This window comes from Phocoena phocoena, chromosome 15 (assembly GCF_963924675.1).
Source record: "Phocoena phocoena chromosome 15, mPhoPho1.1, whole genome shotgun sequence".
Lineage (NCBI taxonomy): Eukaryota > Metazoa > Chordata > Mammalia > Artiodactyla > Phocoenidae > Phocoena > Phocoena phocoena.
In genome coordinates this window covers 86,243,779-86,373,755 of record NC_089233.1, presented here as the reverse complement: position 1 = coordinate 86,373,755, position 129,977 = coordinate 86,243,779, and the positions used below count along the sequence as shown (strand labels likewise).

General features: G+C 59.8%; 3 protein-coding genes across 5 annotated transcripts; 1 reads left to right on the top strand and 2 right to left on the bottom strand.

Moving 5' to 3' along the window:
• The first annotated feature begins 15,821 nt into the window (after positions 1-15,821).
• Positions 15,822-68,320, top strand: LAMA5 (laminin subunit alpha 5). Its single transcript, XM_065893323.1, has 80 exons — positions 15,822-16,103; positions 20,488-20,640; positions 30,043-30,160; positions 30,956-31,074; positions 31,159-31,329; positions 31,472-31,569; positions 35,722-35,837; positions 36,226-36,344; positions 36,430-36,520; positions 36,742-36,876; positions 37,066-37,128; positions 43,567-43,707; positions 43,789-43,926; positions 44,017-44,151; positions 44,235-44,369; positions 44,450-44,587; positions 45,083-45,135; positions 45,362-45,467; positions 45,613-45,665; positions 45,756-45,861; positions 46,294-46,393; positions 46,550-46,706; positions 46,840-46,978; positions 47,123-47,265; positions 47,342-47,448; positions 47,541-47,694; positions 48,252-48,412; positions 48,513-48,621; positions 50,463-50,560; positions 50,648-50,849; positions 50,967-51,093; positions 51,680-51,819; positions 52,363-52,478; positions 52,557-52,768; positions 53,076-53,280; positions 53,482-53,626; positions 53,822-53,962; positions 54,072-54,227; positions 54,413-54,514; positions 54,619-54,702; positions 55,294-55,524; positions 56,017-56,130; positions 56,334-56,461; positions 56,692-56,772; positions 56,875-57,089; positions 57,530-57,630; positions 57,843-58,023; positions 58,112-58,261; positions 58,636-58,787; positions 58,863-58,973; positions 59,153-59,264; positions 59,684-59,854; positions 60,030-60,226; positions 60,400-60,516; positions 60,628-60,782; positions 61,046-61,187; positions 61,286-61,388; positions 62,004-62,114; positions 62,908-63,087; positions 63,187-63,335; positions 63,415-63,585; positions 63,685-63,821; positions 63,906-64,059; positions 64,224-64,357; positions 64,431-64,593; positions 64,665-64,787; positions 64,999-65,147; positions 65,238-65,370; positions 65,444-65,590; positions 65,695-65,825; positions 65,917-66,081; positions 66,167-66,296; positions 66,376-66,521; positions 66,602-66,794; positions 66,881-67,045; positions 67,153-67,315; positions 67,439-67,572; positions 67,646-67,739; positions 67,911-68,030; positions 68,190-68,320. The coding sequence occupies exons 1-80, from the start codon at positions 15,822-15,824 to the stop codon at positions 68,318-68,320; spliced, it is 11,052 nt and encodes a 3,683-aa protein (XP_065749395.1).
• Positions 68,321-68,981: 661 nt separating this feature from the next.
• On the bottom strand, positions 68,982-74,903 carry ADRM1 (ADRM1 26S proteasome ubiquitin receptor). 2 transcript variants are annotated; one of them, XM_065892389.1, is made up of 10 exons: positions 74,849-74,903; positions 73,880-74,093; positions 73,056-73,172; positions 71,644-71,767; positions 71,028-71,114; positions 70,363-70,444; positions 69,923-70,155; positions 69,672-69,829; positions 69,421-69,523; positions 68,982-69,210 (listed from the first exon to the last, which is right to left on the bottom strand). In XM_065892389.1, exons 2-10 carry the CDS (start codon positions 74,090-74,092, stop codon positions 69,104-69,106), a joined length of 1,224 nt encoding a protein of 407 aa, XP_065748461.1. In that variant the 5' UTR covers position 74,093; positions 74,849-74,903; the 3' UTR covers positions 68,982-69,103. The 2 variants fall into 2 exon arrangements, with proteins under 2 accessions (XP_065748461.1, XP_065748462.1); XM_065892390.1 differs by lacking the exons at positions 73,056-73,172; positions 74,849-74,903 and having other exon boundaries at positions 69,104-69,210; positions 73,880-74,092.
• An 8,407-nt stretch (positions 74,904-83,310) lies between these two features.
• On the bottom strand, positions 83,311-106,462 carry OSBPL2 (oxysterol binding protein like 2). 2 transcript variants are annotated; one of them, XM_065892146.1, is made up of 13 exons: positions 106,426-106,462; positions 102,003-102,147; positions 99,823-99,898; positions 95,320-95,454; positions 94,610-94,707; positions 91,893-92,075; positions 90,164-90,271; positions 89,379-89,468; positions 87,526-87,649; positions 85,613-85,741; positions 84,305-84,428; positions 83,635-83,725; positions 83,311-83,413 (listed from the first exon to the last, which is right to left on the bottom strand). In XM_065892146.1, the coding sequence occupies exons 1-13, from the start codon at positions 106,460-106,462 to the stop codon at positions 83,311-83,313; spliced, it is 1,443 nt and encodes a 480-aa protein (XP_065748218.1). The 2 variants fall into 2 exon arrangements, with proteins under 2 accessions (XP_065748218.1, XP_065748219.1); XM_065892147.1 differs by having other exon boundaries at positions 102,003-102,111.
• Positions 106,463-129,977: the final 23,515 nt, after the last annotated feature.

Here is a 129,977-nt window from a genome sequence, read left to right as displayed (position 1 = left end):
TGAGACCAAAGGCACGGGCAGCAGCAACAACAACCAAAAAAACTGGACTTCATGAAAAACTAAATTTGTGCATCAAAAGGACACCATTGGGGGGCTTCCCTGGTGGCGCAGTGGTTGAGAGTCTGCCTGCCAATGCAGGGGACACGGGTTCGAGCCCTGGTCCGGGAAGATCCCACATGCCATGGAGCAGCTAAGCCCATGAGCAGCAACTACTGAGCCCGCGTGCCACAACTACTGAAGCCCGTGTGCCTAGAGCCCACGCTCCTCAACAAGAGAAGCCACCACAGTGAGAATCCCACACACCATAACAAAGAGTAGACCCCGCTCGCCACAGTTAGAGAAAGGCCTGTGCACAGCAACAAAGACCCAATGCAGCCAAAAATAAATAAATTCATTAAAAAAAAAAAGAGAGAGACACCATCAGGACTTCCCTGGCGGTCTAGTGGTTAAGACTCTGCACTTCCAATGCAGGGGGTACAGGTTTGGGGAACTAAGGTCCCACGTGCCTCATGGCATGGCCCCCTAAAATTTTTTTAAATAAAATTTTCTTAAAAAGACACCATCAACAGAGTAAAAAGGCAACCCAAAGATGGGAGAAAATACTTGCAAATCATACATCTGATAAGGGATTAATATTAAGAATATAGAGAGAACTCCTAAAACTAATCAACAACAACAACCGAATTCAAAAATGGGCAAAGGGTCCCTGGTGGCGCAGTGGTTGAGAGTCCGCCTGCCGATGCTGCCGATGCAGGGGACGCGGGTTCGTGCCCCGGTCTGGGAAGATCCCACATGCCGCAGAGTGGCTGGGCCCGTGAGCCATGGTCACTGAGCCTGGGCGTCCGGAGCCTGTGCTCCGCAACAGGAGAGGCCGCGGCAGTGAGAGGCTGGCATACCGCAAAAAAAAAAAATGGGCAAAGGACTCCGAAAGACATTTCAGCAGAGAAGATATACAAATGGCCAATAGGAACATTTAAACATGTGCAGCATCCACTAATCATCAGGGAAATGCCAGTCAAAACTACAACGAGGTACCACTCACACCCACTATAAAAAATAATATATTATTAAAAGTATTATAAAAATAAGTGTTGACAAGGATATAGAGAAACTGGAACCTTTGTGCATTGTTGGTAGGAATGTAAAATAGTACAGCTGCTCAAAAACTGAAGAACTACCATGTGATCCAGCAATTCCACTTCTGGGTCATTTGCCCAAAAGAATGGAAAGCAGTGTCTTGAAGAGATATTTGCACACCCATATTCACAGCAGCATTTCTCACAAGAGCCAAGAGGTGGAAGTAACCCAAGTGTCTATGGGTGGATGAACACATAAGCAAAATGTGGGCTGTGCACAGAGTGGAACATTATTCATCCTTAAGGAAAGAGATTGTGACACGGGTGCAGACGGACCTCGAAGCTGTTCTGCGGGTTAAAATAAGCCAGTCACAGAAAGACAAATACTGTGTAATTCCACTTATACGAGGTACCTAGGGGAGTCAAATTTAGATGGAGAGTAGAACGGTGGGAGCCAGGGGCTGGAAGATGGGAATGGGGTATTCGTGTCTAATGGGTATAGAGTTCCATTTTACAAGATGAGAAAGTTCTGGAGATGGATGGTGGTGACAGCTGGACAACATCATGTATGTGTTTAATACTGCTGAACTGCATACTTAAAAATGATCAAGGTGGGGCTGCCCCGGTGGCGCAGTGGTTGAGAGTCCGCCTGCCGATGCAGGGGACGAGGGTTCGTGCCCCGGTCCGGGAGGATCTCACGTGCCGCGGAGTGGCTGGGCCCGTGAGCCATGGCCGCTGGGCCTGCGCGTCCGGAGCCTGTGCTCCGCAACGGGAGAGGCCACAGCAGTGAGAGGCCCACGTACTGCAAAAAAAAAACCCAAACATTTAAGACTATAGGTCACGCACGCACGCACACACATGGGCACACACACAAGACATCACAGTCTCATCTTCCCCGAGGTGGGATCCCAAGGCCAAGATGTTCAAAAGGAAGCCCTGTGACCCCACCCTCAGGCCCGTGAAATCTGGATAAGCCCACCCCACCTTTAAGAAACCCTGCTGTCTGAAGTCTCAGGTCCCACAGACAGAGGAGCCAGTGGTCCCTGAAGGGAGCCTACGTGGGCCTTCCATCAGCAGGGCCTCCTGGCATCTGAAGTGGCCGAGGGCAGCTACTCAGGCTGGAGGCCACCAGAGGTCAGAAACCTGGGGAGAGGTGTCGCCACATCCCACTTGTACTCTCCCCAGCAGCCACTATGGGGCGCCCAAGAGCTGCACCTGACCCTGCAGGCAGCCCTGCGAGGGGCCCAAGGGCAGAGGCTCACCTGTCCACTCTCTGCCCACTTTCCTGCCGGCTGAAGGGGGCTGGCCACCTCCCTCAGGCCCCTGGCCCCTCGCCCCTTGCCCGAGGGGTGACTTGTTTACTGAGCTTCCTGTGGGGTCTCCAGGTTGGAAAAGGGCCAGAGGCTGGGTGGGATGAAGGGATTGGGGATGGGAGGACCTGGCACTTGAAGACACTGTCCTGAGCCCTTTTTGCAGCTCCCAGGGCAGCTCCCAGGGGCTCAGAGAAGCGGCTCTTCAGCAGGATGGTCCCCATCAGGATCCCCGAGCACTTCCAGGTCTACAGAGCATACACCTGTTACTGCCCGCTGCACCCCCAAGTGCTCTAGATCGCCCTGGCTTCCAGTTCCCATCAGTATGGCAGGCTGACTTTGCACCCTCCCTCTGCCTCGTAGCTGTATGACAGGTAGCTTAGCTGTCTCCTCCTCCTCCTGGCTTTAAAGTAGGGACAGCGGTAAGAGCACCACCCTGGTGGGTTAACACATAGGCGGTGCTCAGAGTGGATGTGGCATTCAGGAGGCCCTCAGCATCGTCACGATCAATATCACTGCCACCTTCTTCATCACCGCTATCACCATCATTATTATGCTGTGACCCCAGGTCCCACCGCTATAGATTTGAACGCTGGGCTGACGACTCCAGAAGCTGCACTGTCACCACCCCAGTGTCACACGGGTCCTCACTCAGGCCGCCCAGCTGGGTGACAGCGGCTAGTGGTGTTGGATGGTGTCCGTTTGCAGCATCCGCTGCCCATTCCCCGGCACCATCCTGGGGGCCCACCTCACAGACAGGTAAGCGAGGCTCTCAGCCTTCCTGGGGCGCCTCCCTCCTCCTCCCAGAGTGGCTGCTTCTGGGCCGGGTGGGGCCAGGTCAGCCTGAAATGTATTGTGTGTAGAAGGGAGCCAGCCCCAAAACCAGGAAACCCTCCTTCCGGGCCTGGGCGCGGGCCAGAGTGAGCTGTAGCTCAGGGCCAAGGGGACAGGCTTCTCCCTGTGCAGACCCGGCCAGGAGCTGTGATCACTGGCCCTTCCTGCCTGCCCTCTTCTCTCAGGAGAAGGCCCAGCTCACGACAGAGTTCCTGCCTCAGAGGGGCTCCCAGGGGCCGAGGAGCATGCAGGCTCCCACCCAGCAGGTCCCGGTGCCACCGCCCCCAGCCGTGATTCCAGACCATCCTCTGGCCTCAGGGAGATAGGCAGATGCCGGCCCTCTCCAGTCTCCGTGAGGCTCAAGGGAGGTCACAGCCAGTGTGCAGCCCCAGCACGTGGGCCCAGCCTCGGTGATCTGGGTTGTGGGGCCTTGGGCATCGTTACTCACAGGCTGTCAGAGCCTGGGGGAGCCTGAGAGTGTCTGGCCAGTGTCACGTTCTCTTCTGTTTTACTTTCTTTTGTCATTCTATTCTATTTATTTTACCACATAAGATTTTTTCATTGAGGTATAACCTACACGTGGTAGGGAACACAAATCCTGAGCTTCCACCCTCTGGGTTTTTTGTTTTTGTTTCTTACGGTTCGCGGGCCTCTCACCGTTGTGGCCTCTCCCGCCGCGGAGCACAGGCTCCAGATGCGCAGGCTCAGCGGCCATGGCTCACGGGCCCAGCCGCTCCGCGGCACGTGGGATCCTCCCGGACCGGGGCACGAACCCGCGTCCCCTGCATCGGCAGGCGGACTCTCAACCCCTGCACCACCAGGGAAGCCCCTGTTTTTGTTTTTGTTTTCCCGCTGGGTTTTTACATCCATGTTCCCCCAGGCAGTCAGGCCGTGCTGCTGACTGCGCTGTCATTGGGTCAGGTCTGGGTGGCTCCTGGGAGGCCCTCGCGGGCCCATTCCCCGGTTACAGGCTAAGGCGCTCTGGAGGCGGAGTGGGGGGCCGGGCCGGGCTCCCGGACCCCGGCTGACACCCAGCGGAGAGGACTCTGAGGTCAGAGACACCCAAGAACGTCCATCTTCTGGCCCCATCCCTCCAGTGGGGCCGGGCTACAAGGACTGAGCCAACGACAGGAGGCACTTCCGCCCCAGGCACGCACACAGCGTCCAGCTGGCTCATCCTAGTGGACATGCTGCGGGCCCATCATGCTGGCCACAGGCCACGACGTTCCAGCCAAGCCGGTGGAGTTTCAGGTTCAAAGCAAGCAGGCTGCAGAGAGCAGGCAGCAAGGCCCACCTTTACCCCCCGGGCCAGGCCTGCCGGGGGCGGACACCGGGGTCTGGCTCCAGGCTGACCTCTGTCCTGGGCCCCGCCATCCTGAAGGGGCAGCACGGTGATTAAGGCAAAGACCTGGGAACTGGGCAGGCCTGTTTTCTAGTGCCGAACCCCCGGCCCCGGCCCCTCTCCTTTTTTTTTTTTTTTTAAAAGATCTTTTGATGTGGACCATTTTTAAAGTATTTATTGAATTTGTTACAATATTGCTTCTGTTTTATGTTTTGGTTTTTGGCCATTAGACATGTGGGATCTTAGCTCCCTGACCAGGGATCGAACCTGCACCCCTTGCATTGGAAGGTGAAATCTTAACCACTGGACTGCCAGGGAAGTCCCCCCTCTCCTTTCTCAGCCTCAGTTGCCCCATCAGAAGGTCGAAGCTGTTCTCCCTCCCCCCATGGGTGGAGGTGAGTGTTCAACAGGACCGGGCAGCTGGGGGCCTTGTACACCTGCAGGTGGGCACACACCTCGGGAGGGAAAGACCACTCTTCCACCCACCCCTTTACTGCTGTTCTCTTCAGTGGAAACGGGTACTGCAGTCTATCTGTCTGTCTGTCTGGGAGGTGACCTTGGACCGGCTCTTCCTGCCCTGGGAGGAACCCGCAGCATGTACAGTGCAGGAAACTGAGGCCAAGGGAGAGGAAGTGGCTCCCCCAGATGCACGGAGTCAGGATGCAGGGCAGGGCTTGAACCCAGCCTCGGGCTCTGGGCGTGGAGGGGTGGGACGCAACGCAGCCAGGATGGGCCCTTGTGCCGACGGAGAGGACCCCCACCTGCCTCGACCCCTGCCCCAAGCTGAGCCCTAAGGAGGGTTAATGGTGGGCTTTCAGGCATGGAGCACTCAGAAATGGCGGTTTGGAGGTCCTTCACCTCCCTGCTCTGCCCCGGGGACACCCAGCAGGGGGCCTGGGTGGACAGGGCTGCTTGTGGGGCCCAGCCCAGCCTCTGAGCACCAGGCAGCCGAGCATGTCAGCTGCTGCAGAAACATGCCCAAGGACAGAGGTTTGCTGGGCCTGGAAAGCCCAGGTGGAGAGTGACGGAATCCAGATTCCTGCCCCGCGTGAGCGGGCGCAGCCCGGGCTTGTCCGGCACAGCCCGGCCCCACAGCTCCTCTGGGCTCTGGGCAGCTTCTCCACTACCCGCCCAGCTCCACAGGCGCTCTGGGACTCTGAAGCCCCGGGATGTCCCGCAGGGCCCAGCCAGGAGGCGCCGCCGCCCCCCCCCCCCCACCTGCTGTGACCTCGAGCGGGTGGCCGTGCGGGCCGGGACGCTGTCCTGGGCCCCCGGGCAGGCACGGGCCCTGCAGCGTTCAGGACGGGTGACCCGTGTCCTCGGGGAGCTCCTGGCCTGGGGAAGAGGACAATTAACGTCTCATCTCAGGAAGGTCTGGGGCAGTGGGTCTCATCCCAGGACGGTCCCCCCCAGGACATACTGACTGTCTGGCTGACTGCCATGCATGGGGGAGGGGAGGGTGCTACTGGCCGCTAGTGGGTAGAGCCCAGGGGTGCTGCTGAACACCCCATGGTGCCCAGGAGGGCCCTGCAGGGAGGCATCCGGCCCAGGATGCCAATGGAGCATGGTCTAGGGCTCTGAAGGGCAACGGCCCAAATCGTAGGTCAGGTGGTCAGGGAAGGCCTCTCTGAGGAAGGGATGCTGTCATGCAGGGACCAGCCCTGGGAGGTGCCACCCCTTCACACTGGTCACCCCAGAGCCCCTGCAGCCTGCGGAGAGGAGGCCCAGAGGCTCGCTCTGCAGTGGGGGCGGGGAGAGGCAGGCCGAGGATTCCAGAAGGTGGAGGGAGGCCTGTTACCACCCCCCCCCCAGGCTCCCTGCTCCCCCGTAGCCTCAGCCACATTCCTCCCCCTGGGTGGGCAGGGGATGGGGGCTCGGTGCATTCCGGTGGAGATACAGGAGGCCCTGAGGGCGGCCTGTGCCAGCCTCCTGCAGGGCCCAGACGGCCTCCTGGCAGGCTCTCGGCTTCCCGGGGCTGGGGCCTCGCTGAGGATGCCTGGGATCAGCTGTTGCTACAGAGCATGTGGGCACATGTCCAGCCAGGAGCAAGCCCTCGGGATGAGGACTGAGCACCTTGCAGATAAGGTCAGGACTGACCAACCCGGCAGCCTCCTGACCCCTGACCAGCAGGCTGGGTCGCACAGTGCCTCGGGGTCACAGCGCTGGTGACAGGCAGCGTCCACATAGCCCCTCTGATCCCCAGTCTCCCGTCTGTAAAATGGGCTTTTGTGAGCATCAGATCAGGGGCCTGCCCAGAGCCAGCGCAGGGCACCAGAAATGGCAGCTCCCTAAAGCCCCACTGGGTGTGTGGCACAGAGACATGGTGGTGCTGAGGGACTGGGGCCAAAGCCAGGCAGGAGAACACGATCAGCCCCATCGGCTCAGGGGCCCAGAGAGGTTGCGCCTCTGACCTGAGATTGCGCAGCAAGCCCTGGATGGAGCACGGAGGCAACAGGAGACCGGGCTCCCAGGGAGGGGGTGACTCTCAACTCCCAGGCTTCACCTCCCTCACTACCACCCCCGGGGGGGAACCAGCCACTGTGCTCTCAGGAGACCCTACCACTGCGGAGCCCAGCACGAGCCTTCCAACTCTCCCGTGTTTACATTCCTCTAGGAAATATCTCCCCAGGAGAGCTGAGGACCAATGTTTTGTAAATGTTGAAACTTGAGGCAAACAGAGGCCTGGAGCTGAGCCCACCCACCGTCCCTACCTCTCCACGCCGGCAGGGGGAGCCCCCAGCGGGGGTCCTGGAGGGGACCGCCAGAACGGAGCCCTGGGCAGGCGGGACGGGGCCCAACCGGTGGTCCCTCCGCGGCCCCACCTTTCCGTACTCTCAAGCCCTCCTTTTATGAAGTTGGGGTGACAGGAGACGGAGGTGGTTGGGTGTCACTTGCATCTGAAGTGCTGGTGGCCTTGCGGGAGCCCCAGTACTTGGCGGGTTTCGCGGTCAGGCCCCGAGGCACGAGCCTGCAGGCTGAGCTGCGTGTGACCCAGGGCCCCGTGGACGCTCGGGGGAGACAGGGTGAGTCAGTCTCCCGTTTAGAGTTGAGTGTCTTGGGCTCCCCGCAGCCCTAAACATGGGCCTGCGCCTCCCCGGCGCTCACGGGAAGCACGGGACGAGCTGGCTGTGTGATGGGAGCGGTCCGGCACCCAGAGGCAGCCCTGCCTCGGCCATCTCCACCTGCCGTCACCCGCTCCCGCCTCCGCTGCGCTCTGCCCGCTCAGCGAGCCTTGTGGCCCAGGCACACCCCGAACTGCCGGCTCCCGGTTCCCGCGGCTTCCTCAAAGAGTCCGCCTGCCAGGCTCAGAGTTGCGGCGGGTGTGGAGCAGCTCACTCCCGCTCGTCCACTGATGGGCATCTGGGCTGCTTCCGCCTTTGGGCTGCTATGGGAAGCGCCGCCACAGACGTTGTGCACGGGATCGCTGTGGATGCACCCCCAGAAGTGGGGGTGTGGACCCCCGGGGGGGACGCCGCGTTTCCTCTCAGGAAGGTCCACAGGCGCATCGTCTGCGTCCCCGCCGGCAGCGGCAGCGTAGGGGACCCGACTTCCTTCATCCTGGCCCGCACTTGTTTCTGATGTTTTCACTGCGCTGTGGCCCTCAGGCCGCACGAGAGAAGCAGGGCCCTGGGCGCTGAGCCCTCTCCCTGTCGGCCGGCCCTCCCCCACCCGGGGCCTCCAGGCCAGTGTGAAGGCCATGGGGCACAGGTGTCCCAGCACCCAGCCACAACTGCCCAGCACCTGTTCGGCACGGGGCTCAGGACATAAGATAAATAATAAGATAATGAAATGAAATAAATAAAAATATTAAATAGTCGTTGAATGAAGGAAGGAAGAATGTACGCCCGGAGCTGGGCTCTGTAGGGTGGCCCAGAGCTGGGTGGGAGAAGATTCCTGGTGGAAGGTATGGGTCGTGCAAAGGTCCTGTGATGCGAGGGGGCACTTAGACTTTGTAAGGAGGCCAGTGAGGCTGGAACGCTGGGGGCAACAAGGGGGCGAGAGGCAGCTTGACGGTCTTGGAAGCTGCAGGGGCGGGGGGGGGGGGGGGGGGCGGGGGCACTGGAGAGTCTCCAGCAGAGGCACACAGGGCTTTTGCCTCTGAAAAGCCACCTGAGGTGACGGAGAGAGGAGGGACCCCTTGTCACAGCTGGGGGCCCCAGAGTGGGTGGCTCTCAACCCCCGGGCAGCGTCCAGGCCAGGGCTCCCCAGGGCCCCAGCTCACCCCCTCCCGCTCGGCGCTGGGGAAGATGTCGCAGGCTCCTGCCAGCCCAGGGACTGTGCCAGTCTGGACCACAGAGGACGGACAGGGCAGGTGCTGCCCCAGGCCTCCTGCTCCAACCCGGCCCTGGTGGCCTGGCAGCCCTTGCCCTTCTACTGCATCCCCTTGGAGCACATCCTGGACAGACAGACAGCTGTCAACCCCTCACCCTGTTGCCTCACCCTTCCTGGGCCACAGCACCACCCGAGCCTCAGTTTCCCCGAGAGCCTGCCGGTAATATGCGCACACGTGGCAAGGGCCAGGGGCCCCCACGCTGTCCTCGGGCCTTTGGCTCGGGGGAGGCACAGAGGGTCATCTGGGCCCACCCCGCCTCCTCTGCTCACCTGAACAGCCGGGTGACAAGAGTCCCTGCCCTCCCATGCTGGCCTGAGGAGTGGCTGCACCCAGCGCCATGTGGGCCCTTGGCCCCCTCTGCCCGTGGCCTGGGGCCTCCCCGGGCCGCAGCCCCGACGTGCAGGCAGTGGACTGTGGTGCCCCCCTGGACGACGTAGACTCCACCTCCACTTGCCGTGTCCCAGGGCCGTGTGGCAGCTCAGGAGCCCAGGAGAGCTGTGTCATCCCCAGCCGGCCCACTCCCCAGCCCAGCCTGCAAGGGCCACTGGGACCCTGCGGCCAGAGCTTCCCAGGTGGGCAGACAGGCCTGGCAGGCAGGCAGTGGCTCTGCCACCACTGCTGCTGCAAATCCTTCTCCAAAGGCCCCAGGAGACACGGGGGAGGGGTGCCCTAGGGCTGCCCCGAGTAGCGGAGCTCAGCAGATCTAGGGCAGCAGATGGCAGGAAGAGAGACAGAGATACCGAGAGACCCAGACAGACAGACAGAGGTAGGGAGACAGAGGGACAGAGCCAGAGAGAGGGTAGCCAGAGAATGAGAAGCCCAGAGGAGAGAGTCAGAGAGAGAAAGGTAGGGGCGCTGGAGGGAGAGGAAGAGGGCTGGGGAGCGGGGTCAAGGCGGGGGGCTGAGTCCCAGCGGGGCCCGGGTGTGGCATGGGGACCCCGGTGCTACTCTGGGTGGCGGGGGGCCGCCCGGGAGGAGGAGGCCATTTGCTGAGGGCCAGTGGCCTGGCTGGTCAAGGGCAGAGCAGGGGGCTGCTGGCCTTAAGCCCCACAGGCAGGGAGAGGGCCGTACCTGGTGCGGTTTGGGTGGTGCCGGGCAGGGCAGGCTGCCCTCGAATCTCATGGCTCTTGCCAGGGCGGCAAGCCCCCGTGGTTCATCACAGGGCCCCCAACCAGATGCCCCAAAGTTGGTGAGGGGCTCGGACTAATGTGGCTCCCTTTAGGGGACTGCGGGCCCAGGAGGCTGCGGCCATTCCAGCCACTCCCCGTGTGGGCCTGCTCTGGCCCAGGGCACCGCCCGCACCCCTGCCCTTCCCATGGGATCAGATTCCGCCTGGGCAGTGAGTCCTCCTGGCCATATAAGGCTGTCTGTGGGCACCTCTTGGAGAAGCTGCAGAGCCCTCACCCCGCGGGAACAATTTGGCCAGGCCCCAGGGACCGAGGCAGGGGAAGGGGCCTGCTGGAGATGGGTCCTGTGAAGGAGGAGGGCAGGGGTGACCCAGGCCTGCAGGTGCCACCCCCTCCCTCTGTGCTGGGCACCCCCCCCCCACCCCTCACCTGTTTCCCCCTCAGGGCTGCCCAGTCCGGAGTACAGAGCAGGGAGGTGGTGAGCATGGGGGTGGGGGAGTACTAGGGGCCAAAGGTCAAGTAGGATAAAAAAATGACACTGCAGAAATGTTGGCCCCGTGGGTGTCCGATGTGCATGCTGCAGTCCCGTGTGGAGGATGCCGTGATTGATGCAATGTCGTTACTGTCTTCCAGGGTCACCCCATGTGCTCCCCACCACACATCCGCGATCAGGAAGCCCGGACCCCCAATTTCACACCCCAGCAAGGTGCTGGGAGGTGCCCTGATGGCGCCCTTCCTCAAGGGAGGTGCCTGGGTCTGGGGTCCTAAGAGCAACCTCACTACTGAACCATCCCCTCCCTTCGCTCTCTGGAGATGGTTGGATCTCCAGGGAGGTCCCAGGCCCCCTCACCGGGGGTTCCTAGGGCCCCCTACCTGGTCCACCCCCTCCGCTGAGGCTGGGGCCTGAGATTTGCTGCTGAGATTTGCCCCTCAAGCCCAGGGCTGGGTTGGGGGTGCCCGGTGAGCCAGGGAGGGGAGTGATGTCTTGCAGGGATGCAGACACCTGGGCGCATCACAGTTGGCAGCCCCTCCCTACACCCCCCTCCCCAGCAGGCGCTGCCTCTCCTTCCAGCTCACAGACCTGGGCTGGGAAGCAGCCCTGGGGCACAGCCGGGGAGGCTTCTCCTGGGAACCCGAGGTTTCCTCCAAACGCCTCCCAAAGTCACAGGGCCCTTCACAGCCTGGATGGACCTGCGGGGGGTGAACCCCAGAGGCCATTCCCTCGAGCAGTGGGCACTCTCTGGGCACCTCCTCTTCGCCAGGCCTGGGGCTAGGGAAAGGCAGGACACAGGTGGGATTGGATTTAATAAAATGAACGCATCTGAGAAAGCAGGCCAGGCACATACCTGATGGCTCTCTGGGGCTGTGCCTAGAGGCCCAGGTGGTCAAACAAAGGGGCAGGGGCTCTGTTGTGTCCTGCACAGAGGGAATAAGGCCAAAGTCCCCATGAGATAGAGAGGGAGGGAAGGCTGGAGGCTCTGCCAACTGGCCAGACAGGCGGGGTGTAGTTGAGAGGCCCCACAGGGCCCAGGGAGCTGCGGTAAGGGGCCTGGCTGTTACCCTAAAACAAGCAGAAGCCAGTTTGGCCTGGGAGGAGATGGGGTGAGGCACGTGTGCCAGCCAGCGCCCAGCCCCAGCAGCCACCCAGCACCCGTAGCTCTTACTGCAAGGGTTCCAGCCCACAAGGTGACCGGCCGGATTCCTTCCAGCTTGTGGTGTACTTCGCAAAACCTGGCGTCCCCATGTCAGCGGGGCGGGGCTTCCCCTGCACTCCGGAGCTCCAGGCTCAGAAGGTTCCCGGGGGGGCCCTTGGCTGGGCAGCGTGGGGTCAAAACCGTCCGCTCCTCGTTGGGGTCAACGCAAAATCTGGTGGCCTCCAAGCTTCCCCAGAGCTCATGCCCTAGAGGCCTGGAAGGGCCCAGAGGTGGCCCAGCTGGGGCCACAGGCAGCGGGGAGACACTGCTCCTTCAGGAGCATCAAGGGGCCTGGCCCCAGACCCTCCTCAGCCGGGAATGCTGGGGCTCCAGCCTGGCCCCGGCCTTCTGGTGCGCATTCAGCTCATCGAGGCCTGTCCTCTGCCTCTGGCCTCCAGCCCTTCCAGGGGACCATGCCAGCCCAAGGCCGGGGGAGAGTTCTGGGCTGAGCAATGGCCCAGAGGCCCCGGAACTCTCCCGGCCCCAGACCTGCTGGGTTTACAACCTTCTAATGAGCCCTCCTCTCAGCTGTGAGTCCTCAGGGTGCCCAGCTGGGCTGCGTCCTCCCCTCCGCAGGACTGGGCTGGACCCGGGCTGCCAGGGCCCCCAGCATCAGCCTTGCTGCCTGCCCTGTGGATGGACGGATGGGGGACATGTTCTCACCAGCTGGGCTCCCTGGAAGGTATCAGAGCAGCCCTGGGGGAGGGAAACGCGGCCTCAGATATTCCAAACCACAGCCTAGCTTCTCCTGAAACCTCTTCCTGCCGAGACGAACCCTCCCAGTCACGAGCAGAGAGCTCGGGGCTTCTTCCTCCCACGCGGCTGCACGGACCCACTGCCACAGTGCAGCTTCTCCCGAGAGAGTGGGCTCCGGAACAGGCGGTCAGGCACAGCCATCGGTTATGATTGTGACGCGGTGATGAGGCTTGAGCGCCGTGAGGGGCGCCCCACGCAGCTGCTCCCCGAGAGGTTACAGTTACGGCTAAGGCTGAGGCAGGTGTGTCCATGGCCTGGCCTGCTGGTCCCCACAGCTGCCCCGCAGATGGGGCTGAGCAGGGGCTCCTGGGGATGCCGTAGGAGTCGGGGCAGTGGCTCAGGTGAGGGCCGCTGTCCTGAGGGCAGGCTCCCCTGGCCCAGGCCACACGGCAGAGGCCATACCCCTGGGCTCAGGGGGAATTGGCCAGACCCCCTACCTAGGTCCAGGAGCACCACTTCCCCACTCAGGCTGCCACCTGTGCCCGACCTCCCACGGGTCCCAGGGCTTCTGTTACCCTGGGGCTGGGTGGGGAGGGGCTCTGGGTCTGGGGTCTGCCCGCGGGGCATGTCCAGAGCCTAGTAGGACAGAGGTGGTCAGGCTGCCTCCATGGCCCTCCCCCATGAGCTGACCCCCACCCACTACCCACCTCCCACCTCCCAGGACTGAGCATCCCTCTCCTGGATTTACGACAGAGGCTGGGGCAGGGCAGCCTGCTTGGGGGGTGGGGGGCACTACATCAGGGACCCATACCCAAAAGGTGCCCAACACATGCGAGAGGAGAAAATGAATGCCAGTCCAACTCCCTCTCCCTTGCTAACCACACGCTCTTGACTGACCCCCCGACGTTGGAAACTGACCCCCAGTTTCCGAATTCATAAGTAGGAAAGGCAGCTGGGTGGCCCAGGAGGCAGAGCAAGATGGGAGATGCACTCGCTAGTCCATTTGGAAATGACTGGCTGGAAATGTGAGGCGGGAAATGGGTCTTCCGCCCCCGGCCCCGCTGACGACCTTCTCCTAGAACCACCACCGGCCAAGAGGTCAGTGTGTAGCCTGACTGGAGTAACACCTCCATCGTCCATGCCGCCCACTCCTGCCCCAGCTGGGACACATAAGCTGGCACAAGGTGTGGGCAGTGTGGGCACCTCGCCCAGCCCCTTTCACCACATTCTCCTCTGCCCACTTCACCCACCCCCTCCCCCCAGGCCCGGGCCACCAGTTGCTCTGGGGCAGCTGTCTGCCAGGAAGCAGCTCGGCCAGGATTAACCCTCCCCGTGCTGGGCGCATTCTTGGGCAGCGGCCCCTCCCTCCCGCCTGCTCTGGGATGGCGGATGCCTGGCCCCTAGGAGGCTCAGAGGGCTCTCACCCCTCACCTCTAACCGCTGGTCCCTCCACCGGGGTTGGGAAGCCGACCTGGGGGGGGGGTGGAGGGTGGGAGGTTGCCAGCCCAGTCCCCAGGCTGACAGGTCCCCAGCTGTCAAGGGGGTGCCGGGGGCCAAAGTGCTCTGCTGTGATGTGCGTGACAGGGGACCTCTGGGCAGTAGGGAGGGTGGGGCGGGGGCAGGTCAAATCCCCCATCTGGAAACCCTGCTACTGCCCAGAGGCGGCTCTCCGGCTGCTCCTCCCACGGGATCATAAATTAGCTGGTGAGCTGGCCCGTCTGCGTGGGGGACTCAGGATTCCAGCATGGCCTGTCGCCCCTCCCCCACCATATAGGCCAGCCCCTCCCCCACCCAGAGCCTCTCCAGCGGGGAACCACCTCTCCTCCCCCTCCCCCAGGTGGAGTTACCGAATTGCTTGGGAGTAGCGGGAGAGGGGAGGGGAGGGGAGAGGGGAGAGAAGAGGGAGGGTCATCCCACTGCCTATTTCTCAACTCCTAGAGAAGCAGCAGTCCAGCCCCTTGGGAGTCGGATTCGCAGGAGGCCAGGGGACAGCCAGGAAGATGTGGCTAGTGGCGCAACCTTCCGGGAACAGCTGCTGGGGCAGAGCTCCCACCAGGACCAGCTGGCTGCCACCCCACACATTTACACGGCTCCCCAGGACTGTCCAGGGGGTCTCAAGCGGGACAAACACCCAGCTGGCCTGGCTCATAGACCCGGGGGGAGCTGCCCCATCAGGGTTTCCCTTGAGGCCGATCTGGGCCAGGAGCTGGAGGGGAGGAGACCCAGTGGCCAAAGCCACCCAAACGCAGAATCAGCTGGGACACAATCCTGAGTCAGGCCTCTACGTCCAACCCCATTTCCCCAGCGTCCTTGAGTGCCTGCCCTGAGCAGGAGGGTTCCACTGGCAGACAGAGATGGTGGGGTCCACAGTGCCCCAAAGCAGGGAATCCCCAGGCACAAGGGTTAGCGCCCACCTGGTCCTGCAGCCCCAGCCCCCGCAGGTGCTCAATAGATGTCCTCCTTCACAGGCAGCCTTCCTGGCACCGGCGGAGCCCTGGGCATCCTCCCTTCACTGCAGGGGCCCCACGGGGCCAGTCCCTCCTGATACACTTCCCTATTTTAGAGTATTTTTGAGCTAAACGCTGGGTAGGCGGGGGTCGGGTGGGATGGAATCTGACATGGCCCCCCCAGAAAGGCATGGAGTCCCTAATCAGGGTCTCCCTGTCCCTCGGCAGATCAGATTCCCTCGTTACTACCGCCACTCACAGCTGACAGAGAGCACCTTCCCGCACACCTGCTGGATGGGGCAGATATGGGGGCCAGTATGAGGGGTGAAAAACCAAAAACCGGCCGGGGAGAGGCAGCGAGGCTGCGCTGCGCTGCGCTCCGGAGTTCACCCCCTCAATCCCGGGGGGACCCCAGCGATCGGGCTCCCAGGCCGCGGTCGCTCGGGTCGCTCTGCCGGTTCTGGGGCTGCGGGTGGGCCCGGGCCGGGGCTGGACCCGGAGCGAGCGTGCCTGACTCCCGGCCGCGGCGCCAGACCCGGGGCCGCCGGGGGCGCTCGGCCGCCGAGAGGTGCCCGAAGTTAGGGAAACAAAGAGCGGAGCCGCTGGACGGGGAAGAGCGGGCCGGCGCGCCCGGGGCCTGGGTGCCCGAGGGCGCGAGGGGGCCGCTTGGGACCGGGAGCCACGCCCCGGGGGCCGCCGCGGCGTCGCGTTCCCACGGCCCGGCCCGAGGCCAGCAGGTGTCCCTTCCGAGAGGCCGGCCGGACCGGGGTCCCAAGGGTTAAGGCGGCCGGCAGCCCCTCCCCCCGGCCTCCCCCGCCCCCTCCCCGGGGCGCGGGGCTCGGGCGCCCAGGCGGGCCGGGGCGGGGCCTGACGTCCGCGGGCGGAGCGAGCCGAGCCGGGCCGGGCGCCGCGCTGCAGACCCGCCAGGCTCCAGCCTCGCTCGCCGTTCCCGGAGCTGGAAGATGGCGAAGCCGGGCGCGCGGCCCCGCGATTCCCGGGGCCCCGCGCCGCTGCTGCTGGCCGGGCTGGCGCTGCTGGGCGCGGTGCGGGCGCGGGAGGCAGCGGGCAGCGGCTTCAGCCTGCACCCGCCCTACTTCAACCTGGCGGAGGGCGTCCGCATCGCCGCCTCCGCCACCTGCGGCGAGGAGGCCCCGACGCGCGGCGCCCCACGCCCCACCGAGGACCTCTACTGCAAGTTGGTGGGGGGCCCCGTGGCCGGCGGGGACCCCAACCAGACCATCCAGGTGAGCGCGGGCCGCGGGTCGGGCGGGCCGGGCCGGGGTGGCGGGGACGCCGGCGCGGGGCACGCACCGGGCTCGGACTCCGGAACTCCAGCCCGACTCGGCGAGGAGCCCCAGGGGCCGCGGAGAAGCCAGGTACGGACCGCGGCCCCCGCCGCCCGTCCCTACGCCCCGGTTCCGCCTTTCGGCGGACGGAAGGGACCCCAACTCGGCCCTTCGGGCTCAGCCAGAGAAGTGCGCGTGCCCCAGGGAAGGCGGCACGCAGCGGACCCGGGCGCGGCCGGCACCGCTCGAGTTCGGCGGCGGTGGCTGGCCGGAGGGGAGGGGCTGGTGCCTGGTCCCCGGCGGCCCCAAGTCCTGGGATCCCGGCGAGGGCGGGACTTGGCCTCCCCGGCCGGCTGCCTGTGGGATGGGGGCGGACCACTCCGCCTTCCCCCGGGACAGGCTGGAACCTGCTGGCGACGGGATGGGACGGGGATGGGGCGGGAGGGGCCAGACAGAGCTCTCGCTCCCGCGGGTCTAGGGAGTCGGTGGGACCCTCAAGGTGGGAGGGGGACAAACGGAGGGATTTTTAACTGAGGATGGGAACACAGACCGGCTGCCGCTCTGCCTGGGGCGATAGGGTCTGCCCCAGAGGCTCCCTGCCACCCCGTGCTAGGCCCATCCTCCCACCCCTGCCAAACCTGAGGGAGAGTCTGGGGGCCCCAAGGCTGTTGTAACCTGAGCCTCAGCCTCCGGGGACTTGCTGCCACCTTCCCGGTGGGAGAGGCTGGGGGAGGGAGGAGGTAGTTGGAGAGTAGAGTGATGGGGCGGGTGATGAATGAGGGAGCCTCAGCTGGGGCCCCTTCCCTGCCGCCTGCCCCACCCCACCCCCCAGGGAGGGAGGAGTACGAGGGGGCCCTGGTGCTGCAGAGCCATCCGGGACAGAAATGTCATCTCCCGCCGGTTCCTGGACCCATCCCATGATCTCCTCAACGCTCTGTACAGCTGAGCGGGAGGTCTCAAGCCCACGTTTCAGGTGGGGAAACTGAGGCCTGTAAAGCCCCAAAGCCAGGCCAGGATCTGGCTGGGGTGAGTGGGGGCGACCTGAGACCCCAGTACGGGCCCTTAGCGCTTCTGGGTGACATCAAAGGGGACAGGTGGAGGAGAGGAGCTTGTGGGGGGGTCTCCAAAGCTGCTCAGAGGGCCTGGCTCAGCCCTGGCCCCCCCCCCCAGATGCTCAGCTGGGATTCCACAGCTCATCAGCCCAGGCTCCAAGCCATCTCCCTGTTGGAGAGAGGCTCCCTGTTGCCCATCTGTGCTGCCTGGCCCAGGCCCTTGAGGAGGGGCAGCTGCGTGGATCCCTGAGGGAGGGGCCATTCATTACCACCTCCTAGTGCTTAAAGGAGCTGCACGGGAGCTGGTGGCCTGGGGTCAAAGGTCTTCTCCTTAGCTGTGTGGCTCCTCCCCCAGCCTCAGGCTCCTCGTCTGTAAAATGGGAACAACACGAGGGCCGGCCTCACCCGAAGTTGTGAGCTTGGCCTGAAGGGCCGGGGAAGCTGTCTGTCACACTGGGACCACTTGACAAGTGGCAGTGGCTGTGCGTAGCAAGCGAGGGGCCCTGAGTGAGAACTTCAGCCCTGCCCTCCCAGCTCACAGTCTGGCAAGTTAGAGCTGAAGCCTCTCTTTGAAACTCTGTAGCGCTCAGCCATTGCACCCCTGTGCTAGAGGCTGCCAGGGCAGAAAGACCAGCCAGAAAGACTGAAGGCCAACCTTAGTCAAGCTGCCGGACCCACTGGAGCCTCTGCCCTGTCCTCTTGGGGGATGGGATCTGCTCACCGCCCTGGCTTCCTGTTGGGTTGGTGTTTGGGCCTTGCCCACAGACGCTGGAGCTGAGCGGCCAGGCGCACCTCTCTGTCCCAAGAGCCCAGTCTTGTGGGTGGGTCAGGGAGGACGTGGGCCCAAGGCTGCAGGCCAGCAGCTCCCAGGGCCCCCTGGGGGAGACAGGACAGAAGCTGGCCGGGGTCATGCCACCCGGGGTGTGGGGTGAGCCCTCATGGGCATCGGGGCACCTAGGGCAGGAAGAGGGCACCTTGGGAGTCCGGCCCTGCGACTTCAGGTGGGCATCGGAGGAATTCTGTGCTGGCCCCAGCCCCGCAGGGGAAGTCGGGGGCTCTGCTGCCAGCGTGGTGACTCACTGGGAGGGGAAGTCCTTATCACTGCTCCTTGCTTCCTTGCTCTGTTCCTGGCAAGACCCTCTGCAGCAGAGGGGTGGAGAGAGGCTGCTTTCCCCAGCCCCATCCGTCAGGCAGAGAGGTCGGCAGTGATCACGTCACCGAGCGGTTCCACTGCGGCCACATGGGGAGTAGAGTCATCTTCCCCTGATTCTCTGGGTGGACATGAGCAGACATGTCCCTTGGCTCCCTTGACCAAGGGAGCCTTCTTTGGAAGGCCCACCCCAGCCAGATGGCCCTACCCACCACCTCTGAGAAGCCCCCCAGCTCCGCCAGGCCCCAGACAGCCCACACACACGTGCTTAGCGCTCTCGGTGAGCCTCTCTGAGCCCCTCCTCTGCTCACCCCCTGGCAGCTCCCACAGGTCTGGGAGCCAGAGCCTGGGTTCCAGTTTGGGGTTCAGCATTTGAGCTGGTAGTATGGCCTGCACAGATGGTACCCCTTTTCTGGGTGTCCTCCATTGCTCCAGCCCCTCGGCATGGCACCTCTGGGTGGTGGCCTCAGGGACGCAGTTAAGAACGAGGCAGGTGCGCCTCCCCCCCCCCCCCAGGAGGCAGTAAATGGAGAATTGCTAATAGCCAGACAATTCCACGTCTCCCGTGGTAGAATAAATAAAGCACAGTGATGGGCCGGAGTTGTGGTCTGGAGCTCTGGGGTTCTGCTGAGGAGGTGACAGCTGAGCTGGAGGACAAGAGATCAGGGTGCCAAGGCCCCAGGCGGGAGCAGGGTAGAGATGGGGTCAGCCAAAGCACGCAGCACGAGGGGTCCTGGGAGCCCGCTGGATGGGAGGCTCGGTGCCTGAGTCTGCCTGTGGTCTCTCCATCCTGGGCGCACCGTGGAAGCCAGGAGCACATGTGTCCGCGCCACGCGTGTGTGGAGGCTTGGGGGCTCTCTGTGGCTGCCGGGCCTGGGAGTGGGGCAGGGCATCTCCCACGCTCCCACCTCTGACTCCTAGGACAAGGTCTGGCCCCCTGGGAGGCTGGGAGGGGTGGAGTGGCCGCGTTTCCCAGACGTGGCCTCTCTGGGCCTCAGACAATGCCAAGTCTCCGAGGGCCGTCTTTGTGTGCAGAGGGACAGCAGGTCTGGTTTCCTCTGGGGTGGGAGGTTGGGCCTCCCCTGGGCCAGCAGCCAGGGCCCAGCTCTGTCTCTACCACCGCCCCCGAAGCTTTCAGCGCCTACTCCTCCGCCATGGGGACAGAGGGCCAGGATGATGCTGGGAGCCCCCTCTTTCCCCTCAGAGGACAGGGCCCCGGCAGGTGGCTGGGCCATGACAGAAGCAGCTGCCAGGCCCCGTGTGGGATCCGTTAATCCTACAGTGGCTGAGGCAGGTGCCAGCATCGCCCCCACTCTTCACCCCGGGGCACTGAGGCTGCCGTGACCTGGCCCAGTCCCAGGGCTCGGAAGTGGCAGAGCCAGGAGGTCCAGGCCTCGTCTGCTGGCTGCCCGCGTGCCTCCACTCTGGGGCCTGTCCCCACAGGCCGCCGAGATGGCTTAATTCCACCTGTCTGGAGACCCTAATCCAGATGGCCCTGGGTGAGAGCCTGGTGGAGAGGTTTGGGGGATGATGAGCTGGTGGAGGTCGGGAGGGGCTCACATCGGGCCTGGGCCTTCTGGCTGTAGCCCCACCTTCCTTTCTCTTTAGGTCCCCCCCCAGGCCCCATCCTGCAAGAGCCCTTCTGAAGCCCCCTGCAGTGGCTGGTGGTTGAGGGGTGGGGGTGGGCTAGAAACGTGTGACTTGCCCCTTGACCCGGCTCTTACCCCCTCAGCTCCAGCTACATTGGCTTTCTTGCTGTTTACTCTTTGTTTGCTCTTCCTGCCCCAGGGCCTTTGCACAGCCAGCCCCTCTGCCTGGAGCACACCCGCCCCGTTATGGTGTAGGCCTCAGATGCCACCTCCTCAGGGAGGCCCGCCATGATTTCCCACCTGCGGCGGGTGCCCTGCTCCCTCCTTGCTCTCCTGTTTCCTCTGTAATGGGTGTGATCATCTCTCACATGAACCGTATCCCAAGTTGAGAACCGTATTTGCTCTCAGTGTGTACTTGCCAGGTGAATGAGTGACTGGCGCACAAGGGTCCACAGATTGGGGGTGCGGCCAGTGTGATGGGGTGGGAGGGTGACCAGAGGGGTAAGGAGTCCCAGCCCTTCTTGTCCATCTGACCGCCCCCTCCCCTACAGGGCCAGTACTGCGACATCTGCACAGCTGCAAGCAGCAACAGGGCACACCCTGTGAGCAACGCCGTTGACGGCACGGAGCGCTGGTGGCAGAGCCCACCGCTGTCACGTGGGCTGGAGTACAACGAGGTCAACGTCACCCTGGACCTGGGCCAGGTAGAGTCTCTTTTTCGCCTTCTGCAGCCTGTCCCCTATGTCCCTGGCCAAAGGGCTTACCGTGGGGCGAGGACCAGAAGGTGAGGTGTCCACCCAGAATGAGCTTGGGAGGCTGGGCAGAGGCTGGGCACAGACGGGCTGCTGGTGGCAGGCCCATACAGACGGAGGCGTGGCACTGGGCACCTTCCGTTTGTTTTCTCAGCATCCTCGTGGTGCACAGGGAGAGAGGGGCGCCGGATGGGGGGCTTACCAGAGGTCACGTGGAGAGTTAGGGTGAGGGGCGCTAAGGGGACATCACGGAGGTGGGGCTGAAATGCTGTGAGCCCTGGTGTTTACTCTGGGGAATTCCTCTGCAGGGAGCCAGGCTCCGCTGGCGGGAGTGGGAGGGGCTCCGGGAATGCAGAGGAGGCCGGAGGAAGTGGACATTCCTAGGATACCTGTGCTGCGGAGGCCACGGAGGGGTTAGGTGTGCCTGCCCAGGCCCCTGCACAGGCAGGGGTGGGGGATGGGAGCCAGGCGTTTCCCAGTGACAAACGAACCCCCCTTGGTGGACCTGGGCTGCGCCCCACTCCCCACGTGACGTTGTTAGGCGCCGGGCCTTGGTATCCTGGCCTGTGAAACGGGCCAACAGTCCCGATGCCTCCTTGGATGGGGTGGGGGAGGGGGAGGTAGCTGAGGCCAAGCCCAGAAGCAGCCACAGCTCTGGGCCTGCCTGGGAGCTGGGTCACAAGGTCGATCCTGCTAGACCTCGCCTCCACCCCCTTCCCTGTTCATGGGGCCGGGGAAGGAGCCCTAGACCTTGAGTCCAGGCGCCTGAGTCCAGGCCGGCTTTGCCACGGTCCCGGTGTGTGACCTGGTGGGTCTCTGCTCCTTGCTGAGCCTCCATGCCGTTGTCATCCTGGGGGCATTGGAGGAGAAGTGGTGGAGCATCTCCTGTGAGCCTGGCTGGAGGGGCGGGCCCCGCGGGCAGGTTCAGGGGACGGTGTTGGGTGCCTCTTGCCCCAGCCCGGAGGCCTGGCGGGCAGGTGGGCAGTGAGGGTGTGGGTTCGCGTCCCAGTTAGTGGCCGGGGATTTCCGAGGGGCCATGGGTTATCTGTTAGGCCCTGGGAGGCCCTGCCTGCGGCTCGGGGCTGGTGGTGCTGCCGGACCCAGGTCTGGGTGGGGCTGGGCCAATATCGCTTCAGCTCCCTGGGCTTTCACTGCATCTGTGCTCTCTTTCCCCCGGAGGCAGGGAAGGACCTCAGCAACCCTGTGCGCTCCCCGGGTGCCCCTCTCTCTGGCACTGCCACGGGTGGGGGAGGGGGAAGTGCATTCTGCCCCTGCCCCAGGGTCAATCGGGGAAACTTGTGCTGAGCTACTGGGCCCTTCTCGCCCCTTCTCCCCCGTGGACAAGCCTGGCCAGACTAGGGCAGGGCAAGGGCCTTTGCTGGGTGCACAGTGGCCTGGTCTCCATGACAACCCCAGGGTGGCCCGGAGCAGGAGGTGCAGTGGATGGGGCCGAGGGGCAGCTCGGATGGCGCTCAGCTCCCCCTGGCTCTGTGGCCCCTGAGGCTCGGTGTCCATATGTAGGAAATGGGCCAGCGAGGTGGAGGCAGGCGGCACATCCGCTTTGTAGACTGGGCCTGGGCTGGGGAGAGGGCTTCACTGTGTACATCCTGCCCCTCCAAGCCGCAGTCCCCGACTGTGCGACGACGCAAATGTAAAGTGACTCAAGTGACTTTGTAGGCTGGGCCTGGGCCATTTCCAGCCCTGTCTGGGGGGGAGATTGACCCACCCGTCCACCTAGCCATTCTTTCTCTCTCCCTGCCCCCCATCTTTCCTTCCTTTTTGCCACCCACCCATCCACCTAACATCCATTCATCCACCAACGCTTCTTTCCATCTACTCAACCCTCCCTCCTCCCTCCTCTCTTCCTTTCCCCCTTTACTGACTTCCCAAATCCCCATCTTGGTTGGGCCAGGGGGCTGCCAGCCTTGGTTGGGGGGGGAGCTGGTGAGCATGGGGGGTGTCCACCAGTGTGCTTTAGAGTTGGGTGGAGCGGAAGGGCCCAGTTTCCAGCTCCGCGGGCGAGAGAGCTGTCTTTCCAGGGCATGTTTCTGAGGCACTGTGGAATTTCAGGGGAGACTTGCGCATTCACCGCCTTCCCTTTCGGAAAAGGAGCTTGTTGCCCCTTCCTCCCTTGGACTGTGCGACCACTGGGTCCCTTCAGGGTGCCCTGCTCACGGGGGTCGGGGACAGACCAGGTCCTGCGTCGGCCGAGGAGCCCCACGTGGGGTAGGCGGTAGGGGAGGACGGAGGTGGCATAGGCTGGGGCACTGGGCGGGAGGCGTCTTGGAGGAGTGGGCCCGACTTGCCCAGCTGCCCCGGGGTCTGTATCCTCAAGTGCCCCCAGGTCTGGTGACGGCAGCAGCTGGGGCCCGCAGTCAGACTGAGGATGTCCCCAGGCAGGGCAGGACCCTCTGAGCACACTCCCCGGGGCAGATGGGGAGAGAGGCCGAGTGGGAGGGGCCTGGCTAAGCTGGTTCAACCCTGGGGGCTCCTTTGCTTTGGGGCTGGGCTGCCGCTGGAGGCGCAGGCCCTGGGGTGGGGCTGGGCACTCCCAGTGCCGCGGCTGCCAGGGTCCTTTGTTCTGGGAGCTGGAGCGGATGCCCCGGCAAAGCGGGGCGGGGTGATGGGGCAGCTGGCCCTGGGCATCAGGCGGACTTCCTGCCCCGGGGAGGACAGAGGGCTGGTGGGGCCTGGTCTCTGCAGCGTCCGCCTGTGCGGGGGCCTCGGAAGCCTGCTTGCTCTGTCTTCCGGTCACACCTCATCCTGTTCTGACCTTCCCCGTTCCAGGGTGGGTGAGGGCCGTTGGACCCTCTTCCCCCATTTTGCAGATGGAGAACCAGGCCCCAGGAGCAGAGACCTGGCGGGAAGGGCGTGGCGAGGTCTAGGCCTTTGCCTTTGCCCTGCTCACCATGTGGGTCTCAGCCAGGAACCCTCAGACCTGAGAGAACTGAGCTGTAGGTCTGAGGTTTGCGGGCTGCTTGCCTCGGAAAGGGGGTTCTCCAGAGCGGGCAGTCTGCGCGGCTGGTGACTGAGGGGACACTGGCCTGTCCTCCCGGGGGGCACAGCGGGTTCTTGCTTCTCTCCTGCGTCCTGCCCGCCTCAGGCTCCCCGTTGCGGAGCCTCACCCGTCCACGTAGCCCGGTGGTCTTAAGGAGCTGGGCAGGGTTAGGGCTGGCCCTGGGGGGCGTCCCCCACCCTCTCCAGACGCCCGCTTCCTGGCCTGGCCGTGGGGAGGGGCTCTCGCCAGCAGCCCCCGCCCCTCACCTGCGGGCTGCAGCCCTCATTCCCCAGATGCAGGTGAGGAATGCAGATCCCCTGCCGACCGTGAGCTGTGTTTTCTCCTTGTGCCCTGGGTGGGGTGGCCCCTTATCCCAGCCCTGAGAGGCTGGGGCTGGAGGGGGAGTGGCCTGGAGACCAGGTTGCGGGGTACAGCGGGGGGTGGAGGGGGTGAGGTGCAGAGCGGTGCTGGGCTGGTGGTGGAGCGTAGGCTGGGGGAGTTGGGTGTGAGGCCAGAAAGTGTTGGTTGGGGAACTCTAGAAATGCCAAGGTTGGGGGTCTGCCCTCCCTGGGGGATGGCGGGGGGGCGCCAGCTGCCCCCCACCGCGTGGGGGTGTGCGCAGCAACTGGGGAGACAGAGCCAGTGTGGAGGAGAGGCCGGGCTTGGCAGGGCCAGGTTCCCTTCTCGAGGTGCGGGCGCAGAGAGCACCTGCTGGGACCTTGGCGCCGCGCTGAGGGTCCCGGACGTGCCGGCTGTTTTGCGGCCGGGATGCCCCGTGCAGGTCCGCCCTGCCCGCCGCTGTTCTGGGCCACACACCCTCCAAGCTGGCCCACTCAGGGCTCCCCAGGCAGGCCTCCTGGTCCTGGCATGCCCGCCAGTCCTCTGGGTTATGAGGTCATGGTCACTGGCCTGGCTGTCCAGACCTAGCTGGGCGCTCCGCCACATGGCCAGTGCCCCAGGAGGGTCAGCGGGCAGCTCGAGGGAAGTGGCAGGAAGTGTGGCTGGGCTGGCTAGGCTCTAGCTGCAGGGCCCGGCAGCCAGGACAGGTGCAGCGGCTGGGCCGGAGGTGGCCCCTTGAGCTGGGCTCCCGCGGAGGAGAGGGCGGGGCATCCGGGATGGCCTCCCCACCGAGGGTCCTGGGACCGGCACAGGCCCCACCTCTCCTCGTGGGAGCCGCGAGACCCTGCCTCTCTCTGCTTGTCGCTTTGCTCGGAGGATGCGGGGCCGGAGGGGCCACCCGTGCCCGGGGCTGGGGGCCGTTCGTCCTCGGTCCCCTGGCCATCCTGGCACACTCGTCTGCTCACGCTGGGCACACACAGACACCCCCGCTACCCCACACTGACTCCCCCAGGCTCTGGTGGCCCCCAAGGCTTCTGTTCTCTGCTTTTTATTTTATTAATTTAATTTAGTTATTTTTGGCTGCATTAGGTATTTGTTGCGCGGGCTTTCTCTAGTTGCGGCGAGCGGAGGCTACTCTTTGCTGCGGTGTGTGGGCCCCTTGTTGCAGTGGCCTCTCTTGTGGAGCACGGGCTCTAGGCGCACAGGCTCAGCAGTTGTGGCTCGCGGGCTCCAGATGCGCAGGCTCAGTAGTTGTGGCGCACGGGCTTAGTTGCTCCGCGGCATGTGGGATCCTCCCGGACCAGGGCTCGAACCCGTGTCCCCTGCATTGGCAGGTGGATTCCTAACCACTGTGCCACCAGGGAAGCCCCCTCTGTCTGCTTTTAAACAAATACCATGGCGTTGGTTTCTGGCCATACAGCTCACACCTGAGACTAAACTGTTTGTGTGTCGGGGTCCCCGTGGGATAAAGTCCACTTCCTGTAGCCTGGGACTGCCCATCTGGCCTAGACCTGGGCCAGGCTGTAGGGAGGATGGGGTGGGGGCAGGGCCTAAAAACCCCCCTTCAAGGCAGGGGGCCCAAGACAGCCCCTGGGTGGTCGGTGGGGGTGTGTGTCTCTGAATCCCCCCAGGCCCAGCTCCGTTGAGGTGCTGGGCCACATGGGCATTTGCCCTTCACTCTAGCTGGTGAGCTCCTACAGAGCTGTCGGAGCCCTTCCACCCCCACCCAGCCCTTGAAAGTCCCCCTGCTCTGCTCCACACACCAGTGTGTTGGGCTCCCGGCCCCGCAGTCAGGGTCCCTGGGGCCTGTGCCTGCCCTCTCTACATTTCCACGTTTTATTTTTCTTTCCAGCAGTGGCTCTTCCACTCCAGGAGTTGCATCCACATGTGGCCTGTTTTCAGGCTCCCGTTGTGTGGGTGGCCATTCTTATTTACCCAGTTGGGGGCCCGAGTAGACACGCCTGCCCAGCTGGCCCCCCTGCCGCGGCGTTCCTCTTTATCGAGGCTTCCAGGTGGGGTCTCTGCAGAGAGGGCAAACCTGGGTGCGCCGGGTCAACTGGATTCAGCACACAGGGCCCCGAGGGACGGCCCAGCAGTCTGGGGTGGGGGTCCAGGAGGGTGGGGAGCCGGCCCGGACGCCTCGTCTAGGAGGGGCTTCCTGCCGCCGCCCAGCCACGGCCCGGGACCCTGGCCCGTCCCCGGGAATCGGCACGGGGCCCGGCTTCCTGCAGGGCTGGGGCTGAGTCACAGGCTGCCTGGTGATTCATGCCGCCTGGCCCAGCGGTTGGGGGCTGGGCCCCTCCTGCCCCAGACAGGGGCACAGGGCCTGGCCTAGGGCTCCCCAGCCCCAAGATGGGCCAGGGCAGAGGGGTCGTGCACTGGCCCTGATGACCTTGTGCTCCCAGGGGCTCCAGCCCCAGCCCAATCCCTGGGACATGGGTGTCTGAGCCTGGGAGGCTGCCGACCAGCTGTCACCTCCTGCACCGCCATCCCTGGGGCTACAGGGACCCGCACGGGGTCTGCAGCACCCATTTCCTCTCTAGCCCTCCCTGTATTTCCTGACTCCAGCCCCGCCCGTGTTCGCTCCCCTCCCTGCACCTGTGCCTCTGGGCACCAGCGTGTGCGGAGTGGCTCTGCGTGGGGCCTCTGCGGCATCCCTGCCAGGTGGCTGCCAGCTTCTGCGGGCCTCTTCCCTTTCAAGACTTTCAGAGGCATCACAGCATTTTGAAAGGGCCTGAACCCTGAGCCCTGGTCTCTGACGTCCCCCGTGCTTTTCCCACTGCCCCACGCCCACCCAGGGCCATCTAGCCACTGAGGCCTGGGACCCACCCAGGGCCCCCAGCTCTTGCCGCAGGGCTCTGCAGCCTCCTGCCACCGCCCCCCCTGCCCCCCCCCCCCCCCCCACGCCAGGCGGCGGTCATGGGGCGGATCCCCTCCTGGCGAGCCCTGGCCCTCCGAGGTCAGGCTGCGTGTGGGGGCCATCAGGGGAGCCGTGGCCAAGAGGCGGGTCCAGCTGCTGTCCTGGAGACGTGCCTGCCCCAGAAGAGCCTGATATTTAAAAATAACTCCGGAGGTTTTGTTTGGCTTTTGCTTTAAAAGACTTTTTTTCCTTTTGCACAGAATTCTGTAGCAGCGGGAGGGGTCATCCAGCGTTGGCACCGAGTGGAGCCGAGCGGGCAGGGGTGGCGTGGGGAGGGCCGTGTCCAGGGAGGCCGGGGGTCCGCTCTCGCTCCTGGGTCATGCCCAGGGCGGCTGTGCGGCCCTGGGAACCAGGACCAGGTCGGGGACAGGTGGGGAGAGCTGAGCGCATGCCTTCCCGTCGCTCCAGCCTGGGCCGGGGCCCCTGTGTGCCAGCCAGATGACCAGGTGGACAGATGGACAGAAGGCAAGGGTCTTCCTTGGAGTGCACCCAGCGTGCGGGCCTGGGGGCAGAAGTTTCCATACAGCCCGTGTCCTGCCCGATTAGCATCTCCGAGTCAATATTTGTGCAAGTGCTCTCAGCTGGGAAAAATGCGACCGGCCCGTAGACCTGGGGGAGGGACAGAGCTGGCCAGCCGAGGGTGCAGCCTGGTGGCCTCGCTCAGGGAAAGGCGGGGGTGGGCCCCGGGGGGCTCGGCGGGAGGCTTTAATCCCCTTGGGGGCCTTCAGTGCGGGCCATGCTGCCGCCCCCAGAGCAGCCTGTGTCCACGTCCACTGCACACCCAGGCCCCCCCCACGCCGCCATGCCCCCCTTTCTCACGAAGACCCCTCCTGGCACAGGGGCCATCTGAGATCCCCAGGGCTCCCTGGAATGCCTGAGAGTTGGCCAAGTTGCCTGCCGGGTGTAGGGTCCATCCCCCCAGAGGCTTGAGCCCCTCCCCTGACTGGGCAGGGCAAACTGGAAGATGACCTCAAGGCCTGGCAGTGGGTGAATAGGCCCTCATTCCCCCCCAGCACCCAGGGAAAGGCCATTCTTGGCCTGACTTGGGCCCCTCCCTGTAAACTCCAGGCCTTCCGGGAAGGGCAGGACTCAGAATGGGCGTGTCCCAGGGTCCCAGGACCTCATGCCCCCTGCCCCCCGCCCCACCCTGCCACGCCTGGATTCTTAGCAGGCTGGCCTCCTGAGGGATGGGGCCACGAGGTGTCCATGCTCCCTCCACTGTCCCTCGAGGGGGTCGTCACAGTGGCTTCAGGCTGACCAGGGGTAGGGGGTGACTGTGCGCCTTAGGCGGCCCTGGAGGGCTTCCCCGCTCTGCCCCCATGTGGCCGTAGGCTCAGGGCCTGGCTGGCTGACCGAAGACCAGCTGGTCTGGGGCAGAAGTCCAGAGCAGTGGACACCAGAAGGGAACCTGCTTCTCTGGGCTGGGCAGGGCCCCGTTGAGGGGACGGCGGCGGCCGGAGGCGTGACGTTGCCCTCAAGGCTGGTGGGCAGTTCAGAGCCCACCTCGGGGTGCCCCTCGGGGTGCCCCTGTGAGCAGGTCTGGCATGGGGGTGTGGGCCGGGGGTCTCCAACGGGGGCACAGGCGCCGTCCACGTATGGTGTGCTCACTAGCTGTGTCTCTGCCCCTCATCTGGGGCCCCCACTCTCCCCGTGTGCAGGGTGGGTGCCCAGGTCTCCCACTGGCCCTGCCCGGCTTTCCTTGGAGCCCAAACTTCACGCACAGAGACCAGCCTGGACGATGGTCCCGTCTTTGGCTTTGGGGTGGGGGAGGGGCTCCCTGGCCCTCAGGGCTGTTGAGGTCTGGAAACCACAATCCCTACCCCGTGGTCACCACGCAGGGCAAGCTGAGGCTGGGTGGGCACCAGGGCGCTACCCCCAGAGGTGTGTGTGGGGTGCACAGCCGATGTGCGCTCTGCTCGCGTGCCCACCCTCTCGGGGGTCTCGGTGGCTCATCATCGAGGCCACAGTCAGGGCAGGTGCTTCTGCCTGAGCCCATGGGCTGTCCTCAGTGGCCCCAGAGCCCTTTCCTCGGGCCTGTGCCAGGTGGGGCTGGAGTCCCCAAGGCTAAGGCCTGCCAGGCTGCAGGGCCAGGGGGCAGTTAGCCAAGGAGGGGCCCCACCAAGCCCCCAAGGGCACAGGACACAGGGACATCCAGGGATGCTGACCTCTGGCCAGGAGGAGAAGAGAGATGAGGGATGGGCCCCTCCCTGGGAGTGAGGTCAGGCCGAGACCCAGGGAGAGAGCAGCAGGTGGGCCCTGGGGGTTCTGGACGCCTCTGGAAGAGCAGCCTCCCTGCTCCCTGGCCAGGTGCTCTCCCGACGGGCCGGGGCTGGGTTGGCAGGGTTTCCCCGCGCCAGCTTTGGGAGGGCCCGTTTTCATCTGTCTCCCCGCTGGGGGCTCCTGACAGCGGCAGGCAGAGGCTGGGCCCTGGTTGCTCCGCGCTGGCTGCCCCTGCAGGCTGGTCAGCGGGTGAAGTGGGCGGGTCCTCAGTTGGCTCTGAAGATGATGGGGGCGATGACCAGGGTGAGGCCGTGACGGGGGCCCCCATCCCAGGACAGGGGTTCACCGGCCTGCTGTGCGAGGAGGACAGGCTCCTGGGAGCTTGGGACACTGTCTGGCCATCATCCCAGGCCGGCCACCAGAGCTCTGGGGACAGTGGGATGAGCTCCTGCCTCGTCCTTGCCCAGCCCCACTGCCCAGGCCCAGGAGACAGGCTGCCCGCGTGTGCCCTGTCTGACTCCAGTCCCTGTCAGGCCTGTGCGCAGCCTCACAGCAGGGCTCTCCAAGCTCCTGGGGTGGGGCTGGGCCCTAAGGCACCCCCAGGCCCAAGAGGGGAGCCCTCCGGAAATGCTGGGTGCCACTGGTCACCTCTGTGTCCTGGTGCAGGCCTCAGTGGCCAGGGGCCGGCCAGTGAGCGAGGGGCTGTTCCCTTAGCCAGCCGGCCCTCTCACCTGGGTGTGCCTGGCCCTTGAGGGCAAACACACAGATGTCCACTGTGAGCCCCACCTCACGGCGTGGGGCTGGCCCTCCAGGTATGGGGGGGCCCAGGTGGCATGGAAGGGATCTCAGGGGCGTCCATACACTTACCGCCCCGCAGGTTTTCCACGTGGCCTACGTGCTTATCAAGTTTGCCAACTCACCTCGGCCAGACCTCTGGGTGCTGGAACGGTCCACGGACTTCGGCCACACCTACCAGCCATGGCAGTATTTCGCCTGTGAGTCTCCAGGGCCAGGGGTGTCCCCTGGGGTGGGCCACACGCTCTCTCAGGGTCTCCGGATAGCAGGCCTGCCCTCACGCCAGCTTCTGCATGGGTCAGGGCTGTCGGGTGCATGTCCCGAAGGCTGTGGGGGTTTGGTGGCTTGTGTCCCTGAAACGGGCATGGCTGGGTCCAGGGGCCCTCGGTACCAGGAGTCTCTCATGCCATCTCCGGGTTCGCCCTGGACTGGCCTTATGCTCCGGCAGCTCCTGAGGTGACGGAGGTGGCCAGCTTAGCTGCCCGGTCAGGAGAGCATGGGAGCCCTGCACTCCTGCTCCCTGGCCGGCCGTTCCATGTGCCACCCTGACCAGTCATGTCGATGGGGCTGCTTCGATTGGGCGGGCCTGAGACACGTGTCCCCCCAAACTCCAAGGCCCGAGAGTGAGTGTGGGGCGGTCAGTCCTATAAAGGACAGTCAGGAATGGTCCCCCAAGGATGGGGATGGCAAGGGCCACCCAGGGGACACACTTGTTCTCTGCAGAGAGGAGGACAGGCAAGGCAATCCGGGCTCGGGGCAGGGGCAGCCTGAGCCCTGGCCTTGCCCTCCTGAGGAGCTCCCCTGGCCTCCCAAGTGCCACAGTCTTCAACAAAACCTCGAGGGTGGGCGGCGTTCCCGCCTCGTGGTGGATGCTGCCTCCCGGTTGAGGACTTCTGGGGAAGTCCGGGCACGCAGGGCAGCAGGGCGCTGCCGTCGGGCCTCCTCTGAGGGCTTCCCTGGAGCCCTGCGCCCTCACCCTCCGGCGGTTCCCGCAGCCTCCAAGAGGGACTGCCTGGAGCGGTTCGGGCCACGGACACTGGAGCGCATCTCCGGGGACGACGACGTCATCTGCAGCACCGAGTATTCGCGGATCGTGCCCCTGGAGAATGGCGAGGTGGGCGGGGCGGCGCGGGAAGGGGGTGTGGCCTGGCGGTCCCTGCCGGAGCCACGCCCACGCCTGACCCGCGCCCCTCCGCAGATCGTGGTGTCCCTGGTGAACGGGCGCCCAGGGGCCATGAACTTCTCCTACTCACCGCTGCTGCGTGATTTCACCAAAGCCACCAACATCCGCCTGCGCTTCCTGCGCACCAACACGCTGCTGGGCCACCTCATGGGCAAGGCACTGCGGGACCCCACAGTCACCCGCAGGGTGAGCAGGCAGGCGGGGCTTTGGGGGCTGGTGTGGGCAGGGCCGCGTGGGCTCGGGGCTGGTGTGGGCGGGGCCGCGTGGGCTCGGGGTTGGGATCTGGGGGCAGGTGTGGGCGGCCGCTGACTTCCCCGGGCGGGCGCAGTACTATTACAGCATCAAGGACATCAGCATCGGCGGCCGCTGTGTCTGCCACGGGCACGCGGATGTCTGCGACGCTAAAGATCCCACAGACCCCTTCAGGTGAGACCTGTAGCTCCCTGCCCAGCCTGAAGGAGAGGAGGCCTGGTTCCATTGCCCACCATGTCCCCCACCCTTGTGACCTGCGCTGGCCCCTCACTGCTCGGCCTCAGTTTCCCCGTGTGCACTGTGAGGTGGAAGGGCGGTGCCTGGAGCCTGGCTTGGGCCTGTTTGCCCTGCTGCCGGCAGACGCGGAGTCTTGCCTGGACCTGCAAGCCAGCTGCCCCTCCACCCCAGCTGCCCCCAGCAGAAGCCCCCGGCCCTGTGGAGGGGAGTCAGTGAGAGAGGTAATCCACCTGAGGCTGCATGTTTCTGTTCTCTGGGATAGGGGAAGCTCCCCCGCCTTCCTTGAGAACACAAATGATAACACTCCCTGCTGCCCCCAGCCGTGATCACACCCCATCACAGGCAGGGGCCAAGGCTCAGGACAGGGAGCAGCCCAGAGACCCCCATCTGAGGAGGGCCCCCGTCTCCTGCAGCTGGGACGGCTGAGGGCTCTGAGCCCCACCCAGAGTCAGCCAATAAGGCAGGGCCCACGAATCTGCATCTTTAACAAGCTGCCGCTAGATGCTACGTGCCTGAGTGGCTCCAGCCGCCCTAAATGCAGCAGTGAGCACGCAGCTCAGCTATCGGCTGGAGCCTGGCGCTGAGCCAGCTCTCCTCCTGGCTCGCAGCCTCACGGCCGGGTTTGTTCATCTGCTCCTTCCTCCCTCCCTCCCTCCTTTTTCCTCCCTTCTTTCCTTCCTTCCTCGCTCCCTGCCTCCTCCTTTCCTTCTTTGCTCCCATCCGTCAGCAGCTGTGTGTGGCGCTCACACATGCTGCCCCAGGAGCACCTGTTCTGGGCAGGCCTGTGCCCGGCACAGAGGTCCCGGTGGGGCTGAGTGCGCTGGGGGTCTTAAAGCAGGTCCAGGGCTGGACAGGAGGTGCTGGGAGAGGAAGCAGAGCCTGCGATGGGGAGCCCGTGACCAGGCTCCCCAGCCCCCGCCCCCGAGGGGCACCTCCAGCAGGGAGCGGGCGAGCTTCTCCTGCTGCTTCCCTCGCCTCGGGATCATGCAGCTCCCACTCCTGCTGGGGTTTTATTGCTGTGTCCACACCCCAACTGATAGGGGAGGCGAATGAAGCCCAGGCAGGGCAGGAGCTCACCCCCGCTCTCACCGTCAGAGCTGCACCAAGAGGTGAGCCCCAGACCTCTCCAGGCATGGCTGATGGGTCTGAAGGTGGAAGAGGTGTGATCACACTCCCTAGAGGACTCAGGCAGGCCCTCAGGACCCGCCTGGCCTGTCCAGTCTCCGCACGGGCCCCAGGCATGGGTTCCTGCCCGCGGCTTCAAGCACTGAGGTCGGGCGCAGCTAACTGCTCTGGGAAATTAAGTGCCAAGTGGGAACTCGTGATGGTTGGGAAGGGCGCCTGCTGGGTGGCCAAACTGGCCTCAGAGGAGAGGTGGGCCTGCCCTTGCCTGTTGGGAAGCCGTCGGCATCCGCCCTGACTCGCCTGCACCTGGGCATAGACGGAGCTCAGCTCACCCTGCAGGTGGGGCTTGGGTGGGGCGTCTCCCCCAGAACCACAAACGCTGACACCCCTCACACACAGTGTCCTGCAGTATCAGCCTGCCCTGCCGCCTCTGCCCCTCCCATGAGGGCTCTGCCCCACCCACTGGCCTGTCACCGTCCCTCTGCTTCCGCCCCCCCACCCCGGAAGCTCTCTCCCACCTCCGTCGCCTCGGCCATCGTTCTGAGGGCTGACTACCTGCCCAGTCTGTACTGAGCCCCCCGTTCATTCTCCCCCATCCCTTGGTTTGGAAGTGACGTGTTTTGTCTCTGTTGGTGTTTTAGTTGAGTCAGGCTAACAAGATGTCAGAGGCCGCGTGACTTGCGAACAACAGAGATTTACTTCTTGCAGTTCTGGAGGCTGCTGAGGCCCCCTTTCCTAGTTCATAGATGGCTGTGTCCTCACAGTGGGGAAGGGGTGAGGGAGCTCTCAGGAGTCTTCTTATAAGGATGCTAGTCCCATTGACGAGGGCTCTACCCTCATGAGCTAGTCACCTCCCGAAGGCCCCCCTTCCAAACACCATCGCTTTCAGGGTTGGATTTCACATGTGAATTTTGGGTGGACACGAACATTCAATCTGTGGCGATTGGTGATCACCCTTACATTTCTTTTCTAGTTCTGTCGATTGCAGTGGTAGCCCTCCCTCTTCAACAGGCATACTTGACCTCGCCAAATGCAGATTTAACTAGTTGTCTCCCTGGAGACCCAGGGTCCCAGAACACTAACCCCAGGCACGACATCTGCACCCAGCAGTGGATCCATCACCTTGACTGCCAGCTCCTGTTCTCTGTCTTTCTTGGCCCCCAGTGCATCCCTGGGGACGCAGCTTCCTTTTCCTTTAGTACTTTCCGTGAGAGTCTGTTAGTCCTTGAATGGCTGCTCTGCCCTCACTCTTGGGTGATAGTTTAGCTGGCTGTAGAATTCCTGGTTGATGGCTGGCCGTGTCTCTCAGCACTTGGGAACTGTCATTTCAGTCTCTTGGCGTCTTCCGGTGGTTGGGAGAGTCTGCCGTCATCTGCACCGTGGTCCCTCTGTGGGTTTTATGCCTCTTCTAGGTGTTTCTGTGACCTTGCCTCAGTGCTCTTCAGGTTTACTCTGCGTTGTCGAGTAGTGGACATATTTCCTGTTGCTCAAGGGTTGTGCTTTTTGCATTTAAAAATATGTGTCTTTGTTATTTCAGGACCGTTTTTGGCCATTGGCCCTCTAGGACTCTGAGCTCTCCCCTCGCTCCCTCTTTTCTCTTTCTGGAATTCCTGTTATACAGGTGGGAACGTGGGTGGTTTCCTTGGGTCTCGGGACTTCTTGTATTCCCACCTCTGCGTCCTGAGCTGCTCTCTGGATGGCTTCTTCAGTTCATTGAATCTCTCTTCAGCTGTGTCTGATCCACTGTGTAGCCCATCCTTTGAGTCTTTAATTTCAATCATTTTATTTTTCATTTATAGAAGTTCTGATTGGTTCTTTGGTCACATCTGCCTCTTTTTCATAGCATTGTGGTTTTTTATTATGTCTTAGATTCTTTTGGTTATAATCTCTAAACACTCTCTTTTTATGGTTTCTACTCAATTGCTCCATTAAATGAAGCTCCAGGGGTGCAGCCCTGCTGTTGGTTGCGTCGGTTGACCCTCTTGGGTTGTTTCTCTGCAGGTTCTTCCGCGGGGCTTCGTCCGTGTGATGGTGGTGTGCCCTGGGTTGGGAAGAATCCCTCCAGCGTGGTTTTTCAAGGGCTTTTGACAGACACCCCACTTTTTGTGTTAATTTCTTGGTTTAGGGGTGCCCTGACTATGTAGATTCTTGAAAAACCAAACACCGGCCACAGGTTCTTCGTTACAGATGCTTGGCGCTTCCTGTGATGACCTCTCTGTGGCAGGTTGTTCCTGCTTCCTTCCTGAACACCAAGGAGCAGTGGGGCTGAGTCCCAGGGCCCTGCAGCCCGTCGTGGGGGAGGGGCTAGAGCATGATTTGGAGCTCTGGGTCTCCTCTTCTTGGACTGGCTCCTGGGGGCTGCTCAGGACCTGCACGGCACCGCAGCTGTGGTGCTGACCCGGGACCGAGGGGCAGACGGCCCAGGGATGGGACTGTGATTCCTGCTCTCCACCTTGGCTGAGCTGAGGAGGTGTGTGCCGGAGATGGGGTTCTGTGCGGTAGGTGGCTGCAGCCTCGGTCCTCAGCCGCGGCCAGCTGTCCACCTGCCCACTGAGCCAACAGGAGCTGCTCTCCGGGACAGCAGGCGGGATTCCAGCTCTCTGACTGGTGTCCACCCCCGGCTGGAAGAGGAAGCCGTTCTTGGCCACTCGCTCCTGGGGAGGTGCCCTGGATACGTGGGGGCGTCTGGCTGAGTCCAGGGCTGCCTGCTGAGCGAGACCTGGGTCTCAGAGCTGGCCCAGGAAAGCCGTAGACTTGGCCTCGGGTCCTGGCTGTGGTGGAACTAAATCCTGAAGGGCCCAGGGCTCCAGGCTGATCTGCGGACAGGGGCCACCCGCGCTGACTGCTCAACACCCTGCCCCAGCTCCCACCCTCTGTGAAGGCCCTGCACAGCCCCGCCTTTCTCGTGTTCCTGGGGGCCCGTGGCGGATCTGAGCGCTTTCTGTGCCCGCGTGCCCCCCACAGGCTGCAGTGCGCTTGCCAGCACAACACGTGTGGGAGCTCCTGTGACCGCTGCTGCCCCGGCTTCAACCAGCAGCCATGGAAGCCGGCAACCACGGACAGCGCCAACGAGTGCCAGTGTGAGTGCCCCCGCACGTGCTCACACGCCAGCGCGGTGCTCACACGTGCGCACACGGTGTGCACACACGTTCACACAGGCTCTTGCACGTGCCGACGCCCACATGGTACACTCACGCACACACATACGTTCACACATGTACACTCTAGATACTCAGGTATACACACGTGTGCTTGCGCACACGTGCTAACAATACGTACACGGCTCACGCGTGTTCACACACGCTTAAACACGCTCACACGCGTGCTGTTGGCACACGGGCAGCGTGGCACGTTCTGTCCCGAGCCAGGCCACGTTTGGGGTCACCCGTGGCTTGCGGGACGTGCCCCAGGGATCCTAGTCGGGTGGGGTCACGGAGGTGTGCTGACAGCTGAGCCCCCACTCTCCAGCCTGCAACTGCCATGGCCACGCCCACGACTGCTACTACGACCCTGAGGTGGACCGGAGCAACGCCAGCCAAAACCAGGACCGCGTCTACCGGGGCGGGGGCGTGTGCATCGATTGCCAGGTGGGCGGGGTCCGTGTGAGGTCGGGCGGGGGGCTCTCGTGGGGGCGGGGCTGCCCCTGGACTCAGCGGCCCCGCTCCGCCACAGCATCACACCACCGGCATCAACTGTGAGCAGTGCCTGCCCGGCTTCTACCGCTCCCCAGACCACCCGCTCGACTCACCCCACGCCTGCCGCCGTGAGTGGGGCCGGCCCGGGTGGGGTGGCCTGGGCGGGGGCATTCCAAGGGGTGTCCAGGAGCAGGGTCTGCCCACGTCGGGGTGTCCTGGGGGCCTTCGCGGCTCTCTGGGAGGCCACGGCTCACGTCCCACCTCCCAGGCTGGGGAGGCAGACGCTGCCCCTTCGCGGGGCCTGCGAGCCCTGGACTTGGGTTTCCCTGACTTCCCGCCCCCCGCCCAGGCTGTGACTGCGAGTCGGACTTCACGGACGGGACGTGCGAGGACCTGACGGGCCGCTGCTACTGCCGGCCGAACTTCACGGGGGCGCGATGTGATGCGTGTGCCGAAGGCTTCAGCGGCTTCCCGCGCTGCCACCGTGAGGGCGCGGCCTGGGGGCGGGGGCAGGCCCTGAGCCCCTGAGCATCCCCGCCTGCTGGGCTTGGAGCCGGGGAGGGGGCCCCCAGGGGGGACTCTTCCGTCCTGCCTGTACCTCCAGTGATGCTGAGAGACACGGGTGGCCGGGCACTGAGCCAGCCTGGCTGACACTTGCTGTCTCCTTCCTCAGCGGTGCCGTCCTTCTCTCACAATGACACGGGGGAGCAGGTGCTGCCGGCCGGCCAGATTGTGCGTAAGTGTCCCCCGAGGTCTCCATCCTGCCCTGGGCCCCACTGGAGCTGTGGGGCAGGAGGGGCCACACCCAGGCCCCCACAGAGCGGGTATTTCCGTTTTGTTCACCATGTCTTGGTGGCTTTTAATTTCATGCAAATATTACGTATTTATGCTAGAAAACCTTGAAAAATATAGGTGAGCGGAATGCTAGAGAAGAGAGGTGTACAGAATCGCATCTCCTGCAAACAGCCCCTCCCCCCCTGCGTGCGCGCTGTGTTTATAAACGCCCGTGTGCGCTGTGCGCGCTGTTGTGTAATCGCGTCTCCCACCCACGCCATCCTGTAAACACATCATTTCGTGTTCCACGTTGTGCAGACAGATGTGGCTCTTGCTTAACCTGCTCTCAATTCTTGGAAATTTAGGTTCTTTCCAGATTTTATAAAAATAACACTACAGTAAACCTCCTTGCAACTAAAGCTTTCCATGAATTCTTAACTACTTCTGTAGCACACTTTCCTAGAAGAAGGCTCTGGGTCACTAGACATGCATGTTCAGGGACCTTCTTGGCCGCAGGTTGCCAAACCGCTCTCCTGACATAAAATCGTCTACCAGGTGGAATGGCAACAGCCACGTCACGTGTGTTGGGCGTTGCTGTCACTACCCGGCAACATTCATTATCGCAGAAATCTTCTCATTGGTTCACTTTCCCACTTTTCGGTTTTCCTGGAATTGGGATGCGCCTTTCAGTTGACGGCTTATTGATGTCTAATTGGCCGGCGTTTTCCTTTCACAGCAGTACCAAATCGTGGTGTGTCCTATAGTTGGTTGTGTCTTAGATCAGGTGGCATTTGGTATTTCCTTGGTTTTGGCTGCATTTCTTTGCCTCATTTGCAAGGTTGAATCTTCCTTTTTTCTTTTAACATGTAAGTATTTACTTACGAATATATTTTGCTTACTTATTTATATATATTTTTTTCTCGGCCGCACCACGCGGCATGTAGAGAACTTCCCCGACCAGGGACCAAACCCGCGCCCCCTGCAGTGGAAGCACAGTCTTAACCACTGGACCGCCAGGGAGGTCCAAGGTTGAATCTTCTCTTGCGTTTCGTGACTCCTGTTGCTTTCGCTTGTGAATTTCCCATCCGAGGTTGTGGCTCAGTTTTCTTTTCACTCTTTGCTGCTAGGAGCTCTTTCTGTATTAACTATATGATCTGTTTCTCACGCGTCACGTGCTTTTCTCCCAGTGGGTAATTTGCCCTTCCTGTTATTTTTTTCACTGAATCTGTTGACCTGGTTCTTCCTGGTGTCTGACTCGGTCATATCTCAACGGAGGTCCCTAAACCCAACTGTTTGCATATCTCTTGGTTCTTTGGCGGTTTTCTTTTTGACGTTTAAATGTTTAGTTTTTCATCGTGGGGTAAAGCAGGGGTCAGCAGGTTTTTTCTGAAAAGGGCCGGACAGTAAGTGTTTTAGACTCAGAGGGCCGTGTGTTCCCTGTTGCAAAGCTTCAGCTCTGCTGTTGTATGTTGCAGCTTGGAAGTGGCCATGGACCATGTGCAAGTGAATGGGCATGGCTGTGTTCCAATAAAACTTTATAAACCAGGCACAGGCACCTTGGACTGAAGGTTGCCAACCCCTGGTGTAAACTGTTGAAAGTCCCTCCTTTCTCCACTGGCCCTTGGTAGTTAGGCTGGTGCAGCATTTCACTTTCAATCTGTGAACCGTAGGATGAATTCTGCTAATATCCTTCCTACTGTGGACCCAGCATTGAACATAAACGTTTCGTGTCTGTATTCGTGAGTGAGGCGGGGTGAAAGCCTTGTTGTTTTTTTGGTACCATCTTGTTTTGGTTTTGTAATTCATCTTGTAGAATACTTGGAAAACAATCCATACTTCGTTATGCTCCAGAGCAGATTAAAAATCACAGGAATTATCAGGCTTCCCTGGTGGCGCAGTGGTTGAGAATCCGCCTGCCAATGCAGGGGACACGGGTTCGAGCCCTGGTCCGGGAAGATCTCACATGCCGCGGAGCAACTGAGCCTGTGCATCACAACTACTGAGCCTGTGCTCTAGAGCCGGCGAGCCACAACTGCTGAGCCCGTGCGCCTAGAGCCCGTGCTCTGCAACAAGGGAAGCCACCACAATGAGAAGCCCATGCACCACAACAAAGAGTAGCCTCCACTCACCACAACTAGAGAAAGCCCACGTGCAGCAACGAAGACGCAGTGCAACCAAAAATAAACAAATAAATAAATTTATTGATTTTATTTTTTATTTTTTTGCGGTACGCGGGCCTCTCACCGTTGTGGCCTCTCCCGCTGCGGAGCACAGGATCCGGACGCGCAGGCTCAGCGGCCATGGCTCACAGGCCCAGCTGCTACGTGGCATGTGGGATCTTCCCGGACTGGGGCACGAACCCGCGTCCCCTGCATCGGCAGGCGGACTCCCAACCACTGTGCCACCAGGGAAGCCCTAAATTTATTATTTTTTTTTTTTTGCGGTACGCGGGCCTCTCACTGCCGTGGCCTCTCCCGTTGCAGAGCACAGGCTCTGGACGCTCAGGCTCAGCGGCCATGGCTCACGGGCCCAGCCGCTCCGCGGCATGTGGGATCTTCCCGGACCGGGGCACGATCCCGTGTCCCCTGCATCGGCAGGCGGACTCTCAACCACTGCGCCACCAGGGAAGCCCCTAAATTTATTTTTTTTAAAAATCACAGGAATTATCAATTTCTTAAAAGCTTGTTAGAAGTTACTTAAAAAACCATCTGGTCCTGATACCTGTTTTCCCATGGAGAGCTTAGATGATGGTTTTCTTTTCTTTTATTATGTGTATTTATTTTCTACCTCATTGTAAGTCAGTTTTAAATTTATTTATTATTTATTTAGGGCTGTGTTGGGTCTTCGTTTCTGTGCGAGGGCTTTCTCTAGTTGTGGCAAGCGGGGGCCACTCTTCATCGCGGTGGGCGGGCCTCTCACTGTCGCGGCCTCTCGTCGCGGGGCACAGGCTCCAGACGCGCGGGCTCCGTAGTTGTGGCTCATGGGCCTAGTGGCTCCGCGGCATGTGGGATCTTCCCGGACTGGGGCACGAACCCCTGTCCCCTGCATCGGCAGGCGGACTCCCAACCACCGCGCCACCAGGGAAGCCCAGTCAGTTTTGATTATTTACATTTTGTTAGCAAATTGTTTGTCATTTGGCTGTTTGAAGGTATTGGCATGAAGTTATGCACGACATTCTGTACCTGATTTTAAAATTTCCTTTCATTCCTTTTGTCTATGTTTATTCTCTTTTTTTCTTTTTTTTCCTACCTTTCTTACACCCAACGGAAGTTTGCTGAGTTTATTGCTGTTCTCAAAGTACAGCTTACTGATCTGCTGGAGTTTTTCTCTGTTTAGTTTGGGAGAGAGATTTTACTTCCTAATACGGAAAAAAAAATTTTTTTTTTAAGATTTTTTTAAAAATTATTTTTTTGGCTGTGTTAGGTCTTTGTTGCTGTGCGCGGGCTTTCTCTAGTTGCGGCGAGCGGGGGCTCCTCTGCACTGTGGTGCGCGGGCTTCTCATTGTGGTGGCTTCTCTTGTTGCAGAGCACCGGCTCTAGGTAAGCGGGCTTAGTAGATGTGGCTCGCGGGCTCGAGGGCACAGCCTCAGTAGTTGTGGCGCATGGGCTTAGTCGCTCCGCAGCATGTGGGTTCTTCCAGGACCAGGGCTTCAACCTGTGTCCCCTGCATTGGCAAGTGGATTCTTAACCCCTGTGCCATCAGGGAAGTCCTAGTGTAGACAATTCTGAACTAAAACCATCTTTCTTTTTTTCATTGCAGTGTAACTGGCACACATTATTATATTAGTTTCACCGCGATTTGGTATTTTTATATATTGTGGGATGATCACCACAGAAAGTCCAGCTAACGTCTGTCACCACACGTAATTACCATTTTTTTCTCACGATGAGTACTTTGAAGATCTAATCTCTTAGCAACTTTCAACTATGCAGCAGGTTATTATTAACTCCTGCCGCCATGCTGTACATTACATCGCCATGACTTGTTTATTTTATACCTGGAAGTTTGCACCTTTTGACACCCTTCACCCATTTCACCCAACCCCCAATCCCCACCTCTGGCAAATACCAATCTGTTTTCTGTATCCATGAACTCGACTGTGTGTGTGTGTGTGTGGTGGGGGTTTGGGCGGGGGTACGGGGGTTAAGATTCGACATATAAGTGAGATCATACAGTATTTGTCTTTCTGTACATTTTTTTAATTTATTATTTTTATAGCTTCTTGAATTAATTGTTCTTTTTAGTCTCTCTTAATTATCCACAAAAGGTTTAAAGCGTTTTCTCTCAATCAGGGGTGATTTTATTCTGCAGGAAAGTGTCTGGAGACTTCTTTGATTGTTATATTGTTATAACTGGGGGGGGGGTGGGGTGCCACTGTCACCTAGTGGGTGAGGGCCAGGGATCGTGCTAAATATCCTACACTGCACAGGACAGCTCCCATCCGCACAAGAAAGAGTTATCCAGGCCAGAATGTTACTGGTGCCAAGGTTGAGAAACCCTGGGTTAAAGCTATAAATTTGCTTCAGAGGGTAGCTTTGGCTAGCTGTCCCATAGGGTTGATATGCTGGGTTCTCACAGCTGTTCCTTTCTAAGCAGTGTATCATTTCAGTTTTCATTTTCCTTTTGATCCGAGTTGTTTAGAACAGCGTTTGTCATTTCAGCTGGTTAGGTTTCCATTCCATCCTTATTTTGATGGTTCAGTCCTAGTTTCACTGCATCATGGTCAGATTTTATGTATTTATTTTAAATTATTATTTATTTTAATTTTATGTATTTTTGGCCATGTTGGGTCTTCATTGCTGTGCGTGGGCTTTCTCTAGTTGCGGCGTGTGGGCTTCTCTTCGTTGTGGTGCGTGGGCTTCTCTCTCACTGCAGTGGCTTCTCGTTGCAGAGCACAGGCTCTAGGCGCACAGGTTTCAGTGGTTGCAGCACGCAGGCTCAGTAGTTTCAGCGCTCGGGCTCTAGAGCGCAGGCTCAGTAGTTGTGGCGCATGGGCTTAGTTGCTCTACGGCATGTGGGATCTTCCCAGACCAGGGATTGAACCCATGTCCCCTGCACTGGCAGGTGGTTTCTTAACCACTGCACCACCAGGCAAGTCCAAATCCACTCTGCTGTTAATTTTTGTCACATTCTGGGAACAGTATATTCAGTTTTTCTCTCTATGACAATGGTTTTGCCAAATTCTCATCCCAATTACTATAGTTTTAGTTTTCAGCACCCCTGGACCATATGTATCCTGCTTTTCGAGCTTTGCATATGCTACATCTCTTGAGGCAAGTCCTTCTTCTCAACACACAACATCCCTCTTTGTCTCCACGAATGCTTGTGCCTTGGGCGCTCCACGCTCCCCTTCTCTGTGTCTGTGCCACCCACTCTCCCTTCTGGAAGCTCTTTGTTTCCTGTCCAGATCCTTGGTTCAAGGTGCATTCTTTCAGAAGGACATGACTGGATTCTCCTTTAAGAGTCCAACCGATGCCTTTGGGTTTATCTCGTGAGAGGAGATGTGGCCCGGCAGAGGGACTGTGGCTGCTGTCAATTTGGGTCACACCTGCCCCAGTTGTATCATTTCTCTCATCCTGCTTAAATTTTTCCTTTCCCGACTTTTGCTGGATTGACCAACAAAGCGTGTTTTGGTTGGTTTGTGTTTTCTTCTCCAAGGGTTTGCGAGTTCTGTTTCTGTCTTCTGGTCTGGCCCGAGGTTACCCTTATGTTTTGACAAATACTGAACCATTATTCCACGTCAGTTACAAAAATTAAATAGTATTACCCCGTTTTTGTGCATCAGTTAAGACATTTAGCACACTTTTTCTTTTTTATTCCTGATCCCCAGAATTATTTATGAAGAGTAGAATTTTCTCTTGACTTTGTTAGGATTTTGTTTTTGCATTCTCTCTGGTTGTGTCAATGCCTGCAGTTGACTTGGTTTCTACATTACACACAACTAATTATGTGTCGTGGTCCTGATTTCACCTCAGGCCACTGTTTTCCCAAAACATCAGCTTTCCCTTGTTGGGTTCTGTTTTGTTTTTTTTTTTTTTTTTTTTTTTTTGCGGTATGCGGTCCCTCACTGTTGTGGCCTCTCCTGTTGCGGAGCACAGGCTCCGGATGCGCAGGCTCAGTGGCCATGGCTCACGGGCCCAGCCGCTCCGCGGCATGTGGGATCCTCCCGGACCAGGGCACGAACCCGTGTCCCCTGCATCGGCAGGGGGACTCTCAACCACTGCGCCACCAGGGAAGCCCCCTTGTTGGTATTTTTAAAGTCTTTTTCGTTTTGCATGAGTGCAGTGTCAAGTATAAGGAAAGGAGTTTTGTGGAGAAGGGAGGGGTTTGTTTTTGGGGCGGGGGTGGGCGGCTGGGGTCCACGGGGCCCCTGAGACTCCTCCCCCCCACCCCCCCACAGACTGTGACTGCAGCGCCGCTGGGACCCAGGGCAACGCCTGCCGGAAGGACCCACGGGTGGGGCGCTGCGTGTGCAAACCCAACTTCCAGGGCACGCACTGTGAGCTCTGCGCCCCGGGCTTCTACGGCCCGGGCTGCCAGCGTGAGTCCAGCTCCGTCCCCGTCTCAGTCCCCTCGTGGATCCCAGGAGCCCAGCCCCTCTGTGACCACCTTCTCCCTGCAGCCTGCCAGTGCTCCAGCCCCGGTGTGGTGGACGGAACCTGTGACCGCGACTCGGGCCAGTGCACGTGCCGGGCAGGATTCGAGGGGGCGGCATGCGACCGCTGTGCCCCTGGCTACTTCCACTTCCCCCTCTGCCAGCGTGAGCGCGGCGCCCCCAGTGGAGGGTGGGAGGGGGGCTGGGGTCTCGGCCTGCCTGGCTCAGGGCCCCGTGTGCCTCTCGGCCCCGCAGTGTGTGGCTGCAGCCCCACAGGGACCCTGCCCGAGGGCTGCGATGACGCTGGCCGCTGCCCTTGCCGACCCGAGTTTGACGGCCCCCACTGTGACCGCTGCCGCCCGGGCCACCACAGCTACCCCGAGTGCCACGGTGAGCAGAGGGCCTCAGGGGCCCTGGGCGGGGTGGGAGGGCCACCCGCAGGTCCCCAGGGCCTGACCCCGAGTCCTCTGCAGCCTGCGCCTGCGACCCCCGGGGTGCCCTGGACCAGCTGTGCGGGGCAGGCGGGGTGTGCCGCTGCCGCCCCAGCTACGCGGGTGCCACCTGCCAGGAGTGCAGCCCGAGCTTCCACGGCTTCCCCGACTGTGCCCGTGAGTGCCCTGGCGGGAGGGGCCGGGGAGGGCGTGTGCCCACCGCGTACTCACAGCCCGCTCTGCTCCCCCTCCCCCAGCCTGCCACTGCTCCCCCGAAGGCTCCCTGCACACAGCCTGCGACCCGCACAGCGGGCAGTGCAGCTGCCGACCCCGAGTGACGGGGCTGCGCTGTGACGTGTGTGTGCCCGGGGCCTACGACTTCCCCTATTGCGAAGGTGAGGCTGGTGCCGTGTGTGTGTTGGGTGCTGTGCACGTCACGTGCCGCACGTTCCACGGCCGCCCTTGTGCTCTGTGCGCGCGTTCACGTGGTTCACGTGCTGCGTTCGCGAGTGTCCGCGTGCCGTGAACGTCCGTGCGTATCTCCACGTGGCTCTTGGACATGCCTGTTTACTTGCATGTGGTCACGTGCTGTGTGTCTGTTCACGCTGGTTCACGTGCTCTGGGCTCACGTGACTGTTCGCACGTGTTTGCCTGTGTGTGTGCTCATTGCGGGTTCATGATCGCGTGCTGTGTGGTGGGGGAGGGCACATGCCCTCACGGCTACGGGGCCCAGGGCATGTAGGCACACGTGGTTTCTTGCCTGTTCACATGTGTGGGAGGCGTGTGTGTTAGCTCCCATGGAGCCTCGGGTCCTGGCCAGGCCTGGGGAAGCCCTTGGCCGTCGGGGTCAGTGACTGAGTAATGACGGTGGCCTGGGCATCTCTCCACAGCTGGCTCCTGCCACCCTGCTGGCCTGGCCCCAGCCGATCATGATCTTCCTGAGGTGAGCCCAGGTCAGCCCTCTGGGGCCGAGGCCATCACTTCCAGAGGGACCATCACTTCCTCAGCTGCTTGGTTGCCATGACAACCCCAGAGCCCATTTGTTCACCTGGCCGCTCCTCTGTCCTCACTGTAGGGTCGTGCCAGAGATGGGACAGGGCTCCAGGGCTGAGGGTTTGCGGGTAGGAGGGCAGGGGCCCACTCTGACCCTCAGTCTCATCCTTTCCCAGGTGCACATCCCCTGTAGGTGCCGGGCTCACGTGGAGGGGCCAAGCTGCGATCGCTGTAAACCTGGGTTCTGGGGGCTGAGTCCTAGCAACCCTGAGGGCTGCACCCGTGAGTCTGCCCGGAGTGGGTGTCGGGGTGCTGGGGGAGACCCCTGGGGTGGGGGAGGGCTGGCTCCACAGAGCTGGGGTGAGGATGGAGTTCAGGGCCTCCTGCCCCCTGCTCTGCTCTCAGGCCCACTCTGCCCCTTCCCCAGGCTGCAGCTGTGACCCCAGGGGCACACTGGGTGGAGTTGCTGAGTGCCAGCCGGTGAGTCTGAGGACCCAGGTATTGGGGGCCGTGGGAGCCGCGCGTAGGGACCCTCCCCTGCCTGGTCCCACCTTCTCCCTCGGCCCCCAGGGCAACGGCCAGTGCTTCTGCAAGCCCCATGTATGCGGCCACACCTGCGCGGCCTGCAAGGACGGCTTCTTCGGGCTGGACCAGGCTGACTACTTCGGCTGCCGTGGTGAGCGGCCGCTTACGCGGCCCTCGGACCACATCCTGGGGGATGCTGAGGCCCAGAGAGGGACAGAGGGGGCAGGGACCCAGCCAGGGCCTGGGCACGGCATGGCACTTGCCGAGCTGCTTCTAGATGCCCGGCCAGACCCGTGCCGGGCGTGGGAGTGAGGAGGCAGGTTTCACCCCTCGGTGCTTCCCCCTTCCAACCCTTTCCCCTGGCGGCAGGCGTCACTGACCGATCCCAGGGCCCTTGCCCCTGGACTCAGAGCCTCTGTTGTCCAGGGACCCAGGCAGCCCCTGGGGGAGGAGAGGCGGTCTCTCAGCTGAACCACTCTTGGCGGAGGGTGGGTGGAGCACCGAGGCTGGGCGGGGGCCGGCGGGGGCAGGCGGGGGCCGACGGGGGGGCTGGGCCACATTGACTTGCTCCCTCCCGCCGCAGGCTGCCAGTGCGACGTTGGCGGAGCTCTAGGACAGGGCTGTGAGCCGAGGACAGGCGCCTGCCTGTGCCGCCCCAGCACCCAGGGCCCCACCTGCAGCAAGTGGGTGCCCCCGCCCCGGCTGGGCGGGCGGGCGGGGGGCTGGGCGGCAGCTTGTCCCCCGGGCTTCTCCCTGGGGGCCCTGGTGAGTGGGCAGGGCCAGTGCCCGCCCTGCCCAGACCGGATGCCAGCTGCCCTGACCAGCCCTGCCGTGGCCAGGCCGGCGCAGGACCACTACCTTCCCGACCTGCACCAGCTGCGCCTGGAGCTGGAGGAGGCGGCCACGCCCGAGGGCCACGCCGTGCGCTTCGGCTTCAACCCTCTCGAATTTGAGAGCTTCAGTTGGAGGGGCTACGCGCAGATGACACCCATCCAGGTGGGTGGGGCCTGGCTGAGTGCCCGCTGTGGCTGGCCGAGTGGCGGGCAGGCCCCTGAGGTCGCGGGGCCAGGCCGGGAATGGCCCGGGAGGAGCAGCCCCGACGTTCCACGCCCACCCCTCCCCACCGCAGCCCAGGATCGTGGCAAGGCTGAGCGTGGCCTCCCCTGACCTCTTCCGACTGGTCTTCCGCTACGTCAACCGCGGGCCCGCGAGCGTGAGCGGGCGGGTCTCCGTGCACGACCAGGGCAAGTTTGCCACCTGCGCCAGCTGTGAGTGCGGGGGGGCTACCCCTTGGGCCCCGCCCCACGCACGCCTCGCCCCAGCCCACCCCGCCTCGTCCCCGCACTGGGTGGGAGGCCAGGCCCTTCCCGCTGGCCGTGCTGTGCCCAGGAGGCTTGCCGTCCCCACCCCAGGCGCAGAGCAGAGCCAGCCCGTGTACTTCCCGCCCAGCACGGAGCCTGCCTTCGTCACCGTGCCCCAGAGGGGCTTCGGGGAGCCCTTCGTGCTGAACCCCGGCGCCTGGGCCCTGCTCGTGGAGGCCGAGGGGGTGCTCCTGGTGAGACGGGGCTGAGCGGGCTGGGGCAGGGCGTGGGGCGGGGGCCACGGCACCTAACCCCTGCCCTGCCCCCCAGGACTACGTGGCTCTGCTGCCCAGCGCCTACTACGAGGCGGCCCTGCTGCAGCTGCGGGTGACCGAGCCCTGCACGTTCCAGCCCGACGCACAGCGCTCCGGGGACCAGTGAGGGCCGGCCGGTGGGGGTGGGGGCGGGCCTGACCCTTGCTGTGCTCAGGCCGCCTGCCCCATGCTCACCAGACTGTGCGCCCCCCCAGCTGCCTCCTCTACACCCACCTGCCCCTGGACGGCTTCCCCTCCGCCGCTGGGCCTGAGGCCCTGTGTCGCCACGGCAACAGCTTACCCCGGCCCTGCCCCACGGAGCAGCTCAGCCCTACCCACCCGCTGCTGGTCGCCTGCCAGGGCGCAGATGTGCGTGTCCCCGGGACCCCACGGGGGTGGGCGGGGTCAAGACTTGGGGAGACGTGCCCATGGCCTGGCGGGGAGGGGATGTCCACGTTGCAGTGACAGGACCCAGGCGCAGGGCAAGAGTGATGGCGGGCAGAGCATGGTGGCACAGCCGGGGGCACAAGGCCAGCCCGCCGGCTTGGGTAGCACCTGCTGCCTTCTGGGGCTCTGACCTTGGGAGTCGGTGCCTCGGGGCCTCATCCGTACACGGGGTACAGATGGTCCAGCCCTCCAGCTTATTGTGAGGAGGTGGCAAGTCACTGGTTCACTTCAGGCACTGGACACTCTACAGTGATGAAGCCGGCGGGCCACGGGTGGGCAGGGGGGGGGCTCGGAGCAAGTGGAAGCTGGAAGCCGAGTGGCCGTGGGAGTGCCCCAGGCAGCAGGGATGGCGGGCACACAGGCCCTGAGATGGGGGACGAGGCTGTGCAGGGAGGGGATGGGAAGGGCCATGTTCAGGAGTGTCCTGTTCTCTAGGTGGGGGGCTGGGGCGGGGGCCTCACATTGCCCTGTCCCCCCAGGTGGACGTCCAGCTTCAGGTGGCGGTGACGCAGCCAGGCCCCTATGCCCTGGTGGTGGAGTATGCCAATGAGGATGCCCGCCAGGAGGTGGACGTAGCTGTGCACACCCCCCAGCGGGCCCCCCAGCAGGGGGCGCTCACCCTCCACCCCTGCCCATACAGGTGTCTAGCGAGTGGGGAGAGGATTCAAGCCTGGGGGCCGGTGGAGGGCTCTGGGCTCCAGGGCTGCCCTACCCACTGACCACCCCTGCCCGCCCCCCAGCACCCTGTGCAGGGGCACCGCCCTGGATGCCCAGCGCCATCTGGCGGTCTTCCACCTGGACACGGAGGCCAGCGTCCGGCTCACAGCCGAGCACGCACGATTCTTCCTGGTGAGGCCCCAACCCCCTCACCTGCATGGGCCGCAGGACCCCCCTGTGGGGTTAGGTCTTTCCAAAGATTTTCAACACACGCAAAAGTAGAAGAATGTGATGAGCCTGGGTACCCATCACCAGTGCCATCTTCAGCTCACATCGGGTGGAGGTTCTTCCAGAATCCTCCTCCTGCAGGGTTTTCTCCCTGTGGGTATGAGATGTAAATTTATTTATAAATAACGTTCACGGTCACATAAGGGGACCGTGATGCGCTGGAGTCAGAGTAGGAAGAGCAATCTGAACGAAAGGCTGCTTTTTGGTATAATTTACAAAAACACAACACCTCGTGGCCCCGAATTAGGATGGGGTCCACACAGCGTGGGTTCTGAAGCTTGGGATTTGCTATCGCTGTGGTAAGTTGCTTCTTTTTTTTTTTTAACGTGTGTATTTATTTTTGGCTGTATTGGGTCTTTGTTGCTGCGCGTGGGCTTTCTCTAGTTGCAGCGAGCGGGGGCTACTCTTTGTTGCGGTGCGCGGGCTCCTCGTTGCGGTGGCTTCTCTTGTTGTGGAGCACGGGCTCGACGCACGCGGGCTTCAGTAGTTGTGGCATGTGGGCTCAGTAGTTGTGGCATGTGGGCTCAGTAGTTGTGGCGCACGGGCTTAGTTGCTCTGCGGCATGCGGGATCTTCCCAGACCAGGGATCAGACCCATGACCCCTGCGTTGGCAGGCAGATTCTTAACCACTGTGCCACCAGGGAAGCCCGTAACTTGCTTCTGTGTCAGCTTCACGGAGTTGAAAATCAAATCCCAAGGCTCAATGTTCTGGGCAATATTAATCGTTAGTTCAATGCCCAGAACCAAGCACACGCGTTTATTCAGTAAGTGACAAAATAGGTGATGTCCTTCTCATCAGAGTATGACCTAGTCTCACTGTTACGTTTCCCTAGGCCTTTAAAAGTTTTATCAGGGTATCACATGCACGTATTTTTATGAAAGTGTCAAATATTGAAAACAGACTTGCAACAACAAAGCGTAATCGCACGCCCCATCTGCACACTTCTCATTCTACTTTCCAGAGTCAGTCCGTTTCTTCCACGTTGCTAAGTAACGCGTGCTACATTGCTTCCTCCTAATTTTTCGACATCGGAACCCCTGCGGTTCTGTCCTCATGCACACGCGGCGCTGTAGTCGTGGGCTGGGACACTTCAGACTCTCCATAGAGCTGTACCCACAGCCCAGTACCCAGGCCAGGAAGCAACATGGCCCCACCCCTGACACCACTCAGCCAACCCCCACCCCCACCCCGCCCCGGCCAGGGTAACTGCCTCCAGACACTGACAGCACCGCCTAGTTTGCCTATTCTGGAACTTTCTATAATTGGAGTCACCTGGAGTCACACAGGTGTTCCTTGGTGCTGCCTCTGGCCGACGCCATGGTAGGGATGGATGGAGCTGTCGCCATGGTCACGTGGTATTCTGTCTTCACTGTCGGGTTTTTCTAGACCCCCTGAGGTGTCGCGTTTTACCGTATCTGTCACACACGTTTCTTCGCCGTGGTAGACGGTACAGGACGGAGACGCCTGCTCACGAACCCCCGCTCGCTGAGCGCCCGCCTGTGCCGGGTCCCCAGCCCTATGACCACAGAGGGCGGTGGAGCGCAGTGGGAGGAAGGACGGCCGCCGGGGGAGCTGGGAGGTGCTGCAGGCCCAGAATCCACAGCCGAGGGCTGGGGTCTGTGCGCTGGAGGAGAGGCAGGCGGAGTGGGGGCCGGGGGCTCGGTGCAGAGAGCAGGACCGGCCTGGGTGCGGGTGTGGATGGGCCGCTCCTGCTGCCACACCCACACCTGTCCCCTTTCTGCAGCACAGTGCCACCCTGGTGCCCGCGGAGACCTTCAGCTCAGAGTTCGTGGAGCCCCGCGTCCGCTGCATTAGCAGTCACGGCGCCTTCAGCCCCAGCAGGTGGTGGGGCCGGGGGCGGGAGCCCAGGGCGGCGGCAGGGCGGTGGCCGGGACTCGGGGACTCACCCCTGTGTTCCCCACCCCCCAGTGCCGCCTGCCTGCCCTCCCGCTTCCCGAAGCCGCCGCAGCCTGTGGTGCTCAGGGACTGCCAGGTGCTGCCGCTGCCGCCCGGCCTCCCGCTGACCCACTCTCGGGAGCTCACGCCGGGCGCGCCCCCGCCCGGGCCCCAGCCCCGGCCCCCAACCGCTGCGGACCCCGACGTGGAGCCTACCCTGCTTCGCCACCCCCAGGTGTGGGCCGGGGCCGGGGCCGGGGCCAGGGCCGGGGTGGGTGGCTGGGGTGGGACTTACAGCCCCTGATACTCCTGCATCTCTGCCCACTCACCGGAGCTGCTCCCCCCGGCACAGGGCACCGTGGTCTTCACCACCCACGTGCCCGCCCTGGGCCGCTACGCCTTCCTGCTGCACGGCTACCAGCCGGCCCACCCCACCTTCGCTGTGGAGGTCCTCATCAACGGGGGTCGTGTCTGGCAGGGTAAGCAGAGGGGTGGACCCCGGGGCGAGGAGGCTCTCGGGGGTCTCGTCCACACGGCCCATCGCGTGATACCACACATGACGTGGATGGGGCGCGTGCTGGGTCCACAGCTCACAGGGGCCGTGGCTCGGTGCCCGCTGTCTGGCTGTGACAGGGCCACGTGCCGTATCCTGCCATCAGCTCTCACACGAGGTGCCCCAGGGCCCATTGTGTGTGGCAGGCCCTGCCCCTCACATCTGTGCTGTGATTCAGAGTTCACCCCGTCCTGTGCTTGGGTGATCAAGGGCTCGCTGTGGGACCCGGGTCCGTGCACGTCTGTTGCATTCTGCTCTGACGAGCCCGGGAACCTGCACCTCGTGGGGCCTCGTGTGTGACCACAGCCGATTCACGTAGCACAAGTGGGCCCAGCCACGTGGGTCTCCAGGCGGGTCACACACGTGTGTCTTGTTCAGGGATGGCATGGTCCTCGGTGGTGGGTGCTGTCGTTGGGATCCTCTCCTCCCTGGTGACTCCAGGAGTGTCCCAAGCCTGGGGTGAGGCGCTGTGTGTGTGCTGGGACCACTGACCTGCCTTTCCTCACCTCCAGGCCATGCCAACGCCAGCTTCTGCCCGCACGCCTACGGCTGCCGCACCCTGGTGGTGTGTGAGGGCCGGGCCGTCCTGGACGTGACCGACAGTGAGCTCACTGTGACCGTGCGTGTGCCCGAGGGCCGCTGGCTCTGGCTGGTGAGTTCTCGGGCTGGTAGTCGTCCTCCACCTGTCGTACCACTGTCAGTCGCTCTGCCAGAGTGTGTCCCCTGCTTGCCGCGGCCCAACCCTGGGCCAGGTGCCAGGGGCAGCAGCCTCTGGGGACCTCCAGGCCCATCACGAGAGGCTCCTGAGGGGGTCCAGGAGCCAAGATACTGCCCAGCAGCTCCCTGGGGCCCTGCTGGTCAGGGTGGCCTTCCTGGAGAGGGAGGCGTCTGGCAAAAAGGGGTGGACGGGGTGCCAGGAGCCTGGGCCCTTCCTCACACTCCCCAAGCTTCCGTTTGGCCACAGAGGCTGGCCTCCCCTCTGAGTGGCCCCCAGGAGGGACCCAGCACCTGGCAGCCTGGCTGGGGCCCCGGGCCAGGGTGTGATATCGTCACCGCTTCCTTAGCTGCCCGGCCAGACCCTGGCCTGTGGCAGAGAAGCCCTGGCGTCGGCCCCTGCCGGTGGGCTCCGGCACCCACCCCCGACCTGGACCCTTCGCTGGGCCCGCGGGAAGGTGACCAGGCCTTGATGCTCTAGGAGTATGTGCTGGTGGTCCCCGAAGATGCCTACAGCCCCAGCTACTTCCGGGAGGAGCCCCTGGACAAATCCTACGACTTCATCAGCCAGTGCGCCACCCACGGTTACCACGTCAGGTGGGCCGGGCTCGGGGCCGGGGGCAGCAGGGTAGGGGCCGGGCTGGGAGCTGGCCTCACCACCCGCCCTCACCCCAGCTCCTCCAGCTCGTCATCCTTCTGCCGCAACGCCGCCACCTCCCTCTCCCTCTTCTATAACAACGGGGCTCGGCCGTGCAGCTGCCATGAGGTGGGCGCCGCGGGACCCACGTGTGAGCCCTTCGGGGGCCAGTGTCCCTGCCGCGCCCACGTCATAGGCCGTGACTGCTCCCGCTGTGCCACTGGCTACTGGGGCTTCCCCAGCTGCAGGCGTGAGTACCCCAGTCCGCGGGAACGTCCAGGGGTGCCTCCAGGAAGCAGTGGCCAGGAGCACGTTCCTGGTGGACCGGCCCTGCCATGTCCTGTCTGCGAGGGCCCAGGCCTTACAGGAGGTTCCGGGGACTAGACAGCAGTTCTGCCCAGCTGACGCCACGTCAGAGGAGCTGCCTGGGGCTTGGGGCCCGGAGCTGGGTGGAACCAGGCTGGGGGTAGGGTGGCCTCGCCCCCTCCACCCGCCATTCAGCGTCCCCAGGTCTGCCGTCGGGTCCCCTGACCGGGGCCTGTGCACGCGCCCCACAGCCTGTGACTGCAGCGGCCGCCTCTGTGACGAGCTCACGGGCCAGTGCATCTGCCCGCCGCGCACCGTCCCACCCGACTGCATCATCTGCCAGCCGCAGACCTTTGGCTGCCACCCCCTGGTCGGCTGTGAGGAGTGTAACTGCTCGGGGCCCGGCGTCCAGGAACTCATGGACCCCACCTGTGATGTGGACAGTGGCCAGTGCAAGTGAGCACCAGGGTGCGGGGCCCCGTGGCCTCGGGGCAGTCCCGGGTCACCTGCCACTGAGCCCTGAACCCATCCAGCCCCTGGTAGTGTCCCCGGCGCTCAGGGGGGCACCACCTTGGTGGGGGGCACCTCTGGTCTCTCGTGTCAGTGTGAGGGGCCAGGTGGAGGAGAGGCCCAGCGGCTCCTGAACCCTCACGGCAGGTGCAGACCCAACGTGGCCGGACGCCGCTGTGACACTTGTGCTCCCGGGTTCCACGGCTTCCCCAGCTGCCGCCCCTGCGACTGCCACGAAGCAGGCTCTGCCCCTGGAACATGCGACCCCCTCACAGGCCAGTGCTCTTGCAAGGTGAGGGCGGTCTGGGGCCAGACCTGCCGACACGACCCCACCCCGTCCCTCGTCTTGTCTGCTCAGCGGACCTTCGTTCTCTCTGGGAGGTTGGAGCTTCCTGGCACCTTTGGGACAGTCAGCCCAGTTGTGGGGTGACAGCCAACACGGGCACACAGCTGACCACCCTGCCCTGTCGTGCCCTCCCGCCCCCAGGAGAACGTGCAGGGCCCGCGGTGTGACCAGTGCCGCCTTGGGACATTCTCCCTGGACGTTGCCAACCCGAAAGGCTGCACCCGCTGCTTCTGCTTCGGGGCCACGGATCGCTGCCGGAGCTCCGCCTACGCCCGCCGGGAGGTGTGCGGGCAGGACGGGAGGGGACTCAGGGAGGGGGTCTGAGACGTAGGACGGGGCCCTGTGATACGCGAGGGCATGCGCCTGTGTTTCCCACCCATGTGCCCTGCAGTTCGTGGACATGGAGGGCTGGACGCTGCTGAGTGGTGACCGGCAGGTGGTGCCCCGGCAGGCGGAGGCGACACTGCTTCGCGTGGACCTGCGGCGCGTGCCTGAGGCCTTCCCCGAGCTGTACTGGCAGGCCCCGCCCTCCTACCTGGGGGACCGGGTGAGCAGGCCAGTCGGCCCCTGGGAGGGCACCCGGAGGGTGTCCAGGACCTCCTGGAGGCCTGGGGGGGCCGGCAGTGAGGATGCTGGTGTCCAGGGAGGGATAGGGTGCCTAGAACCACTGCCGTCAACTCTGGGCCCGTGGACGGAGTCTGGCCAGGTCGCATCCCTCTGTCCGGCCTCCAGGTGTCGTCCTATGGCGGGACCCTCCACTACGAACTGCACTCGGAGACCCAGCGGGGAGACGTGTTCATCCCCACGGAGAGCAGACCAGACGTGGTGCTGCAGGTGGCCCACCGGGTGGTCTTGGCAAGGGCGGGCAGCGGGCACAGCCAAGCCGGGACTGCGGGCAGCCCGATTCCTGGCCCTCATCCGCCCACACGCCTCCCCAGGGCAACCAGATGAGCATCGCGTTCCTGGAGCCAGTGTACCCGGCACCCGGCCACGTTCACCGCGGGGAGCTGCAGCTGGTGGAGGTGAGCAGCCGTCTCTGGCCCCCAAGGCTGCAGGGGCTGCTCTCCGTGGCAGAAAACAGGGCCCAGGAGCGGGCGGCACTCTCGTCAGCACACCTCTTTTCTGGTTCCCCGTGGGGGTAACTTACGCTCCTGGGCCGACTGCTGGCTTGCAAACCCCTGATCCCTGACGGGTGAGCAGCTCCTCTGACGCCTGGCCCTGGGGTTCCCTCTGCAGGCCACCAGCTTGTGTCTTTCGTCCATTTCCTTTCCGAGGGGTCTTGTGTTACTCTTGAGGTTCACCCTGTGTCCTGGCTTCAGAGCTGCGATCATCTTCTCTTAGTCTGTACTCTTGTAGCCTGTGTGTCTTTCTGTAAGATCTTCTCTGATGAACAGACGTTCTTGCGTTTGACGTACTCGTCGTTCATTTTTCATTTGCAGTCAGTGCTTTCGTGCGTTAAAGTCTTTGCCTCTCAGATCAGACGTCACTCACCTGTACCGCGTGTCCCCCCCCACGTGCCCTGCGTGCCCCCACCCCCCGCGGGAGGGTCTGTCCTGGGCTCCTGCTGCGCCCCGCTGCGGCGGCCGCACTGAGGCCTTGTCACGGCCTCGCAGGGCAATTTCCGGCACATGGAGACGCGCAGCGCCGTGTCCCGCGAGGAGCTCATGATGGTGCTGGCCGGCCTGGAGCAGCTGCACATCCGCGCCCTCTTCTCGCAGACCTCCTCGGCCATCTCCCTGCGCAGGGTGGCGCTGGAGGTGGCCAGCGAGGTGGGCGGGGGACCTCCGGCCAGCAACGTGGAGCTGTGCATGTGCCCTGCCAACTACCGCGGGGACTCGTGCCAGGTGAGGTGGCGGGGGCAGGCGCCGGGCTGCTGCCGACCGGTCGCCCTGCCCCGCGCGTCCACGCCTGGCCTCCGTCTCCACCTCAGTCCACCCCTCCTCCTACCAGCTGGGTATCTCGCTCCCGGCAGCTGACCTTCCCACCACAGGCTGAGCCGGCCACTTGCTTATCCGTCTGCTAACCCGCTGTCACCTGCCCCCTGCCCGGCCCCCCGTGCACACGGCTGGTCTTCATCTGTTCAGTGCCCAGTCCTTCCCACGTCCACGGTTTACCCAGACAGCATCCACCGAACCCCCCTCCCCTCCCTCCGCCCGCCTGGGAGAGGTGTTTGGAGAACAGGAGGTGGTCCCCTGAGCCCGCGGCATCTGCCTGGCTTTGTGGGCGGTGACTGTGCCTTCAGTGGTTGGTCAGGCTCAGGAGCGGGGTCCCCAGCTGCCCCCACACCAGGCTGGCCCCGCCTCCTTTCCTGACTGTTGATGCCCACCCGTCCCCAGGAATGCGCCCCTGGCTACTACCGGGACGTCAAAGGTCTCTTTTTGGGTCGCTGCATCCCCTGTCAGTGCCATGGCCACTCAGACCGCTGCCTCCCTGGCTCGGGTATCTGCGTGGTGAGTGGGGCCCCACAGGGTAGGGAAGACCAGGGGGCCTTTGGTCAGTAGTTACAGGTACGCTGAGGTCTGGGGGAGGGGAGGGGAGGGGCCCCGGGCAGGGCACCTGCTGGCAGTGGGCGGAGTCCTGCAGGGTGGGGGTGGGGGAGCTGGCGGGAAGCGAGGCCTCCGTCGTCGGTGCTGATGTGTCCCGTCTGCCCCAGGGCTGCCAGCACGACACCGAGGGCGACCACTGCGAGCGCTGCCAGGCCGGCTTCGTGCGCAGCGGACCTGAGGACCCTGCGGCCCCCTGCATCAGCTGCCCTTGCCCTCTGGCTGTGCCTTCCAACAAGTAAGCTGGGCCACAGCCCCTCCAGGGCCCCGGCCATTGACCGGTGGGCCAAAGTCCTTAAAGACCCGGAATGGAATACCACCACCCCTACCTGGTTGGGGGGTCAGCACTGCCCTCTGTGGAGGCCGGGGCATCCGGGGTAGGCCCATGAAGTGGGGACGCCCCCCCCCCGCTTACCTGGTGCTCACCTGGAGCGTGCTGGGGTATAACGACCACCTCCATCTCTGCAGCTTCGCCACGGGCTGCATCCTGCGAGGTGGCCGCGCCCAGTGTCTCTGCAGACCCGGCTATGCTGGGGCCTCCTGCGAGCGGTGAGCTGGGCAGGCGGGTGCCTGACTGGGGCGGGGTCTGCGTGCGTGGCCCCGGGGACGCTGCGTTGCCTGCCAGCATCAGCCATGATCCCCCCCCGCCAGGTGCGCACCCGGCTTCTTTGGGAACCCCCTGGTGCTGGGCAGCTCGTGCCAGCCCTGCGACTGCAGCGGCAACGGCGACCCTAACATGCTCTTCAGCGACTGCGACCCCCTGACGGGCGCCTGCCGCGGCTGCCTGCGCCACACCACCGGGCCCCGCTGCGAGAGCTGCGCCCCCGGCTTCTACGGCAACGCCCTGCTGCCCGGCAACTGCACCCGTAGGCAGGGAGGGCGGGGCTGAAGGGCCTCTGGGTGTCCCACCCGGAGCAGGCTGTGTCCCGGGCCGGGCCCAGCGTGGACAGGGTGGACCCGACCAGGCCCCCAGGACTCACGGTCAGGCGACCCCACGGCCAGGCCAAGGGTCATTTGGGGACTCTGGCCTCTCCTGAGGGAGGGCACCCCACGAGGGCTCTGACGGGTCCTCTGGCTGAGCCCAGGCTGCAGGGGAGGCAGGCGGGCACAGTGGGCCGGTGAGCAGGCAGCTGCATGGTTTGGACCTAGGTGGAGCAGGGAGGTGATGAAAAGTGAGGGCCTGGGGGCTTAACTTGGGGCGGGATGGAGATGCATGTGGAGTAGGTGCCCAGTAAGGGCTTCCCAGGGTGGGAGGGAAGAGGCTGGGGTGGGGGTCAGGGCTACTGTCACAGCCACCCTTCTGCAGGGTGTGACTGCTCCCCGTGTGGGATGGAGGCCTGTGATCCCCATAGTGGGCATTGCCTGTGCAAAGCGGGTGTGACTGGTCAGCGCTGCGACCACTGTCAGGTAGAGCTGCCAGGGTGGGTGGGGCCTTGGTGTGGGGGTGGGGTTTTGTGGCTGTGGGGCGGGGCCTTGGTGTAGGGGCGGGGCTCGGGGCCAGAGGGATGGGGTATGGGTGTAGGGGCAGGACGTCATGGCTGGAGGTGCAGGCTCTCAGGGCTGAAGGAAGCTGGGTCTTACGAGCTGGGCAGAGCCCTGACTGCAGTTTGTGCCCCCAGGAAGGACACTTCGGCTTTGAGGGCTGCGGGGGCTGCCGCCCATGCGCCTGTGGACCAGCTGCCGAGGGCTCCGAGTGCCACCCCCAGAGTGGGCAGTGCCACTGCCGGCCAGGGACTGGGGGTCTCCAGTGCCGCGAGTGTGCCCCCGGCCACTGGGGGCTCCCTGAGCAGGGCTGCAGGCGTGAGTGCAGGCCGGCGGGACACCTCGGGGCAGCGAGGAGTACCCCAGGGCCCTCAGCCGGCCACTCACCCCACCCCTCCCACCCCAGGCTGCCAGTGCCAGGGCGGCCACTGTGACGTCCACACGGGCCGCTGCACGTGCCCCCAGGGGCTCAGTGGGGAGCGCTGTGACACCTGCAGCCACCAGCACCAGGTGCCCATGCCAGGAGGGCCTGGGGGCCACGGCGTGCACTGCGAAGGTGTGTCCCTGCCCTCCCCACTGCCCCCAGCCGCCTGGCCACACCCGGCTCCCCCGCCCCTCCCAACTCCATCTGGGATGGTGCCGGTCCCAGTGCCATGCTGACCCCGACGTTCACCTCCACCTCCAGATCAGTTCTCTGGTCCCAGCGCTCCTTGTCAATTTTCTGAGAGACCCCACGGCTGTCCTCCTGTTGACCCTGAGACCCCCACGCTGACCTCTGACACCCACTGACCTCGTAACCCTCAGCCTAGCTCAGTACCCCGTTCCATCTCCGGGACCCCTAGTGACCCGCTTCTAGCTCGCCAACCCTATGACTCTCTGGTGGCCTCAGGCCCACCCCTCACCCCACGCCCACCTGCCCCCTGCCCGCAGTGTGTGACCACTGTGTGGTGTTGCTCCTGGACGACCTGGAGCGGGCCGGCGCTCTCCTCCCCGCCATCCGGGAGCAGCTGCGTGGCGTCAATGCCAGCTCCGTGGTCTGGGCCCGGCTGCACAGGCTGAACGCCTCCATCGCCGACCTGCAGGTACTGCCCGGCCCGGCCCCGCCCCCCCAGCCTCCCCTTCCCAGGTCGCAGGCTCTCACCTTCCCCTCCCCGCAGAGCCAGCTCCGGAAAGCCCCTGGCCCCCGCCACGAGACTGCACAGCAGCTGGAGGCACTGGGACGACAGACCTCAAGCCTCGGGCAGGCCGTGCAGCAGCTGGACGGCCAGGCAGGCGCTTGGGGAACCCACTCCCTGGAATGCTCCTCCTCCAGGAAAGCCCTTCCCCGGGACCGCTTCCCCTCAGCAGACTCCTCCCCAAGAGGCCTCTCTCCCCGGGCCCCAAACCATCCAGCGTCACCCCTGACCCGCAGCTCAGGCTCGAGGCCTGATGGGTACTTCATCCACAGGCCACAGGGGCCCGAGCCCAGGCCGGCCAGCTTCTGGACAGCACCGAGGCCACGCTGGGCCGGGCACAGACGCTGCTGGCAGCCGTCCGGGCTGTGGACCGCGCCCTGAGCGGTAGGGGCTGGCCCACCTGGGCAGGGCGGGGAGAGTCAGGGCAGGGGGCGTGCCTCCAGGGGGCTCGGCCTGTTTGGATGTTAAGACAGGGAGATGGGCCTCGGCCGCGGAAACAGTGGGTCCGGGCTGGGAGGTGGGGGCATGCGGGCCCCACAAGACGGGCCAGTGCCCCCGCCCGCGGGCTGAGCAGACGGCAGTGGTGGGGATACGGGGGGCGGGTGGGCGGGAGGGCCGGGCAGACCTGCAAGTCGCGGCCTGGAGCCAGGAGCTCTGGGGGCCGTCCAGGGCACGCCGGGTCACACGGGGGTTAGCTGAAGATGCTCGGCTGGGCGTTTCTGGCTCGGAAGCTAGTGGCAGAGGTGTGCCCGGGCAGCAGGCCAGCCCTGGGCCCTGACAGCCCGTTCCCCAAACCCACACAGAGCTCGAGTCCCAGACGGACCGCCTGTCACCAGCCAACGCCTCAGCCCTGTCGGGTGAGCAGCTGCGCCGGACACTGGCCGAGGTGGAACGGCTGCTCTGGGAGATGCGGGCCCGTGACCTGGGGGTTCCGCGAGCCGCCGCTGAGGCTGAGCTGGGGGAGGCCCAGAGACGTGAGTGGTGTCGGCCCCAGCAGGGCAGAGACGGGAGGGGTGAGGACCCGGCTGGGGGCTCTGGGGCTGAGGTCGGCCTGGAGTGGCATCCCGTCAGCGTGGGAGGGTGGACGGGGACTGGCAGGCACCAGGAGTCACTGCCCAAGTGACCGTTCCTGCACTGGGCCTTGGCCAGTGCTGGCCCACGTGCAGGAGCAGCTGACCAGGCGTTGGGAGAGGAACCAGGCGCTGGTAGCACGCATCCGAGACCAGCTGGCCCAGCATGAGGCCGGACTCATGGACCTGCGGGAAGCCCTGAACAGGGCGGTGGGCACTACCCGGGAGGCGGAGGAGCTCAACAGCCGCAACCAGGAGCGGCTGGAGGAAGCCCTGGTAGGGAGCCTGCCCCGCGGCCCCCCTGCCCCGCGGCCCCCCAGCCCCGCCGCCCCCCCTCCCCCAGCCCCCGCTCACTCATACTCATCGTCCGCTACCCTGTCACCCCACCCCTTCATTTTCCTGCCTCATCCTTGTTCTATCACGTCTTCCTCACTCCCCATCGTCTCCAGCAACGGAAACAGGAGCTGTTCCGGGACAATGCCACTCTGGGGGCCACTCTGCAGGCCGCCAGAGACACCCTGGTCCGGCTCACTGAGCTCCTGCGCGGCATGGACCAGGCCAAGGAGGTGAGCACCCTGCCCCCCGTCCCAAAGGGCTGCACGCTGGGCGGGGGCAGATCAGGTGGGGGTGGGTAGGGGATGGGGACGAGGGTCCCACCTAAGGCCACCCACCCCCAGGAGTACGAGCGCCTTGCTGCCAGCCTGGACGGGGCCCAGACGCCCCTGCTCGAGAAGATGCGGGCCTTCTCCCCGGCGAGCAGCAAGGTGGACCTGGTGGAGGCCGCCGAGGCCCACGCCTGGCAGCTGGACCAGCTGGCGCTCAACCTTTCCAGGTACTGGGCCCAAAGAGGGTGCCCGGGGGCATGCAGCCAGGGCCTGGAGGTGGCCTAGCTGGTCTGGGAGGGCTCTTAGAAGGAGAGGCCAGTGTCCCTGCAGGGGCCGGGCAGAAGTCTGGGCCCAGGGTGGCAGGAAGAAGCAGGACAGGCACACAGGGCGGTGCAAGGCCGGGAGTCTAGAGCCGCCGGGCAGGCGGAGGCCTGTGAGGTGGGCGGAGCCCCCACCCGCACCCTGGGATCCTCCCTGCTTCCCCTCACAGCATCATCCAGGGGGTCAACCAGGACCGCTTCATCCAGCGGGCCGTCGAGGCCGCCACCGCCTACAGCAGCATTCTGCAAGCCGTGCGGGCCGCCGAGGGTGCCGCCGGCCAGGCACAGCAGCAGGCGAGCCGTATATGGGCGGTGAGGCCCTGACGCCCCCCACAGCCCCGGCGGGAGCCCGTTCCCTCGCGGCTCGGCCGGGCAGGTGTGAACTGCATCCCGTTTCTCTGTGTCTACAGGTAGTCGTGCAACGGGGCCTGGCGTCCCGAGCCCGGCAGCTGCTGGCGGACAGCGGTGCCCTGGAGGAGGCCGTCCTTGGGGAGCAGCGGAGGCTGGGCCTCGGTGAGTGCCGGGTCCAGCTGGGCGTCCGGGCTCCGTGGGGACCCTCACCTTCTGGCCATGTGGGTCGTCACCGTGTGAACCAGGGTCGCGGCTGCCCTCTGTGGGAATTTTCCCCACTGCTCAGCGAGTGCGTCCCTGGGAGCTCTGCGAAGGCCCACCACCCACCCTGGCCTCGTGACACGCCCCCAGGACGTGGAAGGGCCTGGGGAAGGGGACGTGGGGCCCGGCTGATGGTTTCCCTGATGTCCTGGCTGAGGGCCGTGTGCATGCCAGGCCGTCGAGGAGGAGCGGGTGGGGAGTGGGCAGTGGGGTGCGCCCTCTGCTGCTAGCACCTCAGGGCACTGGTGGCCATGAGCAACGGCTCAGCTTTTCTGAGCCTCCATTGTTTCACCTGTAAAATGGGAATAATTCCCTTGGCTGTGGCCCCAGGAGGCTGCCCCAAGACTTGGGCACCGGTGCCACCCCCTGAGCCGAGGGCCCTCGTGTCCAGATGTCTCCATCTGACCGTGTGCATGTGAGCCTTCATCCTCCCTGGTCAGGAGGGAGGACTGAAATGGGCTACACCCGTACCCTGGGGGCGGGGGCTCCTCGGGACTGAGGCTGCCTGCCCCGCAGCGTGGGCCACCCTCCAGGGCACCGGGACCCGGCTCCGCGATGCCCGGGCCAGGAAGGAACAGCTGGCGGCCCGACTCCGGGAGGTGCAGGCCATGCTGGCTATGGACACAGGTAGGGTGGGTCTCCTTCCTGCCCCCGCCCTCACTGCTTGTCCCCAGAACTGAAGAGACACCTGTCCGGATAGACATCAGCCAGTCTGTCCAGTAGGCTCTGATGGGGGACATGTTCACACTTGTGCCGTCCGGAGCGGTGGCCAGGGCAACTGAGGGGGACCCCTGTGTGGGCAGCTCCAACCCTGGGGACCCTCCCCAGCCCTGGGGATCTGCTTCTGGTCGGAGACAGATGCCAAACGAACGTAGCCCCGGGCAGCAAGTGAAAACTGGAAGGGGCAGGGAGCGCGCGGAGAGAGGTGGCGCGGGGCAGGCGGGAGTGTGTGGCAGGGACTTGGGGCATCTGGGGGAGGTGGGGAGGGGGGAGGTGGAGGCAGCAGCAGAGGCCAGCGTGGCTGGAGCTGAGGGCTCGGGGGCCGGGGGGCCGGGAGGGCTCAGGGCAGGGGAGGGATCCCTGCCGACTCGAGAGTCGACCTTCCCCACAAGCCTGGGTTGGGGCCACGGGGACTCTGCGGGGGAGGGTGCGCTCAGGAGAGATGGTGTTGGCGGGGGTAGGGGGGGGCCGTGGGGAGGCGGGGCTGAGCCGACACGGGTGACCCAGCTGTGGCGAGAGAGGCTGGCACACGAGGAGCCGTCTGGGAGAGGACGGAGGGTGCGTTTCCACCGCCCTGAGGCTCTCACGGGATCGGGGGCGGGGGTGACATCCCTGTTGCTGGTCTTGGCATGGGGGTCTGTAGTGGTCTCCCCAGATGGGGATGAGGCCCCCCGCTGAGCCTGCACACTGCCTGCCACAGAGGAGACAAGCAAGAAGATAGCCCATGCCAAGGCCGTGGTCACCGAAGCCCAGGACACGGCCGCCCGCGTGCAGTCCCAGCTTCAAGACATGCAGAAAAACGTGGAGCGGTGGCAGGGCCAGTACAAGGGCCTGCAGAGCCAGGACCTGGGCCGGGTGGTGCTCGACGCAGGCCGCTCAGGTGGGCCCTGGCGCACGGTGCCCTGACAAGAGGGCGGGCCGGGGTGGGGAGGCCAGGGGCTCAGGGCTGCCTCCCCACGTCCGCTCCCCCCCGCTGCAGTGTCCGCCCTGGAGAAGACACTGCCACAGCTGCTGGCCAAGCTGAGCCTCCTGCAGAACCGTGGGACGCACAACGCCAGCCTGGCCCTGTCGGCCAGCATCGGCCGCGTGCGGGAGCTCATTGCCCAGGCCCGGGGTGCTGCCGATAAGGTGGGTGCGAGTGCCAGGGCCAGGTGGGCGTCTGGGAGACCAGGAGGCAGACGCTCATGGGCTCTGTGCCCCCACTCAGGTCAAGGTGCCCATGAAGTTCAACGGTAGCTCAGGGGTGCAGCTGCGCACCCCTCGGGACCTCGCCAGCCTCGCCTCTTACACCGCCCTCAAGTTCTACCTGCAGAGCCCAGAGCCGCCGCCCGGCCAGGTCGCCGGGGACCAGTTTGTGCTGTACATGGGCAGCCGCCAGGTAGCGGGCGGGCTCGGTGGGCTGGGTGGAGCCGGGCGCCAGGCCGGAGCGGGTGGCCCACGCCGGGTCCCTGTCCCGCTGAGTCTCCTGCCATCACAGGCCACCGGCGACTACATGGGTGTGGCTCTGCGTGGACAGAAGGTGCACTGGGTGTACCGCCTCGGGGGGGCAGGCCCCACGGCCCTCAGCATCGACGAGGACATCGGGGAAGAGTTCGCAGCTGTCAGCATTGACAGGTGGGAGGCCCGGCCCTCACGGTGCTCCCCCCACCGCCAGCGTGACCGCGTGGCCACGCCTCCCTCTCTTACTTCTGCCCTCAGGACGCTCCAGTTTGGCCATATGTCTGTCACAGTGGAGAATCAGATGGTCCAAGAGACCAAGGGTGATACGATGGCCCCTTGGGGCGAAGGGCTGCTCAGTGTGCAGCCGGCTGACTTTGTCTTCTACGTGGGAGGCTACCCTGGCAACTTCACGGTGAGCCCCGTGCGGCCTGGGTGCGCGGCCACCCCGCCCCGCACCCCTGTCCCAGGAGGTCCTGCTTAGGGTCTGGCTTCGGTCCGTCACGCTGTAGCCCAAGTTCCTCCCCTTGGGTCTGTCCCTGGGCGGGGAGGCTCCCTGACCATGTGCTGTGCCCACAGCCCCCCGAACCCCTGCGCTTTCCCGGCTACCGGGGCTGCATCGAGCTGGACACGCTGAACGAAGAGGTGGTCAGTCTCTACAACTTCGAGAAGACCTTCCAGCTGGACACAGCCGTGGATAAGCCTTGTGCGCGGTACGTGCGGCCTGACCCCCCCTCACCGCGGCTCGGCCCGCCCTCGGCTGACCCTGCCCCCTCTGACCCGCAGCTCCAAGTCGACCGGGGACCCGTGGCTCACGGACGGTTCCTACCTGGACGGCTCCGGCTTCGCCCGCATCAGCGTGGAGAGCCAGCTGAGCAACACCAAACGCTTCGACCAGGAGCTGCGGCTTGTGTCCTACAGCGGGATCCTGTTCTTCCTGCGGCACCAGGCACGTCCGCCGTCCCCACGGCCCGGCCCGCCAGCCCGCCCGGCCCACGCTGACCCTCCCCTCCCCCCCAGGACCAGTTCCTGTGCCTGGCCGTGCGGGAAGGCAGCCTCGTGTTCCTCTACGACTTCGGCGCGGGCCTGAAGGAGGCCGACCCACTGCAGCACCCACCGCCTCTGACCACGACCAGCAAAGCGGTAGGGCTGGGCTCGGGGAGGGCCCGGCGTGGGGAGGGGCAGGGGGGTCGCAGCTCTCGCCCTGAAGGCGCCGCCCCGTGCTGGCGCTTCCCAGGTCCAGGTGTTCTTGCTGGGGGGCAGCCGCTGGGCTCGGGGAGGGCCCGGCGTGGGGAGGGGCAGGGGGGTCGCAGCTCTCGCCCTGAAGGCGCCGCCCCGTGCTGGCGCTTCCCAGGTCCAGGTGTTCTTGCTGGGGGGCAGCCGGAAGCGCGTGCTGGTACGCGTGGAGAGGACCACGGTGTTCAGCGTGGAGCAGGACAGCACGCTGGAGCTGGCTGACGCCTACTACCTGGGGGGCGTGCCACCCAGCCAGCTGCCCCCGAGGTGAGCACTGGCCCTGGGGTGGGGCGGGCGTGGTGGGCAGGGCCTGGGAGAGGCCACCCCTGACGCTCGTCCCGTGGACCCTCCCCGCAGCCTGCGGCGGCTCTTCCCCTCCGGAGGCTCGGTGCGCGGCTGCATCAAGGGCATCAAAGCTCTGGGCAAGTACGTGGATCTCAAGAGGCTGAACACGACGGGCATCAGCTCCGGCTGCACCGCTGACCTGCTGGTGAGCCCCCTCCCTCCCCCAGTTGCACGCCCTCGCCGGCCGCCGCGGGCCCTTACGGTCACCCTGCCCACAGGTGGGACGGGCCATGACTTTCCACGGCCACGGCTATCTGCGCCTGGCGCTCCCCAGCAACGCCGTGCCCCTCACGGGCAACGTCTACTCCGGCTTCGGCTTCCGCAGCAGCCAGGACAACGCGCTGCTCTTCCACCGAGAGTCCCCGGTGCGTCCGCCCCGCCACCTCTGGGGCAGCAGGGCGGGGCTGGCGGCCCAAGGGAGGGAGTCTGGGCCCCCGGCCCGGCCCGCTGACCCAGCCACTGTCCCCAGACCGGGCCATGCGAGGTGTCCCTGCAGCAGGGCCACGTGACCCTCCGGCTTGCAAGGACCGAGGTGAAAACGCGACGAGGCTTTGCCGACGGGGCCCCCCATTATGTCACTTTCTACAGCAACAGAACAGGGTGAGTCAGGCTTACCTGGTCTCTCCAGGGAGGGGGCGCAGTAGAGCCGGGGTCGGGGGCAGGGTGGGGGAAACACTGCTCTCCTCGCCAGGGTCTGGCTCTATGTGGACGACCAGCTTCAGGAGATGAGGCCCCACCGGGAGCCGTGGCCCCAGCCCCAGCCTGAGGGGTCGAGTCAGCTCTTCCTGGGGGGCTTGCCCAAGCCGGACGCCCTCCGTAACTTCAGTGGCTGCATAAGCAATGTTTTCGTGCTGCGGTGAGCTGAGCGGGCCCCGGGAGGGCTGGTGACGACCCACCGGCCCGGCCCAGCACCGACCCGCACGTACCCCCGCCCTCCGCAGGCTCCTGGGGCCGCAGCGCGTGTTTGACCTGCAGCAGAACCTGGAGGGTATCAACGTGAGCGCAGGCTGCGTCCCGGCCCCTCGCACCCAGGCGCCAGATCAGAGCCCGCGAGGACTGCGGGCCACGAAGGTGGGGACACGGGGCTGGGGTAGGCAGAAGGTGGCCTCCATGCATTCCTGCATTCCCTCATCCCCATCCGACCCCCCAGGCCTCCCGCCGCAGCCGGCAGCCCGCCCAGGACGCTTCCTGCTCGCCACCCTGGCCCCGCAGGGCCATACGAGACGCCTACCAGTTTGGGGGTCCCTTGTCCAGTCACCTGGAGTTTGCACACGTCCCGCCCCCCACCAGTGACTGGTAAGGCCAGGGCCGGCGGTGGGGAGAGGGGGCTGCTGGGGTAGGGGCAGCCTTGGCTGACGCCCCTGCCTGGCTTCCAGGTCGCAGCTCTCCATGCTCATCCGCCCGCACGCCCCCCGAGGGCTCTTGCTCTTCGCTGCCCCCCTGACGGCCAGCAGCCCTTCCCTAGCCCTCTTCCTGAGCCACGGACGCTTTGTCGCTCAGACGGAAGGCCCTGGGCCCCAGCTCCGAGTCCAGAGCCGCCAGCGTTCACGGACTGGCCGGTGGCACACAGTGAGGGCCTGGGGAGAGGGGACGCAGGGGCGGGGCGGGGCACTGGCCCCGCGGGCTCCCACCCTGACGTGCCTTCCCACTCCCAGGTGTCCGTGCGTTGGGAGAAGACTCGGATCCAGCTGGTGACGGACGGGGTCTGGGCCCAGAGCCGGGAGGGGCCGGGCCGGCGGCACCAGGGGGAGGAAGGCCCCCGGCCACACACTCTCTTTGTGGGGGGCCTCCCTGCTGGCGGCCACAGCCCACAGCTCCCGGTGAGAGCCGCCTCGCCCCAGCCTCCCACCCCTGCCCCGCTGGACGCTCTCCGCCCTCCTCGGCACCCCAGGCACCTGACCCAGCTCACCCCTCTGTGCCCACACAGGTGGCCATCAGCCGCTCCGGGTTCAGTGGTTGTGTGAAGAGACTGAAGTTGGACGGGCAACTCCTGGGGGCTCCCACCCGGGTGGTGGGGGCCACACCCTGCTTCTCCGGTCCCCTGGAGAAGGGCCTGTTCTTTGCAGGCAGCGGGGGAGTCATCACTCTAGGTCTGTCCCCTGCTGGCGTCCCCCAGTCCCCCACATGCCTGGGCTGGGGTGGGAGTGACGCCCAGAACAGGGCGGGGGGGCCTGGTGCCGAGGCCTTCCTCCTCTCACGGCCCCTCCCTGCAGACACCCTGGGGGCCACACTGCCTGACCTGGGCCTGGAGCTGGAGGTGCGGCCCCAGACAGCCACCGGCCTCGTCTTCCACTTGGGCCGGGGCCCAGCGCCCCCCTACCTGGAGCTGCGGGTGCTGGGGAGGCAGGTAAGCGGGTTGGGCCGCAGCCTCGGGGCGAGATCTGGGTTGGTAGGGCCCTCCTGACCCGCTGCCGCCCCAGGTCCTGCTGCGGGCAGATGACGGCTCAGGCGAGTTCTCCACACTGGTGACGCTCCCCGAGGCACTGTGTGATGGGCGGTGGCACCGCCTAGCAGGTGAGCTGGGCCCTCCTGACCCCACCCCCGCTGGGGGCAGCTGTAGACCCCTGGGGCGGGGATCAGGCAGGGACTCAAAAGCCGGAGCAAAGGGGCAAAGGGCCCCTGGTCCTGTGGCTGGCTGGTGAGGGGCGCCCCAGCCCGGCCCCAAGGAACTCCTGTGCCCGGCAGTGACCAAAGGCGGGAACAGGCTCCGGCTGGAGGTGGACCTGCAGAGCAACCACACCCTGGGCCCCGCGCCGGCCGCCCCGGCTGACGCCCCAGTGCCGCTGTACCTCGGGGGCCTGCCTGGTGAGCGTGGCCTCGGCCTGGGGGCAGGGGGAGGGAGGAAGGCTGTCCCTGGGGACCAGGCACTGGGGTCACCCTGCTTTCCACCCCGGCGGGGAGACCGAAGCCTGGTGGGATGCCGGCCTCTGCTCCAACCCGTCTCCCTCCCTCCCCCACCCCCAGAACCCTGGACGCGGCCTCCAACCTACCGCGGCTGCATGCGGAATCTGGTGGTGAACCAGGCCCTGGTCTCCTGGCCTCGTGCTGCGGGCGTGCAGGGGGCAGTGGGGGCCAGCGGCTGCCCAGCCACGTAGCACAGCTGCCCCTCTGGGACCCCAGCCACCAGCTCCAGCAGCCAGGAGAGGGTCTTCAGAGCCCCCAGGCCCAGAGCCCCGAGGCAGGCCGCCCCGTCGGGCAGGGTCCTTCCCCACCCTGGAACCCCCGGCCTCTCCACACAACCGGCTGACAACACCGCCCTCGGCCGATTTTTTTAGACGGTTTGTGTATGTCTGTTCATGTAGACTCCAGATTCTCCGGGTGATGAGTCTTATTTCTGGGAATGGTTTAAGTTATGTCTGACTTTCTAAGGGAAAGGGTAAAACACTGCAAAATGGGGGTTTTATACTTTACTTTTTATCTTTCAGTTTAATTATGAAATTTCCCTTCCACCAGTTTTTAATGGGAGCTCTGTAAGTCATCCATCCCTGCTTCTTGAAACAAAAATTAAAAGTCATTTCTGTGTAACCGAGTGTCAACTTTAAGTGGAGAAAAAGAGCAGCAGTCCGGCGGGTCTGGAGGTCCGAGGCGAGCAGAGCGCTCACGTGCGGAGCCCTTCCCCCAGCATGCCCGTCCCTGAGTCAGTCAGTCAGAAGCGGGACCTGGAGGGGCTTTTCCCGCGCCAGCTCCCGGCGGGCTGATGACTGACAGGGGGACGGACGGGGCCGTCACGACCCACCCCGGGCACGCAAACCAGAGTTGGCAGATAAAAGAGAAGACTTTTATTGATGAGCAAGTTGGGACAGAGGTGGGAGGGGCGCGCTCACACGCCCCCGCTGAGGCCGCACGGCCGGGCGGCCAACCCTCTGACAGCAGGCGACTCAGTCCAAGCTCATGTCCTCCTCCTCGTCCTTCCTGTCCTGCCCGCCGCCCTCCTGCTGCTCGGGGCTGGCACTGCTCTGCATGGCTTTGGCAAATGCTTCCACATCTAAAACCAATTTAAAAGCACGAGGTGACCTTTCTAGGCCCTGGCTTGGCCCTGCTGACCAGGGGGCAGGGAGGTGAAAATCAGATGGAGGCCAGGGCCATGGGGACAAGCCAGCCCAGTGCTCCACAAACAAACAGGGGAGGCCTTTTCTCTCAAATGCAAGGAGAAAACCACCTCTGCCTCGACTGAGGCGGAGGGACAAGTACTTACCGCCCTTGTTGGCGGCCTCCACGGCCTCTGCAGGCAGCCCAAACTGGCACATGAGGGGCCCCAGCTGCCCCGAGGCCAAGGCCGCGCTGAACATGCCCAGGGCCTGCAGGGAAGAGCCAGGCGCCTGAGTCCGTGCAGAGAACTGGGGGAGCCACAGGGGCAGGGGCGCTCAGCACCGGGGGGGGCTGTGCTGCAGTGGGCAGTGCCCCCCACTGCGAGCACACAGCGGGGCACCCGGGCCACGCGCCTACCTGCTGGAACTGGGGCGAGGTCAGCGTGTTCTGGATCTCCTCCGCGGTCTGCGGCAGCGACTCCCCAGACGGCAGGTAGGGCAGCAGGCGCTCCTGGACATCCGCGTTGGCAAGGATGGGGGCCATGATCTCGGGCGTCAGCACGCTGGCCAGGTCCACTGGGGCACAAGCAGGTGGCCATCAGTGGGCGGGCGGGCAGGGGGCAGCGGGCACCTTCACCCCCCAGCCTGGGGCCGAGGAGCACGTGTTACCTTGCTGGCCGCCTCCCGGCCCGGCCGGCACGTTCATAGTGGCTAGAATGCTCTGAAGGTCGCTCAGCTGGATGGGCTGGGTCGGGCTGGCTGCCGTGCTGGCTCCATTGCCTGGACTGGGCGCGGGGCTCGGGCTGCTCACCGAGGCAGCTGCTGGAGCGGAGGGGGCTGGGGTGGTGCGCGTGGAAGGGGCGGTGGAGGACGGGGTGACCGCTGCCGACGGGCTCCGGGAGCTGGGAAAAGCGAGGCCAGTGCTGCAGCGGCTACGCGCCCACCAAGGCGCCACAACGCGTCGGTCCTGCCCGGGCCCCAGGAGAGCCTGAACCCTTAAAGGGACGGACCCTCCCCAGATACCTATTGTGTCCTTCGGCACCTCCTACATCCGGCCCCCGTGGAGAAGGGGACACTCGGCCACACCAGATGCGCGGCGTGAGGCTCACCTGGGGGAAGAGCTGCTCGCTGGAGGCCCTCCGCTCCCCAGTAGGCTGGCCAGGCCCGGCCCCGTCAGCGCCCCCAGGCCACCTACAGGAGCAAGGAGACGCAGCTCACACATCACATCCTGCTGGAGGCCCCCCCCCCCCCCAGGAGCAGAAAGGCCCAGCACTAAAGCCAGTGGCCGAGCAGGGGAAGGTGGTGACCACAGCAGGCCCGCGGGGGCCCAGGAGCAGCGACTACTCAGGTGTGTCCCGGCAGCTGAGTCTGCTAAATCAGACCACTTCCGTTCCGTGACCCTACTAATGCACCTGGGTTCAAGGTAACATGGAGTTCAAATCCCGTGCAAGTAACCAGCGTTTCCAAAGTGTCCCAGAAACACGAGCCTGACAGGAGCTGGCAGCAGGCAGGCCAACCCAGGAGACCAGGGGCCCCGAGCACGCGTTCTCAGGCTCGGCACCTCAGCCAGCCATGCTCCCCCGAAGTATGGAACTGGGTCCTCCCCGGGGGCCCTGGAAGGCCTTGCCCACCCAGCTCCCAGGTCAAACCCTAAGGCAAACCAGCCCCCTCCCCAGGGAGGCCAGGGCACAGAACATTCACAGGTGTCGCTCAGAAGCAATGAGAAGCCGCAAGGCGTTCAAAGCAAGGCTCCCGCGGGCCCGCGGCCCCTCACCCAGTCCTCCGAGGCCGGCGGGGCCGATCAGCTGCATGAGCTGGCTGTGGCTCATGTTCCCCAGCAGGCTCTGCAGGCCGCCCTCACCTGCAAGACAGGAGGCGCTCAGGCCCGGGCCTCCAGCTGTGCGCACGCCCGCTGCCACGGTCCAGGGCCGGCCCCCACCTCGGCTGCCCCGAAGTGTGTGGCGAGTGTCTCCCGACACGAGCCAGCGCAGTAGGGCTCGTACACCGCTTCACCACATGGAGATGGGAGCCCCGAGGGGGAACTGCCGAGAGGAGCTTCTAACCCGGACACCTCTACTTCCATTAAAAGCCACCGGCCCGGGGCTTCCCCGGTGGCGCAGCGGTTGGGAGTCCGCCTGCCGATGCGGGGGACGCGGGTTCGTGCCCCGGTCCGGGAAGATCCCACATGCCGCGGGGCGGCTGGGCCCGTGAGCCGTGGCCGCTGAGCCTGCGCGTCCGGAGCCCGTGCTCCGCAACGGGAGAGGCCACAGCGGTGAGAGGCCCGCGTACCGCAAAAAAAAAAAAACAAACCACCGGCCCGCACCACCAGGGATCCACGTTGGCGGAAAGCTACTCTGACCTCACCGCACATCCGGGAAGGTGACCATTACCGCCCAGCGCAGACAGCTCGTGGCCTGCGCTTCCACTCGCCCCCAGGGCTCCGGGCATCGGCGGGTTGTTCAGATACTCGTTGACCTTCCGGCAGTGCTCCTCGTCCTGGTCCGTCTTGGGCTCCTGCGGGGAGGACACGGCAGCAGGCGCAGCTGAGCAGCCACCCATCAACAACCATTCTGACAAGGGACCTGAGGCCTGGAGAGGTGCCACCTGTCCGTGGTCACAGCAAGGAGAGGCCCCGGCGGGGCGCACGGGGACAGCAGCCCGATGTGCCCGCTGGGGCTGTGCGAGCACCCACGTTACAGGCGGGGAGGCTAAAGCACTAGGAGCGCTCAGCACAGGGCAACGCCGACCCTCCAGACGCGGTTGTTTCCGCGACGGTCTAAAACCGCAAATCCTTCAACACGTGTTCTGCCGTGAAATAACCCTGCTACCGCACCACTGTCCGCTGACCAGCCCGTGGCCCTCCAGGGTTAGCTGGGCACTGACTCTGAGCACGTGGGTGTGGGCAGGGGGGCATCAGGCAGCACCACCCTGTGGGCACCCCCAGAACTGTGAGACAAAGCACCCATGACTCATTCATCCAAGAGTCACCGAGTGTGTGCGCAGCGGGCCTGCAAGGTCATGGGGTGGGGGCCAGGGGGAGGCACACAAGACACAGCCCTAACCTCAGAGCAGAGGGGAGCAGAAAAGTGGCTGGTGTGAGTCTGACATCTTTTCTTGGCGAAACTGTGGAGAAACAAGCTCTACACCAGCGACTGGCAAACCTCGACCCCGTCTGCGGTTGCAAATAAAGTTTTACTGGAACATGGCTGCGCCCATCCATTTACTCCCCGTCCACGGCCACTGTCACACTACTTCAGCAGGTGCAACACAGACCATCCAGCCCACAGAGGAAAACCTTTCCTGCCCTGTTCTAGAAGGTGCCGGGGGGAGGGCAGCAGTACAACCTCTGTCAAAACTACAAACGCAGGTGCATACCCACTGCACGAGCAAGTCCACCTCCAGTGGGTACGAGGACGGCCTGGTGCACTGCCACCCAGAGACAGAGCACACCACGGGAGAAGAGGCAGGACAAGGGACACCACACAGGCGCACGCCTGCCTTTGGTCCAGGCTGCTCATGACCCTGGGTGGGGGGGCCCCTGGGAGACGAGCAAACCACAAGCAGAGACAGGACCCAGCCTGGAAATCACTCCTGCCGGTCAGCCAGGAAATTCCATCCTCGAAAGGGCACCCGAAGCCCAGCTACAAGTGTCTGGACTCTGGCGGAGCCTGTCCCCAGTGCCGCCCCCAACAAGGCGACACGCTGGCACCCTCGGGTTCCATGGTCAGCACCGGCCGGTCTGTGAAGGCGAGCTCGACCACCCGGTGAAGAAGCTTCTAGCCTAAGTGCGACACCTACACACCTGCATCCAGAAGAAGAGGCGTTTGGACCCCGCCTTGAACTTGAGCACGTAGACCCTCCCGCTGGGGCACTGCGGCACGCGCTTGAACTCGCAGTCGTCGGGGAAGATGATCAAGTCCTAGAGAGCAGCACACGAGCCGAGTCAGCGCCACGGAAACAGCACTGCCGAGCCCCAGAACCTCCAGGAAAACAGGCTGGACCCTGTGCCTAAGTGAGTGCGGGTGGGGGGAGAGGACACGGGACACAGACGCCAACAAGTCGCCAAGCCCGTCACCAGCGGGGTCTCTGCAGGGCAGACAGATGAGGCTCTGAGGCACCGCACGAAGGTCATGAGGGCCAGGAGAGGGGCTCGGTGCTGAACAGGGAAGGAGGGCTTCCGGCTCCTGAAGGATTTCTAACAGAGACGTTTTGGGAGCAACATTCCAAGATGAATTAAAAAGTCAACTCTGACCTGCTCTCGAACCTACGAAAAACGATTCAGTCTGAAGAACAAAGAACACTAAATAAGATGACTGCTAGAGAAAGCTTTCTGGAGGGCTGTGATAAAGGTCAGGATTTTTACATGGTTTCTCCAATCTTCAGTTTTAAACATACACACACAGATGGGAGAAATCTAGATAATCACTGAGGCTAGGAAGCCCCACAGGCAGAGGAAAACAGCTGACGAGGGCACTGAACTAATGGATCCACGCATCCCACCAACACACGCCAAACTGGGAAACAGCTGCTCGGTGCCCAAAGCGTGGTGCCCTCCTGTAAAAACCACGCTGTCCTGACGACTGGACGGGGGTCCTTAGGATGAGGTTCAGGCTCCCAGACACTTACGTCTTCCACGTTCCCCGATGTCCTGTCTTTCCAGCAAAAGTGAATGAGGGAGTCATCCGTCTGCTGAATGTACACAAGCCCTTTCCGTTTATCTGGGGTGACAGTAGTTCCTTTCAATGACATTTTTCCGGCCCGAAACTCCACCAAATACTTGTTGGAGGACCCACGGGAGCCTGGCACCAGGCTTGGAAACAGAGCGCCTGAAGTCGTCATCCTGAAAGAGGGACCAGCACGCAGAGCCGGTCACTACCGTAGCACCTCCAGATGCTACGCGGGAACGGGCAGAGGGAAAGGGCCTCTCTCTGAAGCCCAGGCCGTCCCCTGCTGGGGGCAAGGGGACGGGCCTCAGCCGCCCCACAGCTGCTGCCGAACTCCTCCTGGGGTGGACCGACCCCACGGTACCTGAGCCCGTGGAGCCAGGTCCCCAGCTTCTCGTGGTTCTCAAACAACGAAATTTACCTCTGCATCTAGACCCCATCACAGCGGGAGACCCTCGCCAACACCACCTTCCGTACTTTTTAAATAAACTGCCCTTTAACCTGCGGCTCCGAAAGATTTAAAACCTCGATCTGGGCAGGCACACCGCTACCACACCGAATGGGAGACCACACTTGGGCCTAAACCTAGTTTCCATCGGACACACCGCCGGTAAACTGCAGCGCGGCCGGCTCGCTCCCTTCGGAGACAAAACACGAGCACCTGGGGAAACGCAGGCCCGCGGCCGGCCGACCCGCTCCCACCCGCAGGCCCCACCGCCCGACGCCCTCGGCTACGGCCGCGGCAGGCCCGGGGCGGCGGCCGAGCTGCCCGAGAGGCAGGCCCCGAGAACCCCGGCCCGCGCTCGGCCCCCGACCCGGCCCCCAGCCTCTCCAGCCCCGGCCGACCCGGCGCCCGCCCGGGGGCCGCCGAAGGCGCAGGCCCCGCCCCTGGCCGCCTCCGTAACCGTCCCCGCCCCCGACGACCCCGCACCTGGGCCGCGCCGAGACTCGGCAGAGAGGCGCAGTCAAGGCTCGCTCTTCCTCCTCGGCGCCTGCCGGGCCCCGCCGGAAGCCCTCGCTTGCCCCGCCCCGCCTACCGCTCTCGCCGCCGATTGGGCCCCGTCAGGTGAGGGACGGGCGCTGGCCCGCGGGCGATTGGCAAGGGCGGCCGCCCATTGCGCCGCCAGACCCGCCCCCGTGCCGGCGGCTCTCTTCCGGCGGAAGCGCGGGCCGGCAGCGTGCGGGCCAGAGCGGCCTCTATTGTTGCTGTGTCATAGGGGCGCGGCGGCGGCCCCTGGCGGCGGCGCCGGGAACGGCGAGGCGGGCGCGGGCCGAGCGGTGGGCATTGGACCCGGGACCCCCGGACCGCGGGGCTGGCCGAGCGGGGCACCTGCGGGGAGCGGGGCGGGGTCTCTCAGGTTCGCGTCCCGGGGGGCGACGCTGGCGCGTGGGCCCAGCGCCCTCCGGACGAGCGGTGGTCTCGTGGGGGCGCGTGCGGCGCACAACGCGGGGTTTAGGCAGTTTAGGCAGTGGTCCGGCCCCGCGCCCCCAGACCCCGCTCAGTAACTGCCCCCCCATCCTCCCCGGGCCCTGGGGATCCCCCAGACCCCCTATAACGGTGACGACATGGCTGCCCCCCTGTCGTCCCCTGGGCCCTGGGGGGTCCCCCAGCCCTCCCCCACAGTAGTGATGACATTACTGCCCTCCGTCCTCCCCAGACCCACCTATAACAGCAGCGTCGCGGCTGCCCGCTCATTCCCTGTCCGATGTGTGCGGTCAGAACAGAGTGAAGGCTGCTGCCCTCCACAAACCTGGACTAGATAAATGTAAGGCACTGCCTTCCCACTGCTTTTGTTTTCCCCATCATTTACACCTCTGTACATTTCTGCAGAGCAGAACACACACACCGGGAGCAATGTGCCCTCCCAGCCCCACACTGACAGTAACATGTGACTCCCTGCTCCAGGCGTGCTTGATTTACTATCAATGTGTGTGTACGTAAAATTTGTTTTTAGGCTTTTTATGAAAGGTATAAAAGTGAAAAGTATTCTTTTATGCAACATTGTTTTTTTATTCATGTTGACACATGTAGCTCTAACCCATCCATTTTAACTCCTGTATAATATTCTGATGGATGGAATACCACAAGTTCTGTATCCATTCTTTTGTGATCTAAAGATTCACTATTTTTTGTTACAGAAAATCGAGCTGTTTTTCATTTTAAAATATTATTTGTGTTAGTAAGAAAATGCGTTTGTTATTTTTAAATTAATATTTATTTTAAAATGTATAACGTGGTAAATATCCATAGATAAAACTCACATAACACAAAAGCTCTGTGGGGTTCTTGATCATTTTTGAGAAACTAGAGGATTCCAGAGACCGGAGCGGTGGGAACGGCGAACGTGAAGCAATTCTGTGACCACCCCCGCAGCAATACCGTCCTGGGCCTTGTGAAACCAGGCAAGAAAACAGTAAGAAAACCAATCTGGCTTCCCTGAGAAGGGGCCAGCAGGCAGGTGTTACTTGTCCAAAGTCTTGAAAAGTTAAAAAGCTTCCCCCAGAGGCCACAGGGAAGCCAACCTTCCAGAACCTGGAGATGGTGCTTCCCATCCGGGCAGTGACCTCAGAGGGGCCCCAAATGAACATTTCCTCTCCCCGAGCCAAGGAAGCCTGTGCCCTGCGAGGGCTCAAAAAACAAAGCTTTATACACTTTCACTAGTTTCCATGAAAAATCTACAGTAAGGAAACAAGCTACAGGTAGACGGGCATCGTGGAGGCCAGTCCGAGCACCCACCCCAGCGTGGGCTCTGTGAACCCAGCCCGTCTCCCTGAGCCTCAGTGCCTCCCTCAGGTGAAAGGCAGGGGGTGCAGCGACTGTGGGCACAGGGGTGGCAACAAGGAAGCTGGCAAGGACGCGCCCAAACGTTTCATAAGGAGGGTGTACAGGTGGCCTGACATGCAGGAAAGGGTGGTGGACGGCATTATTCATAAGGAAAACGCAAATTAAAACACACCTATTAGAATGGCTAAAAAAAAAAAGAAAATTGACAATACTAAGTGCTGTGGAGTCTTTGGCGTTGGAAATACAAAATGGCACACGGCCACTTGAGAAAACAGTTTGGCAGGTGCTTTTGTTGTTTTCTTTTTCTTTAACAATAGGTTTTCTTTTTTAGAGCAATTTTAGGTTCACAGCAAAACTGAGCAGAAAGTATAGCGTTCCCACACAACCCCACAGGCTTCCTCACCATCCACATCCCGCCATCCGCATCCCCACCAGAGCGGTGTGTTTGCTACAATCCATGCTCCTACGTGGACACATCATGTCCCCAAGGGTCCAGAGTTTACATCAGGGTTCATGCTTTGTCTTGAATCCACGGGTCAGACAAATGCTTAGTGACACGTGTCCATTATAGGAGCATCTTCCCTGCCCTGAAAATCCTGCGCTTTGCCTTGTCCTTCCCTCCCTCTTCCGTAACCCCTGGCGACCACTGATTTTTTTTTTTCCAATTTGTTTTTATTGTGGTAAAATAACACATAACAGAAAAGTTACCATCCTAATCATCTTTAAAGGTACAGTTCAGTGGTAGTAAATGCATTCGTAATGCTGTGAAGCCATCACCACCATCCATCTTCAGACTTTTCATTTTGTAAAACTGAAACTGTCTGCATTACCACTGACTCCCCACCCCCTCTGTCCCCGACCCCAGCACCATTCTACCCTCTGTCCCTATGAATCTGACTACCCTCGGTACCTGCTATATATGAAATTGGGCAGTACTTGTCTTTTTGTGACTAGCTTTTTTCACTTAGCATAATATCCTCGAGTTTTATCTGTGCTGTAGCACATGTCAGAATTTCCTTTCCTTTTAAGGCTGAATAAACTTCCGCTGTATGTACGTCTACCCCCCATTTTGCTTATCCATTCATCGGTGCGTGGATGCCTGGGTTGTTTCCACGATTCAGCTATTGTGAATAATGCTGCTATGAACATGACTGAACCAATATTGCTTCGAGACCCTACTTTCAATTTTGGGGGGCAAATACTCAGAAATGGAATTGCTGGATCATATGGTAATTCTATTATTAATTTTTTGAGGAACCGCCATACTGTTTGCCACAGCGGCTGTATCGTTTTATTCCTACCAACAGTGCACAAGGGTTCCTGTTTCTCTACATCCTTGCCAAAACTTCTTGTTTTCTGGATTTTTTGTTTTTTTTTTTTAATACTAGCCATCCTAATGGGTATGAGGTGGTATCTCGTTGTAGCTTTTTTTTTTTTTTTTTTTTTGCAGTACGCGGGCCTCTCACTGTTGTGGCCTCTCCCGTTGCGGAGCACAGGCTCCGGACGCACAGGCTCAGTGGCCATGGCTCACGGGTCCAGCTGCTCCGCGGCACGTGGGATCTTCCCGGACCGGGGCACGAACCCGTGTCGCCTGCATTGGCAGGTGGACTCTCAACCACTGCGCCACCAGGGAAGCCCTCGTTGTAGCTTTTTCATTTCTCTGATGATTAATGATGCTGAGTGTGTTTTCACATGCTTATTGGCCATTGGTGTATCTCCTCTGGAAAAATGTTTATTCAAGTCCTTTGCCTATTTTTGAATCAGGTTTTTTTTGTTGTTGTTGAGTTTTAGGAGTTCTCTATATATTCTAGATATTAATCTGCTATCAGATGTTTGATTTGCAAATATTTTCTCCCATTGCCTTTTTACTCTGATGCTAGTGTCTGATGCACAAAATGTGCTTAAATTTTCATAAAGTCCAACTTGTCTGGTTTTTTTTTTTCTCTTGTTGCCTGTGCCTTTGGTGTTATATCCAAGAAAGAATTCCCAAGTCCAAAGTTGTGAACTCTGTGCTCTATGCTTTCTTCTGAGAGTTTTGTTGTTTAGATCTCTGATCCCCTCTGAGTTAATTTTTGTATATGGGGTGAGGTCAGGATCAATTCTGTTCTTTGGCATGTAAATATCCAGTTTTCCCAACACCATTCGTTGAAAAACAGTCCTTTCCCACTTGAACCTTGCCGTTAAACTATACATGTTGATTGCGTTGATGGTTACAAGATGGTGTGAATCTGTCAACTGTACACAAGGGTTGACTTTCACTGTATGTCAGGGTTTGAATTCCATGTCCTCTACTTACCTGCTCTGAAACCTCAGGCAAGCCCACCTTCCTGCGCCTCCCCTCCCTCCTCGATGGGTCAGACTGGATGGTAATTGTGGAGATTAAGCACCCAGGACACCAGGCCCGGGCTCTGGCAGGGCTGATGCTCTGTGGTCCCCACAGTCAGACACCATGGCCATGGTGGAGCCCCACATCTCTGCACCTGGGCATTCCCAGGACATTAAAGTCGTGTGGACAGTCTGTCCCTCTGCCAGGAGCCACCGTGGCTACTGGGATCACCACCTCCTCTCGGCTCACCCTCCTGGGAAGCGCACAGCTGCTGGGCACCTAGGGCAGCAGGTCGGGCACTGGGACCTCTGAGTCAAGCGAACACTGTGTTCTGGGCATTCCGTTGCTTCCAGCGACAGAATCCAACCCCCAGGAGGGAAGAGAGTCCATCAGAGCTCCTCGCTGCCCGGAGAACCCAGACCCCTTCACCCACCTCACGTGCCCCTGAGCCCCCTCTTCGCTGTAACAAGCAGTTTTCTGACACAATCCGTTAACTGGGCCACCCTACAGAACACACAGGCCAAAGGTCTGACGCCTGGTCTCAAGGACACATCCACAGCTGCTTTGCAGTCCTCGCCAGAGGAGCCAGAGCAGCAGACAGCGAAAAATTGTTCAGTACAAAACAAATGTCAACTACCACCCATTTGCAAAGAATCTCTATTCAGGGCTAGGGTTTAACATTTATCTCCACAGATCTGTCCAGGCCTCCCCAAAAATCGGAGAATGGTTGATTCTGTTTATACAGAAGAATATTGACAGCTATTATGTATTATAAAATTAGAACAATAAATCCATCTCACTACGTGTTTTCTCGCCTGACGCTTTCGTGCTGCAGGGATAGGACGAACAGGTTCGTGGGACAATGGAGGAAGGCGCCTGTCTGCGCGTTGTCACCCTCTGCAGAGACCAAGCGGCCCTTCACCAGACGTTTGGCCCAGGGTGGTTGGTTCACAAAGACGGAATGGAGCAGTGCATCCTGTTGAAGGCTGAAGGTCCAGGAAACTCGCACCGAGAAATACCAAAATGGCATTTTCACTTTGCGAAGAAACCGACACTGAGAACGTACGAGATAGGCCCAAAGATGACGCGTACTGAGGGAAACACCACTTGATGTCCTACAGGTCTGGCGACAGGCCCTTTTGTCAGGGGACCCCAATCTTCGCACCCACTTTGGACATAGGAAGATCCTTTGGAAGATGAAGCCAGGACCAGTAGGAACTGTCTACTGACTGAACTCTCCTGCAGGGCCAACAGCTCCACACAGGACGCGAGGCTTCACTGAGCAGTCCCCTCCCCTTCTAGCGCGCAAGGGTAGACAGGAGGAGAGCTATTCTCGCTTCCGATTTTTGGAAGCTTACTAGCATTTTAAACGATGTCTTCATTTCATTGTTCTTGGTGGATGCGTGAGACTTGCCAAGCCTGTAAATCCCCAGCTCCGCGGGCAGCACCTTTTCCCAGGAGCAGGTGTCCTGAGAGGAAGCTTCTTGCTGGGGCGACCCGGAGGGCTGGCTGGCTCGCGGGAGAGGCCCGGCCCTTCTCTCGTCCTGTTCTGATTTCCTGGCCTCAGGTCCTGACGAGGAGCCAGCAAGCGGATGGCAACGCCTCCAGCTGGACAGCTCCACGCTCATTGGCACAAGTGGCCGGCAGCATCGGCCCAGGTGCCCAGAGGCCATCGGCGCTGTACTGGGTTCTTCTCCCCGTGTTTCGGGAAGATCCTTCCACGAGCCCAAGCATCATCCTTGGGGACAGACTATGAAACGGAGACTGTGGCCAAGAAAACCATCGGAGCTGCTCCTCAGGGGCCCTGCCTGGGGCCACTGCCGGCTTCCGTTTCCCTGTGGAGGCTGAGAGGTCCACCTGGCACCTTCGTTTCACCCCCTCCAGAGCCACCATGCTATATCCCGGAGGGTCCTGGCTTTCGCGGCAGCCCGGAGTGGCCGAACGCGGTGATGCCCGTGAGGTCCGGGGCCCGCTTCTCCGATGCCTTCTCACGACCGGGGCCCGCAGCCGGCCAGCCAGTGCTGGGGATGCCCTGACCCTTGACCCCGCCAGGGAGAGCAGTACCACTCCTGGGACGGACCTGTGTGGCACAGCGACCCAGGCACGACCATTGGTCACCAACAGCAGGTGGCCTGTTAAATCTAGCCAGCACCGGCGTGCACGTAACGTTTCTCTCTTCCATGAAACATGCTCCGAGACGTCTGTGCGGCTAACTCTCCAGTGGCTCTCAGTAAACGTGCACTGAATCGATGGACACGTGACTGGATCCTACCTTCAAGGGGGAGCAAAATCAAAACGTGAAGTTCTTCGGGTAAAGTGTGCTCTACTTTTCATCCCACAAGGACGTCCTGAGTTACAAGACTGCTCTGAAAAGCACCCGGGCCCTATCTCAAAGCCACAGTCACAAACTGGGGGCCAACGACAAGGCCACCACTTTCCACACGGGCCAGACACATCGGTCGTGGGAGGTCGTCCTTTAAAAAGCAAATTCCACTGAAAAACTCTTTATTAGAGAGAAACACCCAACATCCCAGCGTGTCACGGCGGCCAAGCTGAGGGGGCAGCTTTGGTCAGTGTTAGCATCTGTGGACACAGTGGTTAAAGGATCACGACGGCCATGCTTTGAGGTCATCGGCTATCCTGCCCTTTGTCCTTTGACTCTTGAATCGGGTGCGAAGGAAGCAGCTACTGGGGCCACGTGGAATCTGACCTCGGGGAGGACCTAGCGACGCAAACCTTACGGTAAATTATTGGAGGTGGTGACAAACGGGATAGTCCACGGAGGGTGTCAAACTGCCCTAAACACTGTTGTTCTAAATGCGTCCTGGGTCCCCCACACGCTCCCTGGGCAAGGAGGCCACCGCCACCGCCTCCCGACCAGAGGCACAGGACTCCCCACATCCTAACGAGCGGGTGTGTCAAAATCTCCTCTCTGCATCACGTCAAGATCACATCCTCGGGGGCTTCCGTGTGGCGCCGGCGGCCCAGCTCGGGTCCCATCGAGCAAATGCGCTGGGATTCGACCCCGATACCACGCCTCGGGTTTCCGAAGCTACACAACCAAGCCTTCAGAGCAACGATTTGCTTTTAAAAGTGTTTTAATTACAAACGTGATTTTGAAGCTGGGACACAAAATGCCGACACCCTCTCACTGAGAAGCCACCACTGCATACAGGTGCGTGTGTGTGCGCGTGTGCGTGCAGGTGTGCGTCTGTGCACACAGCAGATTGTCTTCAATCAAAGAGCTCTGCGACGACCGGTGGGGTTGGCTTCTCTACAGAAGGTAACAGTCACTGGTGCAGATGTGTGCAGAGATGGACACACAACGGTAACGACACCACTGGAAGCAGACTGCTAGGACCCCCACGCCTCGGTGCCCCCAGAGGCGGGTCCCTCGTATTTCACACATGCAGGACAGGAGCACAGGTGCTGCAGGGACAGGCCAACTGTCGTGAGAGACTCACTCTGTGACGTCGGTGTGGCCTGCAGTGACAGGGGAGCCCTGGGGGCCAGAGGCGGGCTCCCAAACCTGTCGGGGTTGGGAGCCGTCTGGGGGCTTTTTGTCAAGGTTTCTGGCCACCCTCGGTTGTCATGGTAATGCTTCATTTTGGACAGTGTACACGTGACGTTAATGCCTATCGTGCTCTTCAGCAAGATATTATTCAAGTAGTTTGAACTTAAATATCAGAAGTAATCTTTACATTATAGAAGACTGATAAAAAATACAGACTCTGACAACCTTTCATTTCATTCAATCAGATGCTTTGACAGTCTTCACTTTTGCGTCACGGTAACCTAGAAAGCAATCCCGGCCGTTACAAAGCTCTTGGTGGGCCTTTTTTCAAGATCCATCTTTTCCTGTTACTGGTTCAAATTTAAAATACTTTCAGAAACACTTGGCCACCGCGTTATAAGGAGGAATGTGGACCCGTCCCGTTACTTCCTTTATTTATAACTTTTGTAATTACGAGGGTGCTGTAAGCTACGCCAGCCCCAGCGCTGCTCCTGTCACACAAAAGGGAACTGTAACGAATCTTCCTTTTCAGACCTTACTGGAGACATGATGACCCCAAGTGAAGCTTTATGAAGAGACTGCAACAGTAGTAAAATGTTTGGCAATCAAAAGTTGATTAGAATTAAATCCTCGGCCAGGGATGGAGCCATCTCCACGCACAGCCGTTAGAAAGCTGGCTTCTGCTGTGACCGGAGCTCAGAGCAGCCACTTGGTGGAGTCTAGCCTCTCGGGTCTCCGGGGCCGGGGGCCGGGGGCCGGTCCGCTCTCTCAGTAGATGTCTGGGCAGCCTGAGAAATCCCTCTCAAAGTAGCCCCCCACGTACAGCCAGTCGGGGGTCCCAGTGTACGGGTTACTGCCTCGGTGAAACCACCTGCGACACAGAGCAGGCGGTCAGGAGGCCAGTGGACAAGACACGGCCGTTGGTCTTTTCTTCCCCCTGGGATCACGGCCCCTCACATCACGCATCAGTTTACACGCAGCCCAGAGCTGCCGGCCACCATCTTATGGGACACAGGGGAGCTTCTGCTGAGCCCCGGTGGGTGTGCGGCCCCCTCCCCCCTTCCTCGCCCTCGTGGCCACCAGGCGTCTCACCTCGTCTGCCACTCCGCCTCCTCCCTGGCCCGCTCCCTCCGGGCCTCCCTCTGCTTCTCCTCCAGCCGTTCCTTCTCCTGGCTCGCCAGATCTGGGTGCAAGCACAGGGGACTGGGTCAGGGCTCAGGGTGACAGGCAGAGCTGAGGGCCGAGAGAGCAGATGCCGGAGCACCCCTCACACCCGACCCCAGATGAAAAGTCACACGTGGGTTAGCAAACCACAGACAGTAAAGGCCGTCAGCGGGAAACCAAACCCAGGCACGAGTGCACAAGTGCACGGCCAGGTCCGGACGCCAGCGCAGACCCCAGCGCGGCCCAGCCCGGCAGGCAGAGGGGCCTCGGGCCTGGGCGGGCATGTGGGGGGGGGGGCCCTCCAGCCAAGCGACTTTTAAATAACAATGCGTGCAGCTTCTGAAATGTAATCTTACTGTCTGTTGAACCTAATAAGAAGACAGGGTACTGCATTCTGCACGGATTCTTTTTCACTTCATTTTCCTAGTCACTCAATCTTATTTTATTTAGAGAAGAATTGGGCTGCAGCAAACTAGAAATTTTTCAAGCCTTTCCCCACAGACGGTTTGAGAAGCACGACCTACAAGACGTGAAGTGTGGCTGGTTAACGCGGATGCGTTCCCTTCCAGCGCCCGCCCACTCAGCCAGGGCCACGCACCCATGTTGCCGTTCTCCATGCCTCGGATGTCAGGGCGCAGCCGGCAGTCGGTGGGGGCCAGGATCTTCTCCATGCCCGTCTCCAGTTCATTGAGACTAACCGTGAAGCTCGTGAAATTATACATCTGGAGGGGCAGGCACAGAAATCGTTACTATAAACGGCACTCTTTTCTGTGCACTCTTCACAGTTGGAGGCCACCGACACTCTAAACCCCTTCAGAGCAGCCAAGTGTCACCGGCTCCATGGAGACACTGCTGTCAAGGTCACCGGGGCCCGGGGCTCCTTCCCTGCCCTGACACGCACTCGCCTGGGGCCCCTCCCCTCCGCCCCCACGCGGGGCACCCAGGCCCTCACCCTGACGTCCCACCCGCACATCTGCTCTCTCACATCCTGGGGGCCGGACGGGAGTCTCCGGCTCAGCTCCTCCGGGGTGGGGGGGTGCCGCTGCGCCCACGGCCCCCCACCCCCGCCTCCCCCAGGTCCTGCTCTAGGTCGCCAGGGCCCAGGAGGGCCGCCCCCAGCCCATCGGGCCGGTGGCTCTGCTGTGTGGGCGGGGTCCTCGCCTGCCCTGTCCTTGGGCTCTGCTCCCGGTGACCTGGGCCCACCCGCACCGACTCAGTAGATGCTCACTGAACCAAAGGGCTGAGTGTCATGTTTAAACATGAGCTCTTTTTGCTATTACTTTATACTAGCTTGTGCTCCACTAAAACTATAACAGTGGCTGTGCTGAGGTAGCGTACTGACCGACGAATGTTTTGTTGTTTCCTTTATTTTGCACCTGCTGTGCTTTGCTTATGGCATGTGACAGTACGATAAAAAATCTTATAGCATGTTGTGTATGTATTTTATATATAACTAACATATAACTTATAATATATTAAAATATAAGTTATTACATGTGTTATAGTTAGCACATAATTATTTTTACATAGTATACATTACTATAAATATAATACATTTATTATATTTATTATAATTAAATTATGTATAATTGTACTTATAATTTTGCATTACATTTAATAAATTTATTATATGTAATGCAAATCATAAGTGCAATTTTCAAAAACAAACATCAAAATGCATTTAAGCACCTAAACTGACGAGTCAGAAAAATAATCTCTCGAAACTGGTTTGGAAACCCTTTTGGTAAGACGCAGCCGGTATAGGCTCTGAGGGCTCGCAGTGTAACCCGGGTACTGTGATGTGTGCACAGAGTGTTGATGTGTCGGGGTCAGGGCTGGGAGGGCAGGGAGTCCCTCGGGTGACGGTGGACGGCTGGGGGGCCTGGCTGGGGCGGGGGGCGCGGACCTGGGCAGAGTTGGGGGGCCGGGTGTTGACCCTCCAGAGTAGCTTGCTGCCCGGAATGACCTGCACCGTCTCCTGAGCCTCCGGCACGGCGTCCACCACATCACCGTCGGCCTTCTCGGGGCAGTCGTCCTGAAAGACACAGCATCTCGGTGCTCCCAGAGCCCCTCCAGCCCCGCCCGGAGCCCCCGAGACAGCAGCCAGGCACCGCCCTCCTTGTGGGGGGGGCCCGCACAGCCTTCTGGGTGTGATCGGACGGGACAACACCTCCTACGGAAGCTGAGGATGCCTCTCCCAGGTGGTTATTCCGCCACGAGCTGCGCTTCTGCTCACTCGAGACGGGGTTCGCACTTGGTGACTTCAGAGTGTTTTAGCGTTTCTAGACTGGGGATCACGTCTCGATAAAAAGGTGCAACTGCTACTTCTTTTTCAAAATCAACGGGACGAAGGGGAAGAACAGGGTGGTTATTCAGGCAGCGGTGAAGCGAGACACTTAAACCGTGAGAAGCACAGCCTTGGAGGCCTCGCCACCCGCAGGTTATGTGCTTTGGTGCCCGAAGCTAAATAAAGACACAGCTCAGTGACAAGTACCCACAAAACGCTCCCTCCTTGCCAGGTTCCCTAAGGGGCGACAAAGCCAAGCTGACGCATTAAAACACACCACTAAATGGAGTTAACATTCCACTGGATGGTCTTTAAATGGAACTTTACTTTTTTTTTTTTCAGTTTAAAAGAGCATTATTAGAAACGATGTCTAATAGCACCCATGAAATATCACAATATAAAAAACACTAACAGGAGACTTCCCTGGCAGTCCAGTGGTTAAGACTCTGCGCTTCCACTGCAGGGGGCACAGGTTCAATCCCTGGTCAGGGAACTAAGATCCCACGTGCCACATGCCCCGTGGCATGGCCAAGCAAACAAACAAAAAGCACTATCGATCCCAGTGGTAGCTGAACATTTTGTTACGGACACCTCGGGTTTGGTACAGTCTAATTTATCATCTAGAAAAATGTGACACCTCTTTTGAACTATCACTTCTAGTTTTAAGCTCAAGAAGAACTAGTCTTAAGAAAATCAGTATTCCAGGGCTTCCCTGGTGGCGCAGTGGTTGAGAATCTGCCTGCCAATGCAGGGGACACGGGTTCGAGCCCTGGTCCGGGAAGATCCCACATGCCGCGGAGCAACTAGGCCCGTGCGCCACAACTACTGAGCCTGCGCGTCTGGAGCCTGTGCTCCGCAACAAGAGAGGCCGCGATAGTGAGAGGCCCGCACACCACAATGAAGAGTGGCCCCCGCTTGCCGCAACTAGAGAAAGCCCTCGCACAGAAACGAAGACCCAACACAGCAAAAATAAATAAATAAATAAATTATAAAAAAAGAAAATCAGTATTCCAAAGTTCCAAGGGGAAAGTATCCTTGTGAAAACTTTCCAACTGTTGGGTATATTACCTGGTACTCAGAACTAGAAACGCAGAAGTGACATCCACTTGCTCGTTTAATGGGTCTAAGCTCACAAGGTGCAGGGAAACAGGAGATTTATGAAGAAGTATCCAGAAGAGGGACTTCCCTGGCGGTCCAGTGGTCTAAGACCCTGTGCTCCCACTGCAGGGGCCCGGGTTCGATCCCTGGTCGGGGAACTAGATCCCGCATGCCTCGCAGTGTGGCCACAAAAAGAGAGAAGTATCCAGAGGAAAATGGAGGTGTCCTCTGCTTCCGCCAGGCTCGGGCGGGTAGAGGCACAACTGGGACGCAGGTGGACTCCGCCCCCGTCCAGAATCAGAAGACAAGCAGCTTTGCTTGAGAGACAGGTTCCGTGATTCACCCTAGGCGCCGTGTTCCCCCGCAAGCGGCAGGCCCGGCCAGGCTCCACCCACCCACCCCACCCGCGGGGGACGCCGCACGGAGCCGCTCACCAGCTTTGTCTTCCGCAGGGAATCGGTTCTCCTCTCCTGCTTCTTGAAGGACTCGTACGCAGCAGGGTCCAGGCCCCACAAACACTCCGTCCATTTGCCATAGATCATAAAGAGCTTCTTTTTGCTGTAGTCAAACGGAATTTTTTTTAAAAAAGTTACCAGTTAACAATTATAAACCGTTCATCTAAACGTGCGGCACCTTAACTGTGACCATGGAATAAATTCTCGTTCTGGCATGTCTTCTTATAAGTTTTAGGGATGTTGCTGGGTGTAAATGCAAAGATGAAAAGTTTCATTTTAGCATCTCTTACTCGTGGCTTTTGAGACTAACTATTCACATTCCTTCACAAAAGCAGAAAAGAGAAAATGAAGGTACAAAAACCTGAAGGGCGAAAGACGGGCCGCAGGAGACGAGATGATGTGAGAACAAGCGTACGACGTTATTACATTTAACACCCTACGCGCCCGATTGTTATTTTTGAAATACATTACATTTTTATGTACCGTGTGTCCTGCAGCCCTTTTCCTATAAACCACATAAACAACCCTCCCCATGTCCAGCTGACGTGGTCTCTGCTTTATCTTCGTAACCTCAAGTCAGATACCCCGTCACTGTCTGCCCACATTTTTCATTTCGTAATAACCTCGACAGATCTTTCCAGATCAGCCACCAGAGCTCTCTGCCTGAGTCCAAAGGAGCGGTGTCAGCCGTGTTGGGCCCTTGTTTCTCTTTCCCACGTCTCCCTCGGGGGAGACCATACAGTTGGCCATGCGCTCCCTGGAAAGGCTGCCCCGCCCGCCGCGGGATGTGCTGGGAGGGCCAGCAGGCAGGGACACGTGGCCAGACCTCACTCGGCAGACAGCCTGGCAGACGCTCTCTGTCTCCAAGAGACGTAGCATTAGGAAAGAGCATCCAGTGTAGGGCGGAAAACCAGAAACTCAGAACAGGACTGGCATGGCTCACTGAGTGCCGGTGGGCGTCCGCTCCCGCGGCCTGCTTCTGTGGGTGAGCTGACCACAGGGCGGGTCAGTGCTATTCCCACTAACAGGAATGCTGCCCCGTGAAGTCCACACACCAGGTCCTAACTTACTTCAAGGGGCGAAGTGGTCAGAGTCTTACGTCTAAAGGTATTTTAAGGAATTAGAACAGGTGAATTTCCGGTACCCAGTAGAGTGGGATGGAACAAAAGCACCCACTGCTTCACACTGGAAACTTCTTTCTACTCGAAAATGTGTATATTTCAGGAGCTGGAAGGAATCTTAGGGCTGTTATACAGCCCAAGTTACTTATTGAAAAAAAGAGAGAGAGAGAGAAATTGAGACCCAACACATAACGTGGGGGACCCCCCCCCAATTTGTTAAGATTACCAGTGGCCATTCCTCTGCTCACAAAAGCTTTAAAAGTCCCAGATTTCCAAATTGGAATGAACGAGTCCCGTGAGAATGAGGCTCATGAGCTCGGGTTTGGGTTTTGCCTGACGACCGTCACGGACGCCCGGAGAGAGAAGGAAACACAGGGTCCAATTCTAAAATCTCAGTCCTGTTTGCACAACTGCAGTTTTCTCTCTCAGTGAAAATGTTGAACATTCTCGCATCAATTTTATCAAAAGAAAACAGACCCAGATCTTTTACCCTCAAAGAAGGGGAAGTTGGGCTCCATCAGTCACCACCCTGAATGGTGCACTTAAAATTCATCATCATCTCCTTCTGTGCTCAGTAATGAAATGCTTTTTCTAAACAAGAAAGAGTCATAACTCGTCCTCCCCGGCAGATGTCACCGGCACAACTGTGTCTTTTGCAGAGACACACACGCCGTCCAGGCACCCTGTGGCCCAACCCACACGCGGACCTACTTTTTGTCTTGAATGTACCCTTCCACTTTGTGAAGTTCTTTTCCAAACAATCCACACGGTTTAAAGTGAAGCACACACTTATCTCCAGTTCTGCAGGGAAAACAAACACAGGCTTCTGTTGTAGACAAGAAACATCCAGGAAAGAGAGAGAGAGAAAAGAGGGAGGGAGGGTGGGAGAGAGTGGGCAGACTGGAGGCTGCCCAGGGCGGGGCAGCATCAGGACCAGTGGACAGCACAGGGATCTTTCCGGGGGATGGAAAGCTTCGAGCACTTCCTTGTGCCGATGGTTGCACAACTCAGCAGATTTACTAAAAACCATGTAAGCGTCCACTTTACCTGGTGGATTTTATGACATGTAAATTACATCTTAATAGATATAACAAAGCCAACCAGCCATGAACTTCTAGGAATAAGGCCTGACAGACTGGACAGTGGACAAGATTTGAGAACGGTCACTCTATTTTCATCAGGGAATCACACCATTCTTCAGTGTAGTTTAAAATTTCAAAATAAATTCACTCTTGTGACTAAAAACAAAGAAATATCAACACAGAGCAGTAATGATGACTTCGATCAGTGCCAACCAGAATCAGATCCAACCACCACCACGTGTGGGGCCTCCCAGCCAGTGAGGCCCGTCTGGAGGCCGAGGGGCACGGGGGACCAGGGAGGGGCCCGGAGAAGCCGACAGCAGCGCGAAACCACGGGCTGAGTGCCAGCTGGTGCTCTGGGTGCTGCACCGCCACCCTGGCTGTGACCGCTGCACGACTGTCGGGGGCCGTTACCTGTGGTTCACAATCTCCACCGTCCCGTACTGCTCTATCCAGAGTTTCCCGATAATCACGTTGTGGACACAGCAGGTAGGGTTGGTCCACGTGTAGGCTTCATTATGTCTGAAAGACGCCAGAGAGCAGCAAGTCAGAGGCCAGCGAAGCAAAGACGCTGTGCGACCTCAAAAGCAAAACACCAGACAGAATCAAACCGTAATTGACTTAAAACCTGCAGAAGAGCAGAATACCGCTTTGAACTCCCTGAACAGGGGCTACTTCTTTAGCATTCGTTTGAAATGTCCTTCTTCTCTCCTTTGTAGCAGCAAAAAAGCTTTCTACTTAAATGTCAGGACAAGTTAATAAGCAAGAAAAGGCTGAGACAAATGCAAGAGGTTTCCTGTGAAGCCCTCAACAGCACAGCCCCTCCACCCCAGCCTGCAGGAACCGCGAGGTCCCCAGCGCGTGGCCCTGGCCGTTTGGGGACCTGCGTGTGGACCCCACAAACAGGTGCTGAGCAGATGTGGCCAGACGTGTGTCTCAAGGGAGGCTGCCTCAAAGAGCCACAATTCAGGGCAAAAAGCAGCTCAAAGCACAGGCATTTCGTGATGAATATTTGGAATTCCTTGAATTTCCCAGGAACCCAAAGGTGTTAATTGACAAAGTTTGTGACCTTTCACTTCCCCGTGCCTCACCCGAGAAAGCCAAGAGAGCTCGGGACAGACAGGACAGGTACCCTCCCCAGGAAGGGGCCGCCCTCACGGTGCCTGGGTGACCTCATCTGCCCCGAGGTGGAGGGGTTGGGGTGTGGGTACTGGGAAGACCACGCTCCTCCAGCCCGGCGGGGCCACAGGAAGTGCAATGACATCAGAAGCTTCCCATGGGGGCTACGGCTAGCGAGGCTCACACCCCAGGGAGCCGGCTGCGCCCCTCGGGTTTGCAGCGCCAGGCGGTTGCCAGAGACTCAGTTTCTGCTTTGAGGGTCTTTGATCACCATCAGATTGGGCGCGTTTAGATTTAGATTTAACAGTGCTCGGGCATCCTGGAAGACGGCCCCTTCCTTCTCACCTCCTGGTGGTCAAGCCCGGCATCCCACCCTGCACACTCAAGCAGGGCTGGGCTGCGTGGCCGGCAGCACGTGCACATAGGGCTGTGTTCACTTCTGAGGTCAGGTCACAGAAGACACTGCAGGTTCTGTCCCGGTGGTGGTCTGCCCACCACCCCGGGCCCCAGCTCTGGGGGATGCCAGCGCCTCGTCTGCACAGCCGTACGGAGCAGAGGGTGGCAAGGAAGCGAGGGCCCCTGCCAGCTGCCGGCACAGTGAACACGGGAGCAGAGGCTCCTCCCACCTGTCTTCAGGAGGCCTCCCGCTGCACCCGCACAGAACCCCGGCAGAGCCGCCCACGCTGCCCCTGCCCTCCAGCCCCCAGACACGGGGGGGGGGGGGGGGGACGGACAGTGCCGTTTCACACTGCTGAGCTGGGGCCGTCACGCAGCAGGAGGTGATGACCACAAACAGGGACCGAACCGCAGAGATCGGGGGAGAGAAGACGGGACCCAACACGGTCAAACGTGAGGAGGACCCCCAGGAACAGCCAGCCCGACGAGGTCTCCAGCCTCCCTAGAGCAAGTCCCTGCCGCTGGAAAGGCTCCCTGCCCGCAGAACACGCAGGATCCCTCCACCAGAAAGACGTCTTCGTCCTAAATGGAAACGGATTTCCCTTCGGATGCGCGGCCGCCCACTCACTTGAGAAGCTCCAGCGTGATGGTGCCACGCGGCTCCGCCTCCACGCTCTTCCCCCAGAACTTGAGCTTCGGGTAGATGGAGCCGTGAAACAGGAAGTCCTGATGGAGGCCCTCCGAGTAGAATGCACTGATGGGGGGGTGGTGGCTGACCTGCTCGGATATGAACCTGAACCCTAAGTCCTCCCTGGGAACAAAACAAGGAAAAGAAAGGAGGGGGCAGGAGGGACAGTCAAAGGGCCTCATCAGTGACAACAAAGCCCAGAAAGGTCAGCCCAACCCGCTCTCAGCGGGCCTGCAGCTCGGCGCTTGTGGCACTGCAGGACCTCACGGCCACCCGGCCTCCACGTCTGGAAGGGGCGCTGGGATAAGGGGACCACGCGTGCTGTCACACGTGGCAGAAATATCTGACGCGGCTCCCTGACGTCACACTTGGCCTAACACTGACCACACGCAGAGCACACGCACACGCGCTGTGCCTCCAGGGCCAAAGTCAGTACCACACAGAACAAGCGACAGTGCAGAGAGGCCTCCCGCCCTGCACGCAGGTGCACAAGGAGCTCTCAGAACCAGTGAACTCAGAGAACTGACAGCAAACTGTCACCTTAGTCCTCGAGGGAGGCCCACTGCCCAGTAAACCCAGAGTAGGACTTTCCAGCCTCCTTTCAAGGCTCCTGGCATTTCTGTGATGAAATGTCCTATGCCCCAAGATATTCCTGGCCAGGAAATAGGATTTTTAGTACACTCTCTTTTTCAATAAAAATGTCAGTTTTTAATTGTTCCAGAACCCTGAATACACCTACAGCTGTAGTCATTGACAATTATAAAAGCACAACCACATAATTACTAACTTAACTGGAATCAGAACTTCCAATCATTACAGAGGGAGGAAAGTTGAAAAATTAGATTTTAAAAAGGTTGCCTACCAAGGTATGTAATTTACAAAATGAATACTTGTCTAAGAAAAGAAAGTGTTATTTTTAGTTATCCAGGAGCAATCTCTAAGGATGAGAAGACACTGGTGAATGGCCAGGCTTAGTTATGTTGTCCCCCAAACAGGAAGATGGCTCCGTCTCACACGTGTGGCACGCGGCAGACACCGTAAGCGTGACCTAGAAGTTAAGGCCTGACACACAGTTAAGAGAGAATGTCAGTGTTTCCCATCAGCCTGTGAAACTATAGTTCAAGCCCTGAACTACGTTCATGAAAAAGATGAACAGGGCTTCCCTGGTGGCGCAGCGGTTGAGAGTCCGCCTGCCGATGCAGGGGACACGGGTTCGTGCCCCGCTCCGGGAAGATCCCACATGCCGCGGAGCAGCTGGGCCCGTGAACCATGGCCGCGAGCCTGCGCGTCCGGAGCCTGTGCTCCACAACGGGAGAGGCCGCAGCGGTGGGAGGCCCGCGTACCGCAAAAAAAAAGATGAACAATGAGGGGTGTCACTCTGTATCCAGCATCTTGGGGGGTTCGTACGCTTTTAATCCATCTGCTTACTTTCCTTTGTCTGCAACTTTTATCATATTACTCTTTGATTTCTCTTTTCAGATATTTCGATGATGCTTTTAATAAACAAAAATGCTAATAATAATCTGACAGCTACATAAGGTCAGAATCTCGAACCCTGGACTAAAGCAAACTAACCGGAGGGAGGAAGCTTTTGCTCGAGAGAAACATCTAAGAAAGGAGGAAACTCCTACATGAATTCAAGACAAAAGTGTCCCCTTAAGAGTGACCCTCGGGGCAAGCCTTTCCCTTGCCTGGGTCTCAGCTTCCTCGCTTCTAAAAGGAAAGGGCTGTGCCTTATGGCCCCGCTTGGTGTGAGATGCCACAGCCCAAGGTCACGTGCGGAACCCCTGTCATTTACAAAGCCCCCCAGCAGCGCACATCACGCTTTCTCCCAACTCGTCCAGCTTTCTCAAGGGCAATGCGATGTGGAGAACGGCTTCTCCACCGCTCAGTGCCGGCCGACCTCTAAGCCACACTAAAAACCCAGGGGGAATTCCCACTCTAGCGGCGTGTGGAGAAGGGGTCGCTGCTGAGCCACCCAGGACAAGCCAGAAACAGTGGAATTTGAAACTGACGTGAATGTTGCTTTCCCAACCTGGGAAGTGACGTGTGGGCAGATGTGTGCAAACCGCCCGCATCACTGAGATGACGATTCCTCCCCAAACGGTCGGGAACCGGTGCAGATACACACACCCCCACCCACCCGCTTACACCCTACAAACCTGAAGAGTGCCCGTTCTAAGCTGTCCGACATCCCCAAATCCCACCACCATTTACTCTCCATTGGAAAAACTCAACCATTAATAACACATAGGCAATAAAGGACCCAAGAACCACAAGTGTGTGGTTCTCTGAATCCAGGATGCGTCGGTCACGGAACAGCCACTGGTTTTATAAAGATGCTGCAAACTAAACTACACCTCGCAGAAATGCCCGAACACGAGCACCCAGCAACCCGACGCCCCGCACTGCACGCTCCCGGGCGTCCCCTCTCCGTTCCGGAACCCAACGCGTTCTTCCGTTTTCAACTCGGTTTTTTCACCGGGCTTCTGTTATGTCATTAACACAACAGCTCTCATACGTGCACCATCTTCCCACCTGCAGTAAACCCCTCAATTCAATCAGCCTGGAGAAATCCATGCTGGACAAGGAACCACCCTTGCCCGTCGCCAGAAGCACCTCACACACGAGACGGTCACGAGGGCCTGTCCCCTTACCTGGTTAACTCGTACGTTTCCCCCAAGAGCGGATTGAACGGCTTGCCGGTCCTCTCCCACTGGGAAGCCACAGCCGAAACCGCAAAGGCCGCTACAGACTGGAAACAACCACAGGCTGGTGAGGGGCGGCCGTCCATCAGAATGTGGGAGCCGGGGCGGTGAGGGTGCCCCACTCGCTCGCTCCTGGGTGCCTTTTCAGTCTCCACTTGTAACACGTTTGAAACCGCAGAACTTCCGGGGAAATACTGCTTATCACCCACCACTTCCTCACAGCCATGGAAAGCAGGAACTCTGCCGCCTTCCACCCCCAGCCCGGGCCTACCTCGCAGGCCCTGTCCATCACACACATGTGCACACACACGCACACACACACACACTCACGTGGGGTGATGGTGCTGAAAGGGCCCAAGAGGAGCCGAGTGCCGGCGCCACGACCCGCTGCAGCCCTGCAGCTCCGACCACCAGGCAGCCGAGACCACGCCCGCGCGGAACGTGCCCACGACAAATGCCTTGGCCTTGGGGCAAGACAGCACCTCAACATCCGTGCAAGCTGCACTGGCCCTTCTCCCAGGTGTCCCACTGCTGAGGTGCCTGGGTCCCTGCCACCACATGGCCAACCTGATGGCGTCACGTTCATTAAAAGCTACGGTCCGCACCCAGCCAAGCTGCACCCAGCCTGGCCCTCCCCCCGAAAGGAGCCCGCCGCCCACCTGCATCCTCTCCAGGGGCTGGGGCTGGCAGGAGGCTTTGTGGATGAGGTACACATGCTCCATATACTCCGTGATCCGTTGCAGGAAACTCAGAGGCTCGTTGAAGGCGATGGGCATCGTGATCTTGGACAGCTCCTAGGGGGAGCCGGTGAGGACCCGTTACCGCTACCACTACCGCTGCCGGTGGCTTTGCCCAGACACCAGTGCCCCCGCACCCGCCCCTGCTCCGAGCATCATTCCCTGCAGCCGCAGCTGCCCGCGCGGGATGAGACTGGAGAGGCCCTGTGGGGAGCCTGGCCTGCGAGACAGCTGCCCGCACACACGCCCGTGGGCACGGTGCCCGCCCCCCCGCTCACGGCACACGAGCCTGCAGGCACCCCCAGGCCGCCAGCTCCAGTGACGACCCTGCTCCTGGGTGTTCCTCACGCCGCCTTCAGCTCCGTGGTCCCAAAGCATCATTCCGACCCGTCACCCCAGGGTGACTTGGAAACTCCTCGGCCTGGCAAGTGAGACCCCCTAACGCGGCCGGCTCTCAGGTACCGTGCAGGCAGAGCAAGCGTGCAGCCCCTGGTGCAGGGGGAGGCCGGGAAGACGCTCGGGGACCCATACTGCAGTGGGCGCCGAGGGAGCCGGCATCTAGGGAGGAGGCTCCAATGCACTTCGAGAAGGCAGAGGCCCCTCCCGGGAGCACGGCTGAGCAGCACAGGACTGGCTTTGTCAAGGAAGGACCAGGGCTGGACAGGAGCGGGAGGGAAGAGGAGATGGGAGGGAGGGGAGGAAAAGAAACGCTGCCAGGAAAGATGCTGGCCTCGCTCACGTCAGGAGACAGGAAATGAAAGCACACGGAGATTCCACTGCATACCCAACTCAAGTGGCAAAGCCCCAACCCTCTGACCCCCGCCTGTTGGCAAGGCTGGGGGACCCAGGCCTCCCACACCTGCCGGTGGGAATGCAAAATGCGGCAGCCTCCGGAGAGGAGGGGACCCAGCCATGCCCCCCCACCCCAAGCCTTTGGTCCGGCGGCCCCACGTGCAGGAGCCTAACCCACAGTTCCTCCAGCAAATACACAGCAAAAGGCCAGAAACAACGCAAACATCCAACCACAGGGCCACGGTGAGTCAACTGTGGGGCAGCACAGCGCGGTGACCAGAAGAACAAGCAGCAGCTCTGCCCTCGAGGCTACACTGTGGGGCGGAAACAGGTGGAGAGGAGCCGACCGAGGCCACGCAGTCGTCGTTCTCACGCGCGGGAAGGGGGACCAGAACGTGTTTCGATGGTCACCTCCAGACTGCAGGGAGGGCACGGGGACAGGAAGCTAAACGCCTGGAATATACCTTGTCTGAGAGATTTGACTCTGGACTTACAATTTTAAACCAAAATTAGATTTAGAAAAGCCATCTCTAAACACCGCAAATAAAACAAAACAAATGAACCCACACCACCTCCCTGGCGGCACAATCGCCCAGAGGCGCTAAGGCACAGGGACTGAAGATTCACCCTCGGGGCAAGAACGACAAATGCCACAGACGTGCTCTCCTGAGCCGCCACGGGTGTGGGCGCAGCAGCGGGTCACAAGCTACATGCTGCGCTAAATCCGTCATCTCCTGTGCCGTGAAAAACTGGGCGGAATAGAGACACAGACAGAAGACAGAAGAGGTTAGATAAATCCTGTCGCGTGGAATTTGAAGCATCGTTGAAACAAATCAAAACACAGCTCCTAACTCTCTCCCCTGAAAAGACCTAGAAACAAGACCAATCCAGTAGCCTCCCCCGTGCCCAGCTATGGTCCTGAGCTCTCTCTCTCCCTGGACAATAAAGGTACAGAAGGAGCAGAGGCATCTTTTGTAAAGGAGTGCGGGCCAGCCTGAAGAGGCTCTTACAGCCGGAGACGGACAAGTGTGACTGGACACAGCACAGGGCCAACCCTGTGAGCTGGCTGGTTAGACCAGTTATGCTGCCAGGGAACCAAAGACATCATCTGAACACCTTGATAGAGAGTCACTCATTGATCCCGACTGTCTTATGCAAACCACGTTCACAGTAGAGGAGGGGACTTTCTCATCACAGAAATATTCCAGGTCATGGAAGAAGGGCAATCGTTATCAGCCTGGCTCCGACCTGCAACTCCTGATGAGATAATGGGTCTGGGCACCAAGCACCAGCAGTTCTTAAATTCAGAAGAAGAGCAACAGAAAGGTCTTGTGGCGGAAGGACCCAGATGAGTCCCACACAGACCGCAGAACACACACAGGAGAGTCACGCTCAGACGACTGGAAATTGGAACACAGAGTGGGCATTTGATGATGCTAAAGAATTATGTTACTTTCAAAAGTAGGATAATAGGGGGCTTCCCTGGTGGCGCAGTGGTTGAGAGTCCGCCTGCCGACGCAGGAGACGCAGGTTCGTGCCCCGGTCCGGGAAGATCCCACATGCCGTGGACTGGCTGGGCCCGTGAGCCATGGCCGCTGAGCCTGCGCGTCTGGAGCCTGTGCTCCGCAGTGGGAGAGGCCACAACAGTGAGAGGCCCGCGTACCGCCCAAAAAAAAAAAAAAAAAAAAGTAGGATAATAGTATTGTGGTTGGGTTTAAAAAGAATCCTTAGCCTTTAGTGATATATAAGACATGTCCACAAATGAAAAGGTGTTTGGAATTTGCTTCAAAATACCAGGGGAGGAGGGGGGAGATGGAGGGGCGGAGGATGCATGATTAGCCCTGACTGGCAGTGGTGAGGGCTGGTGACGGGCAGGGGTCTTCGTGAGATTCTGGCTACCTCTGTCGGAAACTGTCGTGTTCACTAGTCCGTGGCTGTTTCAATGAGCTGATGGGCAGTGAAGAGAGGTGTGTCACCTCCCTGGAGGTACATCCGGAGAGATGAGCAGCTCACGGGGGACAGCGGATGGATGCTATGAAGTGGGGCAGTGCGACCCAACAAGATGCAGACGTCCAACCCCGAGGGTTACATCCAGCCTTACTCTGAATCCAGCCTACGGTCAGTTCCTTGGGGAGTGCAATGCAATGATGTCACTCTGCTGAAAAGAGGCTTTTGGTTTTAGACATCTGAAGAGTCAAGACCGAGTGGCTTGTTGAGTTCATCACATTCCCAGACAGAAACTTTTGTGAAGACCTGAATTGTGCACACAGTCGAAAACGTAGGAGGGGATGGTGCTAAAAGAAAACAGTCCTGAACATGTCACTTTAAAAGATCACAGGTGTGTACAGATACACGTGTGTGAGCAAGCAGGGCTCAGTGTGCACTCCTAGGTTTTCCAGCTCTGTCTGCTGAGAGGCCTGGAGCAGTGACACCCCAGGAGCCATGAGCACATCCAGCACCCAGGTCTCGGTTTCTACACACCATCCTCTAATAAAAGGTCATCGGTGGGGACTTCCCTGGTGGCTCAGTGGTTAAGAATCCGCCTGCCAATGCAGAGGACACGGGTTCGATCCCTGGTCCAGGAAGACCCCACATGTCACGGAGCAACAAAGCCCTGCGCTCTAGAGCCAGCATGCCACAGCTACCGAGCCCCTGCGCCACAACTACCGAAGCCCTTGCGCCTAGAGCCCGTGCTCCGCAACAAGAGAAGCCACCGCTCGCCGCAACTAGAGAAAGCCTGCGTGCAGCAACGAAGACCCAACACAGCCAAAAATAAAATAAGTAAAAATAAATAAATTAAAAAAAAAACAAAACGGTCATTGGTGGAAAAGCTGGGGAAAGCCCAGTCAGGTACATGCTGCAGTTAACAGTAACGCCCCAGAGTGAGTGCTGTGGTTCTCATGTGAGATGCTGCCGTTACAGAAGGCTGGGTGAAGGGTAAAAGACTCGCTATTCTGCAGTCTCAAGTTATTGCAAGATCAAAAGATGACAAATAAACGCGTTAGAAGACTGCGCTGAAGACCACCCGAGAAGCAGCGAAGTCATTTTTTGTAGCTCACGCAGCCCGAGCGTGAGTGACCAGACGTGGCCGCGGCTGAGCACGCGGCAGCCCGCTCAAGGCAGCGCTCTCCCCTCCTGAGAAGGACCAGTCCCAGGTCTCACAGCCAGGAAAGACCATAAAAGGAAAGGCCTACGACTTCCGGACACTAAGTATCCAACTATCTTTCCTGTTACTCTGCCTGCAGCCCAGGGTGGGTGAGCTGGGGGACACGGAGCCTCGCTCCCTTGGTGAGTGGCCAGGAACCCCACCAAAGCCCCCCGGTTCATGAGGATTATCCAAAGCCAGCTGGCTACGAGCACATCATGAAACACCAAGGTAAGTGTAAACCCCTCTGAAGCTCCTTATGTCAAGAGATTAACCTGCAGAATGGGTGTCCTACTGTGTATTAATACTTTAGCTTTTGTTCACCTTTTCCCCTCCCGTATTTGTTCCTTTCCTGTTTTACTATCTTTACATCATGCTGTTTATAACTATGCAGAGTGCATCTTCTTAAACTACCAGTAGTGCAATAAATTCACAGGAATTAAAAACGTGTAAGATTCACACTTCAAAACGAGTTCATCTGAACTTACCAAGCCAATGCACTTTTTCAATATACTCCACACGCTGAAATCGCTTCTGGTAAACATCGGAGCAGGCAACGACGTCCTGTAAAGGGGTAACCAGAGTGACATGTATTTATTCAACCAACGGGAGAGTCGCTTACGACTGGTGGTTTTGCACAATGACCATGTCTTCCTTTGATCTTTCTAAGCATTAGCATTTCTCTATGCTGGCATGCCTGCAGAGAAAAAAGGACCAGACTGCTGCTGAAGTCCCAAAGAAAGCTTTCTGCATCGATCTTTGGAGGGCCTCTTAGGAAGCAATCATGGCCACACAGGCGACTTTCCTCCACGGAGCTGGGGAGACGGGTCGCTGAGTCCCCCGGCAGCCGTGTGCCAGCGGCCTGGAGCAGCAGCAGGGCTGCAGACGGAGGTGGAGCCCAGAGGACCCCACGAGGGAACTGCATGAAGAAAACCTCCTCGGGGGCTTCCCTGGCGGTCCAGTGGTTAGGACTCTGCGCTCCCAGTGCAGGGGGTACGGGTTCGATCCCTGGTCAGGGAACTAAGATCCCACGAGCCACGCAGCATGGCCAAAAGAAAAAGAAAGAGAAAACCTTTTCAGAAACCAGCTCTTAAACCCCTTTGAAGCCTGTGCTTGTCTTTCCTGAGGCACCTTCCTCCCCAGGTGTCTTCCCGCCGATGCCGGGGAAGCCCGGGCACAGGACACCCTGCTCACGGTGAACTGGGTCGGGGGACCACGGGCCCGGGGGGGGGCAGGTGGGAGAGGAGGGCAAGGCAGCGGGAGATGCATTCACGAGGCACCACGTGCCAGGCTGCCGGCAACCAGCACGTGGCCCCACTCTGCCGGCTCTCGTCTGGGGCCCCGAGCGGCCAGGGCAGGACAGGCCCCCGCTGCAAGGGAGCCGTGAGGAAGGAGCGTGGCTCTGTGGACGGTGGGAAAGGGGTCCACGGATGACCCTGGGGAGGCAGGAGCTGAAGAGATGGAGGTGGAGCAGAGGGCCGGAGCCAGGGGCATGGAGCCCCGACATGGCACAGGCCCCGACGTGGGACAGGCCAGGTGCACCGAGGACCCCAAGAGGCTGGGACCACAGACACGGGAGGGGCCGCCCCAGGAGAGAGGCGAGGGTGCAGGTCCTCAGCCTAAGAGGAGAACCTTACTGTTCACGACCCAAACCGCCTCTTCAAAGAGGAAAAGGGGCCGCTGTCCCCGTGCGCCGTGCCTGGGAAGGCGCACAATCAGACCTGCCCCCTGGGGCGGCTGAAGGGAGGGGGAGGGCGGAGCCGTGAGGAGGCGCCTCCCGGGGGTTCAGGAGCAGTGGTGGCAGGGGGCCGCGAGCCGCGACAGGAGCAGGCGGGTGAAGGCACCCAAGGGCGTCTGGAGGCCAGCGTGTCAGGCCTGGGGCTGGAGACGGGAGGGAGGAGCGGGCCCTCGGGCAGCTTGAGTCAGATTCCCACCTACAGGGTGCGGGGCGCTGACAGCAGAGGTCCAGGCCGCACAAGCAGGCAGGAGGTGCTCTGACAGCTCCGGGGCCCCAGCTGGGCACTGGGTGCCAGCGCAGGGCAGAGATCTGGGGTGAAGCTGGGCTCCCTGGAGCCGAAGCGCAAACAGCGCGGGGTGGACAGAGGCTGCCATCTCCACCCACCTGACTCACGGCTGCCCCGCCTACGTCCCCCACTTCTGCTGGTGAAGGCTTAGGTCACTCTTCAGAATCTGCTTGCCTGAGAACGCAGTGCTGGTGGGGAGAGAATGGACTGCGGCCTCGCTGCGCTAATAAACAACCCTCTGAAACTCACTCACGGGGTGAGAGGTCGACGCGTCAAACACAGGCGGCTCTGCGTGAAGCTAGCAGTTGGGTCTGATACCAGTGACCTCTGGCTCTGTGCCAGGCCCCCTGCCAACGCTAGGGCGCCCACGGAGCTCAGTCCCCCAGCAACCCCAGGGCAGGGACGGCCGCCCGTCCGCTTACGGACGGGGGTCACGTTGAGGAGGCGCCATCACTGATCTCCAGGGAGCACGCGTAGGGCCAGTGGGTCTCGGGGTCTTTGGCTGAACAGGGCCCTGGGTCTGCCCAGGGGGCAGGGCCCAGGTGACACGGGACGGATATTCCTCCAGCTCAGGGCCCGCTGCAGATGTGGGGCGAGGACAGGCGCGCTGGGAGACTCCAAAACGTCCATGTGGGATGACATACCTGTGCTTTTGAATTCCATTCTCTTGAGGAGGCCTCTCCCCAACTTTTCCAATCCCATTACTTTTGCTGGTGTCCACATGAATCACGCCAGTGACTCTCTGATTTGCCTCTGAAAATTCCCCAGAAGAGTTATCAGAATCAAAGCCTGTGCGAGACAAGCAGAGTGGTAACTTCTGCAGGGCTTGGAAGATGGAAAAGCCTACCTCTAAGAATTCTCACTCTGCAAGCAGGCACCTGAAGCTCGAGAGTGCTTCTGACCGACACGTCCAGAGTAATGAACGCTTCTTCCCAAGAACCGAAGGTCGAGGCGGAGCACGAGGACCGCTCCCGGGGGCTCCCCGCATGAGGCCACCACCCTGCCACCAGCGCCACACTCTCCAGGTCCTTACGTGGGGGGCGGCTCCTGGGCACTAGGACAGGTTTCCCCTGTTGTCGTCAGTGACCGTACCCTCTGGGGCGGCCACCTCTGTGGTGCTGTCACCTAACTCAGGCTGCAACCCCTCCCTCCTCCGCACAAGCCGCAGTCAGGCTCCGCGTCATGTCCTGAAACACAACCTGCCGCCGTGTTTCTACGTCCGAGCTCCGCGCAAACACCGCCAGGACCGCCAGAACCAGCCAACAGAAACCGGAACAGCAGACGGTGGCTGCGAACGCAGAGGGCACGCCACGTACATGGAAACCTCGGGGAAAGTGAACTACTCGGACTTGTGTGAGATACAGTCGTGCGGGTTCCTGGCCCATCCCATCCGCCGAGTAAGAGTAACACCACCCTGGGCTGTGCTCCGTGCCCCTTCTGCACCGGGAACGCTTTCTCCCAAAGCGACCAGTGACTACAGGGAAAAGGAAAGTGTGTTTCCTCTCAACTCAGCCAGTGCAATCCACTGAAAATACTCAAGTTCTGCTCCACAGCAGGCCCGGACGGGAGCTGTGGCTGCCAGCGCAAGTCCTTCCAGCTGGGGTGGGGAGCTCCTGACCACTGACTATCGATGACCTTGACTACTTCAGCGAGGGCACAGCCCACAAGGAGCTCAGGGCTCCCATAACAGCCCCTCATTTCCGAGAGGAAGGCGAGGCCCAGGGTGACAGGCCAGGTGGTGACTATGGTCAGACACAAAACATAAACAAACCTGCTGCTAATAAGCCTCCTTGAGAAAACGCAAAAATAACCTTCCTTCGTATTCTTCTATATTGACAGGTGCACAAAATACAGTAGTATTGAGATTTATTACACAATGAATTTGAAAGGATATATTAAAAATGAACCTCTTGGACTTCCCTGGTGGCACAGTGGTTAAGAATCCGCCTGCCAATGCAGGGGACACGGGCTCAAGCCCTGGTCCGGGAAGATCCCACATGCCGCGGAGCAGCTAAGCCCGTGCGCCACAATTACTGAGCCTGCGCTCTGGAGCCCGCAAGCCACAACTTCCGAAGTCCACGTACCTAGAGCCTGTGCTCTGCAACAAGAGACGCCACCGCAATGAGAAGCCCGCGCACCACATCAAAGAGTAGCCCCCGCTCGCCGCAACTAGAGAAAGCCCACATGTAGCAACGAAGAGCCAGCACAGCCAAAACTAATAATAAATTAATTTTTTAAAAAATGAACCTCTTAAATAATCAATGCTTTCTGAAATAGCCTGTCACCTCTAGTTTTTGCTAACTATCCCCAAAGCAACATCTACTAATCCCCAGTCTAAACTTAGCAGTCCCCGCTTAAGGATGCTCAGTCCTATGGACCTGGTGTTACCCTGCACGGGTGTCCCTATCTCCGAGGACCTCCCTCAGGGCTGAGATTCTGGGCCAGCGTCAAGTAGAAAGTTCGTTTAAATCACAACCCTGGTGCGTGCCCAAGAAAACAAGGCAGCTCCTCGCTGACAAGCGCATTGAAGTCTTATCTCTGATGAAGCCAACGCTACCTAACAGCTTAAACACTTTAATATACGACACGTGTTTATTATAGAAAAAGAAAAAACAGACAAGCAAAGGAGAAAGTTGAAATCATCTGTAATCCGATCACTCAGAGATGCCCACCTTTGACGGGTTAGTCTGACTTTTTACAACCCTTAATCTGTACATATTTTTCGTGTACTTTAAAACCTTTCAATTTAAAGGTACTGATTCTTGGACTTCCCTGGTGGCACAGTGGTTAAGAATCCGCCTGCCAATGCAGGGGACACGGGTTCGAGCCCTGGTCCGGGAAGATCCCACATGCCGCGGAGACGCTAAGACCATGCGCCACAACTACTGAGCCTGTACTCTAGAGCCCTCACGTGGCAACTACTGAGCCCAAAAGCCACAACCACTGAAAATAAGTAAGTAAAGGTACTGATTCTTGTAGGAAGCAATTGCCTATCTTTTAAAAGTTTATTTGTTTATTTATTTACTTTGGCTGTGTTGGGTCTTCACTGCTGCGCACGGGCCTTCTCTAGCTGTGGCGAGCGGGGGCTCCTCTTCGTTGTGGTGCGCGGGCTTCTCACTAGAGTGGCTTCTCTTATTGTGGAGCGTGGGCTCTAGGGGCGTAGGCTTCAGTGGTTGTGGCTTGTGGACTCAGTAGTTGTGGCTCATGGGCTTAGCTGCTCTGCGCAGCGTGTGGGATCTTCCCGGACCAGGGCTCAAACCTGTGTCCACTGCATTGGCGGGCGGATTCTTAACCACTGTGCCACCAGGGAAGCCCCAGTGATTGCCTCGTGAAGTCATTCATTTAATAACTGCTGGGTTTAAACACTTTTTAAATTAGAGTCACAAAGTAAGACTGATTCTATAAACAGTGAAGTAGTCACTGACTGGGTATTTCATTGCATCGGGAGACTTCATATTTTTTGTCTTTCTGTTATTTGCTTGGGAACCAAAGGGCTGAGGCGAGGAATTATTTTCACCTAGACATCTGCCTCTTCTGCCTGCATCTCAGGGACACGCGGAGAGGTCCCGCCGTGCGGAGAGGCAGGGATGGGGTCACCTACACACCGCACTCCTGGCAGTTCAAGCCCTCTCTAGGGAAAGACCTTCCGGAGTATCTACACTGGTCCCAGGTGAAAGGGAGCTTCCCAGGAGGCTCCCGGGTGAGAAGGCCACGCCGAGGCCGGGCCCACTTGGTCTCAGACGTGGTCAGCCTGCGAGGGCCAGGCGGCCTGAGGGCATGACTCCCTGACAAACACCCCGGTTGGTGGGAATTCAACTGCGAAAGAGAAAGACTACTGATGGGCGTGCGGGTTAAGCAGACAAGCACGCTTCCCAGGAAAACACGTCTACGAGGAACACAATAGCTATGACGTCACGGAAGATAAGACGGCTTAGCAGTTCAGCCTTCGAAAACAGCGATGAGCTCAGGGCCTGCTCCCCCTGGGGCTCCGGACAAGAATAAGTCAATAATCTCGGGCTGCCCGTCCCTCAACCTGCTCCAACCCTTCACTCGGGAGAAGCACGGCCGCTGAACGCCCGGGAGCACAGGGCCAGGGCTCCACGAGACAGGAGCGCCAGCAAGGACGGCAAAGGTGTCCCGGGGAACAGCGACAGCGCTCAGGAAAGAGCGTTTGGTCGTGCTGGGCACCACGCTCTTTCGGCACTGACTACGGAAGTGCCCCTCTGACTGCCCTTGGGAGGGTTAGCGCTGAAAAACCCGGCGGCAGTAATATTTCAGAGCTGCTGTTTCTATGTTCCCACACCTGAGAGGGGGGCGTGGGCTGGAAGAGTCTCCTGAAGCCCGTCTCCACCAAGGGGACCCCTCGCTAGAAAAAGCAAAGTGATGCCCCTCCTGCCGACGAGGAGGGTGGAAGGCAGACAATGGGGGGGGAGGGGGGCGTCTTGAACGTGAGTTCTGGGGCCCCCTGTGGTCATCTGTCCCTCAGGCGGGAAAAGGACGAGGAGGGGTTGTTCTAAGCAAATGTGAGCCAACCCAGCCTGCCTCTCCTCCGCCTGCCACCCCGCCATGCACTGTGCCCACCAGGCTGTGTACCAGCACTCACAGTGGTGTGTGAGCTGAACTCTGACACGGTGAGAGCTGCTGCGAAAGCAGGTAAATGTACTTTAAATTGTTGTAAATTAAAGCAGCTACATTTTTGGGTAGACTCTAAGCAGTGCAAAACACGATACAGTTATGAGACAGGACAATACGCTTTTGATCATTAAGTATAAATAATATAAGAATGCTGACCATCTCACTTAGGATCCCAGTAAAAATATTTACACCCCAGGGCAACTCTTAAAGACTAAAGCACAGTTGCCCTTTCTTGTTATCTTTAGTGGTCCAAAGGTGATGTTTTCCCCCGAACCTAGGATAGGACACATGCTTTTACTGAAGGCTGGTGCCTTGGAACATGTCAGCTCTCTCTCCACACAGTTTTCCTGGGCCGTCCTCACGTCCCCGGGCTACGTCCGAGGGCTTCGTGCTCACGACACGATCTCTGAACTTGCCTCTCCCTCCGCTCACCTGTGACGGCATCGAAGAACTCCTCCTCTCCGTTCATCCTTCAGTGCCAGGCTCCTGCGCCCCCTGATCTGTAGGGTCTTCTACTGAATCATTGTACTGGATCTACATCGACAGTGTAAGAAATTTCACGCTCTGAACTTTTTAAGGTGAAAATCCAATAGGCACTGGAGATCTAAAGGGAAAAAAAACCCAAACATTTTGGTATACTTAGCTTTCCGAAGTTGTATGGTTTAGAAACATTTAAAAATACCCATTCACCGTTCTTGAGGTCAATCTCAATTACATCTGAGCAAAGAAGTAAAAGGACGGATCTCACACAAGAGGAAACAGTCATGATACCCGCATCCGGCAACGGGCAGCACGTCAACAAGGAACCACTACCTGAAGTTACTTTAAAAGCCACTACGCTATACAGGGAAGCAGTGAAACGGCTAATCTGGGGGCGCGTGGACACCTCAAGAGGCAGGTTAGCTAAGGTGAGGCATCCACACGCTGGGGCCCCAACACACTTCCGCTGACGGCCACTGCAAATCTTTACCAGAAGCTGGAACAAACGGTTATAAATAAATGCAAAGTTATGTGAAAACATTTATTTCACATCAACCTGAAACCAATTTTCAATTCTAGAGAATTAAGACTGCTGTGTAAGTTGGCTGTTATCAGTATAAACTGTAATCAACTTAAGTTTTCTCAAAATTATTTTAGCTCAATATTTTAGTAGAACTCATGCATATTAACTTCTCCCATCATGAAGTGCAGTATTTCATAAATGGCAAGAGACTGAAGCAAGAGGTCAACCTGAGCCCAAAAGGTTTGACTTTTTATGAAAATAAGCAGAGACCCATATTTAACTGTGTGAGCCACGTAGCGACGGGACCAAGAGCTCTCCTCCGGTTCTGAGAGCAGTGAAGGAACGGGTGGTCCCGAGGGGGGATGCATCCTCCATCCTTGGAGTGGCCACACAGAGCTTGGTGACACCTCCAAAGCGCTCATCTCTGGGCTCCATCCTGAGCACATGTGAGCGTCTACATTATGCAACAAACTGGCATTAGGTCATTCCGCTCTTCCTTCCCCAAAAGGCTCTTCCAGAGTTTCCTTTTCCTTTCCCAACTTCCCAACCAGCCAGCAGAACCGGACACCTATGCAGCTTCTGGAAACACCCATTCAAAGCCTCACTCAGTAGTTGATGGTTGAGTTTTCTTTGGCAAATTAGAGAAGCTGTTATTACTTGCTTCTGATTCCTCTCTGATATGACAGGTCCCATCTACAACATCCTGCAATATATTTGATCTCTAGAAGCCACTAAAAGGAACCAGTGTTTCCTGGAGGAGAAATGGCTCAGTTCAGGACTCGGGTCCCTCTACAGACAGCAGGAAGCTGGCAGGACTGGGGTCAGGTCAAAAGGCTCAGTCGAACCTACAGAGGTTCCCACTGTGACAACGGGACAATGTGAGCCCCATGAGCGGCCAGACGGATGGAACACATTCCATACATTTAAGTCCCCGAGTTCACAGAGATGCTGAAAAAGAAATTAACTGGTCACCACTGGATGGATGATGCCAACACAGTCTTTTGAAAACGAGGACATGACAGGAAAGCGTCGAGCCTTTCAGCGGCCTTCCGGTGCAGACTCCCTGTCCCACTTTGTTTATTTATTTATTTGGCTGCATTGGGTCTTAGTTGCGCATGTGGGATCTTTCATTGTGGTGAGTGGGCTCTCTAGTTGTGGCGCGGGCTCTAGAGCGCTCCGGCTCAGTAGTTGTGGCACGCTGGCTTAGTTGCCCCTTGGCATGTGGGATCTTAGTTCCCCGATCAGGGATTGAACCCGCGTCCCCTGCATTGGAAGGAGGATTCTTTTTATAAATATTTTTTTATTTTTATTTTTTTTGCGGTACGTGGGCCTCTCACTGTCGTGGCCTCTCCCGTTGCGGAGCACAGGCTCTGGACGCGCAGGCTCAGCGGCCATGGCTCACGGGCCCAGCCGCTCCACGGCACGTGGGATCCTCCCGGACGGGGGCACGAACCCCCACCCCCTGCATCGGCAGGCGGACTCCCAACCACTGCGCCACCAGGGAAGCCCCCGGAAGGAGGATTCTTAACCACTGGACCAGGGAAGTCCCTCTCTGTCCCACTTTTTAGAGGTGTTCCTGCCGATCCATGAAGGACTCAGGGTGTGTGGCTTCTCTGTACATTTAATATCTCCTGGGACTTCTCTGGTGGCACAGTGGATAGGGAGCCGCCTGCCAATGCAGGCAACACGGGTTTGATCTCTGGTCCAGGAAGATCCCACATGCCGCAGAGCAACTAAGCCTGTGCGCCACAACTACTGAGCCTCTAGAGCCCGCGAGACACAACTACTGAAGCCCTTGTGCCTAGAGCCCGTGCTCCGCAACAAGAGAAGCCACCGCGATGAGAAGCCTGTGCACCGCAATGAAGAGTGGCCCCCATTCACCACAACCAGAGAAAGCCCGCATGCAGCAACGAAGACCCAACGCGGTCAAAAATAAATAAAATTAAATCTTTAAAAAACAATTTTTAAAAATAATAAAAGACTACATCCTTTGTTATTAAAAAATAAAATCTCCCATAATAAAAGGCATGTTTAAAGCCATGGTATTTTCCTTTTTTATATGCTTCCTCACCTGTAACAAAAGTCCTAATGTTAAAAGTAAATCAATCCAAACTTATGGAAAGTCTTTAAAATGAGGGTGTAAGATGTCAGGCTGGACAAACACTGAAGTCACAGGCTGGGCCGACAGCTGGGACCGTGACATGGCTGCAGTCCCTGCGATCCTGCTACGAGGACCACGCGGTCCGACCCTCACCAAGTACCGGAGCCCCGTCCAAAAGCCTCACAGCAGCCATCAGACTTGCTCGCGTGTGCAAGGTGGAGAATTAACCCCACCCAGAGTGCTGGCGATTCACACATCGTATCTTCTTTGTTTTGCCCAGTGGAACCTAGGCACTGCTACGGAGTATCCACACGAGAGGGCGGTGAGGAGGCCAGGTCTGGATGGGGGGGCCTCTCCCGGGTGGGGGGCCCTCTGGGGGCAGAGAGGGCAGGGCATCCTCGCTCCCCCTCAGTCTCCCCCCCACCTGACCCCCCTCAGAAGGCTCGCTGCTGCAGGACCCGCCGGTTCGCCCCGGCTGAGTGGCCTCTGACCCCGAGGTGGGCCCCGCCCCCATCCGGCCACACCCCTGTGGAGGGGACGGCGCGGGCGGGAGCAGAAGCCTCTTTTCCGACGCGTCTGTTGTGCCCTTAGAGAACGATCCATGAAGACAGCGCTTCAGAAAAGAGCTTTCTTTTTTAAAATCAGCTCTTTCTGGTCAGCTGCTTCCTTTTCTAACTCTAGAGGAAAACACGGAAAAATAAGCTTGTGCCGGACATCTTCGCTGGCCTCCGGGGCCCCTCCTCCAGCCCCGCCCCAAGCGCTCCCTCCCGCCCTCTTCAGGGGACACCAGCCAGGGCGCCCCACTGCTGCCAGGTCCGCACAAGGTGCCTGGCCCCCCACAGGGCCCCCCAGCTCTCTTCAAGGTGCCCACTCCGACCGCGCTGCCCCGAGCTCCCAGGACCCGGCTCCAAACGCAGTGTCCACCGCCACGTACATGAAGACCTGCATTCAAGTCTTACAAGCCCATCTTTACCTTTTCTTAGAAAAGCAGACCCAGTCAGTGAGGAATAAGTGGCTGGCTAAGGGCCCTGGGGGTTAATCTCCACGGTCAACTCACTAGAGACTCGAATTGCGCATTTACTTCTCTTTCGCAATAAAAAACGGGCAAGCAACCTGCAGGTGTGATCTTCACAAAGAAAGAAAAGCTCACCAAATAATGTGAAGATTCTAAAGCTACTTTTGTGGTTAAATATCAATTCTGAATTTAAATTGTTCAAAATAATATAAATTTTATTTAGTAATTTAAAAATACATTAGCAAGCATCAACCAGAAAGAAGATAAAGAAAGAAACAGAGGACTTGAACAACACAATCAACCAACTAGATCTAACAGACGTATCCAAAACTCCACCCAACAACAGAACACACCTTCTTCTCAAGTACACATGGGACGTTTTCCAGGACAGACCATATGTTAGGCCACAGATTACTTCTCAAGAGATTTTAAATGATAGATATACAAAGCATCTTCTCGGACCCTAAGAGAATGAGTTAGAAATCAGTAACAGGTACTATGTATAAAACAGACACCTGATGGGAACATACTGTATAGCACCGGGAACACTACCTAATGCACTGTGGTAACCTAAATAGGAGCGAAGTCCAGAAGGGAGGGGATATCTGTATGTGTATAGCTGAGTCATTTTGTTATGCGTGGAGGCTAAGACAACATTGTAAAGCAACCATACTGCAATAAAAATTAATTTAAAAAAAATCAGTAACAGAAGGAAAAATGGAAAATTCACAAAATTCTGGAAACTAAGTAACATTCTCTTGGGAATTCCCTGGTGGTCCAGTGGTTAGGACTCGCGCTTTCACTCCCGGGGGCCCGGGTTCGATTCCCAGTAAGGGAACTAAGATCCGGCAAGCCTCACGGCACGGCCAAAACAAAACAAAACAAAAAATTCTCTTAAAAAACCAACAGATCAAAGAAAAAAGTTACAAGTGAAATTAGGAAATCTTTAGAAACAAATGAAAACACTGCACACCAAAATTTACGGGATGAGGTGACAGCAGTGCTAAGGGGAAAATTTACAGCTACCATCACTTACATTAAAAAAATAAGGACTTCCCTGGTGGCACAGTGGTTAAGAATCCACCTGCCAATGCAGGGGACATGGGTTTGAGCCCTGGTCCGGGAAGATCCCACATTCTGCGCAACAACTAAGCCCGTGAGCTACAACTACTGAGCCTGCGCTCTAGAGCCTGCGAGCCACAACTACTGAAGCCTGCACACCTAGAGCCCGTGCTCCACAAGAGAAGCCACCACAAAGAGAAGCCCACGCACCACAACGAAGAGTGGCCCCCGCTCGCCACAACTACAGAAAGTGCACGCACAGCAACGAAGACCCAACAGAGTCAAATAAATTAATTTTTTAAAAATACCACATTTTCTAAAAAATTAAAACAGAAACAATTCCATTTACAATACCATCTAAAACAATAAAGTACTTAGGAATTAACCAAGGAGGTTAAAGACTGTACAATGAAAGCTATAAAACATTGCCAAAAGAAATTAAAGACATAATGTGACAACCTGGATGGGTGGGTTGGGGGATGGGAGGGAGGTCCAAGAGGGAGGGGATATAGGTATACATATAGCTGGTTCATTCACTTCGTTGCACAGCAGAAACTAACACAGCATTGTAAAGCAACTGTACTCCAATTTTAAAAAAAGAAAAAAAGATGTCAATACCACACAAAGCAATCTACAGATTCAATACAATCCCTATCAAACCCCAATGATGTTTTTTGCAGAGACAGAAACATCCATTCTAAAATTCGTATGTAATCTCGACCCTGAATAGCCAAAACAATCTTGAAGAAAGGAGAACAAAGCCAGAAGACTCACACTTCCTGATTTCAAAACTTACTACAAAACTACAGTAATCAAAACAATGTGGTACTAGCACAAAGACCAATGGAAAAGAAGAGGGGGCCCAGAAATAAACTCTCACATATACCATCAAGTGATTTGTGACAGGTGTGTCAAGACCATTCAAGAAGGAAAGGGCTGTGTCTTCAACAAATGGTGCTGGGAATCTGGATATCCACATGCAAAAGAATGAAGTAGGACCCTATCTTACACCATATACAAAAATTAACTCTAAATGGATCAAGGACCTAAATGTAAGATCTAAAACTAAAAAAACTCTTAGAGGAAAACATATGGCAAAACCTTTACAACTTTGGATTTGGCAATGATTTCTTGGATAAGACACCAAAGGCAGAGGCAATTAACGAAAAATTAGACAAACTGGACTTTATGAAAAATTTAAAAATCTGTGCGTCAGACACTATCAACAGAGTACAGAGGCAACCCCAGAATGGCAGAAAATATTCGCAAATCATACATCTGACAACAGATTAATATCCTGAATATACAGAGAACTCCTAACACTCAATAACAAAAAACAAACGAGCTGATTCAAAAATGGGCAAAAGACCTAAATAGACATTTCACCAAAGAACATATATACAAATGGCCAATAAGCACATGAAAAGATGCTCAACTCACTAAACATCATGGAAATGAAAATCAAAGCTATAATGAGATACAATCTCACACCCATTAGGATGGCTACTATCAAAAAAAAAAAAAAACACAGAAAATAACAAGTCTTGGTGAGGATATGTAGAAACAGGAACCCTTGTGCACTGCTGGTAAGAATGTAAAATGGTACAGCTGCTGTGGGAAACGGTAGGGCAGTTCCTCAAAAAATTAAAAATAGAATTAGCATGTGATCCAGCAATTCCACTTCTGGGTATATACCCAAAAGAATTGAAAGCAAGGTCTCGAAGGGATATTTGTGCACCCAAGTTCACAGCAGCATTATTCACAATAGCTAAAACATGGAAGCAACCCAAGTGTCCATCCACAAACAGAAGGATAAGCAAAATGCGGTCTAGACATACAGTAGAATATTATTCAGCCTTAAAAAGGAAGGAAGTCCTTCCTGCACTATGCTACAGCACAGATGAACCTTGAGGGCATTTTGACCAGTGAGATAAGCCAGACACAGAAAGACAAATACTGTGTGATTCCACTTATCTGAGGTCCCTGGAGGAGTCAAATTCATAGAGGCAGAAAGTAGAAGGTGGTTGTCAGGGGCTGGGGGAGGGGGTGGGGACTTGGTGTTTAATGGGTAAAGAGTTTCCATTTTACAAGATGAAGAGAGCGATGGGGATGGACGGTGGTGATGGCTGTAGACATAACCACTGAACTGCATGCTTAAACATGGTCAAGATGGTAATTTTTATGCTATGTGTATGTTAACCACAATTTAAAAAATTTTTTTTCTCGTTTTATTTTATTTTTATTTATTTTTGGCCGTGTTGGGTCTTCGTTGCTGCGTGAAGCCTTCCTCTAGTTGTGGCGAGCGGGGGCTACTCTTCGTTGTAGTGCACAGGCTTCTCTTTGCAGTGGCTTTTCTTGTTGTGGAGCACAGGCTCTAGGCACGTGGGCTTCAGGAGTTGTGGCGTGTGGGCTTCAGTAGTTGTGGCTCACGGGCTTCAGTAGTTGTGGCTCGCGGGCTCTAGAGCGCAGGCTCAGTAGTTGTGGTGCATGGCCTTAGATGCCCTGCGGCATGTGGGATCTTCCCGGACCAGGGCTCGAACCCATGTCCCCTGCATTGGCAGGCGGATTCTTAACCACTGCGCCACCAGGAAAGTCCCGAATTTTTTTAATTGGAAAAAAATACATTAGCAAGTAGGACAAACAAGAAATGAACAATTATGCACAGAGCTCCACGCTCTGGGTGCCAAGCTTACACAGCAGTACTCTGGAAAGGAAAAGTTCCACTGGGAACTTTGATATATTCTCAAATGACAGACTCTCGCTAAGAAGGGCCCAAACCCCATCCAACACTCAAACCTCCGGGTATGTTTCTCCTTCTAACGTTCAGTGTAATGAAGCATAAACTTTGCAGCCCGTTTCCACCAGGAAAGGCAACTGGCCAAGTGAGATCAGGGAGCTGAAGAGCTATGAGGGCAGTGGCTCAGGGCGGGAGGCGGGTTTGGAAACTGAGGAACAGGGCATGGAAGAACTGGCCAGGAGACCCGCAGAGAAGATTCCACGAAGCCTGGTCCCACCCCCTTCCCCCACAGAGGTCACACTCAGAGGGCGGTCACAGAGCAGGTGCCCCCAAAGAACTGCAGGTGAGACATGGCCAGGGCCTCAGCCGAGCGGCAAGCTTCACTAACCGGACACTTGCTCAACCCACCGGATGCAGAAAACTGGGTTTCCATCAAGAACGAGTCAGAAACAGAAGCAAGCAAGCAAGCAGCAGCCTTCAAGAGCACGGTCCATCCGTGAGACTCTCACTGCCCCACAGCTCTTAAGGTCAAGGCCAAACCCGTCCCAGAAGCAGACAGGCCCGTGCACAGTGCAGACAGCAGCAGCGTGCCACGGGCCAGTGACAGAGCAAACCAAAGGCGCTGGCGCCTCCCCAAGGGCCTCTCCTTCCCAGGGAGCGGCCTGGCAGGGACCACCCTGGCCACGCCGCCTGAGGCTGGCCTGTCACACCCCAGAAGGATGCTATGGTGATGCCTAAATGTTACCAGAGCGCACAGGCTGGGGTGCCCACCAAAAATGTGGAACCAGTGTCACTTCTGAGTGTGAAAACCACAGAGTTTAACACGCAATGGACACAATTATTATCAGGAGGAATTAAGAACTGAAGGATGGGGATGGGAGAATTAAATTGGGAAAAGTGAAACCGAGGCTGCTAGGTGATGGGAACACACCCTGAGGACAGCGCTGGCCTGGGGAGGCTCTCCCAACCCAGCCACTCCCGGGAAAGGCACGAGGCCCGGGGCCACCACTAGCCCTGGGGCCTCCAGGAGGCCTCACCCTCTCCACAGGGCAGTGCCACCGAGGGAGGACACTGCTTCCTGGCCACACCACCTCCATGGTCACTGACTGTTTCAGTCTTTCAGTTTTGAGATGTCCACTTTGCAAAGTAAGCCCACCTGGATGCCTAACGACCCCTGTCCTAGTCACGCCCACCATGCCACGGTGCCCACTTTCTTTCTTTTGTAAAAGAACAAAACTGGGGCTTCCCTGGTAGCGCAGTGGTTGGGGGTCCACCTGCCGATGCAGGGGACGCGGGTTCGTGCCCTGGTCCAGGAGGATCCCACGTGCCGCAGAACGGCTGGGTCCGTGGGCCATGGTCGCTGAGCCTGCGCGTCCGGAGCCTGTGCTCCGCAGCGGGAGAGGCCGCAGCGGTGAGAGGCCCGCGTACCACAAAAAAAAAAAAAAAAAAAGAACAAAACTTAACTGGAAACAAACACTCAACCTGTACAGATTCCAGAGCCGCATTGCAGAACCTCCGGCCATGCTGGAAATGCTCGGACGTGCTCTGCCCAGGGCAGTGGCCACTGGCCGCGGGTGACCTTAAGCATTTGAATCAAGTGGAGAGGAAGCCAATGCTTCTTTCTCTGTGATGCGACCCAGTTGAATTTCTTCCACTTCAACCGCCCACAGGTGGCAGGTGGCGTCCAGCCTGGACAGAGTGCTCTAGGGCCTCACTGGGCTGGGACACCACGGGGGCCCTAGGAAGCTCCAGTGGCCCCACCAAGCAGAGGGAGGAATGTGGGAAGGAGGCGGCAGGCGGAGCCGGCAGTGCTTGGCCTCCGCGCACAAGTCCAGGCGGCGGCAGCAGGGCTGGCCCGGTCTCCGCAGCCTTCCACAGCCAGCCACGGATGGAGCGCAGAGAAGGGCATCAGGCCAAGCCTGCCCTTTATTCTTACTCCCAAAGCCACCCTGGCTTTCTCACCTTGTACTCACTGAACGTGCATTTTGCTAGCTGCTGAAGAAACAGCAGGCCTTCATATTCCTGTGTCTGTAAAAGCTTAGTGGTGGAATCAAATAAATGCCCCGACTCTATTCCCAGCAAAGCCTCTTGAAAGGGTGGCCATCATCTGCAGAGCGCCCGCGCACGCGTGTCTCGGCGACCACGGGGAGGAATCGAGTGGCCTTTTGGACACTGGTTCCTTATACTCGAGCGGAATCCGGTTCAGCCCATTTGTGCATGAGGCTCCATCAGAGCGCCATTTTGAGGGCAAAACAAGTAAACGTGTGTTTTCTGTCTGTGTAGCTTTAACAGCACCGGCCTTCTGCAGGGCTGCACGATCTTCATGACAAAATCAGCTGCCTAATGCTTCAGGGAACTTAAAGCTTCTCCCCTGAGGGTGCGTGTCAGCGTCGGGGGCCGGGGCAGCCTAGCCCCAGGAGGCCTCCCGTCTCATCCACACCAGTGAGCAGGTTACAGTCGGCACACGGACTGGCCAACGTGCTTAGGGGTTCAGGCAAGAAACTGAAAGTTTCCAGACCTGAGGAAGGTAAAGGAACCTCCTGCTGTGTAAACAACTGCATTAATCGCCCACTGTTTGCCATACTCCACCCCAATGGGGAGGCCTTGAAGGGCAGGCACAGGGCAACCAGCCCGGCCCCCGGGAGAGGCAACGGCAGCCACACTTCCTGCCGGGACTCGGCAGGAGCCTAGAGCCCCACCCACATCCTCGCTCACGACAGATTCCCTCCAGCCCCTGCCACACCCCCACCCCGAACCAACTGCTTCCTATGCAACAGTGAGCACCGAAGACGTACCACGCATGTCGAGGAACACGCTTTTACAACCCAGCACAGAGCACTGCAAACAAGTACCGCATGAGATGAATGGATGTTCTTTAGTGCAGACGCGTTTGTCCGAATCAACCTCATCATTCCGGAACCCAGAGTAAAGCAGAGTGGTTTGAATGCAGCCTGGGGAGTGGGTGAGAGAGCTCTGAACAGGGAGCCCGTCCATAGCCTCTGGGCCCGTGTTCAGAGAAAACCACAAGAGCGGCAGCCACACCAGAGGCAGCGCGCGGACAGCCGTGGAGAAGGCAGACCACTGAAGTGCCCCTCCCCACGGCTTGTCCATCTCTGATGAGGACCAAGGGCCCGGACGCAGTGGGGCAGGATGCTTCAGATGGCACCTCCATCACAGGGCAGGGTCCGGTTTCACATCCTCGCCCTTTCGCCCACTTCCCTCTCCTATTCCAGGTCCTTCCCGTCAGCTCTCGCCCAAGTAGGACCTGCTCAGCCCCTGACCGGTTTCACCCTGCTGAGGGCCCCTGACTGGTTTCACCCTGCTGAGAAATGTATCACCTGGTGTCCCGCCTGCCCCAGTCACCCCTAACCATGCTTCCTGAGCACTAACGGGGTGGGTGTTTAAACCAAGGTCAGGGAAGTCCACAAATTTCTAACCACCCCCCCCCCCCGCAAAAAAAAGAGAAACAAATAAAAAGAGAAAAATTGTAAAATTCTGTTTGTGTTCATTTTCCCCCAGGAACATGACTCAGACTCTTCATTCAGTTCTCAAAGGAGGGGGTCCCTGATGCAAAACAGGTTAGCACCCCATGGCGGGGTTGGGCCGTGAGCCTACACTTTTTACAGAGTTCCGCAGGTTTTTCTGGTGAGAAGCCTCAGGACCGAACCCACAGTGCCCTGCCTCTGCGACAGAGCCCAGGGCAGCGCTCTGGAGCCGCCCCCGCCCCGGGACCCCCCTACCCTCTCCCTCGTGTGTTAGAACACGCCCCACAGTTAATCTTTAGAACACAGGCACTGGTGCCTCACTGGTACCAAGTCAGGGACAGGATGGCTCTGGTTCTCCCCTGTCGCATGTCGAACAGGGCGCCCCGCGGAGAATTCTGTCACCGCTAGAATTCTTCGTGGTGCTCCTTTCCACCCTCGAAGTTTCACAGTTTGGCCATCAAATCACATGCTTACCTGGTTTAAAGCGACAGCGGAAGTCACTTTCCAGCCAAGCACGGTGGTACAGGCGCCAGGTCACAGCTGATCTTCTCTCACAATCAGCCTTCCGCTTGTTCAGTAAAACACACAGCCTCCCCTGCCCCCATGGCGACCATCGTCTTTTCTAGAACCTGGATTCAGGACGACTTCCCTACAAGACCATTCCTCATGCCAGGCTCTCCCCCAAGAACCCGCGTCCTGCCTGGAACAGGTGCTTCCCTGGGCACTTGTTAAGGCCGGTGGTCCCACCCCTCTGGTAAAGGTATGAGCTCAGAGGTCAGACAGGTCTGCCCAACCCAAAGCCACACAGACCATTCCCTCTGCTTACGTGACCCCGGCGCCCAGGGGTGCGGAGGCGTCCTGAACAGACAGGGAGGCTGTGTGTGTGTGTGCCCAGGAGAGAGTGCCAGGCCCTGTAAGCCTTCAACAGTGTGCACGCTCCCACCAGGCTCCCAGGCTACAGGGCCAGGGCCGAGCCAGCCAGCACTGACGTGGGAGTTTGTGTCTCAAAAGAAATCCTGCAAGAATTCCACTGATGAAATGAAAAAGTGAAGAAAGAGACACACAAGCACCCGGCAGAAGTCGCCGGACCCCCGTGTTTCTCACACACAGTCCCTTCTGAAGGCGGGCCTCCACTGTTTAGCTCACCGCAGAGATTACAGTATTTGCACCACCGGGAGATCCAGCTGAAAGATGGTGATGCTTTGAAATTCTGCCCAATGACCCTGAGTTCTTTTCTGAATTTGGAAGGAAAAGGAAATAAGCGCCACAAAGTTCACGGACACGTCGAAGTGACCATTTCATTACGCGTTTGTTAAGGGGAGCTGCAGGGCTGGGCCGATGCTCCACACACGCTCCCAGCCAGAGCGTGACACGGCTGCAACGCCAACGCCTGGGATTTATCAGCAGATTTGACTGGGATCTGACTGCAGCAGAGACACGAATTAATCACTGTACATGGAAAGTGCATTTAAAGTGCCAACTAGAGCCTAAAATATTAAAAATTCTTAGGATTTAAGTATTTGTAAACAATCAATAGTGTTCAAATACTAACTTCCTTCCAGTCTCAATAAGCTATCATTCAACCTTAAAGTGCACCAAGTTTCAGAAATTAAACCTCACCCCGCTGTCTGCGTTCCATCCTGAGTCCTCAGGAGAGGTACTGCATGGGTCCAGGGGTCTTTTTATAAGACCACCCCACCTGAATAGTGATAACATAGAAATGTTACTGTAGCTCATTTGGGTAGAACTGCAAACCTACCTACCAAAGGTTTCCTTAGCTGCATTTCTGCACCGCATTTGTTCGTGTCATTGTCGGGTGGGGTCAATTTCAGTGCTCTCAGGTCTGGGACAGAAGGTCTACTCAGCACCTACTACAATACCAGAGCCTCTCAGGTTACATTTTCACCTATATTCCTGGCAATAACCCACTTTACAGGCCAACGCCCTTGAGGCAAGAGCAGATAAGTAACTTTCCTCCCATCAAAGTTAGAGAGCAATGGGGCCAAAACCTGAGAGCCCCAGGCCACCTCCGGAAAGATTCTTAAACTCTCAAGTGGAACATGTTAGCCACCTGAGGACGGTCATCACAGCTTTTGCTCAAAGATGCAAGCCCTGCACACCTTATACCCACCAGAGCCAAACTCCTAGGAAAAGATACGGCCTTGGCTTTTCACAGGAATACTAAGGAAATCATTTGAAGACAGTATAAGAACACATAAAACGTTTCCAAAATTTCGCCACCAGAAAAAGAATTGTCACTTTCGTAATTAGCTGAATATAACAAGATTTTAAAAGTCGACCTAGTTTTAAGTGCATATCCAAGACTCATTTGCTAGCATTTCCTGGAAGGCATGGATAAGAGGCACGAGGACGAAGGTCAAGTGGCCCTTTTTAAACACTGAAATAACACTGCTCATCAAAATGTTAAACCAGAGCTGACCCCTCTGAATGCACATGGGAGGAGAAAGGAAAGCCCTAAGTACATGGTTTACGGCTTTAAGTTCACCACATTAAGTTCGCTCAGAAATGAATTCAAAATCACAACCTCACGCTTTATAGTGTGTCTATCCATCCTCACCCCTCCTCCGCCAACTCGCCCTTTTCACACCGTGAACATCAACCACTTCCTTACTAACCAGGGAACGGGGCAGCAGGTGGGGTATTTCAGCAAAATCTTGGATAGCCAGATAGAGAATTACTACTTTATTTTAGAAGAAATAAAACGGTTTTCTAAACATTCATGCTCACCCAAAATGAAAATCTATCAGTTACGTGTGCTGCAAGAAACAAAGTTCTGACACACGGTAATGTAGCACAACTAAATGTTCCACAGAAAAATGCTGAGGGGACCTTGTAAATGAAAACGTTGGTTTTTGAAAGGCAGTAGAGAGAGGTATTTAAGGGTGTAGACTCTGGAGCCAGACTGCCTGGGTTCAAATCCCTGATCCATAACTAACTACTGTGTGATTTAGAGTAAGTTACTTAACCTCTCTGTTCCTCAGCTTCCTCATGAATAGACAAAGGATAATGGAACTAAGAACAAGTCTTGTAGTTTGTTGTGAAAACCACATGAATAAAGTGAATATAATGTGCTTATAGCAGTCCTGGAACAACACTTGTCACGTATTACTGTCGTCTTAGATAAGAGCTGTTATTAACAGAAGGACAGGTAAGGCAAACGAGAAAGGTACATTCTAAGGAGATTCAGTCATCTGTGTACTAAATGACAGCACCCTGCCAGGCGTTGCGCTGGACAAGGAGGAAGTGCAGCCGATAAGGTTCCCGTCTTCATCAAGGGGGACGGGAACGAACAATTTGGAGCACCTACCACAGGCCAGGGACTGCTGGAGACAAGCATTTCATCTGCTGCTCTTATCGGCCCTGCCAGGTAAACGGCACACATGGCAGAGGAAGGAACTGAGGCCAGGAGAGATGGGAAAACACTGCCAAGCGCACAAAGTCAGCAAGGGCCTTCGCTCTGCCACCAGGGCAAGGAGCCACAAGGACGGGGGTCCCACGACACCTCTGCTCTCCAGGATGGAGAGGTCCCGCAGCTTGCAGCCAAGCATGTAGCGGGCATCCCAGAAATGTCTGTTGAACTGAACCAAGTGAGACCACGTCTCCAGATGTGCACGGGCAGCCCCAGAAAAGGGACTAGTGCAAAAGCTGCTGGCTGCCGGTCCAGCGCTTGTCCTAGACTGACCCGTCAGTATAAAAACCCCAGGGACAGGAACACAGCTTCCGGGGAGGTGACCCTCACACTCAAGAGGGCCAGGGACATCGTAACACCACCTGGTTGCTTCTCCCAGAAAAACCCGGGAACACTGATTGGTGATCACCCAACAGTCCTGTTCTGGGCTTATAAAGTCTCAAGATTTATTCTGCTGATTTCTGGAATGTAACTGGAAACAGAAGGAAGCTTTTAAAATCAGATTACAAATCTAATTGATCTAACATATGTGTTAGGTAAAGAGCTCTCCACAGCAGGTACAGTCTGCTAAGGTTGACAAAAACAAAACGAAGAGCAGTGGAAGGGGTGGACACGAGCACAACACCTTGCAGGGTCGAGACAAACCCACAGGTGGTCGCCCGGGCAGGGGAGCGGAGGGAGGGCTGCCCCGCGAGCGGGGACACTGACTCTTCACCCTGGACCCTTCCTGACTGGTTGACCGCGGGCGCCGCCTACCTTAGACACAAGGGAAAGTCGGGGGTCCCAGCGCCCCTGCCCATCGCGGCCCCCGACTCATCCCTGCCGCTGAGAGGGGCGCCCGGGCCAGCTCTCCAGCCGACTTCCGGGTGCGGTGTCCGGCAGTGCGGCCCGGGGCCGCAGTTGCCCGGCGACGCGGGGTCTGGGCGGCCGCCCGGTATCCAGGCCCGCCGCCCCCGCCGCCGGCAGCCAACTTTCCTCCCAAGTTTCCTCCGGGCCGGGACGCGGCCGGCGGGCGGGCGGGCGGGCGGCGGGGGGCCGGCCGGGCCGGAGCCGGGGTCGGGGCCTGGCCGGCGCGCGGGGGTCACGGGGCCTCCGGCTCCACTCGTCCCGGCCCGGCCTCCCCGCCGCCCGCAGCCCAGGCCCGCCCGCCCGATGCCGGGCGCCGTTCCCAGGCAACTCGGGGTCGGGGTCCCGGCCGGGTCACTCACCTGGACCGCGATCCCTCCAGCGCCGACCGAGCTCCGCTGCCCGCCCCGCCCCCGCCCCGCAGGCCCGCGACCCACTGACACCAAGGCGGAAGTGCGGCCGGCTGCCCAATCGACTGACAGCCGGCGCCCGCCACTCACTGCGCCCGGCGCCGCCGCGTCGGCCGCCGCCCGCCCAATCAGCGCCCGGCCCGAGGGCCGAGCCGGGAGGCGGGAGTATGCTAATAGCACCGCCTGATCGGCCCCGCCCCCCGCCCCATGGGAGTCCGGCCCACGCGGAGGAGTGACGGCTCGGGTAACCAATCAAGACAGGGGGAGGCGGGGATATGCAGATATTGACCCGAAAGGGGCGGGCGGGTGGGAGGAAGGGGCGTGGCTGGATGAGCTGAGTTTACAAACAGCGAGTCGGGTGGCCGGGGCGTGGGTGCGTGGCGCGCTGAGTCCTCTGCGCCTGCCGCTCCCAACCCCCGGGGACGGGCGGAGGCGGGAGTCACCCTCCTAAAGCTGCCTTCCTCAGCTCAAGCATCTTTCAGGGCTTCCCACCGTCCACCCTCCGTGCCATGCCTTTCACCACTCACCAAAACCCGGCGCCAGTGTACCCTCAGGCTGCATCCCTGACCGTTCACTCCCTTGTTTAAAACCTTTGGGGGCTCTTACTGACCCGTAGTGACGCCATGGTTAAGCCCAGAAGCTCTGGAGTCAGACCCGAGCTTGCATCCTTACCAGCTAGCTGTATGGACGTGGGCAAGTAAACTAACCTCTTTGAGCCTATGAGTACCAAGGTTTTCCTTTGCAAACCAGGTTTCTCCCACCCAATCCCATCTAAATCTTGGGTCTGGTTTGGGGTGGGTGGAGTAACATGGATCAGGCTGGCTGCTGAGAGTCACAGCGATTGGATCAGGGGTGAGCAGGTGACCCTGTCCTGGCCAGTGAAGGTCAGTCCTGGGACTTTTGCTGGGGGTCAGAGAGCTCAGGCCAGAGGGAAAACTGAGGTCACAGACCTCCACAGAGCTGGGCTAGGTGACAGAAAGATGCATCGATAAGTCTGGGGCTACTGATGGGCACCATGTCTCCTCTAGGGGAGGGGGCACCTGGGAATGAAACCAACCCAGAGGAAAGCAAGAGCAAATACCCCTGGGTCTCCTGGAAGCAGCCGCACCCTCAGCAAGCTCTATCCTAGACTTTTCAGTATGTGAGTGGCCACGTCTTCCTTTCTGCTTAAGCCAGTTGGAGGTGGTACCAAAGCATCGCTGGGACCCTGGAGCCACAAGAGTGCTGATAGACCACCCCTGATCACGTAGCGCTTTCTGAGGTTCCTGCCCTTCACCGCGTCTTCCACACAGCTAGCCCCAGTTGGCCTCTGCACTCCCTCCTCAGAACATTTCCTCATTGCCAGCGGGGGCGCGGGGGGGGGGGGGGGAGGTGCTGGACTGCGGCTGCCTCTGCAGCCCCCGTGCAGATGAAGCTGCCTCCTGTAAACAGCGGGGCAGAAGCACGTGCGGCAGGGCGGCGGCCCAGGCTGCATTTCTGGGCCCAGAAAGCCAGTCATCCCCATGCCAGGGTCTGGCCCCAGCTCACTGGTGGGCCCACTGTCAGCGGGAGCCCGGAAACGTGCAAGGACTGAGAAGGAGCTCTCCCAGCCACTGTTGGAGAGAAAAGCCGGGAGGGAGGCGGGGCCAGGCCTCGGAAACAAAGGCATTGCCATGGTTACCTGTGAAAAAACTGACACCGGCTGGAGAGGGAAGGGTGCAGCGTGCAGTCTCCCAAGCCAGGACAAGGACAAGGCCGGTTGCCACGGCGATGCTCCACGGCTTCCCTCGTGCGCCTGGCCTGAGTCCAGCGCAGGTCCCTCACTCTGACAAGCCTCTTAAGACTCTGAGCCCCAAGCACCGGCCCAGCTCTCGGCCACGAACTCCAGGGGTGAGTGCAGCATCAGAGAGCTCAGGCCAGAGGAGAGGCGGGGGTGAATGAGCCTCCCACCCGCCCACGGATCACTGAGGGCTGAGCGCGGCCATCTCTGCCCTGGCCTGAGGGGTAGGAGTGGGCTCTGATCCCAGATGGGTCCCGTGGCTGGGATGTCGGCTTATCCCCTTTAACCAGATGCAATAAACTAGGCTCCAAGGGTCAGCTGTTGCGTCCTCTTTCCTGGTCCCTGTGAATTGGGCAGGAATCGTCCTTCAGTTAGAGGCTGGAAGGAGGGTGCCTTGGGACCAATCAGGAGCATTTTTCATGACCTTCACTAGGTCAGCCGGCCAAGTCCAGCAAAATTCTCCAGGAATGGGATGAAAGATGGGAGCAGAAAAGCAGACAAAGAGGGTTTGGGACCAGGCAATAATGATGACAATGGTGATGACAGCTGACATTAGCCAGTGCCCCATGATTTACATGCCTCATCCAGTTTCATGTTTACAACCGCCAATCAAATAAACACGCTGTGTCATCATTCCCACTGTACAGATGAGCAAACTGAGCCTCAGCAGGGGAAGTAACTCACCCAGGACCTGCAATGAGGAAGTGGCCCAGACCCAGTGCGTTCCTGCCACCCAGCAGCCTGGCACAGCCCAGGAGCTTGTCAGAAAGGCAGAGCCCTGCCCATATCTCCCGGACCAGGATCTGCATCTGAAGTAGGTGCTCAGGTGTTCCTGGGACCAGTGTAGGGGGATGCACGGCTCACGGCCACGATATCAGCTGATCCCTGCCCTGTGGTGGGGAGGGGGCGGGTCATCGTATTGTCCCCCTCCATCCTGAGAACTCGGGCCTGGCTTGGCCCCAGAGTCTGCTCAGGACCCCAGGGGTCCATCCGTGTGTGCACTCTCAGAGTTTGAGAAGTGCTGGGCTAGTAGATGACTTTTAGGGTGACTGGTCTCACCAGAACTGCTCCCAGATCAGGCCAACCTGGCAGTCACGTCTGCCTGTGACCTTCCCTCCACCCCAGGCGAGGATGACTGGAGCCTCCCTGTCCCAACTCCTTCTGAATCAGAATCAGGTGACATCATGGCCCACAAGCCCCCTGGGCAGTGGCTGAGCCTGTGGCGCGGGGCCGGGACTCCTGGGCTCTGGAGGCCCCGGCCGTGTGGGAGCACGTACCCTCACTTTGCCCTCAGCAGGCACATCCACGTGCACCTCCCTCCTTCCTTCCATCACATCAGAAGGCACAGCAGAGACTATTGCTCCCCCTTCAGTGGTGAAACTGAGGCTCAGAGAACAGAGGGGCTGGCCCAGGGTCACCCTGCGGAGCGGGCCAGCGGTGTGGTGCCAGCCCTGCCCTCGGCCTACTGGTCTTTCCCCGGCTTCACACCTCCTTCCCCAGCAGGTTTCTGAGGCTGGATGGGTCTCTGTATCTCAGTGTGAGGCCAGAGTTGCAGCAGAGCTGGGCATCCAAGGATGCCGGGTACCCGGTGTTGCTGACCTGGCCTTTGCCCCTGGGGAGGCCCAGCCCGAGGCTCACTCCTCTCCCTGACGCCTCCCGGGTCCATGGAGAGGACATTTCCCTGCTCCCTTCTGTGGAATGCTGGGGAATCTTCTATCTGGATGCAACCTGGGTGGGCAGAGGGTGGCTGGCCACTGAGGTGGGGCCCCGGCCCTCACGTGGCCCAAGCTGAGCCTTCCCCACACAGCTTTCAAGTCTCCTCTGCAACGTGACAGCGCTCGGCTTCCCTGCCGTCGGAGAAGAGTATTTTTAGTTTTGAACCCACCACGTGAGAGAGACAAGTTATCAATAGCAGCGGCAAAGGGCTTTTTCTTTTTTTTTCCCCATGGCTTTGGGACCTGAGCAATCTGCACCCATTAAATTCTGCCAAAAGAGAAAAAATGTATTCCTCTTATAAACTTTTTACCCCGCGACTTCCTCACTGCTGCAGCTTTGCAAACCAGCTCTTCCCGGGTGGATCCCACCCAACTCAGCAGCGCTCTGCCCCCAGCCCCCTATAGCCTCTGCAGGAGGCCACTCTGCCCCGTGAAGGGACCGCAGGAGCAAGCTGACCCACGGAAGCGGAGAGAAAGAGCAGGGTGGGGGCTGCGGCCCTGGAACAGGCAGGAATGAGGGGCTGTGGGGGGGGGGTGGCTTCCATGCTCAGAGTTGACTGACACGGGCCCCACTTCTAGCTTCAGTAGCAGCCCTAGCATTTATTGAGCGCTTACTGTGTGCCCAGCCCTGGGCTGAGTACCTTTAGGTGTATCGTCTCAGCTAAATGCCCTAATCACCCTCTGAAGAGTTTCCCAAATGAGGTACCATGGAATCCCAAGGCCTTTCTGGCTGCTCTTAGGTGTTTCTAGAGGAAAGGGTTCCACAGTCAAACAGGTTTGGGAATGCTGTTTAAACAAAGCCAACAAGTGTCCCCCTTCTCAGGGCCCTTCCCACTCTGGTATATGTGGGATCCTCCAAGACACAGAAGGGCCTGCTGCAGACCCAGGATTTATTGGAACTGGACAACTTTTTCTTTTCCCTATGGAATGTCTTGTATGACTCTGAATTGGACTCCTACCTTGCCTGGGGGACATTTGGGGCCACTTAGCTTCCTGCTTTTTAGGATTAGTTAGAGCTGCATACATGAAAAAACCCAGAATAACAAAGGCGTCAGCAAAACAGAAATGTCCTTCTTTCTCACATGGCACAAGCCCCGGCTGTCCAGGGTTGGCAGGGTACCCAGCTCCTACCTTATTGTATCACTCTTCTAATACTAGCCTCCATCCTCAGTGTCACCTCACAACCCAAGATGGCTGCTGGTGCTCCAGCCATCACATGCATATTTGACCAGGAAGAAGGAGTAAGGGAAAGAACAAGAGCAGAGGTGCTGAGAGGTGCTGCCCCACCAGGTGAATCATCTCCCTTTGAGAATCTGTCCCTGAAGATATACCAGACACTTCTGCTCACATCTCACTAGCCAAAACTTTATCCCATGCCACTCTCAGTGGAACAGTAGCATTTTAGCTGAGTGCATCTCCAGGCTGAATAAAACAGAGGGCCCAGGGAAGAAGACTATGTGTGGCTAGGCCTGACTGTGGGCCCCAGGCCTCCCCCAGCGTCCTCTGGCAGGCCCAGAGATGCAGACACCCGGTGAGGCGTGGGCAGTGCCAGACGCAGAGCAGCACTCTCAGCTCACAGCCTGTGTGCCTACTGTGTGCCCAGTGTGGTACCAGGCAGGGAGCCTCAGCGCTGTCCCTGGACAGAAGGCTTGGTTTCTCTCCCCCTGGCTGTGCCCTGACTACTGAGCACCTGCTGCACTGCTGGCCCTGTGCTGGGTTCCAGGTGCCGTCATGAGCAGGCATATGGGTTCAGGGGGCCACAGGGGACCCCCAGGCAGGCAGGTCCTTCTCTCCCCACCCTTCCCAGGGGTCACGAGCAGCGGAGGGGTGTGGGCACATCTGTGCGCAGGGGACCAGTGGGGCAGGTGGGAACGGGAGGAAGACAGCTCGGGGCGCGTTAAATTTAACTTGTCGGAGCTGCCGGCCTGGCCAGGGGAGCTGCCAGGCGTGGGGGTGGGAAGGGGCAAAGCTGAAACATGCCCAGGGAGCAGGGATGGGGGTGGCCCAAAGCAGTGTGATTCATTCCTCCTCCTGGGAGCGGTCTGGGCCAGCGGGGAGGGGCTGGCAGCAGCGGTCTCACCTCCATTCTGGGCAGAAGCGAGCTGGCTCCCGCGGAGGGGGGTGGGGGGCCTTGCATAAGAGAGAGCCTGGCATTTGGGGTCTTTTGGAGGGTAGGCGTGCTCCCCCCATCCCATCCCCGGAGAGGAAGGCAGGGAAGGGGAGAGGAGGGGGCAGCTAGCAATCTGTGCCGGGCGGTCACAGCGGGGTTGGGGGGTCTGCCCTGGAGGGTCCCACGTGGGGAGTGAGAGGCGACCACAGTGGCAGGGACAGGAGTGCAGCCTGCAGTCGTGTGGGGCTCCATGCTCGGTTTACTGCTCAGCTGTTGCCATCTTGCAATTTTTAATTTCTGAGGAGGGGCCCACATTTTTGTCTTGCACTGGGACCCACAATTCTGTAGCCATCTGAGGAAGGGTCAGCACAGGAATCGGGGTCCACGGGGTGCTGCCTCTCCGCTTCCGGGGCCGCAGACTATGCATACAGCCAGCCGGATGGCTCCGTCCCCTCCAGGTAGGGGGCAGACTGGGCCAATGGGCCAGGTTTTTTCTGGGCAAGGGGCAAAGGGGCTGATAAGAGGCCTTGTACTGGGCACTTGGCCAGCCCTGCCCCCACCGAGGGAAGGCAGTCTGCCCAGGAGTCCCACGGCCCGGGGCTCGGGCCCTCAGGGCTGGTCCTCTCTGAGGCACCCCTGGAGACAGAGCTGGCCCGGCACCTCCACCCACTCACTGGCCTCGGGAACGACATGCCTTCTGGGCTCCTAGCCGATCAGCACGTAGTAGGTGCTCAGTGAACGCCCCTGGAGGCCAGCAGGAGCTGGGTGGGGGTGGGCTGGGGTGGGGGAGGAACCTGCAGCCCCACTCAAGTCCAGGCTCTGCCACTTGCTAACAGAGCATCTCTCTGAGCCTCAGGTTCCCCAGTGGTAGGGCCCTTGGAGGGCACGAGTGTGGCCCCCCGTGGCAAGCATCCAGTTGCTCTGCACAGCATCCACCCCTGTCTTCTAGGAACAGCCCCAAATCCTCCTGTGGGGACCCCCACTCACAGGCTGACCCCACCTCTGGCACGCACGTGACTGGAACCTGGGACATCACTGCCTCAACTTTGAGATAAGCAGTCAGGCCATGGGCTTGGGCAAGGGCCCCTGCATCTGCTGTCAGGGCTGTGAGCTGTGAGCTATCAGCCTGGAGGGACCACACCAAGGGGAGTGGCTGCCTGAGAGGAGAGCAGGGCTGGGAGACACAGGCTCTGACAGGAGCAGTCAGGCTCCTGGATCCAGCCATGCCTGAAGGAGGTCCACCACCAGTAAACCGTCAGACGCGTGCCCTGCTGAGCCAAGATTTCCATGCCCCCTTCTCCGCGCGTGGGGAGGACGGCTACCTATCAGGACAGGCCTCTGGGCCCTTCCTCTGTCCATCAGGGCTTCCTACTGAAGAACCTTCCTGTGAACTTCGGTACTTGTTACGTGACCTTTCCGGCTCTGCATGAATCAGCTGAGCAAATTTAGAAAATGTGGGAGGATTATGCAATGCCAGGAAAAGGTGGACCCAAACTGAGGTCTGGCAGGGACATGGGGAAGTGGGCAGGGGTCTCACTGGGGTGACCAACACCCAGGGCCGTGGGAGAACCCAGGCGGCCCCGCTGTGCCCCTGCAGAAGGCAGGGCTCCGGTCAGGGACCGGGGGCAGGGACTTCATGTTCCTAGTCACAGCCCAGCACTGCCACTTTCTGCTCGTGGCCCTAGGCCAGTCTTCCAGCACAACCACCGGGCCAGCGTGTCCTAAGAAAAGCAAACAGCTTCCCAAGCAAAGCTCCCCCAGCCCCCAGGGCAAGACCCGGGAGGTGCTCCTCCGGGACCCCAGCCTGCTGCCCCGCAGCCGCGCCCCCGCCCGCGGGCCGGGGGGCTGCGCACTTGTTTCCGTGTTGTGATTTCCAGTTGTGTGTGCCTGTGCGGCCAAGTGACTGACATTTGTGCCCAGCCCGGGGGCAGGGGGGCCACTCTAGAGCAATCCCTTGACCCCAGCCCTGGCCCAGGACCTGGTCCTGCAGTCAGGGCCACCCGCGGAGGGAGGGCACATTTCTGTGACCTGACCTGTCCCTACATGGCGGGAAGGAGGACGAGTGCCAGCTTCCTAGCTTCCTTCAGGAGTCCTATCCCGGCTCAGGTGAGAAGCACACCCACGGACACACATGTATGCACACGTGCACTCGGTCACACCCACACCCGCACGAAGACTCGCAGCCAGGCCCACATGCACACATACGTAGACACACTAAAAAACACAAGAGACACATGTACAGAGACACCTACGTGCACACAGACACACATGTACTTAACGGCACACGCAGACACGCGTGCACACAGACACG

Coding starts and splice junctions, on each gene's coding strand:
- LAMA5 (XM_065893323.1), top strand. CDS start 15,822: ATGGCGAAGCCGGGCGCGCGGCCCCGCGATTCCCGGGGCCCCGCGCCG. Junction 51,820..52,362: donor AGGGCCGCTGGCTCTGGCTG/GTGAGTTCTCGG, acceptor TTGATGCTCTAG/GAGTATGTGCTGGTGGTCCC. Junction 66,522..66,601: donor CCGCCCCCCACCAGTGACTG/GTAAGGCCAGGG, acceptor CCTGGCTTCCAG/GTCGCAGCTCTCCATGCTCA.
- OSBPL2 (XM_065892146.1), bottom strand. CDS start 106,462: ATGAACGGAGAGGAGGAGTTCTTCGATGCCGTCACAG. Junction 102,148..106,425: donor GTTCTTCGATGCCGTCACAG/GTGAGCGGAGGG, acceptor TGTCTCGCACAG/GCTTTGATTCTGATAACTCT. Junction 89,469..90,163: donor GTGGAGATTGTGAACCACAG/GTAACGGCCCCC, acceptor TTTTCCCTGCAG/AACTGGAGATAAGTGTGTGC.
- ADRM1 (XM_065892389.1), bottom strand. CDS start 74,092: ATGACGACTTCAGGCGCTCTGTTTCCAAGCCTGGTGCCAGGCTCCCGT. Junction 70,445..71,027: donor CGCCGGCCTCGGAGGACTGG/GTGAGGGGCCGC, acceptor TTGCTCCTGTAG/GTGGCCTGGGGGCGCTGACG. Junction 69,524..69,671: donor CCTCGCCCCAGTTCCAGCAG/GTAGGCGCGTGG, acceptor TCTTCCCTGCAG/GCCCTGGGCATGTTCAGCGC.